General features: G+C 42.9%; 3 protein-coding genes across 7 annotated transcripts; all 3 read left to right on the top strand.

Moving 5' to 3' along the window:
* Positions 1–39,331: 39,331 nt before the first annotated feature.
* Positions 39,332–42,163, top strand: LOC118778872 (fidgetin-like protein 2). The gene is made up of 2 exons (XM_036530651.1): positions 39,332–39,341; positions 40,131–42,163. The coding sequence occupies exons 1-2, from the start codon at positions 39,332–39,334 to the stop codon at positions 42,161–42,163; spliced, it is 2,043 nt and encodes a 680-aa protein (XP_036386544.1).
* A 9,370-nt stretch (positions 42,164–51,533) lies between these two features.
* On the top strand, positions 51,534–105,452 carry slc4a8 (solute carrier family 4 member 8). Of its 5 annotated transcripts, none has more exons than XM_036532044.1 (25): positions 51,534–51,594; positions 51,744–51,838; positions 80,221–80,302; positions 80,942–81,088; positions 82,010–82,145; positions 82,701–82,861; positions 85,385–85,567; positions 86,137–86,225; positions 88,233–88,390; positions 88,966–89,053; positions 90,110–90,256; positions 90,345–90,445; positions 91,924–92,098; positions 92,586–92,719; positions 92,950–93,195; positions 93,785–93,890; positions 94,202–94,363; positions 94,588–94,701; positions 95,693–95,854; positions 96,555–96,806; positions 98,092–98,160; positions 99,296–99,469; positions 100,623–100,754; positions 101,176–101,294; positions 102,068–102,279. In XM_036532044.1, exons 2-25 carry the CDS (start codon positions 51,794–51,796, stop codon positions 102,216–102,218), a joined length of 3,333 nt encoding a protein of 1,110 aa, XP_036387937.1. In that variant the 5' UTR covers positions 51,534–51,594; positions 51,744–51,793; the 3' UTR covers positions 102,219–102,279. The 5 variants fall into 5 exon arrangements, with proteins under 5 accessions (XP_036387937.1, XP_036387939.1, XP_036387940.1 ...); XM_036532046.1 differs by adding an exon at positions 104,570–105,452 and having other exon boundaries at positions 51,543–51,838; positions 102,068–102,173; XM_036532048.1 differs by lacking the exons at positions 51,534–51,594; positions 51,744–51,838 and adding exons at positions 66,098–66,176; positions 66,298–66,377.
* A 6,706-nt stretch (positions 105,453–112,158) lies between these two features.
* Positions 112,159–122,362, top strand: LOC118779789 (zinc finger protein Eos-like). The gene is made up of 8 exons (XM_036532050.1): positions 112,159–112,257; positions 114,915–114,969; positions 115,435–115,539; positions 117,013–117,342; positions 117,823–117,990; positions 120,500–120,649; positions 121,133–121,264; positions 121,518–122,362. Exons 2-8 carry the CDS (start codon positions 114,930–114,932, stop codon positions 122,360–122,362), a joined length of 1,770 nt encoding a protein of 589 aa, XP_036387943.1. The 5' UTR covers positions 112,159–112,257; positions 114,915–114,929.
* The last annotated feature ends 4,031 nt before the right edge of the window (positions 122,363–126,393 follow it).

The raw sequence follows: 126,393 nt of genomic DNA, 5'->3' as shown, positions 1-126,393 counted from the left end.
GTCATATATGAATAATTAGGAGGTGCAGTTTCTAAATTTTCGAAGAATGAGCTAATGGCCAAAACCAAGTAAGAAAAAAAGTTTTTCCTAACTCATCATAAGTTACCCTGCAAGGTTCATGCAGTTCTCAGCTCTGACAGCTGAGGTTCCTCCGCTACGTCCTCAGTGTCCTCGACTACAGGTGAGGAAATTGTCATTTCAGATTCAGGAATTTCAATAGCAATATGATCTGGGGATCTATGATGAACAGCATGATGGGGATCAGCGCTGCTACTCTCTGAACTAACAAAGGAAACTTCAGATTGGGAATTGCAGCAAGTTTGCTTGGAAAGAAAACTAGAGCTCTGAGGGGAAAAACTGGATATGTCAGGATCTAACACAACTGGGAGTTGTTGAGGTTCAGTGGAATTTCCTTCTTTTTGTAAGAAAAGACCTCTAGTGGTAATCTCTGGCACTGGTATTCCGGACACAGCTTTTCGGCACAGCTGGATATTCCATCATCCTGACCACCTAGGTCCTTTTGTAGGTCTAGCCTTCTTATCTCACAGTCTCATTTTCTAATCCATTGCAGTGTGGTACTCCTGGTCATTAGTGTCCTTTACAGGTAAATATCCACATGGCAAGAGAAATCTCTATGTAGTGTTACTAGATAGACAGGACAATCTCCAATCAATTTTACGCCAACACAGATCCTGCGTTACCATCTACCTGCAAGCTTGGGCATTCCCCGGATATTAACATTTCGCACTAATACCCTGTCTTCCACAAAGACTTCTGCAGCCTTAACTTATCCAATCTGATTTTTTTTTCTCCCATTTTCTGAGAACGTCTCTCAATGAGAGAGGTTCCGTCTGCCTCCCAAACATCAACTCATAAGGTGAGTAACCACCCATGTTATTTCTTGTGCAATTGTATGCATGAAGCAGAGGTTTGACAAAATCCATCAAGTGGTATTTGTCTTTCTCTTCCAAAGTCCCAAACATATAAATCTTTCCACTGGGTTTTTCCAAGGATGGTATGGAGTTGTATGGATTTTCTCAGCTCCTATGTGCAAGCAGAGTTCGCTGAGTCTTAGATTCAAAGTCTCGACCTTAGTCACTGAGAAGACAACTGGGAAATCCATAGTGGACAATAAAGTTTTCCCACAGAGTTTTTGCAATTGTTTTTGCTTTTTGGTCTCTAGTGGGAAATGCCACTGCAAACTTCGTAAAGTGATCAGTGATGACTGGTATGTTTCTTTTGTCTCGATTGTCAGGCTTTAAGGATAAATAATCCATACAGACAAGTTCAAGTGGATAATTTGCAGAAATATTCACCATAGGCGCAGCCCTTTGAGGTACATCATTTCTTCAGAAACAACGCTCAATTCCTGACGTTTCTTTTCAATATCCTTTGATATCCTCAGCCAATAAAATCTGGCACAAGCAAGCTGTAATGCACGTTTAGAGCCAAGATGGACAACTTCATCATGTACATCATGTAGTGCTTTCTCCCTGGACTTCTCAGGCAAGATCAACTGGTGAACAAGGTTACCATGATCAATCCACTTCCTGAACAGTATTCCAACTCTGAGTTCAAGTCTTTTCCAATCCCTGAGAAGGAGTTTAACGTCAGAGGGTTCCAAGATTTGCTTCTCTGAAACTAGGTTTCACAGCTGTCTGAAACAGGCTGATGACTTAGCTGATGAATGGATAATCTCTTTGAGCTCTACACCAGTCGATGTGCGTCACTGATGGCAAGGTATCTTGGCCAAAGCTGTCAGGTATTGATGAAACATCAAACAGACTCTGCAATAACAGGTGGTTCCAGGTCTTGGTAATGTTCACATCTAGAGATCACAAGATGACACTGGCAGATAGCACTTCACAAGGAATTGTTTCATCTCCTGTTTCAATGATTTGCCTCTTCAGTTCATCAATCCTCTCCCTCTCTTTAACAAAGTTCTCGTCCTCATGAAATGGGTCTTGCGGCCGCTGGGATAGTCCGTCTGCATCTCTATTGACCTGTCCTGCTCTGTACTTAATGGTGAAATGATAGTAGAGCGGCTAACCAGCAGTGTCCAATTTAGCATACATTAGCACATATGTAAGGGGATTATTGTCAGTCAGGACAGCAAAGTTGGTGCCACACAAGTAGTCACTGAATTTTTCACTAACTGCACATTTCAGAGCCAAAAATTCCAGTTTGTGGGTGGGGTAGTTTCTCTCACTCTTGGAGAGCTCTCTACTGGCGTAAACAATGACTCTAAGTTTCACCTTTCCCCTTTTCTTTGGTGGCTAGTAACCAGCTGTCAGGAAATTAAGTGGTTTGGCTATCTGGGAGTAACCTTTGACAAAACGGAAACAGTATCCTGAAACATTTCAGCTCCTTCCTGTTTGAAGGATGACACTAGGCTTTTAAGGCAGAGGTTTTATTAGGGTCAGTGTGGACTCCATGAGCATCCACCACGTGACCAAGGTACTTAACTGAAGTCTTGAAAAAATGACATTTTTCAGGAGACAATTTTAAACAAAGGTCTTTGAGGCAGTTCAGCACTCTCATGAGCCTGATCTCATGTTCTTCCAGTGTCTCTGAAAAAAACAATCAAATCATCCATGAATACAAGTGTTTTGTTCAGGTGCAGATCACCAACACAGTTTTCCATTAGGTGTTGAAAAGTACTTGGCACTGTAGTGACACCTTGTGGCATCCAGTTAAATTCAAAAAAGCCCAGAGGACACTCAACAGCAGTTTTAGGCTTATCTTCTTCAGCCATCTCAACCTCGTAATAGATTTGAGGTCCACTACAGAGAACCATTTGGCACCATTTAGGACTGTAAATGTCTTTTCAATGTTTGGGAAGGCATAGGCGTATTTAATTGTGCATGCATTTAACTTCCTCTAGTCAACAGCCTAATTGACCTGTTGTTTTCTGTTCTGTTGGTGAAGCAAAATGACTTTCTGATTTATATAAAAATATAAATATAAAATACAAAAATATAAATATAAATTCCACAGGATATGATGTAGACTGTTATATAAGTAAAGTGACTATGCAGATCTGTGTGAGTTTGTGTGTGATTAATGTTGGGAGTAGTAATGGGTGAAGAATAGTCCAGGCTTCAGTATTGGGTGGGGTTCAAAGTTCAGTTCTGTGTTGGAGCAGATGGCTGAGGGAGGGAAGAGAGTTCAACTTCCTAACAGCCTGGTGGATGAAGCTGTCCCTCAACCTTGAGGTACGGGCCTGGAGGCTTCTGAATCTCCTCCCTGATGGGAGGGGACTGAAGAGCGTGTGTGATGGATGAGTGGGGTCACCACCAATGTTCTGTGCTTTACAGGCTAGGCCTGTGTTGTAGATGTCCAGGAGGGAGGGGAGTGAGGCACCAGAGATCTTTTCTGCTGCATCCACTATGCGCTGCAGGGTTCTCCTGTTGGCAGTGGTGCAGCTTCCAAACCACACAGTGATGCAGCTGGTATGGATGCTCTCAATGGTGCCATGGTAGAAGGAGCACATGATGGAAACTGGGGCTCTGGCTCTCCTCAGTTTGCAGAGGAAGTAGAGGCGTTGCTGAGCTTTCTTAGCCAGTGATGTGGTGTTGTTTGACCAGGAGAGGTCCTCTGTTATGTGCACACCCAGAAACTTGGTGCTGCTCACCCTCTCCACAGCTGCACCATTGATGGTCAGAGGATGATGCTGGGTGTGCTCTCTCCTGAAGTCGACGGCCATCTCCTTTGTTTTCTTCACATTCAGGGAGAGATTGTTGTCGCCGCACCACTTGGCAAGTTGGCTCACCTCTGTCCTGTAGTTAACCTCATCTTTGTTGGTGATGAGACCCACCACAGTTGTGTCATCCGCAAACTTGATGAAGATGTTGGAGCTGTACTTTGGTGTGCAGTCATGGGTCAGCAGCGTAAAGAGAAGGGGGCTAAGCACACATCCCTGTTCAGTATGATGTTGCTGGATGTGTGGTTGCCGACCCGAACTGCCTGTGGTCTTCCAGTGAGGATGTCCAGTAACCAGTTGCATAGTGAAGTGCTAAGGCCCAGGTGATCCAGTTTCTGAATTAACTGCATGGGGATGATTGTGTTGAATGCTGAGCTGAAGTCTATGAACAGCATTCTCACATATGAGTCCTTCTTTTCCAGATGGGTGAGGGCTGAGTGGATAGCAGTGGAGATTGCGTCATCTGTGGACCGGTTGGCTCGATATGCAAACTGGAATGGGTCCAGGGAGGGAGGGAGGATGGATTTGATGTGCTGCATGACTAACCGTTCGAAGCACTTCATTAAGATGGGCGTCAGTGCAACAGGGCGGTAGTCATTGAAGCTGGATGGAGATGGCTTCTTTGGCACAGGTATTATTGTGGTTGCTTTGAAGCAGGTAGGGACAACTGCCTGGCTCAGGGAGGTGTTGAAGATGTCTGTAAAGACATCTTTGAGCTCCACTGCACAGTCCTTCAGCACACGGCCAGGTATGTTGTCGGGCCCAGCAGCTTTGCAGGCATTGATTCTGGAGAGGGAGCTCTTCATGCTGGCTGGAGATAGGCACAAGACCTGGTCATCAGGAGGGGGTGGTGATTTGTGAGCAGGTGTGGAGTTGTTTGCTTCAAAGCGTGCAAAGAAGTTATTGAGGTTGTTAAGCAGAGAGATGTTGCTGTCACAGGTCCGTGGTGGGAGCTTATAGTCTGTGATGGACTGGATCCCCTGCCACAGGCTCCTTGTGTCTCTGCTGTCACTGAAGTTCTGTACTAACTTCTGTGTGAACTGCTTTTTGGCTTTCCTGAAGCCAAGTTGACAGGTTGGCTCTGGCTGTTTTCAGTGCAGCATCATCACCGGCTCTGAAGGCAGCATTTCAGGCCCTCAATAGCCTGTGGACCTCTCCTGTCAGCCATGGCTTCTGGTTAGCCCGGGTGATGATGGTTTTGGTTTCAGTAACATCATCAATGCATTTGGTGATGTAGGCTGTAACTGTCTCTGTGTACTCCTCAATGTTGATGTGTTGGTTGTAGGTGGCTGCCTGTCTGAACATGTCCCAGTCCGTGGTGGCAAAGCAGTCCTGCAGTGCTGAGGAGGCGCCCTCTGGCCACACTCTGATCTGCCTCTGAACTGGTTTGGTGACTTTCACCCGTGGTCTGTATGCTGGCATTAGCATAACAGTGATGTGGTCAGAGAGGCCAAGGTGGGGGAGGGGTGAGGCTCTATATGCTCCTCTATGTATTGTGTAGACCAGGTCCAAAGTGTTATTTCCCCGTGTTGGAAAGTTAATGTGTTGATGTATATTTGGAAACACACTCTTAAGGTCTGCATGATTGAAATTTCCAGCTAAGATGAGAAATCCCTCTGGGTGGGCTGTCTGTTGATCGCTGATAGCCTGGTAGAGCTCACTGATTGCCCCGTTCTTGTCGCTGTTGTTAGAGCTGGGGGGAATGTAAACAGCAACTAGCAGGATGGCTGTGAATTCCCTCAGCAGGTAGAATGGACGGCACTTGACAATCATAAACTCCGCCAGGGGTGAACAATGTCTGCAGACCACTGTGGCATCAGGACACCATGCATCATTGATGTAAACACAGACCCCGCCACCGCGGGTCTTACCGTTCTCAACCAGGGCTCTGTCCGCTCAATAGCATGTTAGCTGGTCAAGTTGAATGGCGGAGTCCGGTACGTTGTTGTTGAGCCACGTTTCAGTGATTACAAAAACACAGTGCACTCTCACGGCTCACTGCGAAGATCTCAGAAGCCGTATGTGGTCCATTTTATTGTCTAAAGAGGGTACGTTGGCGAGGAGGATGGTTGGAATAGTCGGTTTGTATGGGCTAGCTGCTAGCCTGACTCGGGTACCTCCGCGCTTGCCCCTCTTCTGCTTTCTCACACACCGCTTGCGACGCCTCCTCTCCGGGTGGGGAGTCGCAGTCGAGGGCGGTGATGTGGTAGGCCAGCGGAGTAAACCATGTCTCTGGAGTTCCTCAGAATATGTGGTGTTTAATTTCCAGATTCCAGATCTGCCGATGACTAGCAAATCCTTCCAGGTTGTAAGTTCGCCTTGTGTTGAACAAATATAACGTACGCTGACAAAAACATGAAACACGAGAATAAACACGAAAACGCCGTTCTATCGGGACAGAGAGGAGCCGCTGCATCTGCACACGCTGCCATCGTAGATCGGTTGCCATATATTCTGATAATCCCTGCATCAAGCGGTTCTTTTTAGTGTTGTATGACAGCCTCTTGGTCACAGGGGTGAATAGGCCTTGGCCTCTCTTTAAAAGGTGTCTCATCATGCAGTCCTATATGTATAACAGGTCATCTACAGCAAGACTTTAGCTTTTCAGTAATGTGTTTTTATATATCTGAAGACACTCTTCAGATATTGGTGAATCATCAAGATTAAACTTAAGCTTGACATCCTCTATTCCAGCCTGACAAGAAGCATGTTTCCAGGTTCAATTGGTGTGACATAATGAGCAGCACGTATTTGAATCTTTGAATGCAGAGTGCCACTGTGATCAATTAGGTTGCATAAGACAACAGGTATTTTGCTATTAGCCTTACTCGGGATATCTATTAGCGCAGCCACAAACACTCTGTCTGGCAATGCTTGGTGTTCATGTGGCTCAAGCATAAAAGTTGTGTGGGGAATATTTTATCCCACTCTCACATCACCAAAGGTGCAGAATCTTTGTTTGGGAGGAATGGTGATTGAGCTTCTTCCATGAAACCAAATCGGAGTTGTCTGACAGTCTTGTGATTCTGGACAATATGCTGGAAAAGCTATGCATAACTGTCACTAGAGTCAAGCCTGTGCATGAACTTGAGACCACCTTGTTCAATGCCATACTGATAAAGTTTGTCTAGAACATTAGTACCAATCAACAGGGGAATTCTGTTATTAAACTGACACTCTGGAACTATAAGTGCTAATGCGGTTAGCTCTAATTCCTTGCCAGTGACACAGTGAGGGAAAGAAATGTGAGTTTCTGTGTTGACAAGACAGGGAACATGTTGACCTTCAGTACCTTCAATTTCAAGAAGAGCATGAATTGGCTGAAAGGGAATGAAAGATAGATTGTCTCTACGAAAAGACTCAGAAATGATGGTGACCTGCGAGTCTGTGTCCAGAATGGACTCACATGACACACCTTCAAGGAAGACTACAACCTACAAGCCCTCAGGGTAAAGGCTGCTTTGTGCTACTGCTGGTCTTCATCCTTGTTGTGATTCTTTGTTGTGCTTTGGCACAATGAGCTATTGTTCTGGGACAGGGGTAACCTGTGTTTTCAGCTCCTGGATGTCCCACAACAGAAGCTGAATAGAGGTTTGGGATGTAGCTTATTGCATTTGACACCTCTTCTGCCTTTTTTTGAGTTCTACATTTTTCTGGTTGACTAGTGCAGGGTTAGCATCATTTGAACAGTGCACAGCAATGTGGTTGTCTTCACTGCACCCGAAACAGAACCATGCCCTTGACATCCCAGGAACCTTGTGGGATTTCCTCATTCTAGTGCTTCTGAGACAGTCAAGACAGTCAATTTTGTCATTTTTTCTAATCTCTCACTTTTCTTGGAGTCTTTTGAATTCTGAGACAACTTTTCCACTTGTTTTGTAAGCTCTGCTATTTTTTTTGCTATATTTCATCTGCTTTGTGTTTTAGGGGCCGTAATAGGCTCATTATCACAAATAGATAACCCAAATGGTGACTTGTTACCCATTGTAAACAAGGAGTTCCAGCCATTGACATTAAAACAATTGCAAATATCCATATATGAAATTATTGGAACCACAAAAAATTATAAACGGATTAAGTGCTTATTGTGGGACTGAAGATCAAAAACTAACAATAAACCAATCCTCCAGGCTGGCTTGGCACTTTTTGTACCCCTTTTTCCCAGAGGGAGGTATACCATATAAGTTCTAAGAAATCTATGTGAACCACATGGCTACACAGTTCTAATTCAAAGTTCTACAGGAGGATTGGAAGTAGGCAAAAAAAAAACACTTAAGTGTTCTGCCCCGCAATAACACACAACACAACCGACTTGAAACAAATGAAAATATACTGTTCAAATCTTAACCAAAATAATCCTTTCAGTTCCTTTTACATTATCATTAAAGAATTTTAAGTAATTTCAGTTCAAGAAACTAAAAAAAATTATAATAATAAAATAAAATAAAAAAGCCAGCTTAACTTCCACTTAAGATACACAACTGTTATCAATATCCGATTTGAAATTAAATTATTTCAACCTTTTGTTTCTTGTTAGCAATATGTACAAAAATAATAAAGGCACAATGTAAACCAAATAGCTCAGTACTCAGTTCCTTTGCAGTTCAATATGGTATCTAAGATCAAATGTTGAAGTTCTGTTAGATCCAACAACAAGAAATGAATTAACTCTGGGATTGCAGGTACTAAAAGTACAAATATAACTAAATCTAGTGTGTCAAAGGTTTTTGTGTGTCAAAGGTTTTTTTTTTTCCTACATCTCCTTCTTTGAACAAATGTTGTGATCCAGTTCTGGTGTCCTGTGATGGAGACAGAGGTGTTGATGGCGGTGACATGTAGCACTCAATTGACTACCACGTTATGTGTTCTGTTTCCTAAACCTGTCTATTACCGACTATATTTTTCACTGAATTAGCCCCATTAACTTCTTAGCTACTTTGGCTTTAGCAATTCAGCTCTTTTAGGTAATTTTAGCTTTTTACCTTTTTAGTTTTAGCTTTTTTTTTACCTTTTTTAGTTTTAGCTTTTTAGCTAAATTAGTTTTTTCCGGAGTTGCCGGAGCTCTCTTTCTAGCTATTTTAGCTTATTTAGCTATTTTAACTTAGCTAAAAACTAGCTTTCGGCATCTGCCGGAGCTCTGTACACCTAAGAGGTCAACGGGGAAGAAAAATGAAATCTCCCGCCATGCACTGTAACGCAGTGGAAACATAGCGGAAAAACAAAAAAGTGAACATCTGCAATTTATGCATGAAACATAACCAGGGTTACACATTGATTTCAGCCTTTGATCAGGTTAGATTTAGCATTTTTAGAATAAGAGTAAATTATGTCTGCATCTGAGTGCCATTATTATACACCTTGCATTGGATCCCGTTGATTTATTTTTATGTCATCCCTTGGATGCCCATTGGAAATGCTTTGAATCACAGTGCCCAAAATGGGTGTGTTTATTCAGCAGGAACCCACACGGCATGATTGCACATGAACTATACCACAGGGCTTTAATGTCCCCCATGTCTCTTGGCTTCCTGTTTGGGGCTGATCCATATGTCCCACATTTCAGCTGTTGCATTTGGATTGCATTTGAAATGAGCTTCACAGCAATATGTGACATGACCCAGACTGAGGCAGCTGGGTTGTGGGTAGAATTTCTCCCAGTCTCTGCCAAAGTGCATCATCAAGCAAACAAATTGTATTCATCACATTAGTTTAGTTATAATTCCCCCAAGACTACTAAAAGAGGTTAGTAGTACTAGTACAGCCTGCTCTGACATTACTGCTATCATCAACACCTCTCTGCCTTCTGGGTCTGTTCCCACATATTTCAAAAGTGCAGTGGTGCAAACCCTTCTCAAAAAGCCTGATTTAAATACTAAAGTTCTAAAATAATTATGGACCAATATCCAAACTAACTTTTCTATGGAAGGTTCTTGAGAAAATATTCAAATCAGATACTACCATTTATGAAAGCAATATATATTGCATTCATAAATGATTGCTTGCAACAGCACTGAAAAGGCACTATTAAAGTTGACAAATGACTTTCATATGAACTGTGATAGAGAATCTGAAGTTTTACATCTAGACTAAAAAATTATTTTTATAGTAGGTCTTACAGTCAAATGGGATGCTGAGGAGGACTTGTGATTATTGGAAAAAAAAAAACTGTCTTTGTTGTCAGCTCATTACCAGTGGGACTGGTTCCTGCTCTGAATGGGGTGAGACAGTTTTAGATTGTCTTCATGATGATGGGTCCTGACCTTACTGTTCACCTCCTTTGTATGCTGCCATTGTTTATCCTTGCTGAGGCCACACAGTGTCCCACAAAACTTGACAAAAGGCTTATAAGAATTATCATAAATGTGAAAAAGGGCTCATAAAAGTTACCCACGCCTATTGTTATTTATATCAGTGGAGCTCTCCATGCAAATATGTCAAATGATTTATATGGTTATTAATATCATTCAGTAATAATAATAGGTAAGAGTAAAATTGTTTCAGTAACAAGGCTCCAAACAAATGGAATGAGTTATCTAATCAATAACAAAAATCAATAACAAAAATCAATTTCAAAATACACTAATGGCTTCCTTAGAAAGAAAACATTCTTGTTTTACCCCCACTGGTGTGTTTTAACTTTTGTCACATTACCATCCATTGATGTATTCTGTTACTATCCACTGCTTGTGCTCATGTGTTGATAGGTCATATGTCTGACTGTTTAAAGCAGGCCATGTGTAGATAGTGCTCTCATGTGTCTGACTGTTTAAAGCAGGCCATGTATAGATAGTGTGCTCATGTGTCTGGGCAGGCAGCAGACATAAGCGGAGATGTGAGCGTGGGTGTGTTTACTGCCCTTGCAACCTGAGGAGGCCGGAAGTGCAGCCTCTGTGCATTGCTGTGCTAAAAACAAACTCACAGCTGTGTCAGAGTGCACACATGCAGACAGAGGGAGAGGGCCAGTAAGGAGAAGAAAGGATGGGGAGGTAGATGGAGTGGGATAAGGGAGAAAGAAAATGCTGCCTGTGAAAGGCACAAAATGTCTTAAGAAATGTTTGAGTTTTGTGGTGTGAAAATAGAAATGACAATTTTGAGAGCAAGGAGTTGCAATTTTGGCATATAACTACAAAAATCATGGTAAGGTTTGCACAGTGTCTTGCTTTCTAAATTGATAAAATCTAAATTGAGAGGATCAGAGGTGATACTGATCAGCCTCAAGAAAACAAAAAGATTCCACCAATGGTCAAATCTGTTGTTACTAATTTGGGAAACCTGTAAACTCATTTGTTTGTTTATAAACGATTACAAACGGATAAGAACATATTATGACGAGAACAGGCCATTCGGCCCAACTAAGCTCGCCATTTCTTAATTAAAGAGTATCCAAAACTACATCAAGTCTAGACTTGAAGGTTCTCTGCCTCAACTACATGACCTGGCAACCTATTCCATGTATTGATAACTCTGTGTCAAATAATATTTCCTTATATCAGTGCGGAACTTACTCTTAACTAGTTTCCATTTATGTCCTCTTGTTTTACAGACTGAACTCACCCTAAAAAATCTATTATAGTTAACCTTATTGAGTCCTTTTATAAATTTAAAAACCTCAATTAAATCACCCCTAAGCCTCCTCTCGCTTAGCCTAAATAGGTTAAGTAACTTGAGTCTTTCCTCGTAGCTTTTATATTTCATGCCAGGAACTAATTTAGTTGCCCTTCTTTGAACCTTTTCAAGAACTTCAATATCTTTTTTTATAGTGTGGTTCCCAGAACTGCACACAGTATTCCAAGTGAGGTCTGACTAAGGCATTGTATAATTTCAATATAACCTCTTTAGGTTTATACTCAATACTTTTGGCTATATATCCCAGCATCCTGTTGGCCTTTTTTACTGCTACAGCACACTGCCTAGATCCTGTTAAGCTTGGGATATTGGTCAGTGTTTGTGTGTATGGACATGCAGAGGTGATAGATCCAATGATACTTTGCAAATCAATGGGATACACTGAAGCTAACTAATCATCCTATGGCTGTGTACTAAAGCAGAAATTTCATACACTTTGTGTGTGTGTGTGTGTGTGTGTGAGAGAGAGAGAGAGAGAGAGAGAGAGAGAGAGAGATCTTGCACTCCAGCTACCCATTCCTGCACACACGCACTTTATTTACTGGTCCACTCCATTTCTCCTCCGCCCCTTCTTTCTTCTTACTCAGTCCCAGTGTCAAGGCATGAGAATACAGGCTTTCTCTCAATACATGATTGGTCATTCCACCTTCCCCCCCTGCTTAAATAGTTTTTAAAAAGAGGGGGGAGAGGGGGATGGGTGGAGTAGGAGGTGGGGGAAGGGAATTGTAGGTTTCTCTGTTGTCACTGGGTAAGAGAGAGAGAGAGGGTCCCATTTGAGGAAAAAGCTGCAGCACTGCACACACCAGCTTGCCTGCTGTGGGGATTATTGTACTGCTTCCAGAGCTCATGGAAGAAAAGCAGGCATGAACAGGTAAGACACACACTGTCTATCACAGCTTGTTCCCAGCAGCTGCAGACCAGAGAGAAAATCTGCATTAGTCTCAGGATGTTGCTGCTTCTCTGGCAACCTTTCTTCTGTACTTCTCATCTTTTCTTTTGTCTTAATGATGAAAACTGCTGACTGTGGAATACCAATAATGCAGGCAAGGACAAGATCATGTACAGCAAAGTGCGAAGTTCTGGTAGCACAGCCCATGAGACAGGGACAGGGGGGACCGCTGTTGACCCATTGCATTAAGCCCCTCCAGCTTTGCAGAGGCCATGGTGCCTGGTACTGCTGTATGGCTTGTAGTCACTGAACAGAAACTGTGCTTTTAAGAGAGCCTCAGCTGTCTTATCCCCATTTTGCTCTGGCTCAGCAGACTATTGGTTAGCTGGTTTCACAGGGCATCCTTGTCAAAGAGATTCATTCATTTTATTTGCTGAACAAGTTTTTTTTTCTTTTTTGTTGTTTTTGGTTTCCAGAGTTGCAATTTTGCAAATATTTAGACCTTACCATAGTGAATAAATGCTTCTTTATGCTTCTGTGTGTATTATCACAAGAAATGTGTAATGATGAACTGCAGTTTATTCTAATACATTGTTTATCAGTTACTTATATCTGTATAGTTTTCCTTTGATGTTAAGATGTCTGACTAGGACTGTTTATTCATGTACCAAGAGGCTTAATATGTCTTGTTTTAATCTGTATTCTGCTTTGACATCTGCATGAATTAAATAAATATATCATGTAAGAATTGTAGCTTTGGAAGAAACTGGCTGATTTGACTTTTCATTTTGAGTATGCACTGCTAATCAAATGTGAAAAATAAGTATGTGAGCCTTTTGAAAGCATTGACATGCCACACTGTGCTATGCGAGTCTTTTTGTGTAGATTGTGTAGATTTAGCTTGCCACCGTTGTGACACTAGCCTGCCATGAGCTTAATGTTGGAACTGTCCTGTTAAATTCCACTTTGTGGGAACTGCCAGGAGTCTGAGCTTTTGTCCATGTATTTATGATTTTTATCATGGTGGTTTATGTATATACATGTATGCAGTTGTGTCAATGTGTTTTGAGGGTGTGTATAAGATTGCTGTAGCATTACAGCAGTATCATTTTGTGTGTGTGTGTGTGTGTGTGTGTGTGTGTGTGTGTGTGTGTGTGTGTGCGTGCGTGCGTGCGCACATTTAAGATTTTGCAGCACATAACTCGTCGTTTTGTGCTTCAGATTCTGAACTGAGTGTTATGACATTTTAGTGTAATTGTGGTCCAGCCATGGAAGGAAGGCGGTCGGAGGCTGGGATTCACTGTTGAGAGATCTTTTTAACAAAAAACAGGTCTGTAGAATACTGTGTCCTATTGTCCCTTGTAGTAAGTAAATATCTATCTTCTCTCAAAGTGCGTTGGAATAAAATGTACCACACCTCACTTGTGACCCCGAGTTTGAGCTGCCTTGAGAAAATGACTGGCTTCCCCAAAGTTTAATTTCAGTGTGCAGTTTTTGAAAGAGTTCCTTCTTGCTTGAAGGAAGACTTTGGGATTGTTTTGTGATGGGGTTCCCCAATGATTGTCAATGATGATAGCATATTTCTTCCTGGTGTAAAGATGTTCCCTTTTGCAGGTCTGTTTGTGTGTGTGTTTGTGTATGTGCATAATAGAACACAAAGGCAGTTTACTTCATTTTTGACAATGGACACTGTAATCCTGGTTATTGATACTTCACAGTTATGGACAAATGTAACGTGTAATGGCTTTACCAGCTCAGCCTCCTTTCTGCACAGCCCTTCTCAGTCTGAGTTTGCTACCCCTACCTCACTTCTGCCTCTTGGACACAGCATTAACAGCACGTGTGTCCAGTCTCCAGCCCTCCACCAGGGCTAACCAGATCCCAACTCTCTGCTAAGAGCTCTTGAAGAAGAGACACTCGCACAGTTGGCATAGGGCTTTTTTCTGCATCTTCCCAAATATCCCAGGGAATCTCCAAAGGTAGATTCTTAGACCATGGCTGGGGAGAGCTATGTTTACCTATTTCCAGCCTATGTGTGCAGTGTGACATCATGGTGTCATAGCAGGCATTCTTTTGAAGGGAGAATGGTTGCATGACTCATACCACCAACACAACGCATTTCCACCAACGCAAACTAGGTGCTAGTTCTGGGCTGGTGCTAGTGCCGGTTCAGAGTTGGTTCAGCTTGCGAACCTTCTTATAACCGGTTTGCTTTTCCACTAAGGCTAGAGATCCACCATAGAACCACATCATTATGTCGCTGTATATGTCTGTATACGTCTCCGCTTTCCCGCTAGGGCCAAGCTAGCGGGAACAAACAACAACAAAAACAAGAGAATTCAATTCAATTTTATTTGTATAGCGCTTTTTACAACACAAGTTGTCACAAAGCAGCTTTACATTGTTCCCAGGCCAGAGACCCCCTGAGAGCAAGCCTAAGGCAACAATAATAAGGAAAAACTCCCTAATTTACAGGAAGAGACTTTGAGCAGAACCTGGCTGAGAGAGGGAGCCCATCTGCTTCTGGCTGGCACTGGGCAGATAGAATTACAGAGAATACTTAAAATTGTACAATGTACTTTAAGACATCTGAGTTACTGTATGTTTTGAGAACAGTGCTTTAAAAAACAAACTTGTCCACTACACTTTATACAATGTTAACCAAGTGACATTGGTAGGTGAGTCAATGGCAATGTTAGAAAGTAGCATGCTAACGTTAGCTACTGTTACCAAGGTTATGTTAGCTGGCTAGCTAGCTGTTGGTCAGCTAACATTACCCAAGCAAGCATAGCTACTAATTTCTCACATCAATGATATGAACGTCGAACATAACATTGATGTGAGAAATTAGTAGCTATGCTTGCTTGGGTAATGTGAGCTGACCAACAGCTAACTAGCTAGCCAGCTAGGTAGCCATCAATGTTATGTTCGTAACATTGATGTGAGAAATTAGTAGCTCGCTAAACAGCTAAGAAATACATAGCTGGCTGGCAACAAGACAAAACATTTGAAAATTAAAACTGGTTTTTCTTCTTTTTAGGCAGACTAGACGCTACACTAGCTCTGATTTTTTGAAAAAAATGGTGGTCATAAAGTTTTAGTTGGTTTTATTGGTCACGATAATCCCACCCTCAGCCCCTGACGAAGCGGTTCTTTGTTCTAGACCAGCAAAGTGTTGGTGCCACTCTCGAACCAGTTTACCTGGCCGGGAGCCGGTTCTTTAGCTGTCGAAGCACAAAGAACTGGTTCAAGATTAGGCACCGGCTCCGAACCGGCCCTCAAACTGCCATGGTGGAAAAGGGGTATCAAGTGAGCCAGTAAATTTCGCTGTCTGAAATCTACCTTGGCCAGGCATGCCCTTGCACTTCCTGTTGTAAATGAAAAGATGAGTAAAAACATATATGTGATGGCTTTGAAACTGTTAGGCTCAAATTTATTCAGTGATTCACATTTTATCATTTAAAAGATAGTATAAAGGTCAAAGGTAAGCTTGTGTTTGGGAGCTTATTGCAGCGTTGACTCCAGAATGTTACTGCTTGTTGCTTATTGAAGTATGCTGTACCACTACTTTTGAAAGAGAAAACTATCAACATTCCTTTAAATGCAGAGTAATATTTAAAGAAAACATTTCATGAGTTTTATTGAAGCTGGAGCCTTTATATTTTGATGTTTATATTTTGTTCAACACAATTTAAAATATTTTGTATTTTTGGTGTAGCTGAACTAACATACAATAGGAATGTTTTTACTGTCTGGTAAAGTCTAGTTTCAATGTTCCTCATTTATTCATTACATTATATTCATTTAGCAGATGCTCTTATCCAGAGCGACTTCCATCACAATAGAGCATAATCCGAGCAACAGTGTCAGACCGGGCTAACAACACTCCTAGACCAGTGAGTGTGAGCATAACACTATTCAAGCTCTACCATAAGTTAACTTGTGCACTCTGACAAAAACCAAGTATACTATGAACAGATGAGAAGGCAAGTAAAGAGGGAGCTACAGTAGTCCAGGCATGAAAGGACCAGGGCCTGAACTAGGAGCTTGGACTTGGATGGAATGAAAAGCATCTCAGTTTTAGCGAGGTTCAGCTTCAGGCGGTGTTCCACCATTCACTGTGAAATGTCTTTTGGGCAAGCTGAGATGCGTACAAAAACCTGTGTCAGACGGCAGAAACAACAGGAAGAGTTGCTTGTAGTGGGCACAGAAATGATAGGAAAACCGTGGGAGGAGATGACAGAGCCTAGAGATTGCATGTAAAAGGAGAAGAGGAGGGGGCCGAGTACAGAGGCCCATGAAGGACACCCATAGACAGGATGAGAGGTCTGGACAACCCACTGTTCTAGGATACCCTGATGGAGTAATCATGTAGTTCTGAGATTAATTGTGGCAAATGTGTGTGAGCACTGTGGAATATGAGAACCTATATTCTGGCTTTGTGAGGAGTCAGGTTAACTGTAGAACAATTGGTTCTGCACTCCTCTCAGTCCATCCTTTCAGAGGACACAGAAAACAAGCTGCAACCCAGGACATCAGTACCTGTTTTTCCCCACTATGGCTCATTTGTCCTGGGCTGCAAACTCAGAAATTTGTTTTCCCTCTAGTTTGCACAAGACATCCCCATTCACAGGTTTGTAAATCAAAAATGTTCTCTGGTCTTAAGGAACATTGTTGTTTTCTTTAGGACAGTGCGCTGCAGTGACTCACAGGACTTAAAAACTGTTTTGTTGAACAATTCTACATCATAAAATTAAATGACTGAGAAAAACTAATAGCCTTAAGTTTTTTCAGTACACATTAAGACACATTTTTAAAATTCTATTCTAATTTAGTGTCATTTAATGTATGCTGCTAATCTGAATGCAGTTCCCCACAGTCTTGCAAACACCAATTTGAACAGCATTGGATTATATTGAATCGTGAGATTCCAAGAGAGAAATCTGAATTTGAAGTCAGTGACAATATCTACACAACAGAAGAGCTTTTCTGATGTGCTTCATGATAGGAGTCCTGGGGCAACTAACAATGGACAAATGTGGGTCTGAAAGCAGAAAGTGTGCAAATAATGAATCGCTGGTTCCCCTTTGACACCTAAGCAGACCTAGAAATTTGCCAGGTTGGACCCATCTCCCGAGCCAGGTAGCGTTCCCAGGTCCACCAATCCAGGACCTGTGTGTTATACCAAAGGCATGAATTTCAGGAAAACTCCAGCTCCTAGGTCCATGTAAAAGGGGTCTAAAGAGGTTATTGACTTCTACAATGTCACAATGGAGGATTTCTTAAAAAACTGTCACACTGTACAGGTTATTCCATGTGGTTAGGTTACATATTATAAAGGCCATCTTATGTACAGTGGATTTTGTGTTTCATTGGTTTGCACAACAATCCTGTCAAAGGAGGATTCTCACTTCTGTGACGGAATTCTCCAAGTGCACAGACCAAGCATTCCCACACAGCCCAGTCACAGCACAGCACCAGTATTTCAGCTTAGTCTGGACACTCACTCACTCACACACAAACACACACTCACACACATGCAGCGTATATGCATGCACATCACAATCAGTATCTGTGCGCTGTGGACTGTGCTCTTTCTCAGCATACAGGATTATTCACTAATAGGAAGCCAGAGTGAGACCCAGAGGAAACCTGAGAGAAATTCCTAGAGCCATAGATTTTCCTAGAGGGATTTGGGGCAAGGAATTCATAATCAGTATTCACATGTACTCCTAAGTTAGTCCTGGACCAACAAAGGAGTGCCCTATCTCTCATTGCTTGGAAGTCACGATGACTGGAGAGAATCTCATTTAGCCCTGATCCTAGCAGCAACAATATTGTTCCTTGGAGAGGTGTAATCCTGCAGGCTTTACAGGCCTCCTTAGGCCTAGTCCACATGTACATGGGTATTTTTTTAAAACGTAGCTTTTTCTATGCCTATTGGCCTTTCGTCCACACGCAAACTGCGTTTCAGGTCACTGAAAACGGACCTTTTGCAAAACCCTTTCCAGGGTGAAGATGTTCAGAGACTCCGTTTTCAGTGTTGATGTGTAGGCAGGGAAAACAGAGTTTTTGGCTTGTAACTTCAGAGTGTGCACCGTTAGCTCCTTTGTTTACATGAGGTGATTTTGTGCAATGGCAGACGTAGCCAAATAAATCAAATAAATAATAAATCAGCATTTTTTATTTGTATAAAATTTGTTTTCCCTTTTAACTTAAAGTGCTTCTGCTTTCCTTCTTTAGTAAAATAAAATAAAAGTAGCCAGTCATGACCTAAGCATGTGCAAAAATTGGTATGAATTGTCTTTGGGAATGAATGATTGAACTATGTATGTACAATTGCAAACAAAAACAATACAATTTTTGACAAGGAGAGATAGCAGAACACAGCTATATTAGCGAAATAACCATTTAATCCTGATAGATTTCGTCAGTCCCATGACGGTAACAAGACATTTGTTTATCGTGATATCGTGAAATTAAATATATCATTACATCCCTAAACACATAAATGTACAGTTACTCTCCCTCTATATTGAGGAACAGAGGTGTCAGAATGCGCTACGGAGGTCACTGCTACAATCCAACACTCCCATTTTCTCGGTGCAATGGTATTGAGATTAAAGTAAGACATTTTCTATTTAAGAAGAAAAAACATCAAATGTCATTTCTGCTTTTATATAATATTTTTCTTCCTTTGAAATCATGGGTATGAATAATTATGAAAAGCTACTTGCATTTTCATGTGGACTGAGATTTTTTTAAAAAACCAGTGCTTGTGTGGACAGGATTTTTTTTAAGAATGAAGGAGGAAAACCCCTGTTTTAAAAAAATACCCGTGTACGTGTGGACTTGGCCTTAAACTGCTACCCAGCTGAGTTTCAGATAAGCTATGAGGGGTTCGGGTAAAGCATAAAGGTATCAACAATATGGTGCTACACAACCACAGCTGTGTATCCCTCCAGCAAAGCCATCATGAGAAGTTCTCAGTGCTGTTTGGAATGGTGTGACTGGCACTTGAGCAAATACAAGCCTGGTTGAAGTGCTTCTGTGAATGACTGCAGAGTTCATTAGTGAGGGAGTGCAAGTGGGGAGGCTAAGAACACTTAACTACCACAATAACATTTTTAATATAGTGCATTTATTAACCAAGGTTGTTGCAAAGCACTTCACAGAGATTTCCCAGAATAAACCAAAAAAAGGCAATTGAGAGAAACTCCTGGAAGATATTTCAACACAAAAACAAATACTACACACATACGCAGTGAGGAGTGTGTAAACCAGTCTGTCAGTGGTTTGGGAGATGGTTGGAAGCAGGTTACAAGGACACCTCTCCTTTATTGGTGGGGTGGTTTTCAGGATATGATGACATAAGAGTGATTACTAAGATCACTGGAATATAAAAATGTTTCGTAAGGAGAACAGGCCATTCAGTTCACCCAGTCTCATTGTTCTGCTTAGTGTGATCGCTAACCGTGCCCGAACACGGAACTCGAACAAGACGTCAATGATGCGACTGTCCCATTTAACAAACATATCCTTTATAGCAACCGTTAGCTGGATATCTGTTAGTTACACGCCCAGTCATAACAATTTCTTTAAACCATCATTTGATTAGCCAACTGACTTCCTTAAATATAACAAGCTGGCAACCTCCAAAATTCGATTGGTTCGTTCTGTAGATCTATACCTAAAAATAACTCTGTGGATTCCCACATTGGCTTGATTACTAGCAAGCGAAATAAAACTAACCATACTTTACGTGGCGATGTAAGCAATGCTGTTGCCAAGGGCTTAGTCAGAGTATCACAAAGGAAGCAGCCAAGCTGTTTAAGTAGCTAGTCTTCAACAATTGTTCAGATAGGTAGCCTGTTAACTAACTAGCTATGTTTGTCAAATCTATCGCTAGCTATACGTTAGCTCCCCAGCCAGTTAGCATCGATTATGCAACGCAGTGATTTTCAGATAATCGTGCTGCACGTATAAGAAGATTTTTACGGAGGCAGCTGACGTTGAGGGATGAATTTGGAGTTGCTTACTCGCAGACTACAATTCACGTTCATCAATAAGGTGAGAACCAGACCAGTTATTAACCCAAATATTCTCGAATGAATTGAAAAGTGTACTATCCAAGCAGTAATAAAAGATGTTTGTTGTTGTAATGATGACAGTAGCGCACACACAAGTAGTAGCCCTAACTGGTTAACATTAGCTAACATTATTGTGATTAGGCTACTGTAATCTGACAGAAAGTATTGGTCTGTTCCTTAGCATAATGACTGAAACGTAAACTGCCTCTGTAAAAATCTTCTTATACGTGCAGCACGATTAAATGAAAATCGCTGCGTTGCATAATCGATAAATCTATAAGGTATGTGAGAGGGCCGTGTGTCACTCCAAATAAGCCACAAAGTAAGTACAATCATGAACTCCATTGTGCTGTGCGAGAGCGCTTTTCTTCAACACAAAAAGTTCGCATCGTGATGACGTATGTGTTCTCAGACCCGTAACGTTAAGCGCAATGTGAGCGCAGGCCGGAGTGGGGGGGGGGGGGGGGGGGGGGGTTTGGGGGGCGGAGGAAGAGGCAGAGGCAATCGTGCTCGGGCACGGTACAAGGGGCCTAATGTGAGTACGCCCTTACACTCATTTTAGATTGTATAGTTGGATTTTAAAGTTATTATCCTACTGTAATAAGTTGGAATCAAAGGGGTTACCTGTAAATGGAGTCAAAAATAGCTGCAGCATGGAATATACTGTATAACCTCCTACATGCCTTTGTACTGATGAAGTAAAACAAAGTATAGTTCCAGATAGACCTGGGTCATCAGGGTCTTTTTCAAATTGTGCACACACTTTGTGCCTCCCATAAAATAATCCTGCATAAATGTTCTACTGGCCTCATGCACATAACATTTGCCCTCACAGACTTTACATTGATCTATATTAAATTCTGCACTATCCTTGATTCTGTTTGAAACTTCTTAACTGCTTGCTACACTTTCAAGTGTTATGTTTTAAGTGTTTTGCTATTTGCTAAAGCATAGCAAAGGTCCCAGCACCACAACACTCAGCTCAGATGTGAAAACTTTAATTTACTGTATTAATTTTATACACTGCCTTCATGAGAGTATATTGTGTACCGTGTCTTGTTCTGGGTACTGCACTACAATAGAGAGGATCTTGAAAAAGTACAGAAGAGCAACAAGACTTGTCCTGTGTAAGAAATATATAAGTATATATGAGAGAGACTCAATACACTTCAGTCTCAGCAGAAGAATGGGGGATTGGTTTCAGGCCAGAATTAATTTCTTCATAAAGTGGACAGTAGAACCAGGGGGAGGGGGTGTTAATTCATTGGAGGCAAATTTAACTGACAAAAGGGAGTATTATAATTCATGGCACATTTTGCCTGAACTCGCAGTGGAAGCAGAGACCATTGAGAATGTGCAAGACTATGATGCGTATCTGTGCCCGAGTCCACCTGAACCGTGTCCGAGCCCACCTCTTCAAGCGGGCCTGGGCACAATACGGAGCGATCACACTAGTCAAACGAACCGGACTTTTGGGGTCAAAAGTGCTCGGGCACGGTACGGATTGCCTAGTGTGAGTACACCCTAGTCACAGGTTTACTGTTAAACATGAACTGTAATGGGGACTTGCAATTTTTATGCGTTGTATGTTGCATATGTAGGTGGATATATTTGAAAGTAACATGTAAGGAATGTTTCATAGCTATGTGAATGTTCATAAATGGTGTGAATGAATCAATGTGAGAAAAGAGCATGTTCAATGAGACTAGTACAGGCAGAGACTAGGGAAGGACAGAGAGAAAAAGAAGAGGAGAGACGAGGGAGGGGAAAGCGATGGGTAGAGGGAGAAATATGAGGAAAGGGATAAGGGAAAGTATATGGCAGAAGAGATGAAGAAAGAAGGATTGGCATGAACAAAGTGATGGATGGAGGAGTGACTGCTCACCACAGATACTTCAGGCAGCTGTTATTTGATATATTTATAGACATAATGACATAAGCCCAGCTTTAGCCACAGAAAAGAGACCCCCCCTCTTTTGGGGAGGGAAGAGTGAAGGTAGGTTGTGGCCATTTGTGTGGTCACATGAATGAGCAGGGGAAAGGGGGAGGGGGGTTGAAATCACAAGCATGGAGATTCACATATTGCAGGATACAGAGGCTTAATAATGGCTACATAGCGCTAAGGGAAGTAGCATTAAATGTCTTTAGAGCTGAGTTGCATCATTGTGGCAAACTATTTTATATATACTATTTGCATCTGTGTAACATAATTTACAGGCTTACAAACTAAGCAACCACTCCTATTATTTTAAAATTGTCTGCAGTTAAAATGGCAATAGTAGTTACTCTTTTGCCTCAGAACTATGCTGAACAAAATGGATTTAGAAGTAGTGAATGTAGAAATGTAGCTTCTTGTATCACAGTACTGTCAGACATGTTTAAAGGCACAACAGGAGCGAAAATTGGTGCATAGGCTGAAACACAGTACAGACAGTGGTATCCTGCAGTGAGCCCAGGCTTAGCCACTGTGTATAAACAGGAACACAGGACATCTGATTACAATGCCTGCAGAGATGGAAATCTGGGCATTACATAACTCCAGCACCAACACTTTGCTGGTCTAGAACAAAGAACCGCTACGTCAGGCACTGGGGGCGGGATTATTGTGACCAATATTATTGTACACCAAAAATACAAAATATTTTAAATATTTTATATTACTAGGCCAGTGTGGTGGTGATTAATGAAAACACTCCCCGCTTTCACTTTCTGTGGCTTTGCTTAAACTGCTCCAACAGTAGCAGGTTAGCTACATTTGTAGCATTTAGAGCTTTTGTGACTGGTATGGACATACACTTTGTAAATAGGACTCAGGCTGAATTCCACACATACCAGCACCCTATGACACATTCATAAAGATGGATGGATTCTCTATGTGCAGTGCTAAGTTTACAGCCTTTACAGTTGGGTATGAGCCAACAGGGTGGGAACCTTCATACACAACTAGATGGGGCTGAGGATGACCATTTTAGGTGGTTTTTGCTATTAGTCTTTCACTGTGGGTCAAAGATAACTAAACTGTACTGCCTGGCCTCAGAGCAATAGGTACCTATGGCTCCTTTCCAAGCCAAGTTGCGAGAATATTTTAGAGGGCTCCTGAGCATCTGAGACAGTCAATGAAGCAGTTTGTTCTGAATGTGGGCAGAGCCCTATAGCCTGAGTTTGAGTCCAGCCATATAATCAGCTGACAGTGACTGGGAGCCCATAGTGGTGGAACACAGGTGGATATGTCAGCCAGGGTTTCCCCCTGGCACCACTGTCAGCACCCTGCAACATGTGTGGTGCCTATGAGTTGCTCAGATTAATGTCAGGGAGACTATTCTTCTGGGGCACTATGGGATTGTAGTGTCAAGAATAGTTTATGGATAGTGTGTGTCTGTATGAGAGGATTACATTTTTTCCCTCTGCACTGCTACATGACAGAAGATTTCAAAGTGCTTTTAATTGTACCATAAAATCAACTCTAGCAATATACTCAAGTTTGCATTTCAGTGTGTTGTAAAATACCTATTGCCTCAGCTGTTAATAGCTAATGGCTGATAGTGCATGTGGAATTGGGGGAGACTGCTCCAAAAGACATCCATTTCATGAACATGTCACATGCCAGTCTGGGTAAATTCTCAGGGCCAAAAGGTCACATAGTTTTTCTTCTTCTTTCTTTTTTTTGTAGTTGCCAGTTACACATTTAAGATCATCACTACTGAAATAATAACTGTTGAACTCAAGTAAGAGCACAGAGCATAGCAAGTAAAATCCTCCAACACGCATGCCTAATACTGCTATTTTTGATCAAACAAGTCCCACAGTGCACCAGGAGGCAAACACTGTTAGGATAGGCAGATCCTCCTGATGCTATCTGAGTAACTCATAGGTGCCCAAGAGAGTCCCAGGGTGACAAAGGGGGAGTAACGAGGAGACCCCGGCCAACCTACCCAGTCGAACAAAGACCATTTGTTCTGCTGATGTGGGCTCTCACTGTCATTAAATGACACAGCCATATTCTAAACTGGGCAGTATTGCTAATTGTGCACCTGAAATGAGCGCCTTTTACTGGTCTTTACATGATTTCACCTTTACATGGTTTTAGAGTGTTTTTGACATTTTTTAACATTAAATTATGTCCTGTATCAATATAATATGTACTGATGTGAATACTAGTTTATTAGCCAGTTGATCCAGAAAGCATATTGAATCCATGAAAACATTTTCCATATTCTCCATTCATTTTTGAGCATGTCCTCTGGGTGGATGAAAATCCCTGCATGAGAGAAAGGGTGACATTCTCCCCTGAAAACTTTCTGCAGGTCTCAGATTATGGGAGCCTCAAACCTGCTTTTGGCTTCCCATGCTCAGACACACATTGGTCCAGTCTGCCTTCTGTAGTCTCACTGCCCAAGCTGTGACACATCACAGAGTAACATTTTAGTACAGCTGAGCTGTATGCTTAATGAGACAAAAGGCCAAATATTTGTTCCATGCAACAACTTGGGGCCAAAGTTCCAAACTAAGACAAAAGCACAACACAGCTATTCCAGTAAGGACTTATGCTATCAACATGTAGAATTTTTCAGAACCGGGGTGGGGATGGAAGGATGCAGTGCGCTGCTAGTGAAGCCTCTGACTTGCTGTCGGTTGGGGCTGCCCCCAACCAAAGATTTTCCTAGTCGACTAGCAGTTGTTAGTTCAAGCCATTAGTCGACTAGTGATGGCACGTTTATGACATTAATTTAATTATTTAAATATATATATTTTGGGGGCATCAGAAAATGGTTTGAGTTCCAGGGCTGAGGAAGAACATTGTTAGTAAGTAACATTGTTAACACTGTGCTACATTACAGAGAAATACAAAACCCTGATAATGAGCCTTTAAAATAGCCTATAAATTTTACAGGCGCACGCACAAAGAGAGCCGCCTGTTAATGACAATGCTAATGGCAAAAGCGGTAATGATTCTGAATGTGTCGGAACAACCAGCAAGGAGACTGGACATTTTGTTAATTTATTTCAACACAGTATAACATAATACAATTTATGAACTTGTAACACCAACACAATAACTTATAAAGCAAATGATAAATAAAAAACAGAACATGAAGTTAAACATGCAGTAACCTAAGGCTTACCCAGTCCCCACGAACACTTGCATAAGCCTAACAGCGCATATGACAATATATTTATGTAGCTGCATATAGCATAAAGCCTTAACTTTGCAATTTGTTAATGTTAATTAGGCCATTAATGATTTAGTGTAATGGAATAACCCTTTCGTGTCAGTGCTCCGCCTCCTTAGCTGTCGAGTTTTTGTTTTTTCCTTTTGCCCATGTGCTTTTGTTTTCCTTGTGTTTTAGTCCTGCCCCGCTCCCCGCCCGGTCTCCGCCCGCCTGATTGCCTGCACACCTGCTTCCCATTCCCTCGTCTGCCCTGCCCTATATCTTCCCTGCTTTTCCCTGTCCTGTTGCTAGTTCGTCACAGTGTTTTTCGCCTGTTTCGTCCCCGCGTTTGCATTTTTGCTTCTGTCTGCCGGTTTCTCGTTTTTTGACCCTGCTTTTTCCCTAGACCTCGTTTTTGCCTGCCTCCTTGCCTCGTTCGCCTGATTGCCTGCCTGTCCGGTTCCCGACCTTGCCTGCTCCCGTTTTCCCGATCCTCGCTCTGCCCACGGACTGCCTTCCGGTTTTCGACCCTGCCCGTTTTCCGATATACGATTCTGCCTCACGATTCTGTCTAAGACGCTTGGAACCCGAAGCTCCCGTGGTCCGCGTCTGAGTCCCTGCCTGAGCCCTGACAGCACGAACTAGCCATCATGGACTCAGCGGACCTACCCCAGTTGCAGGCTGCACTGGAGCTGCAGGGCGCGTTGCTGGGGGGGCACCAAACCCAGCTGAAAACCATCGGCCGGTCCCTGGAGGGATTCGCTGCCAGCCTTGCCAGCATCACATCTCAGCTGCAGCAGTTGCAGCTGAGCCAGGATAACCGCCCCTCGCCGCCCGCTGCAGCCCCCCCATCTGCTCCTACTGTACCCCCTAACCGGGAGCCCCGTCTGCCACCTCCCGAGTCATACACGGGGAATCCGGGAACCTGTCGGTCGTTCCTCTCCCAGTGCTCCCTGGTTTTTGAACTGCAGCCTTCCACGTTTCCCACGGACCGGGCGAGGGTCGCCTATGTCATTACCCTGCTGACGGGACGCGCCAGGGAGTGGGGCACTGCGGTTTGGGACGCCGGCGTCCCTTTCTGCCGTTCCTTCGCGGCCTTTGCGGAGGAGATGAAGAGGGTCTTCGATCGATCCAGACATGGTCGCGAGGCTGCGAGGGAGATGCTCTTGATTCGCCAGGGGCGTCGGTCAGTGTCGGACTTTGCCATTGACTTCCGCACTCTCGCTGCCTCCAGCGGCTGGAATACGGAGGCTCGATACGACGTCTTTCTCCACGGCCTTTCTGAGTCCGTCAAGGATGAGCTGGCCACCCGGGAACTGCCGGCCAGCTTTGACGCCCTGGTGGACCTGGCTATCCGAGTCGACCAGCGCCTGGCGCAGCGGCGCCGGGAGAGAGGAGTCAGTGAACTGCCGAACCCCTCTCGAGCACAACTGCCCACGCCAGTTGTGCACAGCCCTGCTATTCCGCCGCCTGCTTCCCTGGAGCCGATGCAGGTCGACCACGCTCGCCTGACTCGCCTGTCCCCTGCCGAGCGACAGAGGAGAATCAGCGCCGGGTCCTGCCTTTACTGCGGGCAGTCAGGGCATTTCGTGGCGACCTGTCCGGTAAAGGGCCAGCGCTCACCCGTAGCAAGGGGAGTACAGGTGAGCGTGACCCCCTTAATCCAGTCCCCTGGAGTCCGCCCTCTTTTTTCAGCCGCTCTGCTCATCGGGGGCCAGCCCCACGCCGTCTCAGTGCTACTCGATTCGGGGGCTGATGGGAGTTTCATCCATGCCGGTCTGGCAGCCCAATTGCAGCTGCCCCGTGTCCCGCTGCGCTCACCGCTAGAAGCCCACGCCATCACCGGGGCCCCGCTGGTCCGCATCACTCACGCCACCCCTCCTGTGAGCTTCCTCATCTCCGGCAACCATCGCGAGGAGATCGTTCTACACATATTAGACACCCCACAAGCTTCCGTGGTCCTGGGCCATCCCTGGCTCGCTCGGCACAACCCTCACGTTGACTGGCAGGGCAACAAGATTCTGGGCTGGAGCCCATTCTGCCACTCCCACTGTCTTCGCGATGCTCTGGCTCCCGCGCCGCTAGACGCTCCCTCGCCCGAGGAATTCCCGGATCTGTCGGCAGTGCCGCCGGAGTACCTGGACTTGAAGCCGGTTTTCAGCAAGTCCCGCGCCACCTCGCTTCCTCCGCATCGCCCCTACGACTGCGCGATCGACCTCCTGCCCGGCTCCTCACCCCCAAGGGGGGGGCTGTACTCCCTGTCCCCGCCAGAGAGGGAGGCCATGGATCGCTACATCCGAGAGTCTTTAGCTGCCGGGATCATCCGCCCGTCCTCCTCGCCTGCCGGGGCTGGATTTTTCTTCGTAGGGAAGAAGGACGGCTCCCTCCGTCCCTGCATTGATTACCGTGGTCTCAACGCCATCACCGTTAAGAATCGCTACCCCCTACCGCTCCTGTCCACTGCTTTTGAGTCGCTGCAAGGGGCCACCGTCTTTACTAAACTCGACCTCCGCAACGCCTACCACCTGATCCGTATCCGTGAGGGAGACGAGTGGAAGACTGCTTTCAACACTTCTTCCGGGCACTATGAATATCTGGTCATGCCATTCGGTCTGACGAATTCCCCAGCTGTGTTCCAGTCGCTGGTAAACGATGTCCTCCGTGACATGCTGAACCAGTATGTGTTCGTTTACCTGGACGACATACTCGTCTTCTCCCGTTCCTTACCCGAACACGTCCAGCATGTCCGTCGGGTTCTCCAGCGCCTGCTGGAGAACCACCTGTATGTCAAGGCAGAGAAATGCGAATTTCATCGGGACACCGTCTCTTTCCTGGGTTTCGTGATCACGGCGGGTAACATCCAAATGGACCAGCAGAAGGTGCGAGCTGTAGAGGAGTGGCCTCGCCCCACTTCCCGTCGAGAGCTGCAGCGCTTCCTCGGCTTTGCTAACTTTTACCGCCGCTTCATTCGAAATTACAGTACGATAGCGGCTCCCCTCACTGCCTTGACATCTGTCAACAGGGCATTTACCTGGTCCCCGGGAGCAGAGGAGGCGTTCCGCAACCTGAAGGGCCGCTTCACTTCAGCGCCCATTCTGACCCAGCCCGATCCTGCCCGGCAGTTCATCGTGGAGGTGGATGCCTCAGACGTGGGAGTGGGGGCAGTCCTGTCTCAGCGCTCTGCCACCGACAGCAAACTCCACCCCTGCGCTTACTACTCCCATCGCCTCTCGCCCACGGAGCGCAATTACGACATCGGCGATCGGGAGCTACTAGCAGTTAAACTGGCGCTGGAGGAGTGGAGGCATTGGCTGGAGGGGGCAAAGACGCCGTTCCTGGTATGGACAGATCATAAGAACTTGGAGTATATCAGGTCGGCTAAGCGTCTGAACCCCCGACAGGCCCGCTGGTCTCTGCTTTTTTCCCAGTTCAACTTTACTCTGTCCTACCGACCGGGAACCAAGAATGGGAAACCCGACGCCCTGTCTCGCCAGTTCGCGCCAGCAGACGAGACTCCGGAACCCAGCACCATTTTACCTGCCCGATGCTTGGTTGCAGCGGCACAATGGGACATTGAGAACGTCGTCCACGCCGCCCTCCGGACCGAACCGGGTCCTAGCTCCTGCCCCCCTAATCGCCTCTTTGTTCCGCGTTCTGTCCGCTCTCAGGTCTTGCAATGGGGGCACTCGTCCAGACTCGCCTGCCATCCCGGCGCCAGACGTACAGCGGCATTCATCAGTCGGCGGTTCTGGTGGCCCACCATGAAGGAGGACGTCCGCAGCTTCGTTTCTGCCTGCTCGGTCTGCGCCCGAAACAAGACATCTAACCAGCCGCCCGCTGGCCTGCTGCAACCCCTGCCAGTTCCCCGACGACCCTGGTCCCACATCGCTCTGGATTTCGTCACCGGTCTGCCCTCATCTGACGGTAACACCGCCATCCTCACCGTCGTAGATCGGTTTTCCAAGTCCGTTCACTTCGTCCCACTCCCCAAACTCCCCTCTGCCAGAGAGACAGCCCAACTGCTTATCCACCACGTGTTCCGGCTACATGGGCTGCCCACAGACGTGGTGTCCGACCGCGGCCCCCAGTTCACCTCTCACTTCTGGAGGGCCTTTTGCAGGCTGCTGGGTGCCACGGTCAGTTTGTCGTCTGGGTTCCACCCCCAGTCCAACGGCCAGTCCGAGCGGGCGAACCAGCAATTGGAGACCGTACTGCGGTGTCTCACCTCCCAGGAGCCGTCAGCATGGAGCCAGCAACTGCCCTGGGTGGAGTACGCCATTAACTCCCTGCCCTCATCATCGTCGGGACTGTCCCCTTTCCAGTGCTGTCTAGGGTACCAGCCCCCCCTGTTCCCAGCCCAGGAGGAGGAGGTTGGCGTCCCCTCGGCAGCTGCCTTCATCCGGCGATGTCGCCGCACCTGGAGACGTGCACGGCTCGCCCTGCTTCGCTCCTCAGCGCAGGTTAAGCGGCTCGCCGATCGCCACCGTTCCAGAGCCCCCCGCTATCGCTTGGGTCAGCGGGTGTGGCTTTCCACTAGGGATCTTCCCCTCAGGACGGATTCCCGCAAGCTCACACCCCGCTACATCGGCCCCTTTCCTATTGCCAAGGTGATTGGTCCCGTAGCGGTTCGGCTCAAGCTCCCGCTCTCGCTCCGTCGGATCCACCCCACCTTCCATGTCTCCAGAGTCAAGCCTGTCGTAAGAAGCCCCCTCTGCCCGGCTCCGAGGGCTCCTCCGCCGCCTCGCCTGATCGACGGAACGGAGGCTTACACCGTGCGCCGCCTGCTTAAGGTCCGGCGCCGGGGACGGGGATTCCAGTACCTGGTGGACTGGGAGGGCTACGGTCCCGAGGAGAGGTGTTGGGTCCCTGCCCGGGACATCCTGGATCCTGCCCTCATCAGGGATTTCCACCGCCGGCATCCTGGCGCACCCGCTGGGAGGCCTGGGGGCGTCCGTAGAGGGGGGGGGTACTGTCAGTGCTCCGCCTCCTTAGCTGTCGAGTTTTTGTTTTTTCCTTTTGCCCATGTGCTTTTGTTTTCCTTGTGTTTTAGTCCTGCCCCGCTCCCCGCCCGGTCTCCGCCCGCCTGATTGCCTGCACACCTGCTTCCCATTCCCTCGTCTGCCCTGCCCTATATCTTCCCTGCTTTTCCCTGTCCTGTTGCTAGTTCGTCACAGTGTTTTTCGCCTGTTTCGTCCCCGCGTTTGCATTTTTGCTTCTGTCTGCCGGTTTCTCGTTTTTTGACCCTGCTTTTTCCCTAGACCTCGTTTTTGCCTGCCTCCTTGCCTCGTTCGCCTGATTGCCTGCCTGTCCGGTTCCCGACCTTGCCTGCTCCCGTTTTCCCGATCCTCGCTCTGCCCACGGACTGCCTTCCGGTTTTCGACCCTGCCCGTTTTCCGATATACGATTCTGCCTCACGATTCTGTCTAAGACGCTTGGAACCCGAAGCTCCCGTGGTCCGCGTCTTGAGTCCCTGCCTGAGCCCTGACATTTCGTGTGAACGGTCACACCGTTGTGATTAACCATTTAGCACGTAGGCCTATGCTAAAAGCCGGGACAAAAGTAACACTTTTCAGATAAATGTCATTTTAAAAGATAACGTTACAGACAGAAACTAATTTTCGCTGTTATCAACAACTCACGTGTGTGTTCTATCAATACCAGGTGCCATTTTGTACAAATGTGGAACGACTTCGGTATAACAATGGAATAAGTATAGGCCTAGTTGTTATTGTAGAGGGACGAAAGAAACAACTGTTACAATCGTCCCGACAATGACTCCTGACAGTTAAACCTGAATTGCTTCTAAACTGAGAAACTCTGACATGGCAAACTTCAGGATGTGTTAAAGTACTAATTAATCTGTCAAATGATCATGACTATGACACATGAAACAATAGACACAATTTGTCATTCAAAAAAAAAAAAAAAAAAAATACCGCTTGAGTGAATTTACTTTCCATGATCGAAAACAGCTTCTCGGGTATAACTCCGCTAAAGTATGACATATCCACGCGATTTTTGGGGGTTCTGGTAAGTGTTGCCTGCTGTACACGCTGACGCAGTCAGGCATAGGCTATCGGACTTGTATGGGATCGGAGAAAATCGCCGTGTTACTTTCGTCCCGGCTCTCCCCTACATGTTTCAGATGAAGTCATGTTTGAGGTCGACGAATGATATATAGGCAAATCTTTGCATGCCACCTTCTTGGGGTCGTCCTTTACACGCTCGAAATGATCCCACACTTTAGATGATTTCCTGCCTGACAAAGTCTAATAACTTTTTAACAACTTCTTAAGGCGCAGCTCCCGAATGGGTTTTTTTCTGCGACTGACCGACCAATGAAAACTTATTCGACTAAGACTGTTCTCATCGACTAACGTTTGGTCGACTATTAGGGGGCATCCCTACTGTCGGTGATCTTAACATTAGAATTGCTGCAGTGAACAAGACTTGGTTGCTGAAGTCAGCATGGTCTGATTTTTACTTCTTTCAGACAGAGATGTCCTGATTATGAACGTTTACATTTACATTATTGTCATTTATCAGATGCTTTTATCCAGAGGGACTTACACAGTGCATCAAAAATGCCACAGGAAAAGTTGCATAAACACTATACCACCAACCTACACATGAACAAGTGTCAGTACCAAACACCATAGACAGCCGTGGCACAGGCGAGTGCTAGGGGCGCCTTCCATCCATAGGGGCGCCCCAAATGAGGGAAGAAAAATTTTTTAAAAATTTAACCTTTACTATTTTTTACTAATACTACTTTAATCGTACTATTTCGAAATATTACCCAAAAAATCCCACAACACCACATGGGTTAAAGATCTCCGGCCCTCTCCTGCAGAGATCGAGCAATAAATTATTACTAGCGTATGTGGGCTCCGATATTCTCAGATCGGAACGCAGTTTTATTAAAAACAATCACTGACGTGGTGTTTTTTCGGGTGAGCTTCAACCAATGGTAGCCTGTTTAGGCGACGTACTGGCACGAGAGCACTGTTCTTATCTAATCAGCAACTAGTTTCAACTTTCTGTGAGGCGGTGCCAGGAAGTATTTGCCTGGGGACTGTATCAGTTGATGACTGCACAATAGACTAGCATGCATTCAAATAGATAGAGCACGGAAGCGAAACTTGTGGGCGCAGACACAAGCACAGTAGAACGGGGGATGAAAAATAAACGGCGATAGGTTTATTTAGATGAAAACGGTGATGACGGACAAACGTTCGGCGTATGTTGTCACAAATTAAACGAGCCCTGGAGCTGCTTTGCACCGTGTGTTCGAAAAAATACAGTATGGGACAAGCGGCAAAAGGTATTGTCTCGACATGATAGCCTACAGATCCCTCACACGAAGCAGCTGTTTGGGCTCTTCGTTATACGTCAACGTTGCCCCGGGAGCTGTGGCCACTGTAGCTGCTGCCGCTTCATCCATCCAAGACCGCGTGTGCAATCATTAAGTCCGCATTTATAGCGGAACATGATCTGTCTTTCAGGATAGCGCCAGCGCTAGTTGCCCTATGCAAAACATCACAGGACAGAACTGCACTCTCCAAACTTAGCGTGTCAAATAACCTACACAGGCCAGCTACCTATCCACTCACTACATTGCCTGTCACATTAGGCAATGTTTAGCGCACAAGCTGTCAAAACAGATGTTTTCACAGAACGTTGACGAGTCCACAAACCGCAACATGGACAGAATTTTCAATGTATCGGTCCGATTCTATGATGATGACTTGGACAAAGTTGTAACACAGCATCTTGCTACTAGACCAACTTTTATTGAAGTTGCACTTTTCATTTAAGCATTTAAGAAAATAATTTGAGCACGGTAATACAAAATTGTACAAAATCCAAAATTGTATATTGATATATATATATATATATATATATATATATATATATATATAATTATTTTATTAATTTACTTATTTTTTTAATTTAATTTTTACATTTTTTTGAATTAAATCTGTTGTTGTAACGCTAAATGTAGTGCGTCCCATTTTGTCGCCCCCCCCCCCCCCCGTTAATTACACTTATCTCTTTGTGGATGGGCGAGTTGTTAACTAGTGAGTGAGTAACGTGATACGATTTAACATCAGTAGTAAAAAAAAGATTATATATACATACAGCGGGGAAAATAATTATTTGATCCCCTGCTGATTTTGTAGGTTTGCCCACTTACAAAGAAATGAACGGTTTGTATTTTTTTTTTGGTAGGTTTATTTTAACAGACAGAGGTACATTATAAACAAAGAACTCAGAAAAAAACACATTGTATAAAGGTTATAAATTGATTAGCATTTGATCGAGTGAAATAAGTATTTGATCCCCTACCACCCAGCCAGAATTCTGGCTCCCACAGATTAATTACGTGCCCATATGGCACACAGATTAGTCCTGTCACTTTAAGAAACTACTCCTAATCTCAACTCGTTATGTGTATAAAACACACCTGTCCATAGAATCAATTTCTTCCATTACAACCTCTCCACCACCATGGGTAAGACCAAAGAGCTATCAAAGGACGTCAGGGACAAGATTGTAGACCTGCACAAGGCTGGAATGGGCCACAAGACCATCAGCAAGAAGCTTGGTGAGAAGGTGACAACTGTTGGTGCGATTATTCGGCAATGGAAGAAATATAAAATAACCATCAATCGCCCTCGGTCTGGAGCTCCATGCAAGATCTTGCCTCATGGGGTGAGGGTGATCATGAGAAAGGTGAGGGATCAGCCCACAACTACACGGGAGGAGCTTGTTAATGACCTCAAGGCAGTTGGGACCACAGTCATCAAGAACACCATTGGTAACACACTACACCGTAATGGATTGAAATCCTGCAGCGCCCGCAAGATCCCCCTGCTCAAGAAGGCACATGTACAGGCCCGTCTCAAGTTTGCCAGTAAACATCTAAATGATTCAGAGAAGGCTTGGGAGAAAGTGCTGTGGTCAGATGAGACCAAAATCGAGCTCTTTGGCATCAACTTGACTAAACGTGTTTGGAGTAAGAGAAATGCTGAGTATGACCCGAAGAACACCATCCCCACAGTCAAGCACAGAGGTGGAAACATTATGCTTTGGTGCTGTTTCTCTACTAAGGGTACAGGATGACTTCACCACATTGAGGGGCCAATGGATGGGGCCACGTACCGTAAAATCTTGGATGAGAACCTCCTTCCCTCAGCCAGAACACTGAAGATGGGTCGTGGATGGGTCTTGGAGCATGACAATGACCCAAAACATACCGCCAAGGCAACAAAGGAGTGGCTAAAAAAGAAGCACATTAAGGTCATGGAGTGGCCTAGCCAGTCTCCAGACCTCAATCCTATAGAAAATCTGTGGAGGGAGCTGAAGCTTTGAGTTGCCAAGCAGCAGCCTAGAAACCTACAGGATTTAGAGAGTTTCTGTAAAGAGGAGTGGGCCAAAATCCCTCCTGAGATGTGTGCAAACCTGGTGACCAACTACAAGAAACAGAACTGCTCTTCATCCCAGCCGTCCCTTCCCCCCTGCATGACCTCTCCATCACCATCGACGGCACCACAATACCATCCTCTCAGTCAGCAAAGAGCTTGGGCGTCATCCTCCACAGCAGCCTGGACTTCAAGGAGTACATTGCTCGCACGTCATGGGCCTGCCGATTCCTCCTCCACAACATTCTCCTCCACAACATTAACATTCGTCCGTTCTTGACAACATACGCTGCGCAGTTCCTTATCCAGGCCACAGTTCTCCCTCGACTGGACTACTGCAACGCTCTCCTTGCAGGCCTCCCAGCCTGTACCACCCAGCCTCTCCAGTTCATCCAGAACGCAGCCGCCCGACTAATCTTCAACCTCCCCAAATTCTCCCATGTTACTCCCCTGCTTAAATCCTTCCACTGGCTTCCTGTCGCTGCCAGGATCAGATTCAAGACCCTGACCCTTGCCTCCCTGTCCCGCTACGGACAGCTCCTTCACCCCATTCCTTCAGACGGGGCCTGAAGACGCACCTCTTCAGACTCTACCTGGGCTGACCCAGCACACAATTGCTGCCCCTCCCCTCCAATCAGTGCTGTCGTAAATTGCTGTGCTTTTTAAATTGTTTCTTGTTGCCGCCTTTACCCTGGCGCTCATTGCGCCGTTTGAAGTTGTTGAAGTTTGTTTGAAGGTGTATCGTATTAGTTGCCCTATACGCTGTAGTTATACAAATCGGATAGTACTGTGTCCTCAAACAGACCTTGCTCTCAGCTGAGAACTGTCTCATTGTGGAACTGTACACATCCTGTCCCCGTACTGTCGCTATACTTACTGTATGCACTTTTGTAAGTCGCTTTGGATAAAAGCGTCTGCTAAATAAATAAATGTAAATGTAAATGTCTTACCGCTGTGCTTGCCAACAAGGGTTTCTCCACCAAGTACTAAGTCATGTTTTGCTTGGGTATCAATTATCTATTTCACTCAATGACTTGTAAATCAATTTATAACTTTTATGTAATGTGTTTTTTTCTGGATTTTTGGTTGATATTCTGTCTCTCTCCATTAAAATGAACCTACTATAAAAATTAGAGACTGTTCATTTCTTTGTAATATATATATACACTACTACACTACACAAAAAGTTAGGGATATTTGGCTTTCGGGTGAAATTTCAGGATGAACCTAAAATGCACTATAACCTTTACAGGTGAACTTGACCTTCTCTAAACTTTTGAATGCACATGTCCAACTGTTCAATGTTTCAGTACTTTTTGCACAACTTGCTGTTCCCTAACATGGAGCTGAACTGCAAAATTCACAACAGGTGTTTGATCCATGAATCGACCAATAAATTTCCTGGTTCAATTAGAATTGGTATTTAAACAGTCCTCTACATCATGCTGTTCACATTTTGACATCATGAGACTGAGACGACACCTAACAATTGATCAACAGTACCGCGCCATTGCGAGGCTTCAAACAGGATGTTCTCAGAGGGAAGTGGCCACTAAGCTTAGAGTGTCACAGAGTGTCATCAGCAGGTTGCAACAGAGATACAGAGAGACTGGAAGAGTCACAGAAAGGCATAGAAGTGGGCGTCCTTTGGCCACATCCCACACTGATGACTGCTTCATTGTGAACAGTGCCCTGCGGAACTGGATGATGAATGCCACTCAACTCCAGGCACATTTAAGGGAGGTGAGAGGCACCCAAGTGTCACGTCAGACCATTCGAAACCGTTTACATCAGCGTGGTCTGCATGCTAGACGACCTGCAAGGGTACTTGACTATACCACCAGGCACAGGCATCATCGTCTTGCATGGGCCAGGGAGCATTTACGCTGGACGAGGGACCAGCGGGACTCAGTGCTGTTCTCTGATGAAAGTCGATTCACGTTGAGCAGAAATGATGGCCGCCAACGATGTTGGAGACGTCAAGGAGAGCGCTATGCATCAGCCACTGTTGTCACCTGACGAGCTTTTGGTGGTGGTGGTGTTACAGTGTGTCTAGTCAATACAGAACTGCCCTACACTTTGTGAATGGTACAGTGACAAGCCCATACTACCTGAATAACATCATTAATCCAGTCATTGTGCCCCTGCATGAACAACACAGGCCTAATTTCATCTTCATGGACGACAATGCTCCAGCTCATCGAGGTCGCATCATTAGGGAACGGCTGCTGGAGACTGGGATACCTTAAATGGAGTGGCCTGCACTTTCTCCAGACCTGAATCCCATAGAAAACCTATGGGATCAGCTGAGTTGCCGTGTAGAGGCTCGTAACTCTGTACCCCAGAACCTCAATGACCTGAGGGCCGCCCTTCAAGAAGAGTGGGATGCCATGCCTCAGCAGACAATAAGTCGACTTGTGAACAGCATGAGACGTCGTTGTCAAGCTGTAATTGATGCTCAAGGGCACATGACAAGTTATTGAGACATTGACATTTTTTGTTGTGGTATACCCACCACTCTTGTGGGCTTTTGTTTCAATAAATTGTTTGAGATGTGGAAATCACCATTGCATGCTTCTACTTAAATGCCCTACTTTCATGATATAATATCACTGTAGCGTGAACTGTAGCGTTTGTACATTTTCCATAAATTTCACCTGAAAGACAAATATCCCTAACTTTTTGTGAGTAGTATATATATATATATATATATATATATATATATATATATATATATATATATAGTAGTTATCGTTGGAGCAGAGTGTTAATAGCTTACGTTGGAGGATAGTAACGTTTGCTAATTTAATAAATAGCTAGAGTTAGGCTAATGTCAGTTACTCCCACCTTAAATTCATTAGGGAAAGTTGGAAAGACTATTCAGGTGTTTGGGGGATAACCTTCAACATATAATTTTGAGAAATACACTTTTTCTTTTAAGTGTGCTGCAGGAACCATCCACTGTCTGCCTCAAGAAACCAGGCATACATTTTTATTGACATCTTAGTCTAGTTAGCCAACGTTAGCCCTGCTTGTAATAGTCAATTACAATTCTTTTCCTTTTCCATCCCCTTTTGTAATTAATAGTTGTAGTAGGGCTGGGCGATAAAACGTTAACATAATTATTGCGATATAATTTTCCTCAACAGAAAATACGATAAATGTTCGATATAATTAATTTCCATGCTTAGATAGCATATACAGAAATGAATCACAAACTGCCAATCATGTCGCAGGAATAGAGGTATGAATTGCGCAGGTACTGTAGGTTGCAATGAGAGGTATAAATTCAGACCAGCACATGATATTGTTTACAGGCACAGTGGCTGACATGCTTGTAGTTGGAGCAGAATAAGCGAAATGAGCGACACTAAGAAAAAGCAGTGCCCATGACCAGCTCGAAGGTCGAAGACATCGTTGACAAGAAAGGTCACTCAACTTCAGTAGTTTGGAGATATTTGGGCTATTTACAATCTGACAAACAGACCAGAGTGCACTGCAGACTGTGCCAGTCAAAGACAGGCAACACCACAAACCTGTTTCATCATTTGAAACAATATCACCCATTAGAACACGCAGAAAGTACGAAATTACAGTCTCAAACAAGTGTTAGTGGACCCTTGACAAGCACCAGGCCAGTACCCAGTGCGACTACCCAAAAGCAAACGATCGTATCAGCATTTTCCAGCACCATGCCTTACGACCAAAAACAAAAAGACACAAAGACATCACAAATGCAATTTCATATTGCATTGCAAAATTATCATTGTTAGCACTGTCAAAAATGAGGGATTCAAAAAGCTTTTCACAGGGCAGCTTTAAAACCTGAGACTGTAGACAGACTTGCTTTTCTTGCCCGTAACTTGTAGGGTAATGGCCTTGCTTGTTTAAAACTTGTACAGAAGATACTGACCACAGTTGAGATTTTTCTTTTGTCTATTCAGTTTGTTTACATTGTCAGCTAAAACACTTACAAAATGTTTCAAACCATCTGTACAAAGGGTTTGGCATGCTGACCAGAATTTCTTTCTCTATTTATTGTTTTATTTATTGACATTATCCTTTAAGCCATGTTTAAACTTTGCAGTCTGAGCCATCTTACATGTGTGCTGTATCACACTGCAGCACTTAATTTTTCTATTAAGATATTTTGTTGAGGAAAAAGGACTGAGAAAGGGTTTTACTTCATTTTACTCATGCATATTTTGATGTTGAAAAAAGATTTTATCATTATAATTGTTTTGAATGTTCTACCTCAGATTTGTGAAATGTTCTGCTGTTTGGCAAGTGTTTGTCATGTTCTGACCATAAAGAACAGTTTAAAACCACAATTAATCATGGTGGTGGAATTGGCTGTGATGCAAGGGGCACCAGCTAAAATCTTGCCTAGGGCACCAAATTGGTCAGGACCACTACACCACTCCAAATATAATGCAAATGCACACCACATGCATGCAGGTAAACGTCTACCCAGTTTCATAAAACTCTGAAATATATTTCCAGGTGTATAATTGCACATAAGAGGGACAGAAGATCATTCATTGGTTGGAGGGTTGAGGTGTAGCTTTAAGAGGTGGATCTTCAGTTCACAATGAAAAATGGCCAGTGTTTCCGAATCTCCATAAGGCAGCACAATGAAATGAATATTCCTCCTCATTCTCATCTTAATTGTCCTGCACACATTTCACAATGATAGAGGGCACATACTGACTTTTCCCTTGCTTTGGTGTCTCTGATTGACATGATTTTTTTTTCATTCATATGAGCACTGTCTTTTCTAACAAGATATCCTTCTTATTTGACATTTTTGTTCTCATGGAAATGTTTTATACAGCTAAAAATACAAGTCTTCTCTTGTACTAAAATGTGGAAATAAAATATTTTGCAGTGAATGTTTAAGAACATTGCTTGAAGACAAAGTGATAGCACAATGAGAATGTCATTTTGTTCTTACAAATGTCATATAAATAAATGTTATATATAGTTCTGCAATAAAAGGCATAATAATGCTCTATATAATTCTGGGATCTTGGTAGGCCTACAGGTATGTGATATTGTGCACTTGTGAAGTACACTTCATGCAATCATGCAATGTTTGTGTAATCCCTACATATTTTAGTTACAGATTTTTGGCTTTTTCAAAAAAGGATTTCTCATTTTGTGACCTATTAGTACAAACTTTGTATGGTGTTACAGAGTAGGCTACCATTTAGAACTGAGCTGGGTGTCCCACTCTCTCCCCTGTAGGCCTGTTGAAGATGCACTGGTCCCCAGAGCATGCCCAGTCCCTCAGCCAGTGGCCTGAGCAGCACTTGGATGTGTCCTCCACCACCTCCCCCCCGGCATACAAGCCAGAGCTCTCCTCCACAGAGCGTCGCTGCTATGCCTGGGCCAATGACGATATCTCTGCACTCACCGCCTCCAGCCTCCTCCGGCACTATGCAGAGAAGTACTCTGGAGTTCTGGACTCACCCCCTGCGAGTGCCTATACTGAGTCTGGGGCTTCTGGGAGCCTCGGCGGGTCTAAGAGTGAGCCAGAGGCATGGCCCCTAACACATGGAGCTGAGGGATACCCTGGGCTCGATGGTGTGGGAGGGGCCAAAACAACAGTAGTGATGTCAGCAGTCCCCCCCTGCACAGGCAGCATGTTGGTGGTGGACGGTAACCTTTCAGACCCTGGGTACAGCACTGGTGGCTCCTGTGAAGGCCCACTTTCACAGGATTACCCGGCGGCCTATAATAGCACATACCTCACCCCCAGGTACTGCCCCTCACCTAGTGCATTTCCCACTCCATCCCAGCATGCACTGCAGCCTGCATCCACTTTGGTGTCCAGCTGCACCCCTCCTGGCCCCATCTACAACTATCCTCCAAGCAGCTACTCTCACCAGCTTGGCCTTGCTCCCACCTGCACCCATTCACCTGCACCCTACCTCTCCTCAGCGCTGGCCACTCCAACTCCCTTGCCTGTACATCCCACTTTTGCCGGAGGCAGTTATGGTTACGAAAATCATAACCTAGGGGGTACAGAGCCCCAAGAATCACTGAAGAGGAAGGCCTTGGACAAGACAGAGGTGAACAATGAAGGGGGTGGTTCACGCTACGGGAAGCATGGATTTAACCACCCAAAACCTGAAGGTGGCTCACCCTACAGTGTAGGTGACACAGCAGAGTGTCCTGTCAATGGCTTTGGGACGGGCAGTGCCAACTCTCAGACATACAAGCACAGAAAGCTCCCCTCTCAGCCAGGCTTGGGGTCAAACGAAGAAGGCAAGTACAGTGGGGTGAAGCCTCTGGTTTCACCTCCTTATGCCAGTGTAGGGGAGTACAGCCCCCATGCTGCTCTGAATGGTGACAGGGGGGAAGACCATGGCTTCCCACAGCCCCACTTTGCCCCCAGGCTACTAGTGGCATTCTCGGAGTCAGAGGAGCTGCTGAAGAGCACGGACCCCCAGCTGCTGGAGCTGGTGACCACAGATCTGCAGGACCGCAGACCTCCGCTTCCCTGGGGGGAGCTGGCCGGCCACGCTCGCATAAAGGCTGCTCTGGAGGAGGATGTTCTGCGGCCTGCTCTGAGGCCCAGCCCTGCCAGCCTCCTGCCTCGGACCGTGCTGCTCTTTGGTCCTCGCAGAGCAGGAAAGACCACTCTGGCTCACTGCCTGGCCTCCCAGCTGGGTGCCACCTTCTTTCGGCTGAGTGGGGCAGCACTGGCCCCCAAGTGGGAGGGTGAGGGGGGAAAGATCTTGCGCACCCTCTTCCTGGTGGCGGGCGCACGGCAGCCCTCTGTGGTGCTGATCAGTGAGGTGGAGGCTCTGATGGCAGATGGTCCGCGGCAGCAGGTGCTGGCCCACCTGGATGCAGCACAGCAAGGTGCCGCTGCCCAGCTGGTGGTTTGCACTACACATCGGCCCGACATGCTGGGAGATGCAGCTCACTGCCGCTTCGCCAAGAGCTACTACATGGGGCTGCCGGATATGAGGGCACGCAGACAGGTTTTGCTGCGGGCCCTGGCGCCCCAGAACAGCTTTCTGAGTGAGGGGGAGCTGGGTGCCCTGCTACAGTGCACAGAGGGACTCTCTGTCTCTCAGCTGCTGCAGCTCTGTCAGCAGGCGACTGCCTCTGCTTCCGCCTCCGTCCCCACCCCCCTGCACAGCCTGCCTGCACCCCTCATAGGCCCTGCCTTCAAGGACTTTGAAAAAGCCCTAAGCAAGGTGCAGGCCCTCACCACCTCCAAAGAGCTGGATGCATGCATAAAGTGGAGCAAAGCATACAGAAAATGAAACAGGAGCTGCCCTGCGTGAGAGCTCAACAGAAGTCAATTTTTGGGTGCTTTGTTTTTTGAACAAGTACTTATTTTTCAACCAAAATAAAAGCAGGGGTTCAAAAGTAGAAATTAGAGGAAAGTGTTAGTTTTAAATTTTATCTGATTTATATGGCAAACACACCACAAGTTACGGTGTCTTCCACATCGCTATACTGCATATATTTCCTTTCCAAAGAAGCCAAAATATGAGGCCTTTTCTAGTGGGGAGGGGAGAGGGGTTAATGATAAAATTTAAATGGCTAATACATTGCTACTCTCAAGATCCTGTTTTTTTGCCTTTGAAAGGGGCCTCACATTACAAGATGACTATGACAATAATTGACTTGTCTTAGACCAAAAAATAAACAAGGATTCCCAGTCCTTTAAGGCTGAAAAACTCACTGAAGCACTATGGTCACCATTCATTTGCACAGTACTGTGGAGCTGTGGTCACAATACTGTACTCACTTTTACACAGTTCTGTGGAGCTGTGGTCACAATACTGTACTCACTTTTACACAGCACTGTGGAGCTGTGGTCATAATACTGTACTTACTTTTACACAGTTCTGTGGCATTCTTGCTAGATGCCATGCAGCTGCAGTACAGTGACCTAAGAAAATGTCAAGTGATTCAGCAAAACCAGCCAAATGCACAAACAATCCATAAACATCCATAAACATTATGCACATGTAAGTTAGCAATCAAATAATGCCTGAAAGTGAAAACATGCAATTCATCTCAGAACCAAGAGTTTTCTGGAAGAGACTTCTTATGGCTGCAAGGCAGAGACTTTTGAAGTTTAATGCCCTTTATGATACCTCAAGGCCCTTTTTAAAAAAATTCTTTCCTTTGTGCACATAAATATACTCTCTTTCCAAACACTCAGGAAGAATTTCTTAACCTCAGAATGATGAAGAATGTAGTTAGCTGTAGGGTCTTTGTGAAGAGAGATTCAAAGGTCTGCATTTAACACTGCAGCTATGCTTTTACCTCAGGAAAAAAAAACTTGATGTTGTTACCAAGACTTGATGTTGAATGTAATTCAGGTAATATCAGAGGATATTTATTGCCATAAATTCATGTTTTTGTTATAAATATCTTTCCCTCACATCCCTGTATTACTAATGTAGATTTAGTGTAACACATTTAGTGTTACATACATGACAGAAAAAGAGAACTCTTTTGTTGGACAAACTGGAAACTAGAATGAATGATTATGTTTCACAATTTATGTGTTTACTTTTTAATGTATTATGTGAATATATTATGTACATGTATGTGCGTGTCCATGTGTGGGGGTGTATGTGTGTGTACATAAATATAAACATAGGTGCTGTGACAAAATTGTGTACATTTTTGCTTTTTTTTTTTTTTTTTACTTGAAAATTTATACCTCAGTTTTAAAACAGCCAAAATGCCCCAAAAACTCTCTTAAAGTCCCTTACAACCTTACAGTGCAAAGACCCGATACAAAGCCAGTAATATTTACATTTACATGTATTCATTTTACAGACACTTTTGTACAAAGCAACCTACAGGTGAGGCAGAGTACAACACAAGCAAATAGCCATATAAGGAAACAGCAATATTATAAGCATGTCATGACCAAGTTTCAATAGTTGGCCAGGAATGGTACAAGCTAGCTAGCAGAGATACAAGTGAAACCATGAAAGCATGGATTTGAATTTTTAAGGAAAAGCACAGTTTAAGACATAAGAAATTGCTTTAGGTGGCAGTATTTCTCATGATCAGGTGAGCATGGAAGAGCTGTGTCTTCAGATGTTTCTTGAGTAAATACACTGATCAATTCATGCAACAATGAAGAGGGAGAAGTGTGCTCCAAGTGTTTTTCTGAAACATTTTATTTAACCGTGACTGTTGTTTTCATTTTTCTGTGCTTGGCTTACACAGCTTTAATCGCTCATGATTTTTCCCTTTCTAATTCTGACTTTGGAATCACCTCACCTCCCCCACAACATCCTCTGCAGTCGTGTAGGAGCAGTGAAGTGCTACATATGTAATTCTCTGAGACACTTGCATCTCCATGGCGCCAACAGCTTTATTCACACTAAAAGTCCCACAATACAATCTGACAATTCCATAGAGGGTGCTATCGAGCACAATGGGACAGTGGGACCCTGGCTGACATACCTCAATGGATGGAATCATGTTCCATCCTGTGCAGCCCGAGGTGGCCCACCTAGACATTGTTTCATACTGACTGATCAGAATATTTTTGAAAATTTCATCTTAATCCTCTAATTCTCTGATTTTTTTTCCAAATGCCTTCATACATTCTTATTGTACAAAATTAATTTTTACTATTATGTATATGAACAGTTAGATGTTGTGTAAAGGGAGAGAGTCCCCTTTCACTAGACTAGCATCAGATTTCTTTTTGGAAGCCACTCATCAACCTACTGAACAACAAGGATGATTTGTCTCAACTAAAATCCCAGTACTGCCTCCAACTACTCAAAATGGTATTTGAGTTGGAGAATTTTGAGTAGTTGGAGGCAGTACTGGGATCCTGTAAAACTTTTTTCACAAGTTGTTTTTGTATGTTTAAGTCAGGTATAGGTGATGTGTTTACTTCAACTGAATGTTTATCATACTGAATATGATAATACTTTGCAACTTATGTAGAGTATGTCCAACAAAAGTGGTATTTCTATTTTCAGTCACTTGAATTCTGTAATTCTTTATTACTGTTTCTACCTCATTTTGAGACATTGTACATGAAAGTCTGTCTGTTTTTAAATAATATTAGCATTCTTTCATTGAAATGTTCTACCTCAAAAAGACTGTATTTTAAAAGAAAAATATTGAACGTTATTAAAGAGAATAGTTCAACCTTGGACTGAGATTCCTTTTTTAACACAGATGACTTTGATCCCAGTTTATCCAATCTAAATTAGAAACCTCCACAGAACCACCACAGTGCGTAGCAGGAAGGTCAACTGATGGAAGAAATGATGGAAAGTGAAAAATGTATATATGGGTAACTTGGTAAACCTTTCATCCCAATAAATTCATATACATGCAATAAATGTTGTTGTTGTGTACTTATGATTGAATTGAAGGGATAAAAATTCAACCACCACACACATGTCCCCACACGAAATTATTACAGATGCATATATGCAATTTGTTTTAATTTGAATTACACGTTAGCTGTATTGTGTGCATGCATTTAAGTAGTAAATTTGGTGCTGAGCATATAGTATCGTGTGTTTTAATGAGACAAACGTGTTTTTTAATGAATTTGTATAAATTACAGAAATGGATACTTTTTTCCAGACATTTCTAAACCACGTGATCAATAAAATAATATCTTTCCTTTAAAACTAGCTGCAGTACGCGCGTATTCAACCCTGTATTTATCAAAACAGAATTTTAAAAAATCCCTCACCGAAGTGGACGCTTTGATTTTCTATGATGTAATCTGCAGCACACAGAAAACAGCGCACTGGACAGTTTGCCCAGTTGCGCAGACATAACACTGCTATCCGGACTGCTCAAAGGAAACAGAACGTTGCTAATAATCCAGGATTGAATCCTACCATATGAACGCGTTTCACTCTGACCTTTTCCGAGTTGCATTGTTCGTCTTTAACAGAACATACATCATTTTCAGGATGAGCGCCTCAAGGTGATCCGCACATACTGAACTGAATGTTCTCTGACGCGCCTTTCGTATGCTCAAATCATGAGAGTGCCGTTTTGCAAATGTAGTGTAACACAAGTCATACTCCTCGGGCTCTAGCCTGGACGAGTTCCTGCTGTGTTTGTGGATTGGTCTCTGTGCTATTACATTCAATAGGATAAAAATAAAAAAATTGTTGCTGTTTAACTAGCTATTAAATAAGATGGGTCTGATCTCCTCCTAAAGCTGAATCTTTTGTTGCCATAAGGGGACAGAGAGGGAATTTTCCACTTTTTTCCTCCGTCGAAGGTAAAGCGTTGGCCAACGAGCTAGCTCGTTAGCAAACGTAGGTAATTCGGCACATTCTAGCTGTTGCGAGGTTTTTTGTGCTTTTTCGCCCTCTCAGGAGCAAATCTTTAAATATTTAAGTAGCATACTTCAGCTAGCTAGTCGGGTAGTTTAGCTAGCTAGACTGTTCGCTTGTTTACTTTTTTTTTTAACTGTTCTTCAACGTTAGATTTTAGGATATCCTAATTCTGGTTGTGTTAGCGCGTCTGCTGAACTGTAAGCGTAGTTTTATTGTATCTAGGCTAAGTGGCATTTCTTGTGCTTGATTTCTGCCTTTGGCTGTTCTGGGCCACCTCTGTGCTTCTAGCACTTTTTAGCTGGTAATTCTGTCTTGGCAGTAAATCTTTATTTAGGAAAAGCATTTTAGATAGGGGAGAAAATGTGGCCAAAAGTGTGCGAGAGTTGCCGGATGATCGGATTTCTGGAGGGAGACCTCCAGGATGAGTTCATCTGCGACCGTTGCCGACTCGTTGAGTACTTGTAGAACAAGATTCTTGATCTCTAGGCCCAACTACCTGGACTCCACAGTAATCCTGAATTGTTAAAAGTTCCAGGAACTGATTAATATGAACTATAGGGAGTTGTAGGTTGCGCTATAGTGCGCTCACCAAAACCGGGTAGGGGGGAAGACACAGACCAGATAGGGCGAGAGAGCTGGGTTACAGTCGGGCGTAGGCGTAGAGAGGGGTGCACAAATCCAAGAGGGGCAGCATCTCCAGAGATCGCAGTGACCAACCCTTTCATGCCACTGCAGGACGAGTTGGCCCACAATCCTGAGAGTGGGAGAACTGATGACCCCCAGGGCACCCAGGCGGCCTCATCCGCCAAGAAAAGGGAGTTAGTGATAGTGGTGTACTCAGTAATTAGAGGGATAGATAGCATAGTGTGTTCGAGTGACAAGGAGTCTTGCATGGTCTGTTGCCTGCCTGGTGCCCAGGTTGGAGACCTCCTGGAGTGTGCCGACAAGCTCCTGGCCAGAGCGGGGGAGGATCCAGTGGTCATAGTCCATGTTGGAGCCAATGACATAGGAAGGGGTAGGTTCGGGGTTCTGCAAGAAAAATTTATTGAGCTAGCGGGTAAGATTAGGAACTGAACCTCCACGGTAGTCTTCTTTGGAATTCTACCGATACCACGTGCAAGCAGAGGGAAGCAAGCCTTTATGTGGAGATTTAACACGTGGCTACAAACCTGGGGTGGAGGTTTATGGGGGACTGGGACTCCTTTTGGAACAGGGGTGACCTGTACAAGCGGGACGGGTTACACCTGAACCGGAGGGGTACAGCTGCACTGGGACAGCGTATGCTTAGGGTAGCAAAGGGTTATTTAAACTAGGGCTTGGGGGGGCAGGGAGGTCATACAGTGAGATGGGTAAGGATAGACAGACTGCCGGAATAGAACACACCATGGCTAAATATTTTATTATTGAGGGAAACATAATTGTAATTCATTAAGAGCAGCACTGTAAGAGAGGTGGTTTTGAGCAGCTGGGGGTAAGGGGGAAGGACAGGAAGTGCACATGTGGTACCCTGAAATTCCTCTGTTTAAATGCTAGAAGCATAAAAAATAACATTTTGGATCTAGAAACTGTTATGAGTAATAGTAATTATGATGTTGTTGGGATCACAGAGACGTGGCATGGTGCAGGGGATGGGGATGAGTATAAGGTAGAGGGATACAAGCTGCTAAGAAAAGATAGAATCAACAGAAGAGGAGGAGGTGTAGCTCTCTATGTAAAGGATAATCTTAATATTCAGGAAATTCCAGGAATGGAGCCCCTTGGTGTTAGTGAAGACATATGGATTAAAATAGTGGGGGAAAATGAAAAGGGCCTGAATGTTGGAGTATGTTATAGGCCACCAGCCTCAGATAGCAGTGTCAACAGTATGCTCTTTGAAGACATTAAACTAGCATGTCAAGAGGGTGAGACAATAGTAATGGCGGACTTCAGTTACCCTTCAGTTAATTGCGAAGCTGTGTCAGGTCAAGGTAAATGTGAGGAAGAGTTTTTGGATGTTGTAAATGACTGTTTTTTGATACAGTCTGTCACTCAACCTACGAGAGAGAGCACAATTCTAGATCTGGTTCTGTGTAATAATCCTGATAGAATTGGCAGTACTGAGGTAGGGGAACCACTCGGAACAAGTGACCATAGTGCAGTTACATTTGAAGTTTTTTGACAAGTTAATTCTCCAATACCAGAGTTTTCAACTTTAGACGAGCTGACTTTATTAAGATGCGTGATTATACAAGGAATATAAACTGGGTACCTCTTCTAGATGGTAAAACTGAAAGAAATGTGGTGCATATTCAAAACGATTATTCTGAATGTACAGCGTAAATTCATTCCGCAAGTGAAAAGGGAAGCTGAAAAAGAAGCATCCACAGTGGATGAATAAGTCGTTACGGGACAGTTTGAAACAAAAAAGGAAATTATTTAGAAAATACAAGTTGGACAGCTCAGAGAGTAATAAGATTGAATAGAGTAATATGCGAGCTCAAGTTAAGAAAAGAATAAGGGAAGCTAAAAGGCCTTTTGAAAGACAAATTGCACTAGATGCAAAGAGCAACTCTAAACGCTATGTTCAATATTACAGTCGAAAAAGGATAGTTAAGGATGAAATAAGAGGTATCAAAAATAAGGATGGAGTTATGGTCCATGATAACAAAGCTGCTGTACACTAAACAGTTACTTTGTGGAGAGTTTCACTAGTGAAGTGTTTTCACATATGCCTTCAGGTGCAGAGATTTATCAGAGACTTATGGAGGAAAATGATTTAAATGATGCAGAAGTACTAGATAAACTTCAAAAACCTAAAACAAATAAGGCAGCAGGCCCTGATGGAATATATCCAAGAGTTCTCAGGGAACTAGCAGAAGTGGTTTACAAGCCTCTGGGTTATTTTTCCCTTAATTTCCTTAAATCCCATAAAACTGGAGAAATAACAAGTGACTGGAAACATGGCAGTGTAGAACCTATCTACAAGAAAGGAGACCGGACTGATCCAGGACACCCTATAACAAGCCTCTGGCCAAACACTGTCTGCCTGTCGTTCAGGTAACGGAAGCTGTCAATCAAGGTTCAAGGAGGTCGTGTGGGTGTGATTGCGTTGAAAGTAACCAATCATAAAAGGGCCAGTGCCTCCCTTGGTTTCCGGCCCAAATTGTCAAAACTCAGGTCGATTCGCTTGAGCAGAACTCAATTTCTAGAGCAGAGTTAACCCGCGCGAGCGCGTATGCCCTCCAGCGCTCGCCAAGGCCAGGTTCACACTACATGACTTTCAAAGTTGTCAGATCGCTGTACTGTTCACACTACACAACCTGATGTCTTGTAATCTGGAATTTTGAAGTCGTTATGGGTTGCACACTACATGACTGATCAGCGACAGGGGGTCACACATTACAAGATTTTTCACCAGGAGGAATCTCCAATGAGTCTGTCTGGTCTCCAAACTACGTTTTGTCACGAAAACACACGCGAGAAGTGACACGGGGAATGACACGATATCATGCGCGAGACAGGGATTTTAGTCTTCCAAAAATGGCTACTGTAGACAAAGATATTATGCTCTGTAAGCAATATGGCCAAAATCTCATCTCACTATATTTGTATTTTTATGGGGTAGTCTACTGCTATTTATTATTATTTATTACTGCTATATATTTATTATAATTTATTATTTTTTGGAAACATCAAAATGGCATTGGTGCTCCTGCCAAAGTTCAACCAAATTTTCCTCCATTTCTTGGATCCAAGCAGATCGCGGACCTTCTGATGTAGCCACGCTTGTTGATGTTGTACAACTCCTCCCCCGGGTTTCCCCTCACCCCGTGTCTTGCGCTCTCATTGGCTGTAGCTCGCCGCCGCACTCACTGCCAGTCACTACACTTTTCACACTACAGGGTATGGACTCACCGACAGGTCCAGATATTTATTCTGTTAGATATCTGTCGGGCGTCTGCGAGACATCGGCGAGTCTCTCGGATGGCGTCTTTGAACAATTCACACATAGTGATCGAGAGCCGATTTGCTAGCCCCGAGCGAACGCCGATTTGCCTCTGGTCTGGGGCTTTTGTCGGCGATCTCCAAAAAAAACTGTCGGCGAATGGGAAATCAGGGCTAAAATTGTGTCGTGTGAACCTGGCCCAAGCAGAAATTCTCTCGCGCGTGGTGGCTGCTTTGTGCGCGAGAATGTTTTCTGCGCTCGCGAGAATGTTTTATACGCTCGCGCGAATGTTTTCTGCGCTCGCGACTTTTGACATAAATCTGACGCCATTAACACACTCCATTACCGTGAGAGTGTGCATATGTTGTTGTAATCAACCTTCTGCGGTGTCTTCGGGTTGACCAGCGGTGTCATCAGCTGGAGTTTCAGAACGTAACTCCATATACAAGAGAACAGCACTGATCAAGGACGCTTGAGCGAAACGTGCTGATTTGCATTTCAGTCTCTACGCTTGGGTACTGAACCTGCTGTTACCTTATCCCTTTCACTGGGATTTTTTTTGGTCCCAGATAACGATGCGCGGGTTTACTTTTGTATCTTACTTCATTTCCCTAAAGCAATGCAATTGTGGTAGTCATTGAGTTCAATGTTTTCATATAGGGGCAGGATAAAATACTTTTCAGCATGAACTTCATCACCTACAGTACAGACAGGTTTGCAACTATAATTTGGCAAGTAAATTAATTACAATAAAACTAAAAAATTAGATTAGTTTTTAGTATATTTGTTTTATTTCAAATTGAATTGTGTTTTTTATGTGTTTCAACCTCAAATTGTCATTTTGTTCACATAAATTTGAAACTTGTACAATTTTATCAGAATGGCCAAAAAATGGTCTTGCTGCTAATTTGTGTGCTTGTATATGTGGCATAAGTTGTCTGGAACAGACGAGACATTTATTTATACCTAGGAACAAATTCCAGGTAAGAAAAATAATGAATTCCAAAATGTTTTTCACTAAGATTGTAAGGACACTATACACACAAAACGTTCGTGCGCATGAACAGTGAACGTTTTTTGAGATACAGCGTTTTGCATTGTGGCGTAAGATGTTATGTTATTTTCTCTTGGAGATAGTCGTATTTAAAATTGAAAATTTAAATTTTAAAGATGAGAAAAATTAGCCAGAACATGTATATTCCCCATCAATATTTTGCGATGTATTACAAGATAAGAATGCATGGGGATGAGTAGACATTGTTATTAACTGTGTAATATTAATCAGTGGATCGGAACGAAACAGCCGGGACCGAATCAAGCAGTCACTTTAGCAACAGCGATGCGTCGCCGTTCGAATCCCTCCCATTGGTTGAAGGGGCGTGATGCTGCGAATCCTACTCAGTTGCAGGAGAAGTGCGCGGCAGTGCGTGCACACCGCCAACATAAAAACGCTTCGTAAAGGAAAACGGTGAGAGAAATACATAGAACTGTAGCTCAAACTGGAAAGACAGACTACCATGTTACTGAGTGATCTTCTGGAATATGTATGATAAAGGCAAGATCAAGAATAAACAGCAGTGTGTTCTCTGAACATCTTTGCTTTTCGCCGCTATCAAGGCACACCCATTGACTTCACACAGAGGTTAAATGAATCAGCTTCAGTCAACATGCCCGCCGGAAACAACGACCCCGAGAGCATTTTAAGCTATCAGGTAAAGTGTCTCTTGTTTCTTAACGTGTATCACATATCACGTTATCCGCATGTGTACCAGCTGCTACTTCGTCCATTTCAATAACTACTGGAAAATCACCAAAACTGCTTGGAATTCATTGGCAGTAACAGGTTTCTCTGTGTTGGGGATTCTCATGTAAGTAATTGTGTGGGAATAGTGCTGACAGTGTTGTCATTTCGCGTATTGGGCATACAGTTAATACAGGACATACAGTAATTCGCAAACCATTAACGGGAGTGGGGCTCGATCAATAGCTTACTGCACTGTCGGGCTGATTGTGTTTCATAAGGGTGAAAACATTTGTTAAAAGATCATTTTACAATAGCCACAGTTCATTCAGGTGCTGCTTTCTAGAAGAATGGGATTTACAGAGCCTTTTCTAAATCTAACAAATACATCTGTTTTATGATTTATTTGATGCTGTGAGCGCGATCGATTGGTTTTCTGAAGCGCTGGTACACGCAGTGTATATGATTACGTTGCATTGCGCTGTGTATAGCGTGGATGTCAATTTGAGATTCTCAATAACAACACACAGTTTTAGACGGGCACGTATAGTGTAAGGGAACACCGTGTTACCAACAACAACGGTGTCTTTGGAAGATGGAAAACAATGAAAAACAAACAATGGTGCTGACTGAAAGCGAAATACACCGTTTTAACACTGCTTAGATGACTGTTAAATTAGAGCGCGAAAGGGCGTAAAACGGCCATAAACGTGCCATATATTATTTGATGGAAACAAAAATATGATGTGTACATATAAATGAGACGTAATATATGTAATACCGCATGTGTGTTTGAGTGATTAGTCATATCGATGTTGTTCACTAAAACAGGCAATGTGATTTAAATGATTGTACAGAAGAATAATCAGTTTTGATCTAGCAGATTTAGATGTGTGGATTTTAATAATGTGGGGCATTTTACATAGATTTGTGAGGAAGCCACGTTTTTTCTTTTTCCTTGAATGACCTTGAAGTCATCCTTAGGCATTGTTATTCCACTGTGCAAAGGTGTCAACACATATTAATAGCTTGAGGTAAGGTGACAGTCATGAAGCTCAAGAACAGGGACAATTAGCTGTGAAAAAATTTACTGAGCTCATTGTAAATAACAGTCTTGGTGACAACAAAGTCTAAGGATTTCAAAAACAGTGTGCTTAATTAAAAGAGCACTCACTTAATCATTTAATACTGTATTTTCCTAGGTATTATGCTTGATACTAAAGATATTATTTCTATGCAGTGAATTTGCCATTATTACAGATTCCTTTACCATAAAAGAATGTCAATGTTTCTGAAATGCTTCTCAAAAGATTGGACTGTAGTTCCCAGCCACAGTTCCACAATAACACAGAATAGCTCAAATGTCTGGCTAGATAGGAAGTAACACTTGAATGTATTCTGCAAAGCTATGTTAGGTAGTAGCTCTGTTAGGCAGACACTTAACAGACAGTCTCATCCATAGCAATTTAAATATCTTACATATCATCCATTTTATGCAGCTGGGACACCAGTCAAGGAAATCAACTAGATTTTTTTGGGTAATAAGCCCAGGTCTACCATTACACCATATTGCTGTCCTTATTTAATTTCCTTGGAGAATCCCAGTGGGAACGTATTTTTAGCGTGTGGTTCAACCAAGATTACATAAAACAAAATTCCCATTGAATATTGAATGGAAATCACCATTGACAGCTTCTTTGAGAACAGTGTCTTGTTGTTCCCTGTTGACCGGCCAGGCAGCTGCTTGCTATCTATTTGGCAAGCTATTTTTCTTGGTTGTTAGCTAGCCACTCAGATTAGCAGGCTACCTAGTTACCTTTCTGTCTTTCTAATCTGAATATCTTTAAGATAAACTTGTAACAAGTTTCAACATTTAGTTTGTTTTGGACTGTCTTGCCCTTTGAAGGTTCTGTATAGATTTTCAGCAATGTCCTTGACCTTTGTGAAGTCGTTATCAAATTTTTAGTAAACAGTCTAAATGGTGATCTATATATTTAAGTCATCTAGCAAAAATAAAGTATGGGATGATGTGCATTTCAAAAAGTTAAACTCTTTAGGGCTCCTGACTTGTCAGTCAATAAAGGCGGTTGCTCCAAGTACAGGCTGAGCCATTCAACTCAAGGTTTCAAATGTTTCAGTCAGGGCTACATTATAAGCCAACTATGACCAGAAGTCTGTTGCAGCAGAGTGTAACAGACTGCTAAGCCCTGGCCTGCTTAGTTTCTGTTGCTAAATCAAACAAGCTATCATAATGTGTACAATGTTCTCTGATGCAAAAAGATGGAGAGAATATCTGTTTCCATGAGTGAACATCATCAAGAAATATTAATTAGCTGTTGAGAAAACACTTTAATTCATCTAGCCGTCACCAAAACAGTCTGCAGTATGCTATAGAGGGCTACATCCACAACATGAAATTATAGAAAGAAATGAGTGAGGGTAAGACAAGGGCTGAGATGACTGTTATGCTTGCTAGCAAGCTACATTTGTTTAAGTTAATTCAATTTCAATTTCAATTCAATTCAGTTTATTTTCAATTCAGTTTATTTATATTGTATATAGCGCTTTTTACAACATGAGTTGTCACAAAGCAGCCTTACATTGGTATTCTAGGCCTGATACCCCTCAGAGCAAGCCAAAGGCAACAGTGGCAAGGAAAAACTCCCTGACTAATAGGAAGAAACCTTGAGCAGAACCCGGATCAGAGGGGGAGCCCATCTGCTTCTGGCTGGCACTGGGTGGACAAATAGAGTAGTAAAGAATTTCCTATGAAGTTCTTAACTGTACTTAAGAATGATGAAACATGTAGGTAGTAAGACACAGCAGTGTAGGTGTGTAAGATGCAATGAGTCTTGTAAATCTTAAATCTTAAAAGTTATACAGCAGAATATGCATGGCATGTAGTCCTCGAGGGTCCAGTTCTTGATACATGGAGGGCTGCACAGAAATGACGGCGAGGAAGCTGAGCTGGGGGTCCCAAAGTGGTGCTTAAGTTACAGCTCCAGGACCCCGGAGCCGGGTGGGGAAAACAGAATTGAAAAACATAGGTTAGCGGATGATAAGAGTGGCAGGAATTTACAGCAGAGAGGCAGGAGAGGAGGGGCAGGGAAAAAGATATCAGTGTGCAACAAGGAAAAAACCCCGGCAGGCATTATTAACATTAACATTATGGCAGCATACCTAGGGGATGGGAGGCAAGGGACCGGCATAAGTATGAGGGTGACCCTAAGGCAGTCAACACCATATCACGGCCAATGACCACTTAGTCCACCAGAGACTCTATGGCCCTGTTCACACCTGGTATTAAAATGCGTCTTGGGTGATCCGATCACGAGTGGACAGCGCTAAATACAGGTGTGAATGCACCAAAGATGCATTTAGGACACATTGAGATCCGATCTCTTGGACCACATTCGGAGGTGGTCTGGACTGCATATGGCCACATTATTTTAGCAGTGTGAACGCAAATGCACCCTGGGCCACATTGAAGGACTGCCTACTCAACTGACGTCCTCTGCTTAAGCGGAAGTACGTACTCATTCGCGCGCCAACGGTGTTCACACCGGTGTGATTAGCTGTTTAGCGCGTAAGATAAAATTGGTGCAATTAGAACATGAGATTGGAAAAATTCTAGCTAATTTTAGCTGTCAGCGATTTAACGTTAAAAAAATATATAGCAAATGCTAACTGAAAACTATGAGAAGCTAAATAACGCTAATGAAAACACAATGAACCATGTGTGCTACATAGCATGAAAAATAAGTTACATGCAAAAGGGTTTTAAAGTGTGATAACAGGCAACAACAACTAGAGTTTGTAAGCTACATCAAATGCTCCCAAGCCCTAAAGGTGTAAAGCAATATATTACATGAAAAATGGTATTATGAATAATACGTGAAGTGTTGTAGTTCTACAAATAAATGTTAGACTATTGTGGGAGTCAAGATTTACAATATGAATATCAAGGGGACATTCTAAAACGCTTAATGTGGCTTAATGCTCCAAAACTGCGATCAATGATCACCAAATTTCTCTCGGACATCTCTTGTCAGAAACATTTCCTCCTGTCAAAAAATCAAAACCGAAATCCTAGGAGTATGGTCGTTATCTCACTACATTTTCCTCTCCATTGACGCCCATTATAAGGAAAAAGCTTAATGTAGCTTAATGTCCCAAAACAGTGATCAATGATCACCAAAGTGCCAAATGATCACCAAAGTGCCAAAATGCCAAAATATTGGCATTTTTAAAAGTGTTTCAAACTGTTGCACTGACATCCTGAAGTAGGTCATGAATCGATTGTAGTACAGCTTTATCTTATTCCCCTCGATCTTGCCTCTTTTTCAGTATTGGGTGATCCAGTATCGCCTTCTTTTTTCTTGCTCGGCGGCAAGATTGTGGTTAAATCATCATCTCTGCTTGTAGACTCCATTTTTATCTTTCGTAACTGGAGGTTTTTCAACCAAGGGAAAAAATGGGTCAGAGTGAATGGTTTTGTACATCAGAATTACGATCCTAATGTTTTGGACAATATATTTGCATGGGACTTGGTGTGCAAAGGCCTTTAAGATGTGGCCTGTAGCAAAGCTGAATCCAAAGCATACATTTCTCCAAGTTAACTTTTTTTGGAAATTGTTTTGGAAAATGAACAAAAAGTACTCCCTCCAGCCTCTCTTGGCCCCTGAAGTCAGGGGCACTGTTTAACCACAGTAGTTAACCTAGTTTACCCATTTGCTAGATAGCAACAAGTATTATGCATGTAATTACTTGCATTTTTTGTCCAAAAAATGGTGGATAGTAACTGTTGCTAAAATAGGATTTGAAAAGTGCAGTTCAAGGGGTGGGGTTTAGGTAAAGGTCTATTGTCTTTGTTCCACTAGGGAAATGTGGATGTCCTATCATAGTAAGGTTTGTAACCCAAAGGTTACTGGTTAATCCCCAGCTGGAGCACTGCTGTTGTACTCTTAGGCAAGGTATTTAACTTAATTTTTCTCAGTAAATATCCAGCTGTATGATTGGATAATGTAAACAAATTGTAAACTGGGTACTTCACTCTTCATAAGAGCATCTGCTGTGCAGCTGTAATGTAATGGAGGGTTTATGTAAACCAGGGTACATCTTCACAACACTCATCAGCACCCTTTAGTGACTAATCACAGGCCTGCATGTTTCTAAGTGTTCAGGGAGTTCTCAGTGCCCATCATTGGAATTCACTCTCCAGCAGTGCACTGGGGTTTGGGTTCCACAACATCTTTCCATAGGGACTCCATGGATATAGACTAGTGTTTCCCAAACCTCTCCTGGAATACCCCTTGTCCTGCATGTTTTAGATCTCTCCCTGCTCCAACACAGCTGATTTAAATAATCAGTTTTTTATTAAGCAGCTTCAGGAGTTCATAATGAGTTGATCATTTGAATGAGCTCTGTTGGAGTAGGGAGAGATCTAAAACATGCATGACAAGGGGTACTCCAGGAGAGGTTTGGGAAATGCTGATATCGACTATGATTTTTTTTCTATGTGAATTGGGTCCTGTTGGGTCCTCTGACTCATGGCTAAGAACTATGTTGTGAATCAGATATCACAACAGCTGACTCTGACTGGTTTTTTAATAGGCACAGATAGATTATCATGTCTGATACTGATAATAAAAAGAGAAGGTTCATTCCTTATGCAAGTATGTGAGGAAATTTTTAATTCTCTCACAGTTATGAATGTGTTCTTAGCAACCTACCCACCTAAGTAACATTTTGCGCTAACTACTGAAAGTGAGAACTATGATTGCATCAGAACAGTAGAAAGACGAACAGAATGCTGAGATATACAGCAAAACAGTACTGATTTCAAACCAGAGGAAGGTTTTCAGTGTATATATCCAATCACATTTTGAGTACTGCATTCAGTTGCACTTAGTGCATCCTCCTGGGTGCAAATAATAGCAATATTCACAGCACACCTGTATCCTTCTCTCATTAATATAAAAGTAAGTTTTGAGTCTTACTTCTGCATTCACCACTTTAGGAGGAAGTCCTACATTATTTACATTTAAATTTACATTTACATTTATTCATTTGGCAGACGCTTTTATCCAAAGCGACTTACAAGTGAGGTACAATACAACACAAGCGAAAAACCATACAGAGTCAACAATATTAGAAGTACTGCATGACAAAGTTCCAAAGGTTGGCCAGGCGAGGTACCAACTAGCAGGTAAAGCTAGCAAGTGTGTTTAACCATTACAACCAATCCATTGTGATAAACCTTTACAACCAAACCATTATAACCAAACCATTACGTTAAACTGTTACAGCCAGACCATTACATTTTTTTAATAGTTCAGTAGGAGATGGGGGGAAGTGTTTCAGGTGCTCAGGTGAGAGCGGAAGAGCTGTGTCTTCAGATGTTTCTTGAAGACAGAGAGGGACTCAGCAGAACAAATGAGGTGTGGAAGTTCATTCCACCACCGGAGGACAACAGCGGAGAAAGTCCTGGATAGTAATGCCATGATGTGACGGGACCACCAGGTGCTGTTCGGTGGCAGATCGTAGCAGTCAGGAAGGAACATAGGGTTGCAGCAGTGAGTTCAGGTCCTTAGGTGCAGTTCTGTCGGTCACCCTGTACACGAGCATTAAGGCCTTGAACATGATGCGGGCAGCTACAGGGAGCCAGTGGAGTGAGACTAAGAGGGGTGTAACATGAGCCCTTTTTGGCTGGTTGAAAACCAGACGTGCAGCTGTGTTCTGTATCAACTGCAGAGGTTTAATAGTGCATGCAGGTAGGCCGGCCAAAAGAGCATTTCAGTAGTCCAGTCTTGAGATGACCAGTGCCTGGACGAGGAGCTGCACAGCATGCTCGGATAGGTAGGGCCCGATTTTCCTGATCCTTGTACAAATCTGCAAATCTGCATGATCTGGTTGTCGTAGCGATGTGGTCAGTAAACTGAAGCTGGTCATCAATCACTACCCCAGGTTCCATGCAGACCTGGACACAGTGAGTGTCATTGAGCCGAGCTGAACGGTGATGTCGAGCTGGATCGACGGGCAGGCTGGGATTACTAGGAGCTCAGTCTTGGATATGTTGAGTTGAAGGTGGCACTCCTTCATCCAGGCTGAGATATCTGAAAGACAGGCAGAGATCTGCGCTGAGACAGTGAAGTCATCAGGTTGGAAAGAGAGGTAGAGCTGGGGTGTCATCGGCATAGCAGTGGTAGGAGAAGCCATGCGCCTTGTCATATTTTTTATTTATATTGATTTAGCAGCATGAATCATTGATACAGGAGAATCTTGCCTTCATTTTGGAGCATTATTTTGTCACAGACGTACCCAGCACAACCACCCAACAATTCTCCCAGAGTTTGAATACCATTCCCTTAGAGTGACCTGTGTCCAAGACCAGCCTTCACAATGCACTCTAAATTATAAACAAAATCATCAGCCTAGTTGGACTGAATGGCCAGCTCTTGTCATTAAACTTCTTATTATCTTACTGCCTAGCACATATGTATGACAACATTGATCTTACATCTTCTAATAAATGTGGAGAGAGTTAAACACACAGATGAAGTAAAAGGGTTGTTTCCTTCATTTAGCTTGCAGGCATTGGTGGACTCTTTCAACAGATCAGTGCCTGGTCATTCCCTTTTCCTGCACTTTGCATTTTTCCATATCTATTTTCTCATCTGCCCATTTAACCAAGGTCATAATGTCCTGTTGAAAATGAGGGAAGAAACACAGCAAAGTAGCTGCTGTGCAACAGTGAGTGTGTCAGGTTGCCTGGGGCAGGAGCCCCTCCATTTTCTTTCTCACTCTCAGTCCAGAGCATGGGCTTTCAATTGACAGCTTGGATGAACTGGATCGTTATCCTGCACAATGCTGCACAAACAAAATGGCCCATGACCCTCATACATCTGTTAATGAATGCCTTCATTCTGCAGGTCCTATTGGAATCTAATTTCAGGGCACTGCTTGAATACCACTTCAAAGTTGGGTGAAGTCCACTGTTAGTCCTGTTACTGTGGTAGAGAGAAAAACACTTTCAAATAGTGAGAGTCCTTGTGGCAGGTTGGATTCCAGTCTGGGTTACACAGCTGTGAACTGCACTAGCATTGGTGGCTCTTCAGGGATTGTTGGGTGTCTGGAGATGACAGGCCCTCTTGTCAGGGTCAGGTATAGTGACAGTCCTGTCAGGGCAATGTGCCACTTGGGGGGAGGGGGGAGGGGGGAGGGGGGGGGGGGGCGCGGGCATTATACTGCGATGAGCAGGCGGTTGGGACACAAGTGGAAAATGGCACGGGAAGCTGTGGCCCTCTGGCTGTGATCTGATGGAGGGCGATAAGAAAGGTCAGCACATAAAAGCCCACAGGATTAATATTTCGTGCTAGCAGGACATGAAATTTACTATTGATATTGTCACATTGTTTACAGCAAAACTTAACTCCCAGTTCCCCTAAATAAGGTTAATCGACAAAGTTGATTTGCTCCTGAGGCTTCATTTGTTGCCCCATGGAATGGAGGGGAAGTTTTATGCTTTTACTCATCAGAATTTGCAGTGTTTTTTTTCCCCCTCGGGAGCATCTTATGTATGTAAGGTGTTCCTGTAGAATAGCTCATGAACTGTTTAAATGCAATATAATTTGTAAAGTCGCCTATCACAGGTCTTTTGTTGTATTAAATAAAATGTTATAAAGACATTTCTGCTATTATCTTCTTTTATTACTTTCCCATTTCATTATTTGTAAACAATATGAATTTTCTGCATTGCTAAAAGTTTAAAAAACATATTCAGAAAAAAATGTCCAGTGAGCATTCTGTTATATCCTGCGTTTAGTCCTATTTCAGTAAAGGGTATGAATAAATATGGAAGACACTGTAAATAAGGTATTTTTCACACAAGACCATTTTGTGATCAGGTTGCGACCTTGGTATTTTTGCCTACATAACACTATTTATCATAATTAACATGAATCTTAATAATCTTCTTTTATTAACAAGTGTGTAAATATACCATACATCTAGATTTGTTGTGTTAAATGTTTCATATTCTATTTTTCAATTAAATAAGAGAAAAACATTCTTTAAAACATAACTCTCATTTTCATCCATTTATTTCCACATACATGTGGTGGTAAGGAGCCAGGCTTGTAAACACTTGTAAATACCCTTGGGCAAGGTATATAACCAAGAATTGTCTCAGTAAATATCCATCTGTTTAAATGGACAAAAATTGTAACCTATGTCAGTCACTATGGATAAGAGTGTCTGCTAAATAACAAAGTAATGTGTATGTATGCATGTATATACACTCAGTGGCCAGTTTATTTGGTACACCCCCTTGTAATAATATAGTGTATTTCAACTTATAAGAATCTACCATTTTTAAGAATCAGGATGTGGTTCTTATAACTGGAGTGCAATGTAACTGAAAGGCAAATCTATCATGCAAGTAGTGTTACCATTTCTATTTGCTTAGCTTTTTAAAATAGTATAACCGTTAAAATAATGTGATTTTCCTTATCGATCAAATTAATACTTCTTATTGTTTGTATCAGTCATAGCGTTTTGGCCCAAATTAAGGCATGACTCTTGTTGGCCTCAGACTTAAATATATATAGTATTTTACATGTACTGTTTAGTGTAATTAAGTGTGGTGGATATGAAGACTCCCCTCTGTATTCTCCTCTTCTGTGCTGATGTACCTGATCTTGCTTTCATGACTCATTAATTTGCAGAAATGTGTGATCATGATAATGCATTGCTTAACGTATATTCTTGTTATGATGAGGTGATGAATTTTTTAACTCCTCTCAAGCTTGATGACAGTAAGCACTTATGTGATAAAGCACCCAAAATTCACAGAGCAGCAGGGAACTAAAGTGAATGATTTGTGTAATGCGTTACATGTCTGAAAGCGTCTGATGCTGAAGAAACATTTGCATTATCTTCAGACAGTGAAGTAAAACTGATTTTACTGATTTTGCTGTCTTTCTCAGTTTGCCTCCCTAATCTGTTAGGATATTGTGATATCGTAAACAGTGGATCTAAAATCCATGCCTGAGAAATGTGTTAGATATGAGACAAATGAGTGAATGCTGGCAAAAATCAGCTGATGTACTTTGAGATGTCATACGCATATGTTAGAGCACAAATGGTAGCCATATTGATGAATCTAATGCAATGAAAAGTATTTTCACATACAGTATCTAGACCCTATTGACAGCAAGTGTATGAAATGAATCTAATGTGTGAGAATAATGCTATTGTGTTTGCAATCTCACAGTATGTGTTGAGTCAAATCATTGAGTGTGCCTAGTTTGCAGGCAAGAAAAACCCTTTCCTGATAAACATACTAAATGTGAAATGAATGAGTGAAAATTGGGATGAGTTGTTGACCTAGGGCAAAGCAATTTACAAACACTAATTACAACAACAAAAATGTGTGTGCAAAATTTGTGTGAAATCAATACTGTCAAGTGATTCTATATCAAGAATAATGTAGGAAAAAATACAGGAAAGATCTCAGGCAACCACAAAGCTGAGTGACTGATTTCTCTGAGCTATTGTCTGTAGAATGTCTATGAAACAGAGGATGTCTAGGACTTTCCAGTCGCTTCAGTAAGGAGGATTATTAAAGTTATTCTCATAAATACTGACTAGGAGGCAATCAACTCCAGAAATCTTTGTTTGTTCAGTCTGTAAAGGACAGAGTTTGTTATGAAAGTGCTGTGTAAACCCTAAAGCTGTGACAGTCTTTGTTAGCTGGAAAGTGTGTCGCTACCTCCACAGTAATGGTGGAAGGGTGAGGAAGATTAGAAAAACATGCAAATCCATTAGTTTGCTTAAGTGTGCATTAAGGCATAAAAAACAGAGACATCCACGGAGCAGCAATGTCATTCTCATGTACAGCAACGTTCATAACAATTTTTGAAAAGGCAGGACAAAATGAAAGGGAGACTGCTACCAGGTGTATAGTCCCCCAGAGCAGTACGACTGTCATCAGGTGAGAAATGTAGGAGTAGGTTTCCAGGTAATCTGGGCAGGTAGCGTCACAATGCGTGCAGTGACTCTGTAGCTAGGTAACCTGAGCACCTCAAATGTTCTGTATTTTTTTAATTAGACATTGTTCTTTAAATGTGAAAGCCAGCAAAGAAGAGAGGTTAAATGGATAAACCATACAGCAATGTTTTTGTAAATGGTAACACAGCAGTTGGGCTGAGCAGAAAATGGACTGTGGTTTGGCTTAATCATTGGGAGTCTGGAGAAAAGTCACAGATGCCATTATTTTTTCATCCAGTCATGATATGATCTGAATGAATCTGACAATGTGCAGCCTCCTATTGGAGGGGAAGGAATTTGCATCCATAAAGTAGATGAAATCTTTTTACAACTAGCTAGTGCCTCATGAAGCAATAATGCAGTAATATGCAATAATGTTTGGGTGTTTTTTAAATTCTGGAAAAATGAGCTTTAAGGCTAAAGCTGGACACACACACTGGACAATTGGCTAGTTGCGTAAGATGACGTTGTACGATTTCTGGTTTGAGGAAGGTGAGCACAAGCGTATCCACTTTCCGATGCTGGTCAGTTTGCAGACAACAAAATGACTTTCTACACACAATGTCTTCAAGATCTTCCAAAGATAACGATCAATGATGTTCACCACATCATTCAAGCTGTGACATCAGCACCAAGGAGTAAGCGAGGGAAGGACTTCAAGATGTATGTCTCCAGTTACATCGATAATTACTAAGGTAAGTTAAGTTACTAGCTTAGTAGCTGCCTAACATAAACAGCCACAGAGGGTTAGCTATCTTGCTAACCAGCTAACTTTGCTATCTAAAGTTGGATAATTTGACAATAATTTGACTAATGTGACCCAGTTTTAAGTGTGTTGATGATAACGTGATATTGTCCCCAGTATCAAATAAAGATCAACGAATGGGGAGAATGAGCGTCCAAGCTACCTGCTATAGGTCTATGAGGAAACATGAGAAACCTCACAACCTCAGAGTAGGATGGAAGATACAGTGGCAAGAAAAAGTGTGCGAACCCTTTGGAATTACCTAGTTTTCTGCATTAATTGGTCATAAAATGTGATCTGATCTACATCTAAGTCACAAGCATAGACAAAAAAAATGTGCTTAATACCACACAAACAATCATGATCTTTCATGTCATTATTGAACGCATCCATTAAACATTCACAGTGCTGGTGGAAAAAGTAAGTGAACCCTTAGGCAAATGACTCCCAACAAAAGCTAATTGGAGTCAGGAGTTAGCAAACCTGGAGTCCAATCAATGAAACAAGATTGGAGCGAGGTGTAGAGCTCCTTTGACTTATAAAAAACACTCAAACTTTTTGTGTTTGCTATTCACAAGAAGCATCTGCTGATGTGAACCATGCCTCGCAAAAAAGAGAACTCTGAAAGCCTATGATCAAGAATTGTTGATTTGCATAAAACTGGAAGGGGTTACAAAGTAATCTTAAAAACTTCAGGTATTCACCAGTCCACACTTAGACAAATTGTCTACAAATGGAGACGATTTAGTACTGTGGCTACTCTCCTTGGAAGTGGGCACCCAGCCATGTTGACTCCAAAGGCACAACACAGAATGCTCAATGAGGTAAAAAAGAACCCTAGAGTAACAGCTAAAGGCTTGAAGAAATCATAGAAACTGGTTAACATCTCTGTTCAAGAGTCTACCATATGCAAAACATTGAACAGACATGGTGTCCATGGCAGGACACCACAGAGGAAGCCACTGCTTTCCAAAAAAAAACATTACTGCATGCCTGAAGTTTGCCAAAGAGCACCTTGACACTTCAGAACGCTACTGGAAAAAAAGTTTTGTGGACTGATGAAACTAAGGTTGAATTGTTCGGGAAGAACACGTAGCGCTACGTATGGCATAAAAAGGGCACCGCAGACCAACACGAAAACATCATCCCAACGGTGAAGTACGGTGGAGGGAGCATCATGATTTGGGGCTGCTTTGCTCCCTCGGGGCCTGAAGAGCTTGCCATCATCGAGGGGAAAATGAATTCCCACGTTTATCAAGGTATCCTACAGGATAATGTCAGGGTGGCTGTCTGCCAGCTGAAGCTCAGTAGAAGTTGGGTGATGCAGCAGGACAATGACCCTAAACATCGAAGTAAATCTACTACAGAATGGCTTCAAAAAAAGAAAATCCGCCTTTTGGAGAGGCCCAGTCAGAGCCCAGACCTGAATCCAATAGAGTTGATGTGGAATGACCTCAAGAGAGCCATTCACACCAGACATCATAAGAATATGGCTGAGCTGAAGCAGTTCTGTGAGGAAGAATGGTCCAAAATTTCTCCTGAATGTTGTGCAGGTCTGATCAGCAGCTACCGGAAGCTCTTGTTTGAGGTTATTGCTGCCAAAGGAGGTTTGACCAGTTAGTAAATCCAAGGGTTCACTTATTTTTTCCACCAGCACTGTGAATGAGTAATGGATGTGTTCAATAAAGACATGAACGATTATAATTGTTTGTTTGGTATTAGGTTAAAAACATTGTGTTTATCTATACTTGGGACTTAGATGTAGATCAGATCACATTTTATGACCAATTAATGCAGAAAATTAAGTAATTCCAAAGGGCTCACATACTTTTTCGTGTCACTGTAGTTCAGTTGTTCGTCAGTTCCAAGCCAGTTCTGTTCCAATTATGTTCTGGGGATTTGATGTGGCTAGGATAGGTTCTGTAACTCTATAACATTAACGTCTGAAGTAGGTAACATAAACGTTACCTGCCTTGTAATTAGTATTCAAATATCTAGCCTTCATGAAAACCCCAGAAACTGGTTGTGGCGGCTGTTGTTCTTTGCTGTATGTTCAGTTTCATTTATCTGCATGCTGTTCGGTACTCACTGTTGTACAAACTATATTTGAACGTAGGTTTGAGTAAATTAAAACACTAATGTTATAGACTACTCAGACTTATCTATTTTAATTTCCTGACATTACAATGCTCCAAAAACAGAACAGAAATAGACTATTTTTGTTCTCTTTTTGTGATGACATTGATAACTTGATATGGTTGAGTCTACTACCATGATTACTCAAAACAATCTGATCAGCTTTCTCATTTCTCTTTTTCTGTTCGCCTATATGATCGTAACATGACAACACCTTTTTTTTCTTTTCTTTTAAGATTGTCCTTGAGGACTCCTCCCCTGTGTAGATGAGTGATGCTGAGTGTTCATGTGTGGCTGGAACAGCACTGTGCAACCATAATGTTGCACTGCTGTACCAGACCGCACCCTACTCTCAGCTGAACACAGGCCAAGAATTATGGTAAGTCTGTGAGCTTTGCTATGTGTTTTTACAGTATATCTTTGTCAGACAGAGTTGAATTAGTATGTGTGCAACCAGTAGTTTTTTTAAAGACCATTTCAATTAATTTTATTATTAATAGGGTGTGACGCCAGGCTGGGTCAGTGAAATGGTTGTGATGTCTACCAAGCCAAAGCAGAGGACTGTTGCTAATGGTGTAAGGTAATTATGTCTTGTTATTTTATAACCTGTTATACAAAATTGTGATTGCCTTTCAGCGTAAAATTATTCTTTCTAATTTGAGTTATGAAATGAAATTCCAAACAGGAGCACACTTTACAAAGCAGTGCGGGTGGAGCAGCCTGATCCTGATGTCCTTAGAGTGGCTGAGGCTTATAAGAACTTTTCAGCGGACATTGCACCACTCACCACCACCATGGCAATCAGTGCTGATGTCCCATTGGTTGACTCAGCGTTTGGGAAAGTTCAGGAAGGCAGTCCCATCTCCTACCAGCACCAGTGCCCATGAGCCAGATTATCTTATTCCACCCAGATGCCCCACCACCACGTCTACCTCTAGATGGTTACAGGTTGGAGCCTACAAGCTGCCAGTTTGTGTGCAGTCTCCAACAGCAGCTACATCTGTAATCACTAGAAACTAATTTGGATATGGCCAGGAAAGTAAAGGTTGCTACAAGGGAGCAGAGTGTCTCTGTAGAGTGGCATCGAGTCAGGAGGAACAGGAACACATCTTCCCACTTCAGGGAGATTTGCCATGTTTGAGGTCAGAGTTCAGCAGAACATCTTGCTGAGTGAATAAGAAAGGGTATGGCTCAAACAGCATTGATGAAGAGGGGCCTGGCATTGGAGCCTGTTGTCATTCAGGAGTATTGACGGGTAAAGAACACCAATTACTGGCCTTGTGGCTTTGTCATATACCCAGATGCTCCCTCGTTAGGGACACCTCCTGACGGGGTTGTGTTTGACCCAACCGAAAATCCACCCTTTGGCCTGCTGGAGATCAAATGCTCAAATGCCAAAAGCTATGTTGACTGTAAATACCTGAAATTGCAAAGTGACACCATGAAATTGAAACAGCAGCGCAGCTACTACTGGCAGGTCCAAGGCCAGCTCCTGATTACTGGAATGGAGTGGTGTGACTTTGTAGTATTTGCTGAAGAGGACATGGTAATCCAGACGATCTACAAAGATACAGAAGTTGCTGTAACAAAAAAACTCAAAAACTCAACTGTCAACTGTAAAAAAAAAATCAGAAGAAGTTATAACAAAGAGATGTTTGTAAATCTGCCAAAAATCTTTCATGTTGCCTGCAGTAATGAAATTTTTAAAAACATCCTCTATGATTCAGCCCCATTGCCTTCTTCAGTGTAATTAAAAAGTTGAAACACAGTATGGTTGTTGCATTTGATTTTTTTTATTAGAATAAGCCAGTAGAGTATTTTAACAGAATTTTACAGTGCCTCTTTATCCTCTTTACTAAAGAGGACCTTATTTATTCAAAGATAACTCAACTCTATAGTCACTGGTCATTTTCTTAAAGCTCTTTGAATTAATTCATAATTTACAATCTCCTTTATAATAACAACAAACAAAACAGAAATGTAACATGAGATTCTCCTCCCTTATCTTTAAGCAGATAAAATTAACATTAACATCTTGTCATCTCAGATCTACTTTATATGGGGCCCCGGAAGGGACATGGAGGGGAAAAAAATCGATGGTTGAAAAAAAAAAAAAAGAGGTACTTTTGCGAGATCTTGCAAAGGTTTTGAGGGATCTCGCAAAAGTTTTTCATATAGGTCAATGTACTTCTGGGTCAGTTTGGCAAGACGGCAACATGGAAATCTCAACAATGGAGCACACACACCCATTGGAGAGGTTCATAGAATTTTGTGGTTGGCCTCAAATATAAAGACATTAAATCAGTGCTTGTCAGTAGGCACGGTTTTCACATCAGAGATACACCTGAAGAGAATTATGAGGGGCCGTTTAGGAAATACAGTCATGCGCCGCTTAACGTCCATTCGGACAACGTCCATTCGCATATACGTCCGCAGTCCCATAAGGTTATAATAAAGTTTAAAAATCCCGATTGCAGAACGAGACATACCGGACGTAACTGGACGTAGTGAAGGCAACGCTTCCCGCACGCAACACGTGTATCTCATGTCAAATGAACACAAAATAACATATTTGCTTTTCATTGATATGATTCAAAAATTTTGGTCAAAAGTGTGCAGGTTTTTATAAAATAAAGCACATTCTTCATCCAATGATTCAGTGACAAGACTTAAGTGAATAAAACAGTGACATTTATTTCCGTTTGGCAGTAAGCACATATTTTTTCAAATTGCTAAGTCATACAGTATTCCACCATCATGGTTCTGATATTGCCAGATTCCAGACAATCTCCCCTACACAATTATGAAGATATCTCTACTGCCAGCATTTTATGGTGAGCTACATGTAAAAACACAACAGTTTCATAAGACACAATCTTTTTTCCTCAATATAAAGGCTAATAAAAAATCTGCAAGTATTATCATATCAAATGATGGAAGATCTGGAAAAACTCCTGTTATTTGCATGGCAAATTTAATTATGAATAATCGTCATACACGGATCCATAAGTTTTGTATGACATTTGTCTGACATTACCCAAGTTGCCAGATCATCTATGAAACACAATCTACACACACAATCCACACACTACATATAACTATTTATTTACTATCCACACACCTAATACTTGACCTACCAGGTCACATAAAAGTTAGATCGATGTCTGGTGATTTTTAGTAAGCTTATTCTGTTTATAGTGGTTTGGCATTTTCATATACTGTAGACCTATGTAAATCTATGGTGTTGCCATAGTATTATTTCATATATGCCTTAAGTCTGCCTGTATGATGTATACAGAGTCTACATGGCATTTAATACAGGTGTATGTAAATCTGTGGTCTTCACTGCTGCAGTACTTTGCATACATGGCCTCACTTTTTTTGTTGTATAGTTGTGCGAAGGGGGCACTTGAGGTGTGGTCACCCTGGGGCACCACATGGTGCTAATCCAGGCCTGGTGTTAGCATTAGCATTTCAGTTACTATTAACATTAGCATTAGATGCAAGGTTACCATTAGCTGGTGTGTTAACAGAATATTGAACTGTGGAACATAGGACCCTGGGAACAAAGGCTGCATCTGAATACTCAGCATGCACTAACATTGAGTAAGAACCTACTACCCAACCGTTGCTGTAGTACATTCTATGGCTTTGCGAGCGAGTAGTAAGGACACAATTCAGACGTATTCTGCCGCCATCTTACCTGTCCTTTGACCCGGATGTTTACAGATGACGTATACCCACGTGCGCAACAATTTAAAGTCACCTTGGAGAATTTACCTCAGAGTAGTGATCTTTGATGATACCAAAAAACGATGATACGCAAATTACCTCTACTTTTGATTAGATAACCTATTTTGCAACGGCTGAAATGTTTAAACTGTTCCTGATACTTACATTTGTACATCGCCAGAGACACCCCTTGAGCGCTGCAACAGCCGGCTTTGCTTTGGTCCGCCATCTTCTTTCTCTTTTTCCCGGGGAATTCTAATTCCTCGGTTATTTGGGCTCCAGCTGACTTATGGGATAGCGTAGTTTAGTATGGTTGCAGACTTCAAAATTTCAACGGATGTAGTAGATCATCCAGGTACCATTCAAGTACTATTAAAAGCCTGCTGAGTTTTCAGACACCCTACGGATTGTGACGTACTGCTTTTTGCATACTATATAGTAAGGCAGTATGAGTATTCGGATGCAGCCATAGATACGCTCTCCATATAAATGAGTTACATGCAAAATGGTTTGTTCTGTCAATTTGTCCTACTTATCGAGCGGTCCTACCAATGGTTACTGCGCATGCGCACATCACAATTACATCATGTTTTCCACACTTGGGTTTAGCGGGAAACCCATCGATTCATCCTACATGACGGAAGACTATTGCCTTGCGATTGTTGATTCTCTAATAACAAAATATTGTATGCTAAATTCATGAATGAAATTGATTTCAGTTTAAAACACTATCGAAATATGCTACCTGTAGGTTTATGTTGGTAGCACTTTCTGATAAGATAATTCACACTATCAGAACATTCTATAGTTATATCCTGGTAGTCTTTTCTGATAAGTTTTAGACTATCAAAATATACTACTTAAGGTTTTACATTGGTATTGATTAGTGTGTGCTGATGGACAAACTAGACTACAAATTTACATGTCAGCATGTAGGCTAAACTAGACTGTCAAAATATATACAGTTTATGTGGTGGATAAATTGTAAGTAGGCTATGCCTATTAAAATTTACTTGACAGAATTTTAAAAATTGCTGTTAGATGAATTAATGAAAACAATAATATAATTAACTTAGAACCATTTTCTGATAAGGTAAAGAATTACCGACCGTTTTTTGCTTCTAAGGTAGCACAACAACAACTTGCGGTAGCATTTCCCAATAGGGCAGCAAAGGTCGATAGATATGACTATCAATCTACACTATGGTAGGACATTTCGATAAGGTAGTGTCAGGAGTGGACGAAATGTCCAACCCCGCCCCAACTGGTTTGTTCCCTCCTAGGGATCCGCCTGCCACAAGGACACCAGGACAAGGTAAGTAGGAACAGACATTCTTTATTTCACCAATAAAATAATATGCACACAAATTCATAAAAATTTAGAGACGCTTCCCACCCATGGCTGATATCCTACTCCCACCCTGCTACCCACTCCCGTCCTCCCCTCCCTGGACCCCGATGAGCAGGTATGCAACCCCACACAAAACCCACACACCACACAACATCCTTCTACACTCATGCCCCACTGCAAAACACTCCGTGATCTGACGACCCCGCCGCCTGGGCACAGGGAGGGTGAGGACCGCTAGTTTCTCTGCCAGGGGGAATCCTACCACCGCGACGGAGGCTCCACACATGCGCACGCGCACACCACACGAGACACACACAGAACAAAAATGGAAAAATAAGGGGGGACGTAGCTCGGCCCTTGCCACCATGCCAGGCCTCGCCTACGTCTCAATTTAAAAAAAAAAAAAAAATCCAAGACGAAGCCCTCCGCATCGCTCCTGTGGACGGGCAAACTAGGAGAGCTGCAGTGTCTGCAGTTGCAGCTAACCTCTCCTCTATTAGCTAGGTAGTAAACAGCCCATGCTGGCTACTTTCTCCATCAGAAACAATGTTATCTCTGTTTGTATGCCTTTTGTGTGTTATCCCTATGATTTCCACTGTTTTGCAGATGTCTCAACTGCACCTCCAGGGGTCAGTCACTAATTCTGTGGCAATTTCAATTGCACAATAACAAATTTGGTTTGATTTGATGTCCATTTATTGATAAGTAAAATAACATTAACACTAGCTAATATGAGTTAGGTGAACTATGCTTGCTAGGTGATCTCCTGTCAGAGATTGGATGTCACTCCCCTGTTACTCTGGCCTTACATCTGTTCTATGATGTTACAGTGCTAGCCTCCCCTCAACCAAGTTGATCAATTTGTTCTTGTCTTCTGTTCAAAATACTGTAATAACTGCCGTTTCTACTTTGGTGGTGAGCCCTCTCTCTCCCTATTACTTATTTGCATTCTGATGCAGAAGCTTTCCACACTTGGTCCAAAAGTGAAACATTCATAAATTCTACAGCTTGAATTGGGGCTAACAGCCATTATTGAGCTTCTGTTCTGACCTATGGTCTTATGTCAAGCAATTTAGTAGAGAAGGACCTCATCATCACTCAATTGTAATACTTTTTTTGATCTTCAGCTCCCTATTCCTATAGCAACAGCTCAAGAGGCTTCCTCAATAACTAAGAGATTTTTTATATTTAGAATTGTCCTCTGTCTAATGCAAATCTAGACTGAATTATGTCAGGACTTTTTTTTAAAAAAAACAACATCAAAAGCCAGATTCCTTTCCCAGCCATGAACAGAATGGTGAGAGAACACTCTGGCTTTGTTCTGGTGGAAATACTGTAGGAGTGGGTCGGTCAGCCAAGGTTTCTTCATTACACCTCTTTTAGGCACCATGTGATTCCTCAGGTGCCTCCAGTGCACTTGCAAATAACCAGCAGTTATTTTCCACACTACTAGTGCCACAGTGCAAGTCAGACCCTCCATGATCGTCACTGAGAAAATCCAGGCAATTTAGAGGTGCCCCACAAGCTGCAAGAGGTAAACCAAGTGGACACTGGCTGACAAAGCACAATCAAGCTGCTGTGGTTGTGTGGTCAGCTCTGGGCTGTAGGTTTCTGTGTAGTCTAGTAAGAATACCATAGGGGAGTCACATGTGGGTCAGCTGCTTAAGGCACTTGTTTCACACAGGAAAAGAAATGTTTAGAATTGTGCATTACAGCTCAATAAATTTAGCACAATTTCTCACTAACCATTTCTCACAAAGACTGTTAAAGGAATGTTTAGAGAAATATTTCTTTTCTGAGTAAAAACAGCCCCTTTCATACATTCTGCCTGACTTCCTGTCCAGCCACAGTACTGAAACTGTCCCTCTTAGTCAACCTCAACTTACAGGTTGAGGTTGACGTCATTCTAATCTGGTTACCCTTCTCAAAAATGTAAAACATTAAAACAAAAACCTTGGTTTCTTTAATCCTGATTTGAGATTTGAAAGACACATGAAAATACCCCAGGCATTCTAATCTCAGATGAGAAGTAAATTTCAGATTGCTACAGTCTTTGTCTAATGATAGATACATTAAGTAATTCATACCATGTCAAAAAGAGGTGACATTTCACTTCTAAAGCCACTACCAGCTAAACAATACAAAGCATGTATTGTGGAATTATGAGTACATTTACATTTATTTATTTAGCAGACGCTTTTATCCAAAGCGACGTACAAAAGTGCATACAGTAAGTATAGCGACAGTATGGGGACAGGATGTGTACAGTTCCACAATGAGACAGTTCTCAGCTGAGAGCAAGGTCTGTTTGAGGACACAGATTTGTACAACTACAGCGTATAGGGCAACTAATACGATACACCTTCAAACAGCAAACTTTAACAACTTCAAACAGCGCAATGAGTGTCAGGTAAAGGCGGCGACAAGAAACAATTTAAAAAGTACAGCAATTTACGACAGCACTGATTGGGGGGGGGGGGGGGGGTGCAGCAATTGTCTGGAGAGGTACGTCTTCAGGCCCCGTCTGAAGGAATGGGGTGAAGGAGCTGTCCGTAGCGGGACAGGGAGTTCGTTCCACCACTGGGGAGCGATGTAGGTGAAACGCCGATGTCTGGCAGAACGAGCACCTCCTGCCTTGACCATGCAAGGAGCGAGGCGTCCAGTTGCTACTGAGCACAGGGGTCGGGCTGGTGTGTAGGGCTGGATGAGTTCTTGGAGGTAGGTAGGGGCTGTCCTGTTGATTGCAGAGAAGGCGAGGGTCAGGGTCTTGAATCTGATCCTGGCAGCGACAGGAAGCCAGTGGAGGGATTTAAGCAGGGGAGTAACATGGGAGGTTGAAGATTAGTCGGGCAGCTGCTTTCTGGATGAGCTGGAGAGGCTGGGTGGTACAGTCTGGGAGGCCTGCGAGGAGAGCATTGCAGTAGTCCAGGCGAGGCAGAACTGTGGCCTGGATAAGGAGCTGCGTCGCGTATGTTGTCAGGAACGGACAAATCCTCCTGATGTTGTAGAGGAGGAATTGGCAGGCCCGTGATGTACGAGCAATGTACTCCTTGAAGTCCAGGTTGCTGTCGAGGATGACGCCCAAGCTCTTTGCTGACTGAGGATGGTATTGTGGTGCCATTGACGGTGCTGGAGAGGTCATGCAGGGGGGAAGGGCCGGCTGGGATGAGCAGTTCTGTTTTTCTGAGGTTCAGCTTCAGATGGTGGGATGACATCCATTTGGAGATGTCAGCCAGGCATGCAGAGATTCTTTCATTGACCTGGGGGGTAGAGGGAGGGAAAGAGAAAAAGAGCTGGATGTTGTCAGCGTAACAGTAATAGGAGAAGCCATGTGATTTGATAACTGAGCCAAGAGAGTTGATATAAATTCAGTAAGAGTAGGGGTCCCAGTACTGAACCCTGTGGAACTCCTGTAGCGAGAGGGGTGGGTGCAGAGGTGGAACCTTTCCAGTAGATCTGGGAGGATCCACTAGTCAGGTAGGACTTGAACCAAGAGAGGGCGGTCCCAGAGATGCCCATCTCTGACAGCTTTGAGATTAGTGTTTGGTGTCAAAAGCAGTGGAGAGATCAAGGAGGATGAGGACGGATGACAGGTCGGAGGCTCTAGTGGTGTGGAGAGCCTCTGTCACTGCCAGGAGTGTGGTTTCTGTTGAGTGGCCAGCTCTGAAACCTGACTGGTGGGTGTCCAGGAGGTTGTTCCTGAGAAGAAAAGGGGACAGTTGGTTAAGTACTGCATGTTCCAGGGTTTTTGGATAGAAATGAGAGGAGAGATACCGGTCAGTAGTTCATAACATCTGATAGGTCAGTGGATGGTTTCTTCAGGAGTGGAGTAACCAGAGCTTTCTTGAGGTCTGTGGGGACAATACCAGAGATTAGTGAGGCGTTGATAATTGAGAAAAGAAATGGGGCGGTCTCATCGGATATACAATATAAGGACAAAAGTCTTTGGCCACACCTGTTTTTCAGGGTTTGGGCTTGGCCCCTTATCTCCATTGAAGGGCAATCTGAATGTTTCAGCATGCCAAGACAATGCTATGCTTCCAGCTTTGTGGCAACAGTTTGGGGAAGGCCCTTTTCTATTCCAACATGACTGTGCCCCAGTGCACAAAGCAAGAACTATAAAGACATGGTTTGATGAGTTCGGTGTGGAAGAACTTGACTGGCCTGCACAGAGCCCTGACCTCAACCCCATCGAGCACCTTTGGGATGGACTGGAATGGAGAATGCGAGCCAGGCCTTCTCCTCCAACATCAGCGCCTGACCTCATAAATGCTCTACAGAATGAATCGGCACAAATTCCCACAGAAACACTCCAAAATTTTGTGGAAAGCCTTCCAAGAAGAGTGGGAGCTGTTATAGCTGCAAAAGGAGGACCAACTCCATATTAAAGTATATGTATTTGAATACAATGTCATTACAATGTAATGGTCAGGCGTCCGAATACTTTTGTCCATATAGTGTAGATTGGAGCAGAGTAGAGGGGATTGGGTCCAGAAGGCAGGTTGTGGCATGGTGGTCTGAGATGAGTTGAAGCACTTCCAAGTCGTTGAACGGCATGAAAGAGGACAGGTGATTGATGCAGTTAGTCGTGGTGGTCAAGGGTGTTGTTGAGGGAGTGAGGGAGTCCCAGATGCTGGTCACCTTTTCCTCAAAGTAAACCTTGAAATCATTGGCAGAGAGGAGAGAGGGGGAGGGAGGAGGAGGAGGAGGGGAGAGGAGGGTGGAGAAAGTGGAGAAAAGTTTTCGTGGGTTAGTTATGTTAGCATTAATTTTGGATTGGAAGAAAGAGGACTTAGCTGATGTTGTTGCGGTTGTAAATGCTGTTAGCAGAGAGTGATAGGTAGCCAGGTCCACGGAAGATCTGGATTTCCTCCACTTCCTCTCAGCAGCTTGCAGCGCAGTCCTGTCAGAGCGGAGGGAGTCAGTCAACCATGTAGAGTAGACCATTTTTTAATTGAATGAAAACATGGTATAAACAAAGACGTGTAAGATATGCCAAAATGTGGTTACAATATGTCCTGTTTATTATTTACAAATATGACTGAGATAGCCTTTGACATGACGGGAAAATAGATGTTACAGACACTCTGATCAGTGCGATAGTTTAATATCTACTCCATTTCAATTTTAGTGATCAACCGCTCTTTCTCTTAGTACAGCTACATCCAGGTAGACTGGCTTGTGTTTTATATGATTTAAAGATATTCTCAAAACAAAAGTAGGAAGTACTGAACTTTTAAATGAGTTGGCTGGCCTCAGTTCCTTAGGCTGTCTTTGTCATTTCAACTTTGTCATTTCAACATAGTCAAACAAGCAGGCCCCATTTAAACAGGTCCTTCATTATTGTCCTGGCCAGGACATCCTGTGCTCGATGTGATGCATTAAAACATAGGCATTCTTTATCTGTGGACATAACTTGCTAGTTAAATTCTCTTAATTTTTCATTTTCATCAACCAGAGCGACAAAACTCAGAGGAGCACTGCAAGTTGCCAAATAGACACACAAATATCTATTTTAGACCACATCTCCAGAGGGATATGGAACCATGCTCATAGCAACCCAGGGCAGCCAGGACTCATGCTTCTGGGGCTGGCAGTTCCCCCTTTGCCAGCACTCCAGGGGCCTAACCCCGACACTGCTCTCTACTGCAGGCTTCCTCTCCAGACGTCATACTGCTCCGCTCTGAGCTCACCCTCCTGATAGCACCAGCCATGGCTCCCTGAGAAAGGTTGCTCTCTTCCTTGGTCAAAGTGTTCCCTCCTTGGGGTCCACTACATTCCCTTCTCAGTCCAGAACATAGCCCAGAGTTTTTTTTGCCCCTCCATATAAATCGGATGTATGATCAGTGAGAAGAAATACAGTAGCGTGAAAAAATATTTTCCCCCTTTCTGATTTCTTTTATTGCATGTTTCTCTCACTGAATGGTTTCATATCAAAATTTAGTATTAGACAAGGGAAACCTGAGAACACAGAACGGTTTTTAAATTTCATTCATTTAATAGAAAAACTCAAATTACCCATATTGCTCCTGTGAAAAAGCAATTGCCCCCTTAGTTTTGAAACAGAGAAATTAAAATTTTAGTTTATAATTAGGTTGAGGTGACTGAAGAGGCTTGATTGCAACCAGCCCTGTTGAGTTTAAATGGCATATATAATGAACCTTAATATCAGAGAGTAGCTGTTACTGCAAAGCTTCTACAGGTACACAATGCCACAATCAAAGGAAATTCTAGAACAGCTCAGAAAAACATTTGAGATAAATCAGTCTGGAAAGGGTAACAAAGCCATTTCTAAAGTTCTTGGACTACTCCAAATGGAGAAGACTTGGAGCAGTGGTGAATATTCCCAAGAGTGGCCAACCTGCCAAAATTTCTTCAAGGGCACAGTGGCACCTCACCCAGGAAGTCTCAAAAGATCCCAGAAAAAACTTCCAAAGAACTGTAGGCCTCTCTAGCGTCAGCTAGGGTGTTCATGACTCAACAATGAGAAAGAGAAAAATGGGCTTCATGGAAGAGTAGCAAGGCAGAAACCACTGCTCACCAAGAAAATATCAAATTCACATTTGCTAAAAAGCACCTGGATAATTCCCAAGAGTTTTGGGCTAATATTCTATGGACAGATTAGTCAAAAGTGGAACTTTTTGGAGGGTGCAAGTCTTCCTGTCTGGTGTAAAACGAATACAGCATTTCACTGTAAGAACATCATATCTGCAGTGAAACATGGTAGTGCCACACTGCAAAAAATAGCCCTTCAAAAATAAGAAATAAAATAATTAATACAAGGTGTTTTTTGCTAGTAATAAGTGAAAAAATCTGCCAATGGAACTAGTGGAAATACACAGATATTCAAGATGCACCGTCTAAAAACAAGTCCTTGTAGCTCAAGGAAATTTTGCTTGTTTGGTGACTGTGTCTTATATTAAGTGTAAAGAGATATTTTGACTTGAAAAGAGACAAATATGCTTGGTGAGATTTGGATTTTTTGCAGTGCAGTGTGACGGTATGGGGATGTTTTGCTGCCTCTGGACCTGGATGACTCACTGTCATTGAAGGAAGCATGAATTCTGCTATGTACCAGAAATTCTTAAGGAGAATGTCTGACCATCTGTGTGTGAGCTGAAGCAAAAGAGTAATTGTGTGATGCAGCAGGACAATGATCCAAAACACAGAAGTAAGTCCACATCTGAATGGTTAAAAAGAAGCTAAATTAAAGTTTTGGAGTTGCCTAGTCTAAGTCCTGACTTGAATCCAATAGAGATGATGTGTCAGGACCTGAAAAGAGCAGTTCATGTTCGAAGACCAACCAATCTGTGAGTTTTCACAGGGGTGATATGGATGTTTGTTAACTATTTTCACTGAAGGAACCAAAAAAACATTAAAATACTGTGTTTGGGTTTATTCAAGTTTCCTTTGTGCAATATTACATTTTGTTTAGATTTTTTGACAATCTCTAAAAAATACAAGTTTTTTTAGATTCAAAAACAGCTGAAAATAGTTAATTTTAGTTGCCTGTGGCATCCAGTTCTTTACTGGATCATGTTAATATCTGAAACCATATGCAGGCCCAACCCTTTTGCCCAACAAATTTGAGAATGATAAATGCAGCAGTGTTTGGAATAATTATTGAAATAAAAATACTAAAAAAAAATAATGCAAATGAGCACAAACTGTACAGTTAGCTGATAATAATTCTAAGATAATAATTCTTAATTTGATCTACAAATTAAGAAGCACTAGTCAGCTTGGTGGTTATCACTGACAAAGGTATTTTGGGGGCCCCAAAACCAGTGACTAATGATTTCCACATGCAAAATAGCATGGACCTGTTTTTCAAAGAATTCAGTTGTTTTACTTATCTGAAAATTTAATGAAATTAATCAAACAAAGGTCAGTTAATGCCAATAGAAGAATGTTTTATCCTAAATAAACTGCCTCCTTGAAGCAGGTAAGAAAATGTCTGTGTATGGTTGCTAATGACATACATACATTACATTTAACAAATGCTCTTATCCAAGGTGACTCACAAAGCAATAACAAAGCAAAGTGTGTGACCATTATAGATAGGCCAGTAGTATATGTGACTGGTATAGATAGACCAGTAGTGTGTGTGACTATAAACAGGTGTCACTCCGTGATGTCTCTCAGGACTTATTCATATCGGTAGTGTGTGTGACTGGTATAGATAGATCGGTATGACTCGCTGATGTCCTTAAGGGCTGATTCACATGCAGCTCTGCCAGCTGAGAGGTGAGGGCAGCTCTCTAAAGTGATTGACTGGTATGGTAATTGCTTACAATAGCTTGTAGAGTTTATAGCTTAAATAGCCTTTTGCCAGTAACATTATCAGAAATATGTGCTTATGAATTTTTCTAGAACAGTGCATATTCCCTGCTAACACAGCTGTATGCTATACTTGCCCACTTGAATTTCATTTGATGTACATACCACAGTTTGCTCTTAGATTGTCAGTGTGTCCTTGGATTTGAAATGCAATCTCAAAGAGATTTTGTCCCTATGGGTTTATTGACCAGTCTAAGGCAGGTGAGCTGTAGTGATGCAGACAACAAAGTGAGGTTGAAGTATTTTCCACTTATTTCCACTGTCATCTCCCCCCTTTCTGTGGAGCCTGTGTTTGTTATAACGTTACTCATAGCAAATACAAAGCAACAAGTACAATGTGGGATTAAAATGACAGTCCAAGCTGTGTTAGGTTATGCTAACTGAATTAAATGATATTGATTCAACAAATCTCAGTAATATTGACTAGAATCATAGGATATTTACAGGTCAGTGGCAGATAGTCTGGTAAAATATCTTCTGTTTTTAATTTGTTCTTGGAAAGACTTTAACCAGATATTTTTATATTGGAATATTTCTGTGTGTCACAATTATATCCCAGCTCCTAGATTTCGAGTTCACTGCTCCAGAAAAATGGTATAGAAATAAAGAAGAAAGTTCAGTCCTGCTGTGTTTGTTGTGCTACGGGTGGCCTATTTAACATGAAATACCTGCCTTTTTAGGTACTCAGAGGAAATATTTCAATAATTTTCCACAAATATTCAGTCTAACTCCTTCAGTTTTAAATGATCAAGCTGTCTGGAAAATTGTATGATATAACTGATTTTTTGTTGCAATTTTTTGTGCTTTACATTTCTTTATTTCTTTTGTATGAAAATATATTGTGCACAGTTAGCTGCACAGAACTGCAGAAATATGGCTGGGACAGTACCTTTTCATGGTCCAACATTAATGGCTGCATTCATTTAAATGCTTCACAGGGACCCCAGCCACAATGTTCTGCCATTGCCTTGTTAATGTTATTGCCTTGTGTTGTTGCCAGAGGCCAGATGAGGAGGTGGTGGTGGACCAGGGGGGGACTAGCTCTGTCCTCAACATTCACTATGAGAAGGAAGAGCTGGAAGGTGAGTCACACCTGAAACGCAGGGAAGTAAAAGTAGAATTAATAAACATAGAATTCATTAGACTTCTACTCAAAAGGTAATTGTGACTTGACTGGAATAACAGGTGTATTTATATACAGTGATGATACCTATCTAGGCATCCAGTATCAGATACATACCCATAAGATATGAACTAAATATTTTTAATTACTGTTAACTAAATACTTACAAATTGCCTTTGAATAAGAATAAAAAAAGGAAACGATCTTCTTGTGGTTCCAGTGCATCAAGCTTGCTTTCTACTTATATACTTGCATCTATGTGACAAGGCAATTCTTGCTGATTCAGGAATGCCAGTAATGCAGTATGTGTCAGAAAAGTGGCATCTGTCCATATGGCCGGGGAAATTATATTGTGGGCACAACACACACTGAGGCTGACAAGTTAGGTCAGCCAGAGTAAAGAAGATAGAAAAAGTACATGTTCATTCAGGTTGTGTTGTGCAGCAGGCAAAGCAGAGTCTCTCCCTGCCTTTCATTAAACATTGTGCATGTCCAGTCAGACTTGTGTTAAGGCGGCCACCTGCAGGCACGTTGCATGGTGACAGAGTGTGGGTGTGCAACAGACATAGCTCTGCCCCTGGTCCCTCTCCCCCCCCAGGACACAGGACTCTGTTTGTGGGTGTGCGCATGCCACTGGGGCGGCAGAGCCACCGGCACCACCGACCCCATGGCTCACGGCACCGCAAAAAGGAGAGGACAAGAGGAAGCATGGCACAAGAGGAAGAGGGTGCGGCTGCGTCCCATGGTGAGAACAGGGGTGGAGCACTTCACTGGACAGGAAGGTATCAACAGAAATGGTCATGAAAGACCAGCCAAGAAACCTGGCAGAACAGGCCAATGAGCCAGTAGTTCAGGGCAATCTCACAACCTCAAGGACCTTTGAAGTTCACAAACCACTGAAGCAGTAGTTGTAGGAAATGGCTGAATAGTTGTACTAGAATATAATGGCTGACATTAATGGAAAGTCAGCATTTATTCTTTACCATAACTAAAGGTATGTGTGGCTTTTCAGTCACCATTATGTGTGTGCATGGATGTGTTTAAAGTGTGTATTCAGTGGATGTGGATTTAAAATGCTGCAGCAGATGAGGGGGTGGTTATGGTTATGATGCACATACGCCTTTGGCTCTGTTGCATTCCATCAGTCTGTTGCTCCACTTTTGTTAGGATTGATTTCTGTAGATTTGCCCATCGAATAAATGTTCCCTGCTCAAACAGAGGCATTTTACTTAGCACTGTGATTGGAAGGCTGGTCAATACTGAAGCCCAGTTCAGTGCTTTTAATTTGCAAATTCCAGCTGGCCCCATGGATACTAATGCAACAGCCCTAAAGGGAAGATTGATGTGTCTACTAATTATATGGTCCGAGCAGGAACAAGCTCTTGGACCCTCTGATGAGATCCAAATCAAATGCCAGGTTTGTTAAATGAGAGAATGATTTTCCATAGAGCCAAAGTGAAATAATTTTTTTTTTTTAAATCAGGGGCTTATTTTCTAGGGGATCCAGTATCTCCTGGTTACAGGAAAATGTTGAGCAATATCAGTTTAAGTGCCTTCTGAGGATTGCTGTTTTGAAAAATATCTGGAGTATTTTTAATTCAAACTCTATTGCCATCTGAACTTCTAATTTCCATCCCTCCATCCATTCCTCCTCACCTGCGGTCAGATACACCCTCCCAGCGTGTGCAGTTCATTCTGGGCACAGAGGAGGATGAGGAACATGTGGCCCATGACCTTTTCACGGAGCTGGATGAGATCTGCGTGAAGGAGGGCAAGGACGCTGAGTGGAAGGAGACAGCCCGGTGAGAGCTTGAATGGTGTGCAAGAGAGCAAGGTCTCCATTTCAGTTTCCATCGGACAGTGTTACACGTGTAGCTACCAGTACTGTGGTCACATTCAGGGTAATTACTTTTAGAATGTCAGGACAATATACATGGAGACAAGTGTACACTCCCAGTAAACTACACAAGAAAGGAAGCAGATCTGTTGACCAAAGGACTGCTGCACTCATTGCATTTTTAGGAGGAACTATTCAACTAAAGGCCTTTGTCAGAGCTTATTACCTTTACTCATTTCCAGTCAAAAGAGGATTTACTGCAGAGTTCAATTATAATGCAGTTTTATTTAAAGTGTGGTGTCAGACTACAGATTTGAAAAGTGTGCTTTAACAAGATCAAAGGTACAATACCCTACTTTGTATACATACCCCTAGTAAGCTGTGCTTCCTGCTCTACCACAAGGTGCAGAGAAACGTAATAGAATGGTAGGGCAGGTCTGAGAAAAGCCAGACCTGGAAACCAGTCTGGTTCCTCTAGTGGGATGTGACAGGTGTGTTGAATGCTGTGTGCCCTGTGCAGGTGGCTGAAGTTCGAGGAGGACGTGGAGGACGGTGGTGAGCGCTGGAGCAAGCCCTATGTGGCCACGCTGTCCCTGCATAGCCTGTTCGAGCTGCGCAGCTGCATCATCAATGGCAGCATGTTGCTGGACATTAGGGCCTCCTGCATTGAGGAGATCGCAGGTCAGGGTGCTGCTGCTTTCCTGGAGCACTCTACACACCTGCAGACAGTACACACTGAGACAATGAAACCGCTGGACACACTGCGAATTACAGTTTTCTAAAACATACAGCAGTAGCTTTCCTGCTTATTGCTCTGAACTGATTCACTTGTAGAGGAAAAGACTTAGCTTTATGACAAATTCCCAACATGCAATACAAATAAAGCCAAATTGAACTGAACTAAATGTTCATCAGATAGAAGTTGCCTGAATGGGGGTGTACTTCCAAAGAGAGAGCCTGAGCAGCCTAAAGGTAGAGCTGTGTTGCTGGAAAGAAAGCACTAAACTGCAGAACTGACTAAGATTTTGTCATAAGATTCAGTCAGTTCCATCTGGGATGGTGTCTCCACATTTGCACCAAAAAAAAAAAAAATTTAAAAGCTGGAAATGGAACTACTTTTCCCGATATTGGTGAAATTGCATTAACCCACTAGATGCAAGTCATTAAATGCAAAATAATGTATTAACATTACATTTCAGTCTCAGCAAGAGGTCCTTTAGTGAAGACTCAAAAACACCAAGCTTTGTGCACAGGCCCAACACAAGGCAGGGCAGCTCAAGACTGAACAGGGAACCAAGGCAGTGGCAGGGTTTATATAGGGCACCAAACAAATGAAGAGACTAACCACACACAGGTGAAAACGATTAACTAGATTAAGCAAGGCACAAAGAGGAAGACAGGCCCTCTGGTGGAAGTTCAGGGAAGCAGCAGGCAACAGGACCAGACAGGCTGTTATGAGGACACCTGCTGGTTGTTGCAAAAAGCAGTCTCTGAAACCTGACAGTTTGCAAAAGAGAAAAATCATTGTAAGCCACCTAAAAATGCTGTATACTGGTCACTTCAATCAGACTGCATCAACTAGCCCCCCAACATCTCTACCCCTTTCCAATTATGCCTCCAAGGATTTTAATATTCCTCTCCCCCTCTTCTGGTTAGCAGTTCACCCTTGTAGGCTTACCTCTACCTCTACCTCTACTAGCTGCATAATGACATTGGGTTTTATGTAGCACATGCTACATAAAACCCAAAACAAAAGCCTGTGTCTGTGTGTGATGAGTGTGTGTGGCCCTAACCCTAACAGTGTTCTGAATGAACAACTTGATTTTCCGTATTGTTTGAAAAAATTCAGTGACATCTAATGTTCAGCATACAGTGATTATTATCTTATTAGACAGGATCACCACCACACAGAGGAGTCATGAAAGGCTTGGAATATGTTTTAAACTTCTAACCCTGATGAAATTAAGCATTTAGTTACCATGCCCATTATCTGTATATGACCCATCTTCAACACTCCCAAACAGGGTTTACTAATCTATGAAATATGATGTGTTGTTAGTGACACAAGACAAAGTTTCTGTATTTTTTCCTAAATGAGATCAAGCAGATCTGTGTTTTTCACCCCACATGACAGTTGCACAGTCTGATGTCAGTTCTGCTGATGTCTTGATTTGTTGAAATACTGAAGTCCTTTGCAGTATAGCCACACACTGGTGTAACATCCAGAAGCTCTTCACAGAGTTGCAGATAGGTCAGAGTGCACTCTGTATGAACTTGGATAACTGAGCTATGTGGTTAATATCTCAGTAATGTCTCTCATCAACTGTGAGAGAAAGTCTTATTTTCTGTACAGAAAGGATTATCCTTTCAATCATTTGCACAATCTGCAAGATTTTGCACCAGGACAAGCAAATTGGATTGTAGTGACTTACACATTCTCTCTCGTGTCTCATAACTGTATTGCACATATAAACAAGTGTAGCCAAAGAGAAGTCTGGAGTTCTCTTCTACTTCAGTGGTGTGTCACTTTGAAAGTAGCTACTGGGACCACAAATGTCTTTGAAGGAACCTGTCCCTTTTGAAGAAAAAATATTTATATTATATTGTTAGCTGTTGAGTTTAAGTGAAGAGGAATCTTTTTTATTTTTGAACAAGTGGTGAGAAGGTGCAGGGGGAAGTAACTGAAGTAATGAGTTAGTCATCACATTCCCATGCCACTGAGAGCTTTTGGGACCAAACTGCAACCAGGCAATGACAAGCAAGACCCTGGGAATGTGCTCAGAGCTCTGAACTGCTCTTAACACTGCTTCAGATGCCCTGGCACAGGAACTCCCCTGAGTGGGTATGACAGTATGTCAAGGAGGTTTGAAGCCATGTGCGGGCTGAAGACAATTTCCATAATAATTGCCATAATCATTTGTTCTTTGCGTAATACTATTCACAGTATCATTTTCAAGTAGTCCATGATAATGTAATATCCAAAGTAATTGTATTTGATCACACAGGATGTAAAGTGATATGCATTTAGTGAATTATTGGAAGTATTAACTCTTTCAGATGATCCTTTGTAGCATTCTTTCTGAGTAGTTACCTCAGGCTGCACCTAGGGGAAGTGGGCCACCTCTGCACCATGTTTTCGGTCATGGATCTCGGTGGTGGACGGGGCTGAGGCATGTCACCATGTGTCTGATGTGTCCCTTGCAGACATGGTGCTCGACCAGCAGGAGGCAGCACTGGATGAGAGCGTGCGAGTGAAGGTGCGGGAGGCGTTGCTGAAGAGGCACCACCATCAAAATGAAAAAAAGAGGAACAACCTTATCCCAATGGTGCGCTCTTTTGCTGACGCTGGACGGAAGCCATCTGAACCCCACACCATGGACAAGACTGGTGAGGCGGCCTGAGGAGAGTGGAGCAGACTTACAGACAGGGAGTGAGGCAGCTGGGGAGACAGGCAGGCAACAGGACAGAAACAGCAGGACATTTCAGTTACCGCAGCTAGAAGTTAAAGAGCCCTGCAGTTACACTGAGAGTGATAATTTCCCTTTGTGCACCCCATACGATTTAGTCATAGACTGTATCAAAGTCTTTTTCATCATGTGTGCTGAGCCCATTTGTCAAACAGTATCTAAGAGTATAAAACTTTCCCTTTTTCTGTCAGTTCATTGCTCATGATCCAAAGAAAGAGAGACAGATTTTTTTTAACAAATGGTGAATTGACATATCACTCTGTTAGGAGATGAGCTTACTTAATCAACTGGATAATCATTTCTGTCACATCATATCTGTCTCACAGCATATTGACATCTGGTGACTTTTCCTACTGGGAGAATGTTCTGTTTATTTTGAGTAAGCATGCACATGTTAATTGTTGCGATTGTACTTCTGTGTCTGATAATGACAGTGAGGTTTCCCTCTTCTGACCTGCTTGTTATGCTCCTCCCTTCTCCTTTCAAAAGGCCAAGCTGTCTCTCCTCAACCTCCACCAGCCAACGTGGAGGTCAAAAATGGCAACACCCTGGACAACTGCCAAGTGGATCGTAGCAAGGTGTCTCTCAAAACACTTTGTTTGCATCCTTGATGAAAACAAGAAGTTACCAAAAAGAGTCAAATATAGGATATACTGTACATGGGGCTCCTGAGTGTAGGCTGAGTCCAATGGCCTGGGTTCAATCCCAGTCGTGTTATAAGACCACAGGAGAGCCATGTAGAGAGAGAGTTGTGTCATCTCCGTTCTCTCCAATGGATCATTTTTTTACAGCGATGGCGGATTGTGGAGCCTCTCAATAGTTCCCAGAAGTTAGCAGCAAATACCAGCAGCGTAGTAGAGTTGCAGCAGAATAGACCGGTTGTGGTGCATTTTCAAGGGTAAGACATTTAAAGAGTCAGATTGTATATTATCAGCACATCTGAATCAAATTAACATGTGCATTAAAGCATGTTAGTGGAATATCCCCCACTAAATTAGTAGATTTAGGGAACGTTAAAAGATAACAGATTAGGCTAGGATACTGGATAAAGTTAGCAACACATATGGAGCATCAGCACAGTACAGCAAACCATGGTGGAGACTATATGCAAGGAAATGTAGAGGAAAGGGTACAGACAAACTGCTTGACATGCTATTCATGTTTCTGAGTTTATTAGAGATCTATTTAAAGAATTCATGACAATCATTGATAGTCACCTGTCGGTCTCATTCTGTCCTATCTGAAAGTCATAAAGATTACATTAGTCATTAAGTCATTAAGATTACTTAGGCCCTCAGTTACCATGGGATTACTGAAACCACTATGAATTAAAGAAATGTTAGAAAATTGATCTGATCTGAATTTTGAAACATTCCTTCCCTTCCCTTCCCTCTAAATATATCAATAAACATTAGGATATGATTGCTCTTGACTACCATACAAGTTTAAGAACATAATAATAATAATAATAATAATAATAATAATAATAATGAAAACAGTTCAAAGCAATAAACAACAGCAACACGCTCTTTAACCAAGGTAACTTTAGCCTAAAATATGTCAACAAGACAGATAACACTAGCTGTTCACACTAATCCTCAAATAGTACCCAATTTTACTTCAAAAAAAAAAGTTTTGATGTAACTACATACACATGTCAGTGTGCTATATAAATATTGAAAATCAATGCATTTATTGACTACTAATTGACTACCAAAAATCACAGTTCTGTCTCTCTGTATTTACACATTCAAATTGCCTGCAAAGAACTTCCTGGAACTATCTGAAGTCTACATGAATCACGTGACGATCAAGGGTTTTGAACTTCCGTTGACGCGACTCTCTCTACATGGCTCTGGCCCTCAGTAACCAGGAGCCCACAACAGTGGAACAGATTGGCTTTTTTCTGCCAGGGGTATAGGTGGGTAGGTCAGCCTGAGTCTCCTCATCTCACTTCTCTCAGGTACCCTGTGAGTTATCAGATGCCAGCAACTTGCTTGGATGACTGTAGTGTAGCATAGTGCCAGCACACCAATGAGTGCCCACTGCACTGTAGTGTGAAAGAATAGCCATTGACTGCATGCGGGTGTATTGGCCCTGGTGGAACAAGGCCAGATTGTTCTGCCACTGGGCTCCTCGGGGGACACTGTTGTGCTGATGATAAGGCGAGGATCAATCCAGGGTGGTAGGACTCAGCACATGTTCAAGACAAACACCTTAACTATTGACCCACTCAGGAGCCCCGTTGAATCTGGATTTAAATATACACAACTGTACACAACCTTTCTTATAAAACTTTATACGCTTAAACACAGGAGTGAATATGTATGTTTTAATGCAAAATTGCTTGTATAGAAAGTTAGCTCCCTGTTTTGTTTCCTAAAAGCATGATGGGGCAGGCTTAAAAGACCTTAGTCTCATTGAGAGCATAGATGTGCTCTAGTTCTGCATGTTTTAACGTCATTGGCATGTGAGTTTGGTATGTTGCTAGCATGTGTGGCATATTATTTTTGTTATGCATGTGAGGGTAAGAGATCATGTACCATGCTGTACATGTTAGAGCTGTATCTTCCTCTTTCGTACAGGTGGACACTCATTTCATGAAGAAGATCCCCATGGGGGCAGAAGCCTCAAATGTTCTCGTGGGTGAGCTGGACTTCCTAGAGAGGCCAATCGTGGCTTTTGTCCGTCTGTCCCCTGCAGTGCTGCTGTCTGGGCTGACTGAGGTTCCCATACCCACCAGGTACCCTCTCTGCACCAGACTGTCTCTCCTCCACTCTGCCAGTGCTCAAGCTAGACTGTCACTCCCTGTCCTTCAGCATGGTTCATTACATTTACATTTAGTCATTTAGCACTTACCCAGAGCAACTTACAAAAGTGCATACAAGAAGGTTAGGCTAAGAGCAGAGATGATGCCAAATCACCAGTATCAGAACCAACAGTAGGAGTCATAACATAGCATACAGCATTCTACAAAGTATCATAATAGGTGCCAGAGGGAGTTTTAGGAGGCAGTGCTTTTATTTAGCAGATGTATTTGAGAATTTAGTATGAATGATCAGACTGTGCGGTTAGTCGAACCAAGATGCAGTTTGAACAGATGGCTTTTCAGTCTGTGGTAGGAGACAGACAGTGACTCTACTGTCTACTTTATTATGAGACAAAAAATATCTGAATGAATAAATCTAATGTTATTTAAAATATTCAATCACTGATGATTTAGTAAGGCGTGTACAATCTGGACTGGAGCCACTAGCATACAATAAGAGAATGTACCTATATTTATTGACAAAACAGCTGCAATTTAATGTGTTGTAGGTTCATGTTCATTCTCCTGGGCCCAGATGGAAAAGCCCAGCAGTACCATGAGATTGGCCGTTCCATGGCCACCATCATGACTGACGAGGTAACAACTAACCAGACATTTATGATGAACATAAAGGAACATGAAGGTTTATTGAAAAGCTTATTTGTAGATGCTTAATTGAGCTAATCCTTATGCAAGCCATTTTTGTATCTTCAGCATATTTATCAATAACTACTATATGAATGATGTTAGCCACAGACATCAGATATATATCTCTCACTTACCTGTCAGACAGTTCCAACAATAAAATTCATTATTTGTGTATGTTTTGACCAAGTGAATGAAAATGGTGGGTGTCAACCAATGGGGGATACACGTGAGAGGAAAGGGAGAGGAAAATCGTAAGGTATCTTAACAGATACAGATTTGTCTAATTAGAAAAGCATGATATTTATTAAGTAATGAATCTGAATCTGATAGCAGAGAGTTCATTCTGTTGAAATAGCAGCTGTTGAAAACAGAAAAACACTTTTGCCAATGGATGGAACAAAGAGCAAGCCAGTAGTCTATGAGGAGCAGGTGGGGCTAAGTGCTTTAGCACGCTGATCTATAATGTAGAGAGCTGATTACTGCCACACATTATTCCCCATTGAAGTAGAAAAACATACTATAATGTTTATGTCTATCTGAAGGAGAAATCTGTGTTTTATCTTGCACCACTCACAAGAAACAAATGTTTTGTAAAGGACATTCTGAAACATATTTAAAGCATCATTTCCTTAAACACCTTGTCATTATTGTGTGGCTATATATTCTGATGAGATGTTATTCTATGTTATTCTTGTACATAGGCCCTACCAATATTTTTCCCACAACACATAACAGCATCCTTACTGCATATACATGACTCAAAATGGACTGCATAAATGTTAGGCTGCAGTTAGCTGGAATGCCAGCTTCTCTCATGCTAATAACAGATCAAAACCCATCATTTTTGCTCACTGCAAGTGATTTCTGTGGCCGTCTACTTGCAAGCCTTTTGTAAATATGCCCCTCAGTCATTTTTCACTCTGTATAGTCTGGAATGCCTCACCTGCAAATGTACTTGCCTGCAACATAAACTCTGTTCATTTGTTCCCTTTCTCCATCCCTCAGATTTTCCATGATGTGGCCTACAAGGCTAAGGATCGCAGTGACCTTTTGGCAGGGATCGACGAGTTCCTGGACCAGGTGACCGTTTTGCCTCCTGGAGAGTGGGATCCCTCCATTCGAATTGAGCCCCCAAAGAATGTTCCTTCCCAGGTGAGCCGTCTCCTTCCTGGGTGTCAGCCAGGCGGTGCTGGCTGTGTCAGCCAGGTGGTGCTTTCTGACTGAGCTGCTGTCTGTGCAGGAGAAGAGGAAGATGCCTGGAATGCCCAACGGGATGGCCTGCCAGGTGGAGATAGAGTCACAGGGGGAGCACCATGGCCCAGAACTGCAGAGAACTGGCAGGTAGGTCAACCCCCACCCCCTCCTCTTCATCATCAAAGAGTCTGTAATCTTTATCTTCAGTGCTTTGACATCACCATTATGTACATCCTCACTGCCGTCAGCTACCTTGAGAATCTCATTCCATTCACTTTGTGATTAAATGATTAAAGATTTGCTTAGTGGTTACTTAATAGTCATTTTACTTAATGATCACTGATTTTACTTAATGATTAAGTATTTGCATAGTAAATGCATGTGACATACAAGCAGTGACGGATTTAGGTATGGGCAACATGGGTAGCTGCCCAGGGCAGCATCTTGCCAGGGGCGGCACGGGGCGCCCACACAAAAAAATTTTGGAATGGTGACATTTGCACGATCAGATTCTAGTTGAGCTAGACAGGCTACTGCCTGGGAAGGTCTCCCACTCAGAAGCACGAGATGGGGAGGGGGGCGGGTGGGGGAGGTTGATCTCAGGTCTCCGTTCTGGAAGCCCGAGGTAGGGGGAGCAGGGGAATTTATCAAATAGCGCACCTCTAACTTTGTACAGTAATAATGCAATTAGTAAAATCAGTCAAACTATGAAATGCTACCAAATAAACCACAATTCATTCATAATACTGTGAATATATATTTTCACAGACATATTCATATTGTTGCATTTTTTTCTGGTTTGTGCAAAATCATTAATAGTAATATAAAATCAGTCTGCACCAAGGTGAATTGGTTTAGTCTTGACTCTTGGTTGACAGTGTTGGGGGATGGGTAATGTATTAATGCTCGAGTGCCATATCAACACAAATGGATAAGCGATCAGGTGCCCAGTTTAGGAAAAAGAGGAAAGAAGAAGAGGAGAAATGCGCAAAATATAAAGGTATGCAGCTATGTCATCTCTTTATGAGTATAATATTATGCATGTAATGAAATAGGCTAGTATAACACTTACAGTATATTTGTTAGCCTATGTTGCTATGTTGCCTGCTATGCTATTGCACAAAGGGCGACAATATTCCGTTTTCTGTCCATCTAGCTTACATAACATTGGATATAATTTCACACAGTTTCATCATGATAATGTGTGTAGCCTGCAGCAAAATGATTACAACTTAACTAGCACATTATTGATTTGGTTAACTTTCATTGAGGTGACATGATTTGTGCAATTTAGTTTTATTTGTGTAGTTTTTTTTAGCTAGGGTATTAGTGTAATAATTCGATTCTGTTTTTTGTTTGTATTTATATACTACAGTGAAAGCATCTGCCAAATGAATATATGTAAAAATAAATGTATTTATTTGGGATGTTACAAATGTCTGAATAAAAATTACAGTTAGTGCAGAATGGTGCTTTTTTTCTGTTTTTTTGGCGGGGGTGTGTTGGGGGTGGGGGGGTTCGTTCAGGGCACCATACACCCTCAGGGCTAAAGCTGCAGACCCCAACTCACACTCCAGAACATTACATTTTTTCTGTCTCTTTATTCCATCCGGCTTTGTGTGCAGGTTGTTTGGAGGCCTGATCCTGGATGTAAAACGGAAGGCTCCCTTCTACCTGAGTGACTTTCGGGATGGCCTGAGCCTGCAGTGTGTGGCTTCTTTTCTGTTCTTGTACTGCGCCTGCATGTCCCCTGTCATCACCTTTGGTGGGCTGCTGGGGGAGGCCACTGAAGGCCGCATTGTAAGCACACTCTGCACTCATGGAAATGCATGGGAATGCACATGCACATTGAACTGCACAAGCACACACATGAAAATGCACACACACACATAGGAATGCATGCAGACAGAAATGGACATGTACACATGGGAAAGCACACACGTACACAGAATGTATACACACACATGGAATGCACACAGACAGGAATGCACACACACACGGGAAATCTACACATATGCTAGATATCCATGTACTTCCACTAAGCTCACACTTCCCCCAGACAGCAGAACGCATATGAGACCCTTCAAACACAGACTATTTCTCAAGGCTGATACCATCTTTCTCATCCAGAGAGCCCACACAGCATGAGCATGGAAATAGGGAATGAAATCAGCTACCCTCTTACATAAGTCTCTTACATATGACAAGCTATTCATCTTTCACCACTCAATGTGTGTTGTGTGCCTGTGTATGTTTGTGTGTGTGTTTGCTTTTGTATTTGAAACAGAGTGCCATCGAGTCCCTGCTGGGTGCTTCCATGACTGGCATTGCCTACTCTCTCTTTGCGGGTCAACCTCTCACTATCCTAGGGAGCACAGGGCCTGTCCTAGTCTTTGAGAAGATCCTTTTCAAGTTCTGCAAGTCAGTGCTGTCTCTCCTTCATTTTTGAAATTGGTGTAATTTGTTTTCTGATATGAGCTAAGCCATATTTGGTGAACTGCTTAACCCCCCACCCCCTCTGTCTTGCTTCTTTTTTCTTCACCACTTATATCCTGCTCATTGTACCCCACCATCTCTTCCCTGTCATGTGGTACCATGGATCCTCCTGCGGTCCCCCTGCCTCCCACCCCACTTTTCCCCCACCCACACAGGGACTATGACCTGTCATATCTGTCCTTGCGCACCTGCATTGGGCTCTGGACAGCGGCACTGTGCCTGGTGCTGGTGGCCACTGATGCCAGCTCGCTGGTGTGCTACATCACTCGCTTCACAGAGGAAGCCTTCGCTGCCCTCATCTGCCTCATCTTCATCTATGAGGCCCTGGAGAAGCTGGTGCACCTGGGCGAGCTCTACCCTATCAACACTCACACCCAGCTGGATCAGCTCACGCTTTCCTAGTGAGGCCTGCTCTCTTACTGTTTCCACTTAATGCCTCTTCCCTTTATGTGACACTGTTTGGAAACACTAACTGTATATTAAGCTTGTCTCACCGTGACAACGTATGCAGTCATGCAGGGGCACTGATGCAAGACAGATGTGATCCTTTGATACACCCACATGCAGCCAATTGGTGTTTTTCACACTACAAGTCCCACAGAACACCACAGTTAAGTGGATGCCAAGTAGAGCATAGGCACTGCTTCACTGATGTCATTCGAGCAACTCGCAGGACCCTGATGAATCACAGGGTGTCTGAGAGCAGTGAGATGAGGAAGCCCTGACTGACCTACCCTCCCCTAACCCTGGTCAATACGTTCTGCCATTGTGGGATCCTGGTCATTATCAGCAGATGACTTGCTTGATCTCAAACCCGGGGTCCATCTTAGAGGTCCGTTGGCATCATATCTTTTACTTGCATACATATCAGTGGCACTGGAGAAAAAACAATGCTGTTAGTTATAATCATACAGCCATCCACTCCCTGTTGTGTTAGACACATAGGAGACATGGGGATCTCACACAATCTTTCTGTGGTCTTCCTGCCAGCTGTAGGTGTGCTGAACCAGACAGCCCCAGCAACAAAACTCTGGAGTACTGGAACCAGAGAAACATCTCCGCCTCTGCCGTGCCCTGGACCAACCTCACCGTCTCGGTAACTTGCACCACAACCCATACTTCTGGACTTCACTTTACTTATTATTTTTATTATGTGGTAGACAGTATTATCCAGAGCAACATACAAGGCAATACCTACGACCAGAAAAACTAGAACACAAGTACAAAACCACAAATAACACTGGTTGAACATCTGGCTGAAAAACAGTAGCAAAGACTAAGTATACATTAACTGTTTTATTGCACATATACGACAATAGCAACAATTATCACTAAGGTCTATATACTTCCAACACACTATTTATTGCTCAGCCTAATAAAACAGCCTTTCTCACCGTGTGCATACAGGAGTGTTTAGAGGTACGGGGCCAGTTTGTGGGGACAGCATGTGGACAACATGGTCCCTATACCCCTGATGTGCTCTTCTGGTCAGCCATCCTCTTCTTCTCCACTTTCTTCATGTCCAGCTTTCTGAAACAATTCAAGACCAGCCACTACTTCCCCACAAGGGTAATTCACTTGCCTGCTGGGTGGTCAATGTTAGAGGAGTATTATACGTTCTTGTCTTGAAAACAAACCTTAATTACTTCACTATGCATGGAGAGAGCTTTTAGATATATTTATAGATTTGAAATCATATGTTGAAGTCACTAGTTGAAAGTCCATTGTCGAGCATGCACTGTTGAGATTGGAGGCCTGATACATTGATCTGAAGTCAGTTCTGCTTTTTTCAGGTACGGTCCACAATCAGTGACTTTGCAGTTTTCCTCACTATAGTCATCATGGTCCTTATAGACTATATCATTGGGATCCCCTCTCAGAAGTTACAGGTGCCCAGCAAGTTCAAGGTAGGAGTACCAGTGGAGAATAGGGTATAAAGCGTCAGTATTGGACGTCTTACGCTAGGCTTCCACACAGCGAAACACCTCGCGAATTTCACCTGGCGAATTTTTGCTCTGGGGGAGTGGTCGCGAAAACAGCAAGCAGTTTGGCTATCCTGTTAGTAGCAAGTGTAGCTGTGGTGCGGTGACGTAGCCAGCAAGTCAGCTAGCTAGCTATTGTAGCAAGCGATTCAGCTAGCTTGTGAACTCAACCAGTCAACTGTGATGAAATAGCATAGACATTGCGTTGTGTATGCTCTCCACCAATTTAATTACCTCCCTTTTTTAGCCGTTCATGCTCTGAATACAATAAGGTCACCCAGTCATCGTAAAATCATATAAATGTTTTCATGCCAATGTTAGCCTGGCTATCCCAGCAATCTGCGTAGTGTATATGTGATGTCCGAAAACGTTAGCGGTTAGCCTGTCACCTACCTTAGAGTGTTTAAATGAAGATCTACAGGGATCTATTTGTCTCAGCTAATTTAATGTAACATAGAAACAACAACCCGTGTTGATGTAGATAGAAATGGTTGCCCATACATCTTTTAATCAAATACATGTTTTCATGCTACATGTAGCCTTTAGCCTCCGCCATCTTGGTCAGACTTTTTTTGTTACTTCCGCCTCTCTTTTTAACGTCACGTACCAAACACATCACACGCTGAACTGATTGGTTCTCATTTGCATAAAGTTGGGATTTCGCCATCTCAATTTCGCTTGCCTCGGCGAATTCACCCAGATTTTGCCCAACCAGAGCGAATTTCGCCCCCATACAAACTGAATGAGTGCAAAGCGAAATTCGCTGCAGTGGAACCATACCCTCATGTTGTGAGTCCTGTTTATCTGAACGGAAGTGAATTTGTGTTAAGCAGGCCTTGCAGTGCTTGTGTTGAGCTGCTGCTTGTTGCCTTCATTGACTATGGTGGCTCTCCCGATTGTGGTTCTGTATCTGCAGCCAACCCGAGACGACCGAGGCTGGATCATTAACCCGATTGGCCGAAACCCCTGGTGGACAGTTCTAGCCGCTTCCATCCCAGCCCTGCTATGCACCATTCTCATCTTCATGGATCAACAGATCACTGCTGTCATCATCAACCGCAAGGAGCACAAGCTTTTGGTGAGGAGCTGCGTTGGAATTGCTGTTAACAGCAGTGCTGAATATTAGAAAGCAGACAGAAGTTGGGTGTAAGTATAAAAGCTGTAGCATATGGAGCAGAAGTGAAATGTGTGTTATGGTACTGAGGATATGTGTGCCAAGCTTCGGGGCTCTGCGCCTCATTGTTGTTTTTTTTATAATGCTAAATGGCTGTCATTCCTTCATGTTTGGCTGGCATATTGGATTTTGTAACTGAATCATGTTACCAATGGGTACCTATTGAGATTTATGCTTTGTAAAACTGGCAAATTTTGTTTTTGGGAAACCATCTGTATTTCATTGTCGTCAAGTGGCAGAAAAAATGTGAAGAATGCCAGTAGACGTACAGCATATGTTAATGGTCCTCTAATAACATTAGCCTTGTACCCTAGATACAAAAAATAGGTATTAGCAGCTGTACCATTTTACCTCAATAAAACACATACCAAAATGTGAGGGACACAACCTTTTTGCACTTATGGGTTCAGGGTCAGTTAGGTATACCTGCTGAATTATACCTGACAATTGAAGGCAAAGGCAAAGTAGACCGCTCCTTACTGCCACAGATTCCTACACTGCTGATGATTCACAAAATAATAGGTGGCCTGCTATGTGCTTGTCATTGTCATAGCCATAGGTGACATAGCCATGGGGTCTCAAACACCCCTTTTTCCTTGTGCAGAAAGGCTGTGGGTACCACCTGGACCTGCTGATGGTGGGCATGATGTTGGCTGTGTGCTCCATCATGGGGCTGCCCTGGTTTGTGGCCGCCACTGTGCTGTCCATCTCCCATGTGAACAGCCTGAAACTGGAGTCGGAGAGCTCCGCCCCAGGGGAGCAGCCTCGCTTCCTTGGCATCCGTGAGCAGCGCCTCACCGGCCTGGTCATCTTCCTGCTGATGGGCTGCTCTGTCTTTATGACCACTGTGCTTCGGGTCAGTGAACACCTCTTCTGCACATATGGGACAGTTTCAATAAATATTGCATCACATTGCATTACATTCATTATCCAGGAGAGAATAGAAGTGTGTCAGTTCAAATATAATGAGCAACAGTGTCAGACCAGGCTAACAACACTGCCAGGCCAGTGAGTGTGAGCATAACACTACTTAAACCCTACCACAAGTTAACGTGCCAACCTGACTAGACAGCTTAGAAACTTAGAAAGCTTAGAAAGGGAAGCCAAGTGCATACACTGCCATACATCACAGTCACTAGATCCCAGAATCCATAACATATTGTGATACTACATTTAAAATAAACAGCAAGTAATACAAGTAGCAGGTGTTAGGGGGTGGGGTATTGAGGTGGAACTGAGATTCAGTCTGATGAGATGGGTCTTCAATCTGCATTGGAAGATAGCCAAGTATTCTGCTGTGCTCTGCTCCCCTATGGGAAGTTCATTCCACCACTGGGGGACCAGAACAGACAGGCATCATGTCTGAGAGGAGCAACCCCATTGGGATGGGACAGTCAGTTTCCCCATTTTCCCCAGACTGATTGTAGATATGAGAGGACTGTCCCATTCACTGTCCTGTATGCTAGCACCAAGGTTTTCAAAGTCTCTGACCCAAGTACTAACCAGGCACAACCTTGCTTAGCTTCAAAGATCAGATGAGGTTGGGCATCTACAAGGTGGCATGGCCATAAGCAATTCCAGGTATAGGTGGCTTGTTTTATTTATTTATTAAATTTATTTATATCAGGGACCATGTATAAAATACATTAATCTTAAAAAAGAGGAAAGATGCTTTGTACCAGGTTTAGCTGGCCATAAGCAATTACAGGTATAGGTGGCTTGTTTTATATATTTATTAAATTTATTTATATCAGGGACCATGTACAAAATACATTAATCTTAAAAAAGAGGAAAGATGCTTTGTACCAGGTTTAGCTACTAGCTAATTTCCATCTGCAGTCCCTGGGAAAAATTGTAAAATTGAAATATATTTTACCATCCAAAACTCTACTATCTACTGTGCAGCTTACCCATAATTATACAATGCAGTTTCAGAAAAAAAAAACAATCCATAAGGTGTTGATTTAAGAGCACTGATGTCTCCATGTACCCACTGTTCATAGCAGCACATTGACTATCCAGAATGCCTGCAAACACATGCAATACAACAATGCCTATGAGGTCTCCCATTAACTTACAGGTCTTACTCGTTGTATGTGTGTCTGTGAATGTGTATCTGCTCGCATGTTTGTGTTTTATAGTTCATTCCCATGCCGGTTCTCTATGGCGTATTCCTGTACATGGGGGCCTCATCTCTTAAAGGAATCCAGGTAAAGCACAGATATTAGGAGCACGAACATCTTACAGTCTCTGCTCTCTTTATGTTCAGTAAATATCCTTGTTTTTGCAGTGCATTTGCACCTAACACCTCTAGTAGTTTTCAAACATCTCCCACAAAATGGGAAGTGCTTTCCACACCCTTCACTCCTAGGTGCTTTGCTGTGTACCATACTAGAATATAAACTGAAAAACCACTATTATAGGCAGATTCTTACATTTGGAGCACTCACCATTCACTCACCAAGGATGAAAAGTCATTACCATTCAACATATATAATGGAGATATGAAGAAGTAATATTATGGTAATGGTTAGAATATAAGGTGGGCCACCATCCTTTTAAACGATAATAGGCACATTGTATTTGGCCCAATAGCATATTACAGCGTAATTTCTCCATGGGAATAGATCACCCTGAAGTAGTATTTATGGTAATTGTGAGAGACATACTCTTCCTTATTCATCTAGCAGCCACGTAGCTCTAGAATTATTATAAAAGTCTATTTCATAAAGTCATTTCTGCATGCAACAAAATTCTAAATATTATTGATTTAAATTGATATTTTGTAATATATTTTTGGTACATTACTAGTTATAATACATGGTGTACACACACATAGGAGCAGCTGTGGTTCTCCATCTACATCACATTACATTATTGGCATTTAGCAGACGCTCTTATCCAGAGCAACTTACATAGGTTACAATTTTTTGCATGTTGTACATGTATACATGTTATACATATGCAGCTGGATAATTTCTGAGGCAATTATGGGTTAAGTACTTTGCCCAAAGGCACAACAGCAGTGCTCCAGTGGGGAATCAAACTGGCAACCTTTCACTTACAAGTCCTCCTCCTTACCATTATTCAACACTGCTGCCCCATCTATTTCCATTTATGGAAATGTATTATATTGTATCATATATTTAAGCAAAAATTGTATTTCTGAATAAATTTGAATTCAAAATAACCTCACTAGCAATATTACACGATTGGTTCTCAGAGAGGAAATGAATCTGTTTGCACTGCCAATAGTGTTATTACTCAGTAATAACACTATTGGCAGTAATAATATATAGGAGTATTACTGAGTAACTGAGCTCTTTCTCTTTATTCCATTTGCAGTTTTTTGATCGCCTGAAGCTGTTTGGCATGCCAGCTAAGCATCAGCCAGACTTCATCTACCTGCGGCATGTGCCCCTACGCAAAGTTCACCTGTTCACGCTGACGCAGCTGACCTGCCTGGTGCTGCTGTGGGTGATCAAGACTTCGCCTGCCGCCATCATCTTCCCCATGATGGTACTGCTTTCAGCGCAAGAGGATGGGGAATCCAAGGGGGATCCACAGTAGTAACTGGGTGGTGTCAGAACTTATATTTAAGTGTATAATGTAAATCTGACCATTGGTATTTTTTTTACAGATATTTTTTGCATGTGACAGGTATCAAAGTGAATTTAGCAAAGCTCACGATGTGGTTTGGTACAGGAAGGGGGAAAATAGTGTAGCCTAATTCACCTGCCATTTTATCTGTGGATGCTTCTCACATTTATTATTGTTGTAATCCACACAGAAGAGCCACGCATTTTATGAAGGTACTGTATAAGACAAGCTAATTTAGAATTTAGAATTTTTTGGTTTCCCCTACAGTAATGTAAAGTTTCAAACATACCCCAAAATGCATTTTGCAATCTCTTTTTCTTTGGATCGAAGCAGCACTGTTTGGAAATCCTTGTTCATAATTCTTCAGATGAAATTACGTAAGAAGGTTGGAGACTGACTACCATTAAAATTACAATAACCAATCAATAACCATACTCAATATGTTTTCCAGGGAGCTCCAGCAATATCATTAGTAAACATTAATAATGACTGGAGTTTTAAATGAGGATTGAGGAAGGCACTTTTTAGACATTCATTAACATAATCTGAACCTGCTAAACTTCAAATATGTTTATACATCATGTCACCCCACCCCTCCCCTTCTCCACTGTTCTCTCTCTCTGTTATTTATTTTCCTTTTTTGAGGACGTCCTCAGGGGATTCACCCTCCTCATTACAGCAATTTCCCCACCTTGACTCAAAGCCAAGGCTGAAATATGTTGGAAGATATATGACTTCATTTCACTTATCTAGAAATGGCTGAATAATGTGTTTTTATTATTATTATTATTAATAATAATAATAATAAGTTACATGTGTATCTTCTTCGTTTGATCATAATAATTTTAAAAATAAATAATTTAAAACAACAACAAACAGGGTTCCAGCACCTTCTGTCCTGAGAACTGCCTACACAGGAGATGCGCAATGGCTGTCTGGCCATCCCAGATACAGGCATCCAGGCAGAGTTTCTGTGGGCAGGTGGGCAGGTAGTGGTGAGACAGGTAGAGACAGGTAATGTGGCAGAGAGCTGGACAGACAGACAGGCTGCGTTCCTGTTCCCTCACACTAGGTGCTTGCCTTGGTGTTCATCCGGAAGCTGTTGGACCTGTGCTTTACCGAAAGAGAACTCAGTTACCTGGATGACCTCATGCCTGAGAGCAAGAAGAAGAAGCTGGATGATGACTCTAAGAAGGCAGCGGAGGTACATCTTATTTGGCCCCATTAATATCCTCTTAGGCAAACTACTGAATCCATTAGAAATACAAGTGAGCCAACCTCAAATTATTCGTAACATTGTCTTCCAGTACCCAATCCTGGACTTAATATAAACCAGAAAACTAGATACATGATTGTGTTGTCTTGTGTTGTCTTCTTACTGTGTGCAAGTGTCCACATACTGTTATATTTCAGTAAGGACTGTTAGCTGTACACAAAATATGACAGGCAGCCATACTGTTGTTTTTAAGTGTACATTTTGTCAGTGTCAGCTGGATACACAGCTTGATTAAGAGAATGCCACGACCAAACAAATTCAGCCTAGAGGTAATGCAGGAATCACAGGAGCTGTGATGAAGCGTCCAGCTGTGGGATGCAGACAACTGCACTATTGCTGTTTTCTACAGGAGGCTGAAACAATGCTGGTGACCAGAGGGGATGAGGGGATGGAGGAGGACAAGTCCTCTGTCCGAATTCCCATGGAGAGCAGCAAGCTTCTACAGCCCCCTAAAAACAGTGACCCCAGGTGAGACAGACTGCCAGCAGCACACACACCAGCATCCCTGGGAGCCTCCTGTACAAATAGGCGCTCACCATATGGCCGACACATGTTTCAATCTACAGATAATTAGCTAGATAGTATCCGGCTGACATTCAATTCCAGTCATTTTGTTCTCATGGCATATTGATCACAGGTTTTATTTAGTTTAAACCAGCTATGACTGCATTACATCTGTGATTCCTCAAATAATTTGCATGGTCACAAAATGCACAAAAAACACAAAGGGGACAAAATGTAAGCAGTCACGCTAATGACACTGTTAGACACTGTAAAACTGGTATAAATGTATGTTTTTGTCACTTATTGGAAGGCAAACAATAGAGCAAGTCTTTTTAGTGGACCTGAAATACTTGTGTGCATGATTTTACAGTAATTAGATCAGTTACAGCCAGTAACCTGATGGTTACCTCAGCAGGTTTCAAGTGCTGTCATAAATTATAAGTAACAAGCAGGTAAACCAAAAATGAACAAGGTTTGTCAAAGATCTGCAGTAACAACAGTTTCACATCTGGTGTCACATCACACTCATACGTAGATAATGGCAGCTGTGCTTTCTCAGCCAGTAAGGAAACGGGTGTGATGCGAAGTGTAGGGTCGGTTTCTGTGGGTGCTATGGCAACAGGGCACCACGGGTAAGGTCCAACACCTCACCCCAGTCCTGGACTTTACTCCTCTCTCCCTCAGCCTCCCCTTGCATGCCCTCCTGTCAGGTGTTAAACTTTCATGTTCTGTTCTAGGTGTGACCCATCAGACATTAATATCTCTGACGAAATGTCTAAAACTACAGTGTGGAAATCACTCAGCTCATATCACAAGGACAACCACCCAATTTCTACTAAAAAGGCAAGGGCACCAATCCTCTCCATTTCCTTTTTTTCTGTAAAGTAGACTCACACGATTGGCAAGTTTCTGTTCTTTTAATTCAGTTCATTCTCTCCCTCTGCTTTATCCCCACCCCTCTTTTTCCTGTCTCTTTATTTCCTTTGCTTTTCTGCCTCTGAGCTTTTCTTTCCTCCTCTGTGTGGTCAGATGCGACTGTTTCACTGCTTCCATTCTAACCATGTGCCTGCATGTCTCGGAGTCCTCTACCCACGGAGCCCTCGGCAGGCAGTATCGCCAACACTTATTTGTTTCAGCCGCATTGGCCATGGTTTCAATCTGTGCTAAGGTGACTGAAGGATGAGGAATGGGGGATAAGGGGACAAGTTTCACTCATGCTGTTCTCCTCACCTCTGAAATCCCAGACAAGTAGCTTTCTCAGTGAGATGGGAGTGTAAGTACATAGAGCATTCAAAAGCTCTCCTGAAGTATCTACTAGGGGTGTAGCAGAACGTACATGTACTAGTCTACCATCCGTTTTGGTTGGGTAATTTGGCGTGTTTTTGGCCCACTGTGAATATAAGATAAGCCAGGATGGAAATACCATGTTTATATTGCATTTTCAAAAATGTTTCACAGTAAAACTATCATGGGTTCCAACACAGCAGCTGAAAGGTATTGCAGATGATATTTTAGGTGGTGGGCAACAGTTTGAAATGAACTGTAGATTGAGGATGCCTACAGAACTGTTTTGCTTTGCTTGCAACTGAAACATCAGTATAAATATTAATATTCTGTATTTAATACAGTAATGTCTTCAAATGTGTATTATTTAAGTATATTTTGGTTCTAGCTTAGAGGGATTAAATTTATATTCATGGAAACAAGCTTTAAATATTCTTTGAAAGTGGGTTCACCTTTTGTATTAAAATATTACATAATTTGTATGATTTCATATTATGCTTTTTTCATATTTTTTGCATATAACTTAATTTACTGAGGTAAATACCAAACTATGACATACAGTTAAAGGCACATACCAAACCGTGAACTGAATGAACTTACACCCCTAATATTAACTGTAATGTTTCATGTGTATGAAAAAGGTAAAGCCTGCAAGCATGCTGCATCCCATCAACATGGAGTGGCAAGGAAGTCATGGTGTACATACACTATATGGACAAATGTATTTGGCCACACCTGTTTTTCAGGGTTTGGGCTAGGCCCCTTATCTCCAGTGAAGGGCAATCTTAATGCTTCAGCATACCAAGACATTTTGGACAATGCTATGCTTCCAACTTTGTGGCAACAGTTTGGGGAAGGCCCTTTTCTATTCCAACATGACTGTGCCCCAGTGCACAAAGCAAGAACTATAAAGACATGGTTTGATGAGTTCGGTGTGGAAGAATTCAACTGGCCCGCACAGAGCCCTGACCTCATGCCCCATCCAGCACCTTTGGGATGAACTGGAACGGAGATTGCAAACCAGGCCAACATCAGTGCCTGACCTCATAAATGCTCTACAGAATGAATTGGCACAAATTACCACAGAAACACTCCAAAAGCCTTCCAAGAAGAGTGGAAGCTGTTATAGCTGCAAAAGGGGGACCAACTCCACATTAAAGTATATGTATTTGAATACAATGTCATTACAATGTAATTTTCAGGCGTCCAAATACTTTTGTCCATATAGTGTATCTTAATTCAGGATGGATCACATGGGTCTGTCAGTCTGTACCATTGTGGGGATTTTCTTTGGTTTTTGGTACATAATGCCAACAGCCATTGGACACAGTTACCAACTGTATCTGTATATGGACACAGTTACCAACCTGTAACTCTCTTCTGCTTGATGGCTGAAAGCAAAGCTTGGCTGGGCTTGGTTAGTACTTCGATCATGGGGCACCACCTGGGAAAACCAGGTTGCTGGTGGTGGTGGTGTTGGTGAGGTGGTAAGGCCACTTTGCCCTTTGGACCAAGTATGAGACCAGTTTCCCAGTGACAGGGTTATAGGGGACAGTGTCTTTTGGAGAAGAGATAAGACATTAAACTGAGGTTCTGTCTCTCTTCTCGCAAAGAGCAGGGGGTTTCCTGGTGCCCTGGCAAAATTCCCAGTTGGGCTCTTTCAATCTGGCCAGTTTATAATCTCTCGGGGTAATTAGCTAAACAATACTCTCCCCCTTCACATTACCTGATATTGTAGTGAGTGTTCTGATGCAAAATCACTGCCATGCATCACCTTAGAAGATGAATTACTAACTGAGAATGAGTCAGAACAGAGCAATGGAATGGCACGTTGTGGGTGGGGTTGCTTCCCTTTGTTTGGTTGATGACGGTGCGCTTACTCTTTGTGTTTTTGTGTGACTGACTGTCTCTGTTCTGTGTGTATGTTTTGGTGTTTGTCCATGTCCCTTTGTCAGTGCGGTGTCTCTCTCTGCAGGAATGACGATGAGTGAGGGAGAAGAGTAGTGGCGTTAGCAGGCACAGGAACTCGGGCGCTGTAGAAGCTAGTTCACGCCACAGCTGTCTGTTGCTCAGCTTTCCTGTTATCTCCAAACGTGTTCATCTTCACCACCCATCCTGAGCTCCTTCTGACACCCCCCCTATCCACACACTATTCATATGTTGGCCAATACTGAGATCTCCCATTCTGAATAGGGCAAGTGTGTCATGTGGTAGTATGACCAGGCAGACTAACTCTCCACTTCCCCAATCCAGGGTTTTTTTTTCCAAATATGTGTGCTCTTACTAGCCCTTTCTCTTTGACGGGGTGTTTTACTTTTTATTTTTATTGTGCTGTCAGTGTTTCTGCTCTTGTTGGTGATGGTAATAGTGGTGGTGGTGTTGGTGTTGTTTTAAAATGATTTTTTATTCCAAAACAATAAGTAATTAACTGACTGAATAATGCTGATATATTTTTCTGTTCACCATTGGGCCTAAAATTGGTAACTGTTCTTTGCAATGTAAATAAGTAGTCAATTCTATAGTGTATTTGAGCTGAATCCAAGAAAAAAGAAAACATAGTTTTCTTGTATATATTTCAATTGAAGGGAAAACTTTATGACGAACTATGACAGGCTGAAGAGTGAGATTTGACACCCTAGGCTAGAAGTAAGACGCAGTAGTTATGCAATCAGATACAAGCAAGGTAAAGGAGGACGAGTCAAAACATGAAACTATCCATTTCTTATATAAGAACTGCATTCTACACAGGGAGAGGACCGGTTAGTCTGAAAATTAGCAATAAATATGCCAAAACTGTTTTCAGGTAGAGTATGGTTATACTGTATACATCCATGAGCCCATCATTTTGACATCACTGAGCGGAAATATATATACAAATATATATTTTGAGAAGTATTTGCATTGCACTGATATACTGACATCCGTCTCCACTGCCGGCACAATGATGTGAATGATTTCTGATACCGATGGTGACCATTTGAGCCGCCAGCCATCTATGTGGTCCAGCGCTGACTGGAAGTTCAATGATTGGATGCGGTGTCAGTCTGCACTACAAGCTCCGGGGTATATCACTGTGCTTAGGCAAGGGACAGCGAGAAAAAGTGCTGGCACGTTTCTCCTCTATTGACATTCATCTTTAGTCGCATTTTGTGTAGATACAGATTATATTATTTATTTTCAGAGAATTTTAAAAGTATAATTATGAATTATAATAAATTATTTTACAATAAGAATGTTTAGCAGTTTTTTTCCTTTGTAAATAACACAGTAAATGAAGCAGGCTAGCACATAAGCAAAAAGATATCCTCTGTGAGATTACAACAGGAAAGGAAAGTGTATGTATGGATTGCTTTTTTTACCCTAAGACATCAGGAATGTGTCACAAAAAGCCATGATTGTGAATAGTTTTAGATTGACCTACTGATTGACCTTGTGATATTACCTATATATTTATTAACTATTTATCCATCACTCTCTATATAACATATGTTTAAAGTATGTCTATGTGCATATATGCATGTACATATGTATGTGCATATATATATATATATATATATATATATATATATATACACACACACACACACACACACACACACACTAGGGTCCAAAATTATTGGGACACCTGGGCATTTTGTGGTTAAGTGTGGCTGTGTCCATGTAGCTATTAGTTTTATCACTCGAGTCTAATTCATGGTGTGGCGAAAACAGTTACAACTATTAACATTTTCAAAACATTTCTTTATGTGGTTGGCACACAATTGCCTGATGGCTACCCTTAATTCCAACATTTTAATAATATGTATGATGTTAATTCTGCCAAACAAACTGACAATTCCAAGACATTAACTTAATTTTAAAAGGTACCTACATACTTATTGAGTGCAGACAAGTGAACAAAAATGACCATCACTTCAATTAGGCCTGATTGAACGTTGCCCTGCCCCCTAATTGAACACTCATACTGAAGCCTATATACACCTACCAAGGTTGGAACATGGTCACAGAAGATGAAGCTGAAATTGACATTGACAAAAATATGACTTTCCCAATGTCTGATGGAATATGCAGCAAAAATATTGTGGGTTTTCAGAAAAAAAAGTGAGAGTCCCAATAATTTGTGTGTGTATATATATATATATATGTGTGTGTATATATATATATATATATGTGTGTATATATATATATATATATATATATATATATATATATACATATATATATATATATATATATACATATATATATGTAAATGTAAATGTATATATGTGTGTATATATATATCAGTGGCGGCTGGTGAGCTGGAAACAGGGGAGGCTGAAACATTTCCTTTAAATCTATCATTCAACCTGTTCCCCTTTATCTTCCTTGATTAACAATAAAACAAATAATTCACAGAATAATTGACACCAATCGCGTAAATGGAGTAAATGATTATGCTCGCAAAACAGCACAGATTGTCTGTAGTTTGTGTGCTTGCGAAAGCTACAACGTGAGATTGTTTAATTAACAAGGACGGCATTTATCGATTTAAATTACGTTAAATGCTCATGACACATCACAGCTTTTGTGACGTCTGTGTTCTAAACGTTATTGTTCTGCACTCAACCTAACCTAAAAGTTTATTCTCAGTAGGCCTAATTTAAATCGATCTAACTAAATTTAGCTCCGTTTTGTGATTTGCATTTTGTAACACAAGAAAGCTATAACGTGAAACATTTTAGAGAAAGCTTTGGGATTGCTTGCCACTTAATTGTTCAAGTTGCCATCCTTGTTAATTAACCTCATGCTGTAGCTTTCGCAATAGCGCACAAACTACAGACAATCTGCGCTGTTTCGCGAGCATAATCATTTACTCTATTTACGCATTGGTGTCAATTATTCTGTGAATTATTTGTTTGCCTGCCCTATTTCCAGCTCACCAGTCGCCACTGATATATAGATATATATAGAGAGAGAGAGGGAGAGAAAGAGAGGGGAGGGGCAAGAAAGAAAGAGATGTGAGATGAATACAAATATGTTATACTATTGTCATGTTGCTAATTGTGGGATATCTTGATGTGGCATTTTAGGACATGGCTCTCTCATTCATTCCCAGTGGTTCCCTAAAACAGAAACTGCAACAGTAGTTACAATGACAGACACTTTACAGTGGTAAGCTGCTCAATTCTGCAGTAAAACACAGATGGGATTCCATGAGGCATGAGAGGACAAAGAATTAAATGAAGTTTAGAGTAGGAATATACATTGTTTGTGTTGGAGAGGACTTGAACAATTCAGCAAATGGCTGACTGTCTGGGCAAGGGCAGAAGTTTAACCTCTGTTATTGGACCATGACTTATAAAGGTCTGGATGCTGAACTACTGTGATGCAGTATGCCAAATTTAAATAGGATGGCCTTTTTCAGCATCCTGTACTGTGTCTGCTGGAAAGGCTAGCAGGCTAGCATGAATTGTGTTCTCAAGACTTGATACACTGTTGATATATAAATGATATTGTAGCTTTAGGTACCTGGTATGGCCACCCCTGACTTTAAACTTTGCCTCACCTGCCTTATTACAGTAACTAGCCAATAATAGGCATAACCTCAATGGTTGTCAATGTCAATACAGCCGTCCTGCTTTTTCTCATGTCTTTATCCTGCCTGTCCTGTACTTCAGAATTCTGCAGCCATACCAAAGCACAGCGCTTTAGTGTTTGGCTATAATTTGATGCCCCCACCCCCACAAACCTTTTTGTCAGTCTTCTTGTTTGTAGTTTGTTAAATCATTTAATGGCATTGTCTGTCCTAATGACATTGATGACTGTGGAACCTGTACTGTGTAGGTGTTGCAGTGTACAGTGTGACAGAAACTGTCTGCCTGTCTAAAAATATTAAAGAAACAAGATCAATGTCAGGATGAGTGAGAGAGACACAGAAGTGAGAGATCAGTCACCAAAGGCTGTCTTCAGTGTATGGATACATTTGTGGGAATACCATAATGTTGTAAGGGTCAGAAATAGAAGGGAAATGGAAGAAAATGACTTGTGTCTTTAACTATTCTACACTACAGTTGTAATTATTGTGTACTAAAAGAATAAAGAAACCAATTATAAATGTTTTATATGTTGACTTATTTTTGATTATACAAATAAGGGAAATAAACCATCTTTGAAAATGTAGTTTCATTTTTTCATGTTTCATTTTGATTTAAATTTCCTTTTTTTCCCCTTTTTTCATTTTGTCCAGCAAATTCACATGGTTCCAGATGATTAACTCCTGTCTCATTTCTTTTGCATTTCCCATGCTCATTTCTTTTGCATTGTCCATGTTGATCTGGACAAAAGATTTGCTATGGCCCCAGTCAGAGAGCTTTATATCTATATTGATTATATATGATCATCCACTGTATTCTGAAATTTATCTTTCCACTAAACAAGCAAAACAGCTATTACACATCTTGTAAGGTTTTTGAACAGGGAGACAACACAAAAGAGCTACTTGCCTGTGCCTGTACTTTTCTTTAGTAGGAGATAGGGGGGAAGTGTTTCAGGTGCTCAGGTGAGAGCGGAAGAGCTGTGTCTTCAGACGTTTCTTGAAGACAGAGAGGGACTCAGCAGAACGGATGAGGTGTGGAAGTTCATTCCACCACCAGGGGACAATGGTAGAGAAAGCCCTGGATAGTGATTTAGTGCCATGATGCGATGGGACCACCAGGCGCCTTTCGGTGGCAGATTTTAGCAGTCGGGAAGGAACATAGGGTTGCAGCAGTGAGTTCAGGTACTTAGGTGCAGTTTTTTAGTCACCCTGTACACGAGCATCAAGGCCTTGAGTGAGACTCTTTAACAGCACTGTTCGCAATACTGCCTCATAGTTCTCTCTAAAGCATGAGACAAGAAGCTTCATACTTCTAAACTGGGAACCAGTTGCCCCAAATAAAATTAACACTGAGTTATGGATGTCCTCTGTCCTCTTGAATTGAACAGGAGTTAATTTCAGCACACATGGCTAATTCTGTCCTACTATTAGCCCAGTGTCAGAATCTATTGTCTTCATTCTGTATGTTCCCACTTACCTAAAAAAGTATTTTCTCTTTGCCAATCAATCACAAACTGTAGGTTAAGGTTGTCTCTCATTAAGGTTGTCTCTTTGCTTGCTGTCTGTGTTTGTGCAATAGCGCTGAGGTTCGGGTGAGCACAGTCCCCCAGCATACGTGGACACAGCTGATGGCTATGTTTCACGCTGCAAGTCCCCCAGGGCACATCTTGACTGAAGGATATGCACATCCACAATAATGTCACTGGGGGACTTTGCAGGTGCCTCACAAGCCTTTAGAGGTTGCTGCAGTGGAGACATGAGGGAGCCCTGCTGGCATACCCAAGACTTAACCTAGCAATAAAGCTCATTTAGCATTTAGCAGCTGCACTCATTCACAGCAACTTCCAATATGCAAGTACAAAGTACATTTAATAAAACAGCATGAAATTTTGTACAAAACAAGGACATACACATCATTCAGCACATGATATGTCTCCATATATTTACATGTAATGTGACATTTTATATTGTATCCGTATATATGGTGCGGTGTCTATACTGCCAATACTCTTTTTAATGACGCCAAAAGAACTTCCTTATCAATAAAGTGTATCAATCAATATATATTACATACATTCTGACATATTTATCTGCCTTTGCAAAGCACTGAGGAATGATTCTTCATTTTTCCCATTTAGTCTTACTTGGGCTTTTCCTGCTTGTAAAGACCCCTTTAACCCTGCACAGTTGTAAAGCGAGATTCACGAAATAAAGGTTTATCAGGCAGTAAGTGACTGAATTGATCAATATGCTATACTGGAAATTATACCTTCACTCGTCACGGTTCAGCAAAATTGATAATGGAAAGTATTCAGAAATACAATGATCTCCAGCAAAGGTTTGGCAACTGACAGCCTGGTCAAAGAACAATGCGGGATGCAGAGACATTTATACCTAAAGTGCCAGATGAAGCCATCATCCATCGAAAACACCTGACATGCTTTCCTCTACATCAGATGCACAAACTGCAATGTTGTTCAGATCAGTTAAATATACTAAATTGTTTGAAAATAGCCAAATGTCCTTGGCAGGTGGCAAAAAACCACAGTGAATTTATACCAGAAAGTCTTGTTTATGTATGTATGTATGTATTATTTACTTTTATTTATTTTATACCATAACCTAATGTAGACAATGTGTGTGAAGTGTCTGACATTTTTCAGTTCAGTCAGTCAGTGACCATTAGTTCCTAGTAAAGAGCTTTTTGCATGCCAGGCTACCAGGACTAGTAACAGTTTCACATGCGATAGCTGAACTGCGTCAAGAGCCATGCGCGGTAAAAATGATATAGGACCAACACGTAAGAGAAAGCCTTGTACTGTACTGACTGACACAGCAAACGTTTTTTTTTTTAAATTCTCCAGACGATTTGCTAATGGAGCCGATTTTAAGCCTTCCTGATTGACTGGCCTGTCCGTTCTTTTATTAGAATATTCTGTATGTATCTCCTTACGCCATCTTTGCGGTGCGCACACTCAAAGGCCTTATCTGAGCCTTTACACAAAGTTTTTAGGAAGAGAATTAGATAAACTTTAATCTTCGGAATAAACGTGAAACGCATACAATGATACGATGATTAGATAAGATACAATGGACACCAATTAAGGATCATCACTCAGAATAAATCGATCTGACTAGCATGCGATCATATATGATCACATATTCTACATAGAAGTCGTTCTGGATAAAGGCGTATGCTTAATGAATGTAATGTAGGCCTAAAATATAATGTATTTGATACGTTAACTGAAATTTGGCTACCCAGCTAGCAACATTCATAGAGTGCTTATTAATTAAATATAGCTGCCTAAAACATAAAAAGATTGCTTCAGCCTTCTCTAACCTACATGTCTCTAGCCAGCTAATCATATCCTACCCGCAATCTTTTGTAGATGATGGCTATTTACGAGACTTTATAATGTGTGAAATAATGCCCCTGATGACAGTAACAATAACGTTAGACTTACCTTTAAAAGGGAATTATGGTTGTGATTGATGTGGCAGGTGTATGGTTGTATGCAGCCGTAAATTTCATTTACTCTCTTTTTTGCAAGTCATTAGTTAGTCAAGTCCCTTAACTCGAAATGGAAAGAAAAGTAAAACCACGCCAAAGAGGAAATCACTGTTTATAAAGAATTTGTTAGTGTAAACAACTAGCTAGTCTGGCAAAGTAACGTTAGCGTTTTGTTGAAAATAACATTTTATGACTAGTCTATATTCTGCTAATTTATTTCACAAGCTTGGCTTTCAGTCAAGACATTAGACTTGTTTTACCGTATTCCACACCTCGACAACAGAGGGGTTAACTTGTTTTGTACGGACAAACCGTGTTTGTTACACATGCATGCAGTTTTCTCCACCTTGGCCTCTAAATTGATATACTCGACACTCGATTTCAGCGATTTTCGGAGTTTGATTCGTCTATCCTTTATCCCCGCTTGGGACCGGAAGTTGTTTGGAGTTTGAGGTGAACGCTACCGGAGATGCTCTCGTCGCCAGAGAAAACAAGCAGAGAGTCAGAGACATAAATTCGACAGCCGGGGCCCACATCGCCTGTCACGACAGGTAAGACAGTAACGGAGAAGGAACGAGCGCGGAGGCCTTTAAAAAGACGCGAGGGAAGCTACAGGTGTCCGTGTAATGTTCCTAGCGATTAATCAGCAGAGCTGTCTTGCTAGCCTGCTGCTAGGCTAGCTAGGGCTAGCGCATTGGCTGGGGCGGTGGGTGCCATAGCAACGGCGCAAAAGAAACATTATTCCTCTTCAGACAGACACGGCACGAGATGCGATATAATACCAAAGTCAATCGACCAAATGCGAAAATACACGCACAAAATTATTGTGAATGCTTTATAGTTTCGCAGGTGAATTTCGCCGACCTGTCACGTTTTGTATCGGTGGTTCATGCGTTCACTGTGTGCGTATGTCTGTCTGTCTCTCAGTGGCCGAGTGTTTTGTTGAGCTAATACGAAGAGTGGAAATTAATCCTATTTTTTACAGCTAAAATCGGAGCCTTTGAACAACGCTGCGCAAGCCACCGTTCCAGCTGTAACTGACAGTTTGGTTTTGAAGATTGATTTGTTGTTTTCAAGGCTAGCTAGGTATCTGTCAATTGTGAGAATGATGTCTAGGGGTAGAATACCTAGTCTGGGTAGGAGGTGGTTTGCAAGGCGTTTTCAAAAGAAATAGCTTACTAGCTAACAAGCTGCCTCGGTAGCATTGTAAACAACCCGCATTCTTTCATTAAAGAACGGCTAGCTGGCAAGTTAGGAATCATCTGTGGATTCTGTTCATTCGAGCAACCAATATTGTGCAAAAAATAATTCCACCCCATACAGACACAGACAGCTTGTCTAGCTTGCAAATGTTAAAATGTCACATAAACAGCTGCTTGTTTGATGGTGATGATAACGATAATGACTGTAACCCTAACTAGTTGGCTAACTAATGTTAGAACTTTGTTGTACTGTCATCATAACAGTATTCAGCGTGTTATTGCTTGAAATGTTTTTAGCTAGCAAGGTTTAAAAATATACGCTTAAAGTAGTACTTTTTTTGTAGAGTAGAGTTTTGCACGGCGTGCCTGCGAGTTAGCATCGGTTAATATATCACTGTAAGATTGACGTAAATAACGTTACCAGTAATTTAGTATATTCCATAAGCGTGTTTGGCTACTAAGTAAAATTTAATTAGAGTAGTTTGAAATCAATATTGTGTCATTATTCAGTTATTAACTGTGAGAAAAAGCAAACAGTAAGGACAATAATGGGTCGGACCATTGACTCACAGTACTTATATGCATTTTAGTTAATTCCTGTATAGGACCAGTCCTTTATTTAACATAACAATGTACTGCATCAGGTCCATGGCCTAATAAACATGTCACTGTGCTGTCTGATTTGAAAATAAGTGCTGTCTTCATCTTGGCTGTGTGTTCATTACAGGCATGCCCTATTTAAAGGTCATTTTTCTCTACAGTCTGATAACTTTGATGAATTTACTTTAGATTTTCGGTATTCTCACAGGACATCTATGTAAGCTGTACTGCATTGGTTAGCCACATATGCACAGGATCCTGATGTCCTCAGTTTTATAACTGAGTGTTGTTAAAAGCTGTGTTGGTAACACAGTTCAGTAGCTGCAGAGGTGGAGAAAGCAGAACCCCCAGGTTTTCCATGATGAGTGTGTGAAACAGGTGTCCTGAATTGCCTTTGTGAACCTGTTTCCACGAGGGAGGGCTGTGGTTACTCTGGGCCGTCTGTCTGCTGGCCGTCTCCATCTGAGGGTTGGAGACAAAGAACGTCAACATCAATGAGTTTCCATCAGTGGTAAGGGCTCATAACTGAAAGGTTGCTGGTTTGATTCCCTGCTGGGGCATCGCTGCTGTACACTTGGGCAAGGTAATTTACCCAGAATTGCCTTGTAAATATCCAGTTGTATAAATGGGTAACTTGTAAAAATTGTAACCTGTGTAAGTCGCTCTGGATAAAAGCGTTGCTAAATGACAGTAATGTAATGTAATGTAATCAGCAGCCCACAGGTTATCGTTTTGCAAATATCATGACCCACACGTTGTCTGCTAAGGAAATGATGTTATGTTGTCAACTAAGGAGTTTTCCACTAAAAATGATATCTTTTCATTGATTCACTAAGTCAGTTAAAGTTTTTATTTGGGAGACAGAAAGCTATGGATTAGTTCATATCAGTTAATCATCAACAGAACTTTGCAGCTCCTCACCCTGAAGGGATTGGAGGGCTCAGTCGTCAGCTGTTGATCTGTTTCTCTGTCTCACACTCCCACCTTGGTTTCCTGAATGTAAAGAGGAGCGAGGGATTGTGAAGGGAGCCTTGACCCCTTGTAACCAGCGTGAAAAGGGCTATAGATACAGATTGGATAGAGAATGAGCTAAAGACTGAAGGGAAGATGAAAAGGAATGAAGAAACAGAAGATAGAAAAAGGAAAGAAGAGAGAGGAGAAAGACTCTGGATCACATTCTGGAGTTTCTGTTTTAAGAGAAGTCTGCTAAGAGCAAGATTTATTTCAGCCCTGTGAGTTTTGTCAAACTTGGGCCAAAGCAAAATGTTGTTTGTGACATAATTGGATGATACTTCTTATGAGGAAAGACTAGATCCACACTTTGGGTTAACAAGGATTCTCAAGGTACTATAGAGATGCCTCATAATGGAAGATCTAATTTAAGTGTCTGTGTCTGTTTCCTGTAGTCAGCTAATGTCAGAATGGATGCTGACGACTGCAATGGCCGTTCCTATGTGTCAGGTAAGCACCCAGGGGGTGTACATATACATTTGTGTGTTAATTCAGTGACTTACTCTTTTTGTCAGATGATTGGTTTAAGCAAAAACTAGTAATAGTAGTCATATTATGCTGTCAAATACATAATACATATTCACTCCAAAATACCTGAGGGTAAAGGGCTGAGCTAAATCATGTACCACAAGGAACAAAATTCACAACTTGCTGTTATGCTACATGGAAGTCTGGTTGTTCTGGGAAGTATTCACCATGTTCTTATGAAGACCTGTGTGGGATCCAGACATGACAGGGTAGACTGAACATGGTCTGAGTCAATCACATTTTTGTAATTTTGGTATGTGAACATTTTATTCCTCATAGTGTTTTTAAATGTAACATCCATCTCAGGTGCCTGTAGTTGATTTAACTGTGTGTGTGTGTGTGTGTGTGTGTGTGTGTGTGTGTGTGTGGGGGTATGCATGTGAATAGGCAGTGGAGACTCATCGATGGAGAGGGAATTCTCTGGGGGCCTGGGGGGACCCAGCGTAAGCACTCCCAACAGCCAGCACACCTCACCCAGCCGCTCTCTCAGTGGTCAGTACACACTCCCCCAGCTGCTCTCTCAGTGGTCAGTACACACTCCCCCAGCTGCTCTCTCAGTGGTCAGTACACACTCACCCAGCTGCATTCTCAGTGGTCAGTACACACTCACCCAGCTGCTCTCTCAGTGGTCAGTACACACCTCCCCCAGCTGCTCTCTCAGTGGTCAGTACACTCTCACCCAGCTGCTCTCTCAGTGGTCAGTACAAACTCACCCAGCCGCACTCTCAGTGGTCAGTACAAACACCCAGCCGCACTCTCAGTGGTCAGTACAAACTCACCCAGCCACTCTCTCAGTGGACAGTACACACCCACCCAGCCACTCTCTCAGTGGACAGTACACCCCTCCACTAGCTGCTCTCTCAGTGGTCAGTACACTCTCACCCAGCCACTCTCTCAGTGGACAGTACACTCTCACCCAGCTTCTCTCTCAGTGGTCAGTACACACCTCCCCCAGCCACTCTCTCAGTGGACAGTACACTCCCATCCAGCTGCTCTCTCACTGGTCAGTACACTCACCCAGCTGCTCTCTCAGTGGTCAGTACACACTCATCCAGCCGCACTCTCAGTGGTCAGTACAAACTCACCCAGCCACTCTCTCAGTGGTCAGTACACACCCACCCAGCCACTCTCTCAGTGGACAGTACACCCCTCCACTAGCCGCTCTCTCAGTGGTCAGTACACTCTCACCCAGCTTCTCTCTCAGTGGTCAGTACACTCACCCAGCTGCTCTCTCAGTGGTCAGTACACACTCACCCAGCCGCTCTCTCAGTGGTCAGTACACACCTCCCCCAGCCACTCTCTCAGTGGTCAGTACACACCCACCCAGCCACTCTCTCAGTGGACAGTACACCCCTCCACTAGCCGCTCTCTCAGTGGACAGTACACTCACCCAGCTGCTCTCTCAGTGGTCAGTACACTCTCACCCAGCTGCTCTGTCAGTGGTCAGTACACACTCACCCAGCTGCTCTCTCAGTGGACAGTACACTCCCACCCAGCCGCTCTCTCAGTGGTCAGTACACTCCCACCCAGCCGCTCTCTCAGTGGTCAGTACACACTCACCCAGCCACTCTCTCAGTGGACAGTACACTCCCACCCAGCCGCTCTCTCAGTGGTCAGTACACTCCCACCCAGCCTCTCTCTCAGTGGTTAGTACACTCTCACCCAGCTGCTCTCTCAGTGGTTAGTACACTCTCACCCAGCTGCTCTCTCAGTGGACAGTACACTCCCACCCAGCTGCTCTCTCAGTGGTCAGTGCATTCTCACCCAGCCGATCTCTCAATGGTCAGCACAAAATATATTCATTCAGCTCTTTCAGCTCATTCAGCTCTTTACTACAGCACATACATGGCCACCTACTGTGTAGCAGCCACATATTTTTACACCCCCTCTCCTGCACTGCTGTGACCCGCTGTGTGGAACAGGAGGTCCCACTCATCTCCTTGTCTCTGTCCCCATCCTATCCAGCAAATTCCATCAAGGTGGAGCTGTACAGCGATGAGGAGCCGGGCCGCGCGGCGGGGTCTGAGGAGAGGGGCGTCGACGACAGGGATGAGGGCTGGAAGGATGAGCAGCGGGGGGACCGGGCAGAGGAGGGCAGCCCGGAGCTGGGGAGCGTAGGGGGCGGGGGAGGTGGAGGCGGAGGCGGCGGAGGGGGAGGTTATGGGGAGCTGGCCAGCCCCGAGCCCATCTCGCCAGGGGCCATCCGGCTGCCCAACGGGAAGCTGAAGTGCGACGTGTGTGGGATGATTTGCATCGGCCCCAACGTGCTGATGGTGCATAAGCGTAGCCACACAGGTGACCCCCTCCCCCCCACACTTCCCAGTGACCCGGGAGACCTCTGGGGGGGGTGAACTGAGTGGGTGGGATGAAATGAGGGGATATATTGAAATATCTTGTGTGTTTTCCCCAGGGTGATCATAGATTGCTTTCCACAGATTACCTAGATCAGTTAATTCTGAGGAAGGTCACCACATGCTCAAAGAGTTAACATTTACATATATTCTCAAAAATCTCCAGTCAGTGGTTTTAGTATGATTTTGTAGCATTATAGGGAATGAGATTGAGAGTGGTAGATGGGAAGGTAGAGAAATGGAGTTCACAAGCTGCTGTATGTGCTGTAATAGTGTGTGTGGATTAATGTGGTCACATTAGTGAGGCTTGTGCCACAGGCACAGTTTGATGTGTTGTGATGTAGCCTGCTAGTGATGCAGCAGTGTGCCAAGAGACAGCATGTGCCTTTGGAGGTGTCTTAACCGTGTGTATGTGTGCTGTCAGGTGAGAGGCCATTCCAGTGTAACCAGTGCGGTGCCTCCTTCACCCAGAAGGGGAACCTGTTGCGCCACATCAAGCTGCATTCTGGAGAGAAGCCCTTTAAGTGTCCCTTCTGCAACTATGCCTGCCGCCGCCGGGATGCCTTAACGGGACATCTCCGCACCCATTCTGGTGAGGAGGAGGCAGGGCCAGGGACCAGAGGAACAGCACACACACTGGGGAAGGGAGCACTGCATACACTGGGAAGAGAAGACAGCAAACATACTGGGAAACAAGAACAGCTCATACGCTGGGAAAGGGGAACACCTCATACACTAGGGTAGAAGAACAGCACACATTGAGGAAGGGAACAGAACACACACTAGGGGACATGGACAATGTAGGTAATAGCACACGCTCTGTGTGGAAGGGGAACTGCTCACTCACTGTTGGGAAATGAAAGGAGCACAGTAATTGGCAATGTCTTGTGTAAACCATTGGGATTAGAAAAGGATGGGTAAATCAAAAAAAGGCTCAAATGGCAGACAAATGAAAATATGGGTATCTAGACTCTACAGTAAAAAAAAAAAAATCTAAATATAATATGGATGCTTAGAATGGGGATGGGGAGTGGGGGTGGGCCATTTGGTAACCATTGGCCATTCAGTCTGGTGAGGAGGCATTTGAAAGTGGACAAGAGATGCTGTATTCTATTTAAATAATATTTCTTGTGTCATGAATTTTAGAATTTTTAAATGCAGTTCTCACAAGTTGTTCCTGTTTGTGAGCATAATGGACTATAATTGGATGTCTGTCACAAAGGATACCAGGGGTTACCATAATAACATTTAATTGGTTTTCATTGAATGGGAAACAGAAGGATCAAGGATATCTTTATTATCCCCGAGGGGCAATTTGTTGTGCAGCCAGCAGTATCCACACAACATCAGACAAACAATAATAAATAAATAAACAATAAACACAAAATAAAAACATAAAAATCCCACTGGGTAAGAATGGTGACTACAACATGAAAAATCACATTAAGTTATTTATAAGGCCAATGGTGGCTGGGACAAATGAATTCTTAAATCTGTTTGTCCTGCATATTGGCAATATGTATCTGCGACCAGACGGAAGCAAGCAGAACTCCTTGAGCAAGGGGTGGCTAGGGTCAGCCAGAATTGACTGGGCCTTCTTCAAAGTCCTGACCTTGTACAGATCAGTTAACTCATTCAGGGTCGTACCAGCAATTTTGCTGCACACTTTGACGATACCCTGCAATCTGTTTCTATTTTTAGTTTAAGTGATCCGTACCAGCTGACAAAGGAGAACGTAAAGACAGATTCAATAAAACAAGAATAAAACATTTTCATAAAAGTATTGTCAACATTAAAACTTCGAAGCTTGCAGTAAAAATACACACGCTGATGGGCTTTCCTACACAAAGCATCCACCTGAAGCTCAAAGGTCAGTTTGTCATCAATTACAGTACCAAGATATTTGTAATGCTGCAAAAACTCAACAGCCTGGTCATTAATCACCACTGGGGAGGTGACCATAGGATTTTTCCTAAAATCTATTGTCATCTCCTTAGTTTTCGACACATTAATGTCTAAGAAGGATGACTTGCACCAATCTGTGAAGCTGAAATAGAGGGTCTGAAGTGGGGTAAGGGAAATAGATGGTAAATTAATATAACTGTGTCTATTTTTTGTTGCCAAAGGATTTGATTGTGGGTTACACAGCTACTGCATTTCACCACATGTGCTGTATAACATTATAAGACCATAAGAACAGGATATCCTGTGAGTGTTTCTGAAATCATACATACAGACTTGTTTGGTGTTTATACATTAAACCTCCCTGAGACACAGCTCGTGAGGGAAGGGCTATTGTTCAAAAAGAACAGGCAAATTTTCCAAGAATTGCTTTTGCAAACTGTAGATTTCAACAAGAAGACGGCAGGATGCAGTCGTCTGTCCCGTTTAGGGGATGCTTCCCCCCTAGATCGCAGCAAGGTGGAGCGGTGGTGCATAGAGCAGGGGCAGGGTGCTGTTGAGACCCACTGCTGAGCAGCATGGGACTGTTTCAGAGAGATGCTGTGCAAGGAATGTGCAGCTGGAGGGAGATTGGAAAACCAAGATCACGTGTAGTCTTGCAGTTTCTTTGAACAGCTTCCCCCGGCATCGTATTCACCTTATGACCCTCTAAAAGGGCCTTGATAAATCTGCTACTTTTTACATCGATGTGACTGGTACACTACCTTACAAGGGGCTAAACGACATTTGGACTGAGTAGCTAGCGACATTTCTTTCCACTGGGCAAAATGAAATAGTGCCAAAAAATACTTTTTTAAGTTTTGTTCAAAAAACCTTAGTAAAACCTTAGTAATTAATTCCAGGGTGAGAATTTGGTTGGTTTACTGATACAGGGAAATGCCAGTAAGATTAGTCTTGCACTGGCATGTATTGTGCTTGCTGTGGGCAAACAAACGTGGTCCTGAGGTGTCATTTCCAAATTTTTTTCACAGAGCTTGAAATGAATCTCAGCCTCCATTTGTTGAGCATTCACATCTAATTGAAACGGTAATGTGAAGTATTGCTCTTTTATTGTGAAACAGCTCTAGTTGTCCTTGACCTGTGTGTGGGCAGTATCTCTGGTGGTCCATCTGTGAAGAGCTACTCTCTTTCTCTCTCAGTGTCCTCCCCCACTGTAGGGAAGCCCTATAAGTGCAGTTACTGTGGCCGCAGCTACAAGCAGCAGAGCACACTGGAGGAGCACCGGGAACGCTGCCACAACTACTTGCAGAGCCTGGACCCCCAGCCCACTCACAGCGCCCACACTCAGGGTAACATACACATATACACTAACAGCACCCACACTCAGGGTAACACACATTCTCACACTCACAGCACCCACATTCAAGGTAACACCCACACTCGAACATACACTTGTACTGACCCAGGTTAACACACACTCACAGCCCGCTCTCAGACTAACACATGCTCATAGCCCCCTCTCAGGCTAACACACACTCATAGCCCCCTCTCAGGCTAACACACACTCATAGCCCCCTCTCAGACTAACACACACTCATAGCCCCTCTCAGACTAACACACACTCGTAGCCCCCTCTCAGACTAACACACACTCATAGCCCCTCTCAGACTAACACACACTCATAGCCCCCTCTCAGGCTAAGACACACCCATAGCCCCCTCTCAGGATATTTAACATGAACTCATAGCCCCCTCACACAGGCTGAAGGTATCCTTCACACACATGAACACACAGCAGGCAGGTTGGAGTGCTCATGTTGCTTTCCTGTGCAGGTGAGGAGATGCGGGATCTGGACTTCATGCCAGACTCCCTGCTCCAGCCCTCTGCTGATAAAATGACTTTCATCGACAGGCTGGCTAACAGCATCACCAAGCGCAAGAGATCCACACCCCAGAAGTTTGTAGGTGAGCATTTGCCCTATGACACTCCCGCTGTTTCACAGCCTGCTTAAAAACACGTGATACAGGCTCACTATGGCTCACACTGCAGCATTCCAAAGAAAATGACCACACAAGGGCTTTAACGGGGGCGTACCGTTTCAAAAATAGGGGCAAATTTAGGAAACAATTTCCTGTGGAAATTGATGTGGTAGAAGATTGAGTGGTGATGTGTGTAGCATCAGCCAGTGTGTGTGTATATTTCTGTTTCTCTGCACAGGAGAAAAGCACATGCGTCTCAGCCTGGGTGACGCATCTTATGAGCTCAACACTGGCTTCGAGAAGGAGGCAGACATGCTCGGGGCTCAGCAAGGAGGGGTCGACCCGCCAAACTTTGTGGGGGGTGGGGGGCCGTACCTGGGGGGACCAGGGGGAGGGGGAGGTGCGACCACAGACTCCGTTCGACCCCTCAGGTTACCCCCACCTCACCCCACCTGCCTGTCGGAGCTGACCCCCGTCATAAGCTCTGTGTACACCCAGCTGGCCCCCCTGGGGGCGCGGCTGGACTGTGCAGGGGGTGCAAGCGGAGGGATGGGAGGCGGGGCTGGCGCCCCAGGCCTAGGTGGGCGGGAGGCGGGGGAGGGCCACGAGGACCTGCCCCCTGGCCGCAGCCATGCCCCCTCCCCCAGCAACGGCTGCCAGGATTCCACGGACACGGAGAGCACGCCAGAGGAGCCGTACGCCACACCAGCCTGTGGGGGGAGCTCCAACCACAACCCACCCCTGCCACCCCCCCACCGCGGCCGAGACCGGCACAGCCCTGGCCATGCCAAAGAGAGAGACAGCGAGCGAGAGGACGGGGGGGGGTCGCAACCACCAGGCCCCGCCCCCGGCTCCCCTGCTGCCCGAGAGGCGGTGCGGGTGGTGGACGGTGAAGGCCGGCCCGTACGCTCCTTCCGCTGCGAGCACTGCCGCGTCCTCTTCCTGGACCATGTCATGTTCACCATCCACATGGGCTGCCACGGCTTCCGCCAGCCCCTTGAGTGCAACATCTGTGGCCACCGCAGCCAGGACCGCTACGAGTTCTCCTCCCACATCGTCCGCGGGGAGCACAAGGTGGGCTGAGGGATGCTGTGGGCAGAGCGGGGGGGTGGGTTCGGGAGAGTTGTCATCTCTGAGACAAGGGTGAGTCGAGTTTGGTCTGCACCAGTGTAGGTATACGAGATGAAGGCAGTCACAGATCAGGTTGAATGAGACGGCGGTGCAGGACAGTCGATAGGCTCGGCTCTTTCACTGGGAGAGAGGAGTAATAAACTGCACACTCTGATTGCACTTCCAAACTGGCTCATTTTGCAAGGCTCGGTCAGTTTGCCTCAGATGTGCCTTCCTCAAGTGTGGTTTACCTTTTATCTCCAAGTGGGAGGAAGCCTGTTGCACAGGCTGTGATAGTCTGTTGGAGTGAGATTAACTCCTGTGAGGGAATGGGGGCGAGGGATGTGGCTTTGAGGGGGAGTTTGGGATATGAGCTCTGAATGGACTTCCAGAGGTTTGGTGGAGGTAGACTGCTAAGCCATCTCTTTGTGCTGAATCACATTGATTCTGTTTTCAGACAGATAGACCTTTTCTTGTGCAAGCACCCACCCAGGTGAATGCCATCAGTCCTATTTTGTTGGCCTTTGACTGTAATACTCATGTAATTACACAAGTCACTGTTGTGTCACCTAACCATGTGCAACGTTACAAAGTATTTATGTAGAAATGTGGAAGGATACAAGCTTTAGGACAATTTAAAGTAAAGGGGAATCATGTTTGCCTGCATCTGAAAGACAGAAGAGGTTGAATGGTGCAGCTGATCTTAGGTCAGTGGATGGAGGCTGAGGATGATAGGGTTTGTGCAGAAGTGAGAGAGCTATGACGACAATTCAGACAGCATGAAGGGGCCTTCTGTTTTGTATTTGGGTGAGGACTAATTGAGAAATTTTTTTGAGACAAGTTTTATGTTTATTTATCGACCTTTGTGTGCAATAGTACATGGCTGGAAGGCCTTTGCTTTATAAATTAATCACTTATAATGAAAGTTAAAAACTGTAGGAATTGTATGTGAGACTTAACCTTAGTTTACCTTTCACTTTTAGACTGGTAATATCTGCATTGTGTGTGGTTTTTGCTTTTTATTTTAACCACAGTCAATATTTAAAACAGAATCAATTTCCCCCCTAAATTAAGCATTTTAGTTTTTGTAAAAACACAGGTAGATAGTATCAGAAAGGACAGTAGCAATTTTTGGGTATCTGGACCTGGTTTGTGTGCATGTGTGTGAGAGAGACAAAGAAACTATAGAGGTACATGTACCTATATGTACAGATGGACAGAGAAAGAAAATGGACACGTGTTGCCTTAGAAGAAACTTCTGTAAATCATTACATGATTAACAGTGACTGACCCAGGCCCATAACCTATTACTGAAATCTTATTTAAGACAAACATGAAATCATGCCTGTAGGATTGTTGTATGCAAAAATCCATCACATGTATGAATTGTAATACAGGACAATCCAGAAAATTCCTTTTGGTCGCTCTAAATGAAAATTATAACAGTATCGTAGATAGATATATTATACATAAAATATATTATTAAAATAAAATTATAAATAGATATATTACAAAAACAGTTTCAGGAAAAAAACAAATCTACCCAACATGGAACAAATAAACTTTGCACAAACCTATTGTGGTTCCATGCAAACCTTGGCATGGCCTTGGGTAATAGGTTGATTAATGTCTGAGTTCAAAACTCTATGTGAATAATGTGGGCAGATGTTCCATGAGGGGGATGAACTTGACATTAAGCAAGGCAGAGAGGAGGGAAGTATTTAACTTTATATTGTATCTCTGGTGCAGATCAGACAGACAATCCCCTCTGAAGTGTTTTTTTTTTTTTTTTTTTTTTGTGGGATTTTGAAGGATACCTCGACGAAGGATTGCACTTTCCACCTTCGCGTGTGTGCACACACATGTGTGTGTGTATCTGTGTGTTTTGCAGAGGGAGTCTGCTGTGCTATTGCAGAGAACTGAAGGCCTTTGGACTGTGTAAGTGCAGGCTTTTCAGGGCTGGGTAATGCTGTGTTTGCCAATTGGATATAACTTTTTTTCCTCCAATGGTGAGATCCAATTTCACAAATGCAAACCATTTTGAAACAAAATGTGTTGAAATGACGGTTATGTTTTGGTCCCTCTACATGAAGAGGTTCACTGCCACCATGCTCAATTGTTCTGTTGGAGTGATGCTCTGACGGTATATGTCTCAGGCTTTAGTCTGAATGGCATACCTACATTTAAAGGAGCATGGTTACCCATATACATAACATATGGGAGGATCCTGCCCAGCCTCTGTTGGGCTGGAAGTGGCACACCTAGCGTGCGGCAATTTGAGCCAGCCTGGGATTCACTAGTGCACCAGGTGGAAACCACCAACAAGGAGATTCCACTGAGTACACCAGCCTGTTTTTCAGAAACCCTGACATGGGTTGAACTGCTGCATGCAGGGGGTGCAGTTTTCCGCCCACACTGTCCTTTGTACTTCATGGTCTCTGTAACAGGGGAAAGAATGTCTCCTGCAAAGGTACAGAAATGTTAGAATGCACAAGACACAGCTTTATATAGAATTGGCGCTTTCATTTTTTTTCACGTATTTCTGTGGCAAAATGTGGCATGCAGTCTATTTTCTTATGTATATTGTTTTTTAAAACACGAGACAACAGGAAAAAAAGATATGTATCAAAAGCACGAAAAAGTCACTTTTTAACGAGATTTCAAGGATTGACACCAGCTGCTATAAAGTGAATTATGACAGAGAGTGCTTGAGAGGGTGTCTGCCCAACTTAGAATGGTGACTGGCCGGTATTTGCCAAATGTGCTCCTAAGAATATCCAGATCCTTGGTCATAAGGAAGCGTTTACTTGATGGAGTAACTTGAAATGTTCCTCTTCTGATTTATACCAAATCTTTACTGCAGACATGAAGCAGTTGTATAGTGCACAAACACTGAAAACATTGAGAGAGGATATGCATGATGAACAGGTGCGCATAAGACTGAGGAGTTCAGTGTCACTTAGAGGAAGACGATTGCCAACATTGTGGAGTTTTGTCTTAAAAATACACTACCATAAATAAGTAACCATGAAATAAACTGACAACAGACTGCAGCAAGTTGTTCTTAAAATTGAGAAATAATACATGAGGATGAGTATAGATATAAATGCACTTAGACTGATATACTGAGATGTTGATATAATATATATAATTGGTGTGTGTACGAGTGTGCGTGTGTGTACATTGATGAACAGATTGTGTTAGATGTGGTTGAGAGAGGGATGTGGATCTATTTTACGGCATTTATGATGGGGTGATGGTTGGAGACCAGTGTGTGTGTATGTTTGGGGGGGGGGGGGGGGGGGTCTAGCTTCGTTTTGGCAGCAAACGCCCCTTTTTCACTTTACCCCAATGAATCCTTTTGTATTTTTATGTGCTTGAGTCAGTATCTGAAGTCTTTCATGTATAACAAAAAAAAGTCTTACAGGATATGAACTGTGAACCAATCCCCATAGCTGAGGGAGTGAGGAAGACCACTTTAACATCACTGAAACTATTTTGGATGGGAGTTCCCTCAATTTAATATTTTCTGAGAGAAAAATATCAAAAACAACAAAAACCTCTTTACCTCAGATGCTAAATGCCTCATGTTTTTTGGAAAAGGTGTGTAGTTTTGGGTTTTTTGTTCATTTTGCTTTTGGGTGCACGCTTGGAATGTTCAGAATTTCTTGTAAGAGAATCTTGTATTTGTAGTTTTTCATATATAATGAATTGTTTGAATAAAGTAATGTTGGTTGCAAAAATATAGTATCAACCACTTCATAGTTTCTCAACAGTGACATTTTAGTTGGATACATTAAGGTGCCCCATCGGGTTTTTAGTTGTGATAAGGATAACTTCATAAAGTTTTGTCATAAACTGAAATCTGACATAAAATGAACAAATTCTTAATGTGGAAGTCTAATCCCTGCATAAAATGACTGTGAAAATCAGTATGAAGTAAAACAATAAACAGGATTGATGTGCAAGAGTTGAAAATGGGCACCTTGATTCAAACAAGAAAT

Source organism: Megalops cyprinoides, chromosome 6, assembly GCF_013368585.1.
Source record: "Megalops cyprinoides isolate fMegCyp1 chromosome 6, fMegCyp1.pri, whole genome shotgun sequence".
Lineage (NCBI taxonomy): Eukaryota > Metazoa > Chordata > Actinopteri > Elopiformes > Megalopidae > Megalops > Megalops cyprinoides.
Note: the sequence above shows the minus strand (reverse complement) of the source record. Positions and strands in the feature narration are given on the sequence as shown.

Excerpts from the sequence above, each read along its gene's own strand:
- LOC118779789 (XM_036532050.1), top strand. The coding sequence starts at position 114,930 with ATGGATGCTGACGACTGCAATGGCCGTTCCTATGTGTCAG. Across the intron at positions 115,540-117,012 it reads ACCCAGCCGCTCTCTCAGTG|CAAATTCCATCAAGGTGGAG; the intron begins GTCAGTACACAC and ends CATCCTATCCAG. Across the intron at positions 117,343-117,822 it reads GCATAAGCGTAGCCACACAG|GTGAGAGGCCATTCCAGTGT; the intron begins GTGACCCCCTCC and ends GTGTGCTGTCAG.
- slc4a8 (XM_036532044.1), top strand. The coding sequence starts at position 51,794 with ATGCCCGCCGGAAACAACGACCCCGAGAGCATTTTAAGCTATCAG. Across the intron at positions 86,226-88,232 it reads GCCAAGTGGATCGTAGCAAG|GTGGACACTCATTTCATGAA; the intron begins GTGTCTCTCAAA and ends TCTTTCGTACAG. Across the intron at positions 93,891-94,201 it reads GGACCAACCTCACCGTCTCG|GAGTGTTTAGAGGTACGGGG; the intron begins GTAACTTGCACC and ends GTGTGCATACAG.